Source organism: Megalops cyprinoides, chromosome 17, assembly GCF_013368585.1.
Source record: "Megalops cyprinoides isolate fMegCyp1 chromosome 17, fMegCyp1.pri, whole genome shotgun sequence".
In the NCBI taxonomy this organism is placed as follows: Eukaryota; Metazoa; Chordata; class Actinopteri; order Elopiformes; family Megalopidae; genus Megalops; species Megalops cyprinoides.
The window spans coordinates 26,283,312-26,427,490 of NC_050599.1; the positions used below are offsets into that span (position 1 = coordinate 26,283,312).

The window sequence follows — 144,179 nt, forward strand, 5'->3', positions numbered from 1 at the left end:
GGCAATAGATAATAGTGTGAGCAAATTAACCTCACACAATGTGGTGAGGTGGGTCAGTTCACCTCACTTTGGAAAACGTTAGGAAAAAGATTTGAATGTCAAAACATGTCTTGGCGTACAGTGGATATAAAAAGTCTACACACCCTTATGAAATGGCAGGTTTTTGAAATGTAAAGACAGAAAGAACAACAATGTAAATGTCAGACTTTTTCCATCTGTAATGTGATCTTCCAACAAACAAAAATCCAGAGAAAGAACTGATGGTTAATTATTACGAACATTTTAAATTAAAAAAAAAAAAACACACACTACAACACTCTGATTGCATAAGTCTGCACACCCTTTCATAATGGGACTTCTAGCTGTGTTCAAAGTTAACCAATCACATTCAAATCATGCCTGTAGGTAAATAGCATACACCTGCCATCAATGAAAGTGATTCTGATTAAACCTAGATTAAAGTCAGCTGTTGTTGTAGAATTTGCTTGAATGTTTGGGGCTGCATCCTACTGGGAGAGCCATGGTCCGCAAGGAGTTGCCAAAGAAACTGCTAGAGATAATTGTTGAAAAGTACCAATCAGGGGGGGGATGTAAAAGAATATCAAAGGCACTGGATGTACCATAGAGCACTATCAAAACAATCATGAATAAGTGGAGAAAATGTGCTAGAAAATTCAGTCACTCCAAACCATGTGGGAAAATGTGCTATGGTCTGATGAGACAAAGGTTGAACTTTTCGGCCTAAATTGTAAAAGATATGTTTGGCACAAAGCCAATAAAGCTCATCATCCAAGGAACACCATACTGACTTTGAAGCATGGTGGTGGTAGCATCATGCCTTGGGGCTGCTTCTCTTCAGGTGGGTCAGGGGTTCTTGTCAAGATAGATGGGATAATGAATAGCTCCAAATATCAAGATATTTTGGCAGTATTAGTTGGGTGGGGGTTTGCAGACTTATGCAATCCGGGTGTTATAGTTTTATTTATTGTTCCTAATTAACTCTTCTGTCTTTCTCTGGATTTTTGTTTGTTGGAAGGTCACATTAAAGATGGAAAGAGTCTGACATTTGTTTTTTTCTGTCTTTACATTTCAAAAATCTGCAATTTCATAAGGGTGTGTAGACTTTTTGTGTCCACTGGACAGGGTCATGAGTCTGTAAAATTGACTGACTGTAAAAATTCCAACTGAATGTGTCCGCCAAACAAAAAGCCCAAATTATGACATCAACTAACCAAAACAAAAGCAAAAATGAAGTTCACTATAGCAAAAGCCAAGAGAATCACACTGCCAATTGACTTCTTAAAAAAGAAGGGACAGCAAGGAAATGAATGTCCATTTCGAGCCCACTATACCAACGTAACACAAAATGCATGTTTGTTAACCTATTGTTTTCAACCAAATGCTAGCTTACAATTCTGAGAAAATAAATGCTTCAACTCAGTGAAAATTCAGTGAAAAATCAGCCAATTTGGCTGAAAAAACTACAATTGGCAACTCTGATTAAAAACAAAACTTGGTTTCACATAACTGATAATTAAATGCACTTCCAAAGGAACAAAAGCTAAGCCAAGCCTATGCCTCAAGCTGACACTGCTGTTTCATCACAGATCAGAATATCCCTTATATTGAAGTCAGGTGTGGAATATGTAACCAGTCACAGCTGCCTACTTTAAACCACAGTGACTCAATTAAACAGCCTGATGTGGATTTGATGTTTAGTAGTAATTATTGGGAGTTTTGGAGATAAACACAAGCACCCTGTAGGATAAACACTCATAAGAAATTAACATCAGAGGAATTCAAATTAAATCCATTTTGATTCATTTCATACTAAAGCTTTCATCTTCACAGATATAGCTGGATATTTCATAAGATCTATTAAGTGTGTTGCTTCTGACATATGACAGCAAAATAAACACGCCCATGTACTCAATGGTAAATTATATACACAGGTTTCATAACATGTTTACCTGTAGATCAGAGAAGTAAAAAAGCCCTACGTAATGTCCTTTTTTAAATTTAAAATGATCCCAGACAGCCAAGCTGTCCTTGCTCAAAAGTGCCGTTGCGAAAGCACTCGACGTACAAAAAAAGTTTTGCCCTCTCGCCGCGGACAGGATAATTGCAATCTGGTTTCAGCAGATGGGCTCAAATTTTCACCCGCCGTGGTCCAGCTAGCAGAGAGAAAGGGCACACTCACTGTGCCGGCGTTGGCCGGTGCGACCTTAGATAACCTCGGCAGAGTACAGCAAAAGGGGCCAGGCCAGGGAGACTGGCGCCACGGGAACAGATCGATGGGGAATTGGGTGGACTGCCCCGGCGGGGGCAACTGCGGGACAAAAACGGACTGCGGGAAAGGCATGCGGGGCGGTCACGGCAGGGATACGCAATTTGAATTGGACAAACCGCCGTTCACGACGCACGACCTCTTTGTCCACCTCCAGGGGTCCCACGACCGCTTGTCTGACTTCCCAGCAACTATTCATTTGCATTGGAGGGACTGCTGTGGTGGATAGACTGACGGCACTTTAATGGACTGACTCTCTTCTAGATCACTCCCCTGACACACACACACACGCACACACGAACGCACGCATGCATGCACGCACGCACATGCACACACACACACACACACACAGACTCACATTCTCACTCTCATATTTAGAAACAAATAGGCAAATTAGACTGAAATGTTGAGTGTCGTTTGGTGACGGGGACAAAAAAAAACCAAAACACCACCGGGAATATCGCGTCCCTGCTTTCATTGTCAGTGCCAGAGGGCTTAATGAGGGAGGCAAATTTGTCTTGATGCCGCAGTGGAGCTGAGGGATCCAATTTGAGATATGGCGTCTGAGAGGCGCGAATCACAAACAAGGCTGGATGTGAATGTGTCCCCCCGGAAGGTTACCCTCCGGCCTTGGCTTTTCTGGGGTCGGACATTGTTTCAATTACTCTCACTGCTTCTGTGAGATGCTCATCCCTTATAACGCTGATAGGGCCAGCATTGTGGTGTAAGGGCTCGTAACCCAGTGGTTGTTGGTTCAAACCCCCATTAGGGTACTTCTGTTGGTACCCTTGGTGTGTGTGTGTATACCCAGCTCAACTACTAGGGTAATGGTTTAAACTCCAGGTGGGGCAAGGTTGTATATGCTACATTTAAGTAAGCAGCAAAATTGATTGTATAACCAGACAATATAAGCAGCAAAATCCTAGTTTATTAGTATCTGGCAAGCAAAGAGGTTGTCTAAGATGTAATGCATTTCTGGCAGGTATCTCAGCGGCACAGAAAACAGTGGGTTATACGGACTGTTAACCTTGATGGTCGAGGATGGCCTGTGATGTTCCATTTGTTTTTATTAAACCCATATTATTCACATTAAACACAGTGCTCTCCACCTTTATCAATACACCTGATAACAGACGAACAAAAAACATGAAAATGTATGTTACTCTTTTTTCTTGTTAAAATTCATTTTAATTGCAATACAATACCACTGCACAGAGCTGTTTTTCTGTTATATCATAGGTATGAAAATAAATGTGTGTGTGTGTGTGTGTGTGTGTCTAAGTGTATATAGTATTCAATATACTGTGTGTATACACTACACATACATTTTCATCCCCACCACCTCCAACTACAGAGCTCCATGTAAATAAGCAGAGGGGCCATGTAAGAGGTGTTAGGCTGGCCTGAGGGCATGGCCTGGCGTGGGAGGGGGGTTGGAGAGGACCTCACCCCAGGACAGGGGGAACCGGGTGTCCTTGGCAAGGCCAGTGACATGGCCTGGAGGCCTGGCTTCCCTGGCAGCCTTCCAGTCTACACTAATGTGAGCCTCCCTCCCCCTCTCCCGCCACACTCACACACACAATGTCGCAATGTCGTAAGCCGGGAGGCCAGGCTGCTGGAGGTGCCCTCTATTATTAATGTGTACTTTCTGCTCCTGTTCGACACTCCACCATGGCAATTGCCCTATTCCTTGCTGAGCTCCTGTGGGGTTTTAATTATTGGTAACAAGCTAGCCCTGGTGATGGCCCTCCATCCAGTGTGTTAAGTAACACATACTGTAAAAGCATGCATTGAAAACGTTTTTACATTTAGCTGGTAATATATTACTATAAGGAATTCAGGGGTACATTCTGTCATTTTAGTTCATCCAAAGTCCAAGGGCATCAGTTAGGATGTTTATAAACTTTCAGGAGCTAAATGAATTACAAAAAAATTACATTCAAGGTATTATTTGTAGTATTAGAACTTATATGTACTGAGCCTTTAATGTATTAACAGAAACACGCATATAACTTGCATGCCGATGTATGAGAGCATAGAATAGAATAGAATAGAATATATCTTTATTGTCCACCAGGGTATAAATTTGTCTTTGGCTCACTGAACACAAGAATAACAACATAAGAAACAGGCAGTTAATAAAACAAACACGTAGACAAGGTCACATTACACATTAACAAAAAAAAAAAAACACAGTTCATGCCAATGCACAAATAGTCTTTTTATTACCGACTTTTCAGTGTTCCGGAATAGATTGCAGTGATGATTACAATCCATTTTTAGCCTTCATAAATCATTTGCGATTCATATTAAATCCTTTTAATTTAATTGCTTTCTTATTTTATTCCTAAGTATTTGCTACAAAAAATATTGGTTTGATCAAAAATAAATAAAACAAACCCTAGCCCTTGATGTCTGCTCTTTTTGAATTCTCTGTTGTGTATATCATAACTTCATAAGGGAATTACTTTTTTTCTTAAATCAAAGGATCTCCAAAGCTGGTCTAAAATCAGCTCTTTTATGTGAAAAATCGTTGAATCAGAGAAATGAAGAAAATATGGGTGGATTAGCTTTGTGAATCTTTTCTTGCGCTCTGGTGGTTTTTTGAACTTCATTATTCATAATTCATTCTTCTCACTTGAGGCTGATAACTTCTGGCATTTTGGTAAACAGCTTCCCAGCTAAAATGGAAGAGAGGGTTGGTGGGAGGAGAACACTTGCAGGTGTTTATAGGTAACAGCTAACGGAGGCCCTAAGTTCTTTGACCGGGGTGGTTTCATACTTTCCGTCTTGGCTTTGTAGGACACAAGTCGATTGATGAAAACGCTGCTTAAAAGCACACCATCACTTTTTCATCAGCACTGGTATGTTATTCTGTCACCTACCAGCTCACAGAACTCACGCCAAATCATTTAAAGGAGTGTATTCTTCCATTTGCGTTTTAACACATTTTCTGAGCCATCAGTGCTGGGTTCTTCAACCAGCCCAGTTCAGATCAATAGTGCGTGAAACAAAGGCTCTCTGGGAGGTTAGATGGAGGGTGGGGGAGGTTTGGGTTCAAAAGTGACCAGGGTTTTAGAAGAAGCTACTTGTTTTTCATGTCTAAAATAATCTGAATCCCCATGCCCATGTCCTTAGAGGCTTGTGCCTTCCTTGTTTGCTTTAGCAGAGGAGACCCGTATCCATGGTGATCAACGGGCCTTATAATTCTGGAACACTCACAAAACAAAAAACTGGAATGGTTCGCAACCAAGGTAAAGCTCAAGCCCATTCTGGCGCAGAAGACTTATGCTAAACTTCAGCTAGGATTTAAGCCACACATTCTGAGTCCAGTGCTCAAACTACCACACGTTGCCATATTTGTAATGATACTCTCCAAATTATACCATAGTATGATTGAAAAAAAAACATTTAAATCCACCTCTGTACAAGGCCAGCCCTGTCATCAGTCAGTAATGAGGGGGAGCCTACAGCAGTGGAACAAATCCACTAGGGTAGGGGTGGCAAAAGGGTGGCAACAGAAGTCCTTTGTTATTCTTCCATGGTATGCATTGCAGGAGCATATGCCTTCCTTTATGAAAGAAAGATTGCATATATGCACTATAGAACAAAGTAAAACTTAATTCAGGTTCAGAGATGGCCTCCAGTAAAATGCCTCTGGCTGCCATTAATGTATTAACATGACCCAGCCACTGCATTTTCTATTTGAGACCAGGGAATTTAACGTAATGACAAAATATTAGAGTTTGTTCTGTCTGACAAAAGGCCCACACTGCATCTTTAGGCATCACATTACTATACAGACAGGATGGTGCACCTGAAACAGAGGGGTCTCACAGGGGAGTAAAAAAGTTGCCCACAATCTGCACAGCTAAAACAAAGCATAAAGTATCCCAACCTTAAATATACTGTCAGACCTGAACAGGAGAGCAAAGCAGCTAAAACCTTAAAAGGATGATGTATGGCTAGAGAATAATCTGTCCAACCCCAGAGTGACTGTCGCCAACTTCTCAATGCTGCAGTGCGCCTCAGCAGCAGCTCTGTAACATGGCTTTCAGTCTGCACTTCGAAGCATTGGAAGGGTCGTTTTGCTCTCTCCTTTGAAGTCATCCTCTGATCCCGCAGTGCATTGTGGGTGGTTTCAAAATGTGCATGCCTCTTTTATTGATGAATGAGTGGGCGAGACTGCTGAGAGTGGATGAACTTCTGTGTTGTCAGGATGCATTCAGTGCAGTCAAACAGGAAGGAAAAAGTAGAAAGCACAAGAATGCATCTTGGTACTCTGAATGATGATATTGTTGTGAAATGAGTGGTATTCCTTCAGAATATGCTGATGAGCTCTCTGTAATAACTACAAATGCACGCACTCAGGTAATTGCCAGCAGTATTTCTGGCATACTTTGTCTCAGCAATGTGATGCTGTGAGGAGGAAGTGTAGGTATCAGCGAATGTGGGTTCATCAGAAAAGCAGAAAAGTCAGACAGCTGACTTGCTTGAAGTAACGTTCCCAAACAAGCTGAGGAGCTCATCATCGATGGAAATACACTTGAGCATGTAGCTGCTAAAGTGGATGTTAAAGACAAACCAAAAGAGTAAAAAAAAATGGTCAAAAGAGGAGAAAAGAAGTGCAAATTCTTCTGATTTTTTTCATTGCAGGTGACTTTGGGGGGAGGGGGTTTCATTTTTCATTTTTATGGGCCCAGTTCATTGACAGTGTCACTGAATCTCAGATGGCAGAACTGGTTTGGCCCCAAAATCTCAGACTGTGGGAATGGTTCAGTCCGTCCTGCCTCAAACTCCCCCACCAGGTCTTAGATGGTTTAGTCCGTACTTCAGAATCCTGAAGTTCCACTCTCAGGTCTGTGGTTTCTGAGAGTTTCCAAACTTTAAAGCCCTCTGAAGAGCTGCTGAGGCATCCCTTTGCCTAGCATTTTTTTTCTCTCTCTCTCGCTTCTCCCACAAATATTTATTGACTGAGGCGCAAACAAGCTTTGAGTCTTACTGTAGCCAGCCAGCTGTTTCTTTTCACTCCATCCCTGACACGACCATTAATCTTGTTAAATGAAATTGAAAACTGCTACAGTGGCCTAACACAGAAATAAAAGTCACACTCTCGAAATGTGCCCAGACTGTGTTTCCTTTGTCTGCTGCCTGCTACCTCCATCCCTCAAAAGCACTTAATCCAGCAAAGAAATAAATGCAATGCATTTCAATTTTGCTTAAATATGTATAATTCATGGTAAAAAAAAAACTTCTTTCAACTCATATTTAGTCAATCGGCATTTCGCTTCAAATCTGCATCCCTGATAGCTGCTCCACGATAGCACTGCGGGCAGAGTGGACTGTTGCATTATGCATTGTATTACATATGCTGAGCACTGACATGTTTTGAAACAAAGTATAAATGATAACTAGGCCATGTTTTTGTTTGCTGTAACGGATGCAATAGGAAAAAAAAGTGTTGCGTAAGATGAATTGAGTGCATAGATAAGGGCTTACAAACAGTCCTATCAGTCCTGCCTCATCACTCTGACATGAGTGTGGGCCCTGGTGGCGTGAGTCAGTCTACTTTGATTCAGAGACCTAACTGTTTGCTATATATCTGCTGCTGAAGCACACTAGAAAGAGCGGTCGTGAAAAGGGAAGACAAGAGGCCGACGCTGTGAAAGACACAAGGTTTAAAACACCAGTCTCTGAGCTGGACTATATCCAAATACAATTTATTTCACCGTTCAAATTCGAAAATGATCGCCGCCCGCCCTCACAGTGGCATCCATCTTTCTCTGTAAGCACACCACATTTGCATACAAAGGTGGCGGCAATTGCGTTCAGATAGCCCAATTACGTTGCCTTCACAATGGATCACCCAACGTATGAGCGCTCATCTGCTTAAGTGAGCCTGTAAGTGGAGAGAGATCCTGCCAACAATGCCCAATCAAAGCACTGAAAACAAAACCAACAAAGCAAGATTGATTCAGACATCCAGGCAACAACAATTTATACAAAACTGGTATGTCAAAAGTTTTCTTTTACATGAATGTTCACCTTCACAGAGGCAGTGCCTCAGGCATCATTGATACAGCAGCCAATAGGAGACAGACATCTGTTTTAATCCCACCCCCAAGAATCGGTTTGAAAATGTGTTGTAACATACCCCTCACACTAATGTATAACAGTCATCTATGAATTTGCCAGTGAAGCCCTGGTCTATGACTTCCACTCATATTTTCTACACTTTCCCAGTGCTCCATTTCGCCTCTGAACGAGGGCACTCTCTCCCTCCACCCCCATACTTTTTTCTCCACTTTGCTTTACAGGGCTATTTAAAAGTAATAAACTCTCCCAATGAACTTTTCTGACAGAAAAGTCATTTCCTGGCCTTTTCATTACTGGGGACAAATGGCAGTGAAGCAAAACCAATAATGCCCCCAACTTCTCTCACAACTTCAACACACTGCCCATTGAAGTTCCAAAACTTCAGTAATAGGAAGGAGCAGCCAATGAAAAAACCATGGCAACATTGGCTTAATAGGCCATCTATTTGACCAGTGGATCTTAGGAAGGAGAGGACAGCTTAGAGTTGTCCAAATCAGAGTCATGCAGGGGTGCTTACCAGGAAACACATAACCAAAAATGACCATACCATCATTCTCTCACCCTCTTAGGCTGGAAATAACCATAAAGAACATCACATGACCTCACTAATGCACTGAACTCGCCATGCTATATGTAAGGCATAAAAACAATAAAAGCTCTGTGAAAATGCCTGATGTCTGAGCCTCCTCCTAACTGATATAGAAATGAAATACAACCTTTGATTATGAATGCAGTTATTGCTCAAGCAGCAATAAATCTTCAGAACACAAATCATTTCTCTTAATATCAAATTACATTATCGAATTGATGTATGATTTTGACATGCCAGGCTCGTCTGCCTACTCATCCATTACATGGGTCTCTTTCATAAATCGTGTTGTTGCAACCCTCTGCCTGTGCCCGTTCCTTTAGCCCCTTGCTTTTGTCCACTCATGATGTGAGTTCTTCTAATTCATGTCCTGTTCTTCAGATGATGCTCTCTTTCTTCACACCTTATTCTCCACATGAACAGATGCCCGCTGATATCAGCATAGCCTTTTCGGGGTTTCTACTTGGGTGATCATGCTATTCCCTTTAGAGGCCCTCGCCGATATGCAACCCCACCCTCTGCCGGGTAACCACCATGCCAGCTCCTTACCTGTGTCACCGTGGGCTTTGGCATCTCCCCCTGGTGATGCTCCGATGTTCTCAGAGGATAACAAAGCCAGTGTTCCCACACTAGCTACACCTAGCTGTCTGACATCTTTGGAGCTCTCCAACCAAAAACCATCTTAAACTCAATCTGGAGAAGACTGAGCTTCTCCTTTTTCCAGTAAAGAGCTCACCAACGATGGTTTGTTCTGTGGTTACCCCCTCCAGGTCAGCCAAAAACCTGGGAGTGACCCTGGACGACCAGCTAAACTTCTCAAGCCACATCGCGGGGGTCACCCGGTCCTGCAGATTCTTCTTCTACAACATCAGGAGGATCTGCCCTTTCCTTACCCAACAAGCAACCCAGCTCCTAGTTGAAGCATTAGTATCTCCTGGCTTGACTACTGCAACGCCTTACTGGCTGGCTTACCAGCCTGCGCTATCAGGTCGCTTCAGCTGGTTCAGAATGCTGCTGCGTGCCTGGTATTCAACCTCCCAACACTCCCATGTCACTCCGCTACTCACTGCACTTCACTGGCTGTCGGTAGCAGCCCGCATCCAGTTTAAGACACTGGTTCTGGCTTACCAGGCCACAAGAGGCTCTGTCCCGTCCTACCTTCAGTCTTTGATCACTCCATACACTCCAACCAGATCTCTCCTCTCAACCTCCTCTGGGCAGCTGGCGGTCCCCTCACTTTGGGAACCTGGCAGCTGTTCCACTTAGCCACGTCCTTTTTCTGCCCTCGTTTGGTGGTGGCGGAATGACCTTCCTCACCCAATCAAATCACTCACCATCTTCGGCAGGAGCCTTAAAACCCACCTTTTCAGAATCCACCTGTCCCCTATTGTGTAACCTTTCTTTTATGTTATGTTTTTATATTTTATGGTATAAAAAAACCTTCTATACTAACCTTGTCTCTATGTTGCAGGTTTTGTTTGCAGATTTCTGTTTTATTGTTGCAGGATATACAGGAACATGGTACTGTAAATAATAAATTTGCATTCCTACTGCAATCTTTTGCTTATGAGGTAGTTAGCCAAACCTGATCGATGCACTAATTGTAAGTCGCTTTGGTTTAAAAGCATCTGCGAAATACCAGATTGTAAATTGTAAATTGTAAAAACCAGCCCTGGTGTTGTCCGGATTGGATAACTGCAGCGCCCTCTTCAGGCCACCCTGATAACGATATCTGCTGCCACCTCATTCTTTAGAACTTGACCCACCTTTCAGTTCTCCCAGGTAACATCTGATAATTTCAACTGCATCTATATCTGCAACAGTTACAGCATGTAATTGCTCTGGGAACACACTGCAGTATAAAATAGCTTAGACTATATTCCAAGGGCCACTTACACTGCTAGAAAAGAGTTGACAAATATATCACTATAAAGTAATTGTGCAGAATTTCTTTTTTTACAGCAGTTAGTAAACAGATAGTTTATCTGAGTAATATGCCTCAGGTTTTTATGCGATATTATTTAGAAATTGCTTAAGGTGTTACTCTCTTTTTTTTTTAGTGCCCATCACCACCCCCCTTCTTCAGAGGACAACTTTATTTTTATTCTGGTTTAATTATACAAACATTGACTGAAGTTGCTCCGTAACCCACTCACCCACCCACCCAAAGTGCAAAGGGAAAAAGTGATGTCAAAGACACGGTATATTAGAGTTTTGCAAACAGACAAACAGACAGACAGGTAAACAGACCGACAGACAGACAAAACAGACCAACGGACAATCAGACATACAAAGACAAGACGAATATACAGACAAACAGGCAGAGTAACAGACAGACAAACAGACAAATAGCAGACATAGACATGATCGTAAATTTATATCTAGGGGACAATGGCAGGGGATCTAGGGAGAGTGCAGAATTAATACATTTGTAAACAACAACGTAAAGAAATGAAAAAAAAGGGAGAGGGATGAACACATGTAGGGAGTTATGGCCATGTATGTGGCTTATGTCGTAGCCGAGTTTTGTAAGAAGAGTATAAATGGATTCCAGGATTTATTAAAAGCTGATAAATTGTTCTTTTTGTGTGTGGTTGTTTTTTCTGTACATATGTATTCTGAGATGAGGTTGATCCAATGTGTGATGTGGCAGGATTTTCTTGATTTCCAGTTCTGAAAGACTATTTTCTTAGTGATAGTTAGAGCGACGAGTAATGAGTTTTTGTAATTTGGCGTGTGGGTTACTTCTGAGGTGTCTCCTAGGAGACAGAGTGATGGGGATAGCGGGATTCCGCAGTCCAAGATGGAGGAAATGGTGTTAGTGACTGTGATCCAGAAGGAGTGAATTGGTTGACAGGTCCAGGTGGCGTGAAGATAATTGTCAGTGCTACCTTGAGTGCATTGTGAACAAGTGTCTGTTACCACGAATCCCATTTTGAACATTTTACTCTGGGCGATGTGGCTTCTATGAATGGTCTTATATTGAATCAGTTGTAAATTGGAGTTAGTGGTCATAGAAAAGTTCTTACAGATTTCAATCCAGAATTCTAGGAACTGTCAAATTGTCTGAGGTGGAGATTATTTTGTACATTTTGGAGATGATTTTCCGGTGATCTTTGATGTTTATCAGTTGTTTACTTACCTTAAGACGGCTGCAGTGTGCTGTTGGTTAAGTAAACTTTGGATTTGATTACTGATTTCAACTGCAGATATTGGAGGAATTGGTCCCTCTCAACCCCATATTTCTGAATAATTGAGGTAAATGACATAAATTGGAAGTTTTCGAATAAGTGGTGAAGATGAGTGATTCCCTTTTGTTATTCTCATATGTTCTGATTTGTTTTTGATTAGTACCAGATTCTAACACTGATATTTACAGTCAAGTGCAATTTAGTCACTTTCTGTCAAAAGTTGTTTGCCAGCAAGCAAAGTCTTATTATCCATGTTCTACCCACATACCATCTGTTTATTAACTGTAATTTTTCATATGACCTCCTACGAGAAGCAAACAGAGGGTTTTAGTCCCCTCCCCCTGTGACTTAAGTTCCAGGGGCCCCCTCTCTAAGAGATGTGAAATTCAGACCTGTATTTAACTCAATTATACCTGACTAATTAAAAGGTCGAATGGACCGGTAAAAAAGATCTTGTACATTGGACCCCGGGGACCAGAACCAGGAAAGCCCTCATTTTCGCAGGGTCGTGAAAATTAAGCATAAAATTAATTCATCGCCCCTCTGCATTTGAGCGACTTTTCAATTAAAATGATGCATTGCCAACACCTCTCTTTTTTTAAAAATCATACATTCTTGAAGTCTTTAATATTTCCTGCTGACAGTTGTTCTTGAATATTAAACGCTATAAATTTCAGAGCGAAGAAAGACCTCTATTCCATAGCCTCCCAGAGGAACAAAAAAGGCAAATATTTTACACATGAAATGTTTCACAGGGGCGTCGCCATAATAAGCAATGAATGAATCTGACCGAGACACTGGGCTGTCAAGTCACGCTTTTCACGGTCTGCGCACTCACGTCAGTTTGACACGATCAGTTACCATACACACGTTGCTTTTGTTTGCTCCGTCGTTCTCCCTCATTCCAGTGCGCTATTATGGGTGTGTTTAACTTGCATTTGAGAATATGTGAAAATATGCGGGGCTTGAATCAATGAGTGCACAGTGGTTTGTCGCGGAGGGATGAGAGGAGTTTTATTTAAACAGTCATCGTTTTCCGACGCGCAGCAGAGAGTAGAACGCCCCTAACAGGAGCTCCTTCAGTTTTGCAAGTGCAACTCTTTTGGGGAGAGACCGAGCACGGTCACTCTTTGAAAATGTTTGCCGAGGCATTTCAGCAGGGGGTGGTGCATCTCGGAACGGTGGGATGAGATGGGTAACAACCGCTGAAACAGCTTGAGCAAACAAAAGCCGTTTGAAACACAGCGCTAGTTCTAGCGCTCCGTCTTGTTTCCGTTCATTCCGCAGAGAGTGATACAGATGGCAGGGGCTCGCTAATAGTTCCTTCTCCTTCTAAAACAGCGTGGCTGCGAGGGAGGGATGAGAGGGGATTAAAACGGCTTTAAAAACAATTGCCGAACACAAGTCAACACTGTCCAATCTGTTGGTTCTGGCAGCGAACGCCTAACTGTGTTAAACCCTCCTTGTCTGCCTGTTTGATAATGTTACTCACTGTAGTGCATCTAGACACACACACACACACACACACATATACATATATACACACAGGGACTGAAATACTTCATGTACCAAGGGAATCATAGATTCCTAACGTTTTCATAAACGCACGTGCACATGTGGAGGATTATGATTCTACACCTGACTCATAAGCCATATACCTGTGCTGTGTGCCTTATAGCCACACATGTACCCTCTTTTTCTCATTGTATTTTTCAGGACTCTGTCAAGTTTTAATCTGTGTTTTTTTTTTTTTTTTTTTGTAAAACACCACATAAATGAATAAAAATGTGTTGTGCTAAAAATGTCTGTATTTTTTAATTATAGAATACATTTAAATATAATATAATGCAGTGTTAGATATGACCCAGGTGCAGATTCAGCTTCCCTGCAGAAGATGTTTTTGGTCCCTTTCCCAACATTACGAGTTTTATAGCCATTGCAATAAATAATGAGATATTTTTTTTCAGTTTCAGTCATGAATGTTTAACTGCAAAGAGCATCGTTTTTTTATTGAATCTGGATCCACATTTTTATATTGTCAAAAATGTCTTCTTTCAGTACTGTAAAGCGATAAAGATGTATTTGATAAACTTTGACTATAACTTCAAAGGAGGATCAGCCTGACCTGCCTGAGTCAGAAATATCGAATGCCTTGCACAAGACAACAAGCCACAATAACAGGAAACCTACCCCGCTCCCCAGAACAGCCATGACATTTCTCAGAGGTGGCAGGAAAAAAAGGGACGAGTCAGGGCCCAAAGCCAAGGCCAGTTGTGTTTGTCAGCTTGTTCATCAGAGTTCAATAGCCTAGTACACGTTTGTGGTCAATGCTCGCGTTCCCTTTGTGTAACCCACCTTTAAAGTTGATGTAGCCCCTCTGCTCATTGATTCTATATAAATGATTCAAACTGCATCAGAACTGTGTCTTGGAGTCACAGGCTCGCATTGGTGGCATTTCACACTAGGTGTGTAGAAAGTCACATTTGTGCGGTGAGGAGATTCACTGTATACTTCCTGAACTAAAGTGGGTCCTCTGTGTGTAAGCAAAGGGAATTAGAAGATCAGTACAGATTACGTCGATTCCCTGTGGCCACTCGCTTGGACTTCTTCCTTTACCATTTCTTTCGTTACTGGCTGTGCTGACACCCGTTTCCATGGTATCTTGCGTCATTATACATCTGTTGTGTAATCCATTTCCACAGCTTGGTACACATTAGGTACCTTAGTCAGAGCACCACAGAAATTCTCCGGATGGGGTTGAGTGTTAATCCTTCATACTTCTGGTAACCTCAAATCTATACCACTAACAATGTGTGTGTGTGTGTGTGTGTGTGTTTGTGCTGCACATTTGACATCTGGCCCTTGCAAAATGCAAACTGCTCTTGGTGTTTCATGACCAGCCAGGTTCTACTCTTGTATGATGTCACAAGATGCATAACTACAGTATGACTTTGTGAGAAGGGCAACAGCAAATCAGGACTGCATAGTGCATTTGAAGTAGAACAGCACCGCATGGGGTGTGTGTCCAGGAGCATAGCAACGCTCTGAAACACATCAACGAGCATGTCTGTTTCTCCAGGAGCATATCTGTTTCTCCAGGAGCATGGCAGAGCTCGGAGACACAGCAGTAAGCATGTCATGTCTGATAGTCTTCAAAACACCACAATCCACTGCAAGGCTCCTGCAGCCGCACTCCAACCAAACATAAAATATGGCCCTCAACAGCTGATATTTCAATCATTTAGTTCATTCATTAATTTCAATTAATTATCCTCCATACTGAATGCTAATTGCAAATTTATCTAATTTCCTATTTGCTGGAGTATTGTGTATCTCTCACTCACATTTTATTCCACATTAGCATGTGTTTTCTGTAGCTCTTGGCAAGGTCTATTATTCTGTGCCTTTTAAATGTTCCATGCCATCAGTCAAACTTCATTTGTCAATATAAGTTCACAGAGAAATTTCTAATACATTATATTCCTCAGGTAATAACATTCAGCTATGCCATAACATATAAATTGTAAAAATCAGTTAAACACAGTGGATTTGGCATGGGGCTGTGAGATGTTGGATTAATGATGCAATTTAAAAACATAAAATCAGTCTTCAGTGCAACCTTAATCTGGGCATATACATTTTATGTGTAAACTTAATAAGGACAAAAGATTATTAGAAATATAATGGAGCAACTGCAAAACAAATACATTTTTAAACACAAACTTTGGGATCTTAATTGGAAAGTGAATTAGTACAACTTTAAAAAAAAGGGGGGGGGGGATCTTGAATTTTTTCCTTTACATACTAGATGTCAATTTTTTGAAAAAAAAAACACTGATCCCACCTTGCATTAAGAGATCATAACACCTATGTATTCTACCTACTATTAAACCTGTTTGTGGCTTGTATAATTATGCTCGTTTAACGATCCCAATGCATATGTATACAGTGCATAATGAACCATGCCATGAACACACCTAGCATAATGCTAAGGTTTCCATGAGTGATCTGGACGACTGTGATGAGCTGACAGGCTAGACGTCTGAACTGGGCATTATCTTCGGTGAGCTGGAGAGAAAGGAGGTTTAAGTTGACATGCCACTTTGACCCCTGCGAGGCGGCAGTGTTTTGATGTTTGTGGCAAATAAGATTTTCATCACACAGGTGGGGGATACATGCAAGCGCTGGCGATGTCCCTATGATGACTAGCACGGCAGACTTTGTCAGCACACAAATGATAATAGATTGGGATAACGCTATACTAACGTGAAGCTCTGAGCCATACACCTCCGCTGTTTCAGTCTTTGCCTGTTAGCCGTTTTCCTAGACACATAGGGTGGTTTCACTCCGTATCATGTAACATTTATTTCTTGAGTTCTTTTTTGTGTTTGCAAAGCATAACTGACCTGCTCCTCTGTGAAATGCTGCTTATTAGGTGTTCAGATTTGCCAGAGCTGACTTTGTTCAAACTGAATGCTTTAAAAAGGCTTGAATCCAGAAACCAGAACTCAATAACTCCTTTTACCAAGATGACAATAAAACAAATTACTTAATATGGGTACACTTAAGAGGCAGCAATTATTTTCAAGGATTCCCTTATTCATGACTTTTCACCACCTAGTGTTAAAACAAAGGTACCACCATCACTTTCAGGGGGAGCCACTCTCTTGGTTTGGCAGTGGATAAGGGATGCAACCTTTTGTAGGGCTGCCAAGTTTAAAAGACTTCTGGCCTTAATTTTCTTCTTCTTCCTTGTCCTTCTCTAACTCCTGTATTACACACGTCCTCTTTGTTAGTTCTTTGTTTTCAGTTCTCAGTACCACCACTGCAAAGTATATACAAGTACCAGCACAGACAGGTGCCAGGCAACTATGCTGCTGTAGCAGCTAAGGTCATTAGCTAATCAGCTAATCCAAATCAAATCAAAAGTAGCTTAATTTGCAATATCACCAGTAGCTAACCAACTTGTGATCTGTGGTGTGTGAGACCACCCTAAACGTTGCCAAGTGTTGAGACGTGTAATGCTTTTTCCTCCTGGACACATTTCACCTGGCAGCTCAGCAGAGAAGGAAAATTACGTAGATGTAATTTGGATGCAAATGCACTTCTTACCAGATTGGAGGCTCTCTTTACAGTTAAAATTATCAATCACACTGATATAATCCAGAAACATGTCAATATTAAAGTCTCAGATGGCTAAAATGGCTCTGAACAATAGGAGTGGTGGAGTCTTTTAGGATCTTTATTAATCAAGTGCATTGATATGTAATGCATCCAGTCAGCCATGTATTTAGCACCCACCTACAGTATCGTTTCCACTACCATTAACATGTAGGATTTGATGTTCTTTTTTTTCATCTTCATCTTCATCAAGACAAGTAAATAAATGATCTTGAACTAACTGGTAGTTGTGTAGTTAGTGTTGGAGCTACTTGAGAAGATGATCTTGGAAAATACACAATCTGTGTTGATGTTATGCCATAGGTCAGTGTTTTCCAAACCTCTCCTGGAGGACCCCTTGTCCTGCATCATTTAGATCTCTCCCTGCTCCAACACAGCTGATTTAAACGATCAGTTTTTTATTAAGCAGCTTCAGGAGTTCATAACGAGTTGATCATATGAATCAGCTGTGTTGGAGCAGGGAGAGATCTAAAACATGCAGGACAAGGGGTCCTCTGGAAGAGGTTTGGGAAATGCTGCCATAGCTGAATAAAAGCCACTTTCAAGTTAGGCACGACTTGGCCTTGGCTGTCAAGCCAAACTTATTTAGCCTCCTTTGCAGTTATGGCAATCAAACTTAAGAGGGGTCCAAAACCACGTCACCTAGGTGAGCGCTGTTCAGCACAAAGTGAGAAAAAACTCATACACAACCATGTGGACACTGTACAGTTTTGCATGCTGGGATCTTTTTCTCCCGCTTCAAAAAATCAACATATCTACAACAGACAGGCTGCTACAAGTGAATTGAATGCTCCACGAATTTTACAACTGTCAAGATATTGCTACCTTACAGATAAGAACAGTGTCGCATCAAAGACAAACGACAGTCAGTTCCATAAAATGTCAGGATAAAGAGAACGTTCAGGAAAATTAATCATCTAGATATTTTTTTTTTCTTTTTTTCCTTACGCTTATATTCTTTCTGCAGTTATTGTGATGCTGTGTCATATCAAGGATTCCTCCAGCGTGCAGTACGGATCAAACAAATGGGTATCTCTGTCAAATTAATGGCCTGCTTTATTTCCGCAGTGGGAAGTAGGTACTCCCCCTGTTTACACCCACACTGAAACTCCCTCATTAACAAGCTACTTAAAGGGATGGAGGCCTTAATTAAGATCTGGCTTGTTAATATCCCATTGCCAACAACTTTATTTTTGGTTGCAGTCCATTTACACTTGAGTACTTGAAGTAAAACATTATTACCAGCACAATGAAGCTGCTGCTTAGCAGTACACGCCAATGTGTGCAGGTGATGTTGTTTTCCATGTTTACTTCCCCATTTGCCCTGCAACTGTGACAAATTTGGATATGTTCTGGCGTCACAGCCTTCCTGGAGGGGGGGGGGGGGGGGGGGGGGGGAGACCATTACACGCAAACGTTTTCCATCTCAGAGGGGACATATGGTGAAAAGAGAGTGATCCGCTCAAAGCTCCTTACAATCAAGTGTGTTTAGGCCCTAAGCGTGCCAAAGGAAGGTCACCTAAGCTGTTTACCGGGTCTGGAATTATTGCACTTGGCTGCCTGGAGTGCTCCCAATCAACGAAAAATGTACATTTAACAATCAGAGGTATTTTATATTTTAGCTTCTTGGTTTAATTGTGGATATCGAGTTCAAAGGCAGCTGCATCTGTGCTGCCTTTGAAAAACCTTTGGATTTACCATCAACTTAAGAGTTTTTTTTTCCAGTCTTACATGGGAAAACATTCCACGTAGATTAACCATTTAAATCTCTCACAAGCCCTTGTCCAAGACCCTCCCATCACTTTGTCACTTCATGTTTAGGCAAGCTGTCATTTGGAGAGCTGCAGAGCTGTATCAGAGAACAAGTGAGCTGGCGACGCCTCAGATTAAGAACATTAATGGGTAAGCACATTAATCAAGTAGAGAGGTTTCGGCTTACAGATATTAAATAGCGAGTCCGGTTTTTTTAAATAGTTATATGAGCAGCCAATCTCTGATTCAATCAACCCTCACAGCTCAATTGAATTAGCCTGCTTCGACTCGTGTGAGTGAGGTTTGAGGAGGCGATGTCCTTGTCCCCTTATTGCCCAAAACCACTGCAGCTCAAAAGCAACAGTATGGACAGGAGATCAAGCCATGATGGGTATTCTTAACGAGCACTCCACAGGTCGTTCAGCTTCTCCGCTGGTCTGGCTGTGGAACTGGAACATGCCCATTCATTCTGAAAGAGAACAAGTTAGCTTTTAATGTAAAATCATTTAGAAAGTCAAGGCATGTTATGGGTTACGAGCTATCTGATACCCCATACGTCAGACAATTTCAAAGTGAAAAAAAGGTTCTCATGCCCAAAATAGCACCAGATGATGTTGAAATGTAGAGCCACATGTCGCTTTGTGTATGAGTCAGTCATTTTTCATATAATGTCGGAATATTGACTCGTGTTTCTTGAAAATGAGTCACCCATTTTCACATTTTATTTTTATTCCCCCGTCAGACACACACCACATAAAACCAGGAATATATTTGGGAAATGTCTCTTGATTAATCTCATTTTAATGTAATCATTTAATCATTTTCTTTTGAGTAGTTTTCCAGCTGTGGAACATTTTTTTCTGTGTGAAGCTTTCCTTCCAAGTGTTTATTTCCAACTGATTGAATGAATTGAAAAAAAAAAGAAAGAAATCATTTCTGGACCTTTTTTCAGGCAAAGACATTCAAAACTGTAATCTTAGACGCCTGTCCTCCACATTAGTCTGACTGACTTCTGAGTCACAGTTTTGTGATTACATTTACCACCATGAGAACAATTGCGTATAGGTGTTTTCTACTTTATTTTACACAACATAACAACACAACAGATGTTGTATTACTGTACAGAGAGTTTTTTTGTGCCTTAAACAAAGGCAATATAAATGTCACCGAAAAGAAAACATGTATTTCTTTTTGAAAAATATCAAAATAACGACAGGTCCCTTAACAGCTGTTCTCAAGTCAATGTGTCTGTATAATATGTAGGAAAGGACGTCTCCTTGGTAAAAAGGCTTTTTGTGAAATCTTTGCTTCCAACCGTTTTCACATTTCCATAAAGCAGGGTCATTTGTTTCCTTGTGCTGCAGCGGTCACAATGCTGTGCACAGCACACACACATAAAGGGGTCCTTTGTCAGTGCGGGGCGGAATCCAAAATCCCAGCAAGGCAAGATCGCCGCTTCGCTTTCCAAGAACGAACAGAAATCACGAGGCTTCCGGGGAAATCGCTGTCGATAAAACAAAAACAAAACAGGGGGAGCAGAAAAAGCCTCAGTCATACGGTGCTTTCCAGTATCCACTCGGAACTGATGTCCCTCCCACCCTCCGAATCCGAGCCCTCCAGCTGCAGCAACATCCCGTTCATAGACATGCTCCTCTTAGACCACATGGTCCCGCGCTTCTGAGAGCCGATGTAGCAGTGGTGCTTGGACAGGTCCTCGTTGAGTGAGTACCTCCTCTTGGCGGACCGGGGGCCCTCTGCTGGCAGGGTCAGGTACCTGTGGGAGGACTTGGTGTGGGCCCGCCGGAGGATGGGCGTCTCCTTGATGCGGGCGGGGGGCAGGGGGCCGGGCAGCCGCAGGGCGGTGGAGTTGTTCCGGTTCGTGTTCTGCGTCTCGGCGCTGGGCGCCGCCTCAGCCTTTGGCTCAGGTGTCGGCTTGGGTGCCGCCCGCCGTTTCGGCTTCAGCGAGCCTGAGGAGCCGGCCGTCCAGCACTGGCTCACTGCGGAGGTGGTGGTGGAGCAGTCTGGCAGGGAGGTCTCGGAGGAGTGTGTCACTGTGTCGGGGCCGGAGGCGGCCGAGGAGGTGGCCGCCGTCACCGCTGCCTTGTGGTAGAGGTCGACCTCCTGGCCCAGGGCCTGCTTGGACACGGAGGGCGTGACCGAGCAGCCCTGCGACTGGGCCCCGTTGGTCTGCGAGTGCACGTCGCTGAACTTGGCGCCCTTCCCTGCCTCCCCGCTGTTGCACACCTTGTAGCGGATCATGAGGATGATGATGAAGACGAGGACGGACGCCACGATGATGCCGCCGATGATGATGATCATGGTGCCGCCCAGGAACTGCGACTGCATGAAATGGCAGCGCAGGTACTGTGACTCGGTGGTGAACTGGATGCAGCCCACCACCCGCGTGGCCGTCAGCGATGTGATGCCGTCATCATAGATGGCCAGCACGCAGAGGTCGTAGGGCGTCCCGGCCGCCAGGTTGTTCACCAGGAAGTTTTTGCTCGTGGGCGGGATCATTCTGCAAGGAAAGACAGCTCAGTGAATTCTCACGCACTTAAAATTGCCACCATTTGTCTGAAAGAGGAAAATGCTTTCTTACTCTGTTACAGAAAGCATAAGCATTGCAAAGCCATAAAATATTGAAAAGACCAAGAACATTTCCACAAATAATGACTGTAAGATGTATACTCATAGATCACAAGTCAGACACCCATTATCTGGAGTAAGTATCTGGCATTTGTTCTAAATGTGATATCTCTTCATCTGGATCAGAAGGATTCACTCTTGAAAATGACCTCAAACTACAAGATTAATTAGTGAAGACATTGTGTGGCTGTTCAGGAACCTGCCAGCGAGTAACATGATCAAGCACAGTAGACCACTCTGGCAAAGAGCAGGGAAATGTAATGGTCTCAAAGGGTCTTCTGTCAATAATGCAGTTCCTGTTATTTCAGTGACTAAATGGTGCATTATTTCTTCATGTTTCACCAAATGGTAAATCATGCTTTTGATTTATTAACCTGTACAGTAAAACCAATGAAATCACTAATGTCAGCACAGGCAACGCAGTACCTGTACTGCTAGCTATTACCCATTAATGTACTGCTACACTGCTCAAAGTAGGGCTTTGATATACAAATGAAACATTCCTATACACATTTGCTAGGTTTTGCTTTGCTCTTCAGTGAGATGAATTAGCTCGATCGCCCGATAAAAAGGAGCAACCTTCAACCAAAATCTCTATCAAATCCATAAAATCTCTTTCTGTTTGATCAGGAGAGACAAACTCTCCAACTCCCAATTCATTATTCAGTTACATTACCTCTCAACATAATAACTGAGCCATATTCTCAGGACACGCTTAACTGTAACATATTTAAAGCTGCAGTGTGGTGTAGTGATAAGGAGCAGATATTGAAACCCAGAGGTTGCTGGTTCGATTGCCAGGTGGGGCATGGCTGTGTAACCTTTGGCAAGGTAAAAACCTTAGTTGAAATAACCAGCTGCATGAATCAATGATATGCAGGTTATATAAGTTACTCTGAGGAAGGCTCTTACCCATGCAAATAAATGACGTAAAAGTAGTATAATTGCACAGGTGTTGATGTACAGTATATGGCTTACTAAGTAATTGAACCAGTTGAATCCAGTTCAGGGGAATTGATTGGAGCAAATATCAACATATGCAGGGCTCTGTTGGAACGGAGTTTCTCTCCATGTGCTAAGCATGCGGGGTGAGGGATTTCCTAGCATATTTGTCACACAGCTTGCAGAACAAGAGTGGCCAAGAGTGACAGTCACCATTCCTCCCAACTGTGTTTGGTCTCCTACTGACAAAGATTTATAGGAAACACATTTCACGGTCTCAAAGGACACCATGGAGCAATTCAGAAACCACAAACTCCAAAGCCTTGATAAGCAACAGAAAACAAACCATCAACACAATTCATGACGGCAAACTATCGGGGGGCCCAGGGACCAGATATCAATGAAAACTTTGCACATTACACAGATTCAATTTGCTGATAAATGGATTCTCTGTACTCTGAATGCAAAGAAGAAAATGGCAGACCAAAAACACATTCAAAATTCAAATACAGTTCATTCGATCACATCAGATGTCTCTGTACTGTCTTAATTTGAAGCATAAACGATGCAAAAACAGAATTTTTAATACGCATAAACTCAGACTAAATCCAGAGACTGTCAGATGTCTCATTTCTTGAATAAATCATAAAAAGCATGAAACTATTTCAATAAACCTAATAATGTTGTATGCAGAATATCCCCTTGTTCATCACAATGACTCAAGAAGAATCCATTGAGTGTTTCATGGAATACTGCTATGGCAGAAGGTTACTGAAAGTCAGGAACAGCACAATGTAATCTGAATGTATGTATAAATGAGCACAGTGCTGGAAAGGCCAAATTTCTATTCATTTGTAATTAGGTCATTGAAGTAAAAAATGACTTTTGGCAGTACCCATTAATTTAACCAAAAAAAGTTCCATAAAATCCTTGCCAATGGGGGAAAACGATTGTTTGAGAATTTTGGACCTGAGGACCAATTATTTAGGATTTACACCTTTTTTCCCTACCTCTCCTCCTCATGTTAAAATGCTTATAACTCCATTCCAGACTCAACACCCAGCATCATTTTGGAAGGAGTTTAGTATCAGGTCACAGATGATTATTTGCAAATGTCTGGCTGCACATTACATTATAGCTCTCTGTAGAGGGAAGATAACATGGCAAAAATGTGATCCCCATCTGAAGTGTGTGGAATCTTAAGACAGAGACAAAGGGTTAACTAACAATTCTGCTCTTCAGAGCTGTAAAACACTATAAAACTTTCAATAAAATGTTTGTCTTTTTTCCTCTTTGATGCATGATTCTGGGTGCTTTTCTTTTTCTTCTTCTACTTCGTTTGATATGCTGTTGATATGCTTCCACTGTCCTGTTGTGGTAAAGCACAGGGTATGTGATGTCAAGAGAATCTATCAAGCAGAGCATGTGTTTGATATTCTGCAGTGCCATCAAGGAAGTAAAAATCAAATCTCAAATGCCAGAAGCAGAACAAGGACATTCATATAAAAATTATCAAAAGAAAAATGCTGCAGCTTTGCTCATATCACTTTGAGGAGGAGCTTTTGAAGGGCCTTTAGAAATTCAGGAGTCATTTTTCATTCTCAAATTCGGAATAATTCCAGTGACACTTGGGTGTTTTGTGCAAGCAGGACCATGCAATGATTTAAATTAACAAGCGTGTATCAGCTATGCCTTCATCAGGAAGGTGCTAAAATGCCTCAGGCAAGAGTTTTATATTTTAGCGATTATCTCAGGTAGGAGAAAAGGTCTATATTTAATCAATCCCAATGCAAGCTATTCAAAATATCTAATCCGGGTAAAATGTAAAGCCTTAACTGACCATCAAGAACATCTATTGAGAGGGGTTATTCATCAGTGCACATTTGAAGGTCCTCTATCCATCTTTCCCCTCAACAAAACAGAACCCGCAAAGTCTAGTGAGGTACAGTTCTCTCAACCAATCAGCACACCGTCCTTGAGAACCTTTCTTGTGTTTAAGAGAAATGCTAATCATTTATTTCATTATTTTTTAATTATAATTAATTATTTATAGTCATTTTCGATCTCATCATATTCCAGTTACGATCACAAAAATAAATTAATGAATAAATAAATTCTCTGCATGTCCTGGAATGCATTGATTATAATTCTGATTACCACTCTGGCTCCCTGCTGCAAAAAATAACCACAATTAATGGTTATTAATTTTTTCTTACTTTATTATGCTTACTTTATTACTTACATAGGTATTTACTTTTCATCTGAATGTAATGGCGTTTCCCACGTATTAAGGACTGTTTACTGTCAACCTCCACTCTGAGTGTCAGAGGGGATGTATCTAATCCATTTAAATCGGATATAAGGGGGACGTCTAATGCTAGCTTTGCACTCATAATCACAACAAGCATTCATCGTTTCAAAACTGAGACAGTCAGACAAACATATATATATATATTTGAGAATGTCACTGTGGATTTTGTGACCCTTTCATTTGAAAGTGACTAATCAAAGTAACAGTGGTCGTTTACTGGGAGTTCATTTGTATTTAATGAATCAGTTTATTTTTTAATCATGCTCTGAACCAGCTTGGAATTTTAGGCTATTTAAAGAGAAACAAACAGTCTATCCTCTCCAAACTGGAAGCTTGCTGACATACAGAAAAGTCAAATGTGTCAGCACTGGTGGATTGGAAAACACTACAGGTGTGTTTGGGAGTTTGGGAGACTGGTAGTGCTCTTTGAGAGAACCCTAGAAGAGGGAATGGAACTACAAATCATGAAATGTGGCTTTCGACACATTTGAAATTCAGTGGAGGGAACAGATCTGCACAGCCCACTAAACTTCAGAGCATGAAAATCACATAAGACATTCAAAATGCTAAGGTGGAGTTACTGAACCAGAAACTATTTTACTTTTTTGGTGGGGGATGGGGGAATCTTCCTGCTTTATTCTGCATGCTATTTTAATATTTATAAAGGTTACCTGAGATTATATTAAGTAGTGCAGTATAGTGGTTATGGAGCATGATTCATAACTGAAAGGTTGCCGGTTCGATTCCCCACTGGGGCACTGCTGCTGTACCCGTGGACAAGGTACTTAACCCACAGCTGTCTCAGTAAATATCCAACTGTATAATTAGATAACATTGTACAAAAACTGCAACTGACATAGGTTGCTCAGGATAAGTGTGTCTGCAAATAATGCAGCCTCTTTTCCATTGGAGTGATCCACAAGAGTAAGGTGAGGGCAGATTCACAAATGCAGTTTATGATCAGTGTGATCAGACTTTAAGAGGTACTGCATTTATCGCAATTATTTACGGCTTTGTGGTAATAAAGAGTGGTACCCGCGCACTGGTATGAAGATCCCAGGAAGTGATTCATGATATTGATTAGACAATAACAGGTTGAATTACAATTATATAGCATCTGTCAGAGGAGCTTTACAGTGACTTCACTCAATCATGACCAATGAGTAGCACCCACATCCACAAATGAATGCATTCTTCCTACATTCATTAATCAATTACCTAATTGGCATAATTTGTTTATTGGAGTTATTTGGAGATTTTTTTGTACTCTGTTAACCTCTGCTGTATTTATACAAGCAGCAGTGGGTTTTCGTCTGCTTGCTAATAAATCACACTCAGGGAGCTTCATACCTGTGTGTAGGTATCCTCTATTATTGCATTATACTATTCTCTGCCAAGCACCTGGATTAACAATTGATGTGCAAGTGCTTTTCTTAGCTGCGCGCTCCAGGGAAGCCATGGTAATATTTTTCCCTTCCACAGGCAAATTAAGTTTTATTGGTTTCACGATATGAAAAAAGCACTTTCATAACATCAACTTACTAAGACTGCAAATAATATTAAAGGCACCCAGTCGCAGGTATCTCAAAAGACTTTGAAAACTTCCCGTGTGTTCTTCTCCGAAGGAATATACTTAACAACCGTACACAAAAAAGAACAAATAAATTACTATCACCTGTGTGATCAATAGCCATTTGATTCATATCTGGCTTGTTTCTGGAGAAACTGAGTGACATAACGTCCATTGGATAATATACACATGCCCTCATCTGTTATCGATAATCGATTAAATCGGGTGGAGGGTTACTCTTCAAAGGGAGGAGTGTACATGGAGACAAACCATGTCTTAGCTTTTTTATTTGCCTGCATCATGTGCAGTGTGGGTGGGGATGAAGCCACCCTGAGAGGTGGCTTGTGGGAGAAAGCTCTCTCCTGACTGCATGCTGTTTGGATCACAGCCTCTCCATCGCATAGCCACTTTATCTTGACGCAATTGTCAGCATTAAAGAGATCTTAAAGACTGTAATAAATTCCAATTCAGATAAGCAATCTTGTTTCATCCGATTCCATTTGCAGCCATTAAAGAATAAAACACCATTTCGGCGCAGCTCGCAGTCTGTCTCCTTCTAGACTTGGTGGGGCCATCCATAAAGGAGGCTCATTCCAACTGAATGATGAGAACCCTGGTGGAAAAGGGAGACTGTTTCAAGGCTCACCTGTGTACAAAAGGGAATCTGTTTCAATGTTGATCTATATATGAAAGGGAATCTGTTTCAGGGCTCACCTGTATACAAGAGAGTCGTCATAGGTGCCATTGTACTGGATCTGAAACATACGGATGCCAGGGATGTTCCTCTGGAAATTGAACTTGACCAGGGCCGTGGAGGACGTCACCTCAGCAACTGCCACCCTCTTGTCGGGGCTGGTCTTGGTGTCACCGGTGTGGTTGGTGCCATTGCCGCCAAACTTGGCAGAGGTGGAGATGTCGGAGGAGCCGGGGTCAGGCTCCTGCATGGTGTTGGTGCTGTTGGTGAAGTGCGGCAGCTTGATGATTAGGAGCTCCACGGTCTGGTGCGCCTCCCCCGCCGGGTTGGACGAAATGCAGGTGAAGGCGCCGCTGTCCTTCACCGTGCTGATCAGGATGTCCAGTGTGCCGTTGCTGTACACCAGTGTCCGGGACGAGTTGGACACCAGCTTACCCTCTGGGGAGATCCAGTGGATGGCAGGCTCCGGGTCGCCCCGCGCCTTGCACCTCAGCGTGACCCGCTGGCCCTCCAGCACCCGCATCTCCTGGGTGTAGCGGGTGATGAGGGGCGGCTCGCACAAGAACTCCTCCTCGGGCACGGACCAGAAGTAGCGGCCCGAGAGGTGCGCAGGCGTGGCGCAGGTCTCCAGGTCGTCCTCGCGGTTTAGCCGCCGCAGCCAGAGCAGTTCGCAGTTGCAGTGCAGCGGGTTCCCGCCGAAGCTGAGCGCGAAGGACGACGGGCTCAGGAGGCCCGACGTGGCCAGGACCTGAGCCCTCTGGAAGAGCGGGTCTGGCGGCAGCTTCTGGAGCTTGTTGGAGGTGACGTCCAGGCGGTTGAGCTTCTGAAGGAGCGAGAAGGTCCCCTCAGGGATGTAGTCAATCATGTTGTGGTCCAGGCTGAGGGTGTGCAGGCTGATCATCTTCTGAATGGCCTCCCAGGGGATGGTCTCCAGGTTGTTGTAAGACAGATCCAGCTCCTCCAGTGCCAACAGGTCATTGAAGGCCCCCAGGTAGATGGCCGTGAGCTGGTTGTTGTTGAGGATCAGGTGGTGCAGCTTGGACATACCGCTGAAGGTGTCATTGGATATCCGTGTCAGCCGGTTGCTGTTGAGGTGCAGGGCGCGGAGGTTCTCCAGGTCAGTGAAAGCATGCGGCGTGATGAAGCTTATTGTATTCCTGGACAGGGTGAGGTCCACCAGTCTGGTCATATTGGCAAAGTCTTTCCGCTTTATGCTTGTGACGAAGTTGTCGCCCAGTCGAAGCTCAACGGTGTGTCTGTCGATGTTCGGGGGAATGAAGAGCAGCCCCTTTTTGGCACAGAGAGTTGCAAGGTTGGGGGACAGTATCTGACAGATGCAGCGTTTGGGACAGATCTGGGCCTTAACTGCCATGCTAATAACCAGCAGATAGACCAGCAGGTTTTCCATTGTCACGCAGGTTCACACGCCTGTAAGAACAGGGAAAAAGAGAACATCAGACCAAACAGACAACATTTCTTATGAAAAGTAATTTGCACAATCACTTGTCAGTTGATATCTCCATTTTGAAAAAGCACATTTTCAAAAACAAAACTCAAACATGCCAAACATTATTAGAAACATAATCGTTGTGATTATGCTTCCAATGATGGTGTCCACTACCATTAGCAATAATTCATTGTAAGTGGTGTTGCTTGGCTTAACTCCACACTTTAACTGATGCAGAAGATGGAAGACACAAGATGGCAGGAAATTGGCTGCTCTATTCTCCTAATAGATGTCTTTCCTATTGACAATGGGTGAGATATTTTATTGTCTCACTATTCAGGTTACTTTATTTGTACCCAGAGGTAGATTTGGTTATTGTATTGACTATTGTAAAGCATCTTAAAATAAATGAACAGATGCATTGTATTTAATTGTATTGTAAATGTATTAATTTTCTTGTTCAAATTTTCTTTTTACATTGATCTATTACTTCATTTATAATGAGGATTATGTTTCTTACACTTTCAATACATGTGCAGTGTCCAAAACTACAGAGAACTGTTTGGTACGTCATGAATCAAATTACAACTTCTTATTCTTTGCCACCTCCCCCCCACCCCCCCGCCACACACACACACACACACGCACACACACACACACACACACACACATACAGAGTGTCACCCTAACTTTGGAGCTGCCAAATTATCATATCCAGCTCAGTTCCCTTCTACATCTCAGCAGGCTCTGAAGCAGCAGCCGGCTCTGATACAGTCACCCATAGTGCCAGTGCCTATGTTGCACACACTACAAGGCAGCCAGTGGGGACTGGAAGAGAAGGGCATCTCCGAATTACAACATCCTAGTAACTTAGAGGGGCTGTACGAGTCACCAGGGGGCACTAATACATGCCAGGAAATCGTGATCAATGTATTCCCACCCTAACATGTTGGGATGAAGCCAATTCCATTCCAGCGCTGCAGACTCCAGCATGTAGTCATCTACTGACAACTAGCAATGTGTCTGGAGGCTGACTAAGTGTGGAAAATACGTGCGAAAAGTAGCCGCTGGCTGTGTATGAGTGTACTGGGGGATTGCGCTTCACTCGCCTCAGCACTCCTCAGCCTCAGCAATCCCACATGAGTGAGGAGGGTGTCGTGGTGAGACGACCCTAGTATGCAATGGGAGATTCCTAAATAGGGTTGCATAAAGGGGGAAGCAATAAGAGGATGTATACAAAAGATCAACAATTAGTAACAGGTGATGGCAATTAACTAATTCCACAGTAGATAGCACTTTTTGTATTTGGTAAACTCCTGGTGACATAAAAGGTCATCTTTCTGGTAATTTGTATGGCTGCCTCCTCGCCTTTCCCCTACCCTTTTGATACATGGAGAGCAAGCTGTCATTTGTGGACTTTGTGGAGGCCCTGCATATTTTGTGTGTGCCACTAAAACTGGATTGGATTGGAGGGGCTGTGTGTATGTGTGTGTAGCAGGTAATTTCAGTGGTGCTGAAGCTGTCAATTATAAATAAATAGAAAAAAAATCAGTAGCAACAAGACAGAAACCCATAAGAGCTAATACACAAAGAGGTTACAATAAATAACAATGCAATTAAATGCATAATTATTACAGCGTGTTAATCAATGGAACATGTTAACAAGGTGCCCAGTCTCTATAACCCCTATATTACGGTGAGCAGCGAAACGGTCGATACAGGGCAAGGATATCAGGTAACCTACATAATTCAATTAAGGGTGTAATCGTTTCCGCTTGTTACTGCGCCAGTATGCCATTACGTTTGAAAAATGTTCTGTGCACGTTTCCAAGTCAAGTGAAGAGAAACTGAGTGTAATTCTGTGTGCAGTCCCTGAATTCTGTAGACATGGTTTAATGCATACCACACATTGCTTAGTTATGAAGAGTTTTAATCACCTGCATGGATTATACCAAATGTTATCTTAAAAGAGTTTACTACATCCTCTGTGGATGACCCAGTACAACTTGCAATTCAATCAATTTTATTTTTCACACTTACTTTTGTAAGTAATGCAATAACCACTAATAGCACAGTAAATAGCCTTGAGTTAAAAAATGCAGTACTTTGTACACTGTTGTAAAAAAGCAATGTGCTTGTTCTTATTGTTGTTACTTTTTTATCAGTTCATAACTACAAATATTGAAACATCTAGTTCCTTTTAGAAAAATACTGCCAAATAAATGTTAATCCTATGCACAATGCACTTTTAATGGGATTAATGGTGTTGTTTTAATGAGGTCTTCCAATCCAAAAATCCAAAAGATCTGGGTGTTAAAGGTGTGTCTGGGTGTTAGACATGTGATCTTTCACCAGGGCTTCCCCATTGTCTGCACCAGTCATGTGACAGGGACTCATCATGTCCATCACATCGGCACACAGGACACAATCAATCACAAGATGTGGTTTTTACATTATACGTCGCGCTCGCCTCACCAAAATGAGTATGTTTTTATCGAAAGTAAAGGCAAAGGCCTACAGAAGCATGACTGGAGGGAGAGTGTGAGTGAGTGTGAGCTGCTAGCTGATACTAGGAGGCAGTGCGTTTCTTTTCTTCCTTTAGAAATCCGGGAATCAAAGGCATGTGCGGTTTCATATCAAAGGCAAGTCGTTGCCGTCCCCTTAAGAACCTGTGAAGGTCATGCTAAAGGCTTGTGAAACCAATAACGCTTGCGCTCGATGGAAATAGTGTGTCGATTACTCGACATCAATCCCGCTATTGATTTTTCCCCCGCTCTACACCGCCGGTTATACTGAGCAGAACATATTCAGAAAGGGGGAAAAAGGGAGAGATGACAGAGGAGTGGAAACTGGGAGGCAGGCTTTATGTAAGATCTCGATGGAGGTATAAAGCATTATGTCATTAGGAGGGTTGGATTCATGACTGGTGGGATTAGTTTTGTATCATTAAAGTGCGTCTGGACAAACATCCCTGCTGGAATGTATGTGCAGTATTTACTATGAAGCTTAAGCTGCCGCTTTTTATGGTCGTAAGCTGCAGTCATGATTAAAATAAACATGGAAGCAGGAGAGGTACGTAGCTCAGCGCTGTTACAGAGCGGTGCAGTTCATATTCTCTGGGTGAGCTGACTACGGCTCAGATAATCCGAATCCGTTTGACCCCCGAGGCCCTTGATGACACCCCCTCCTCCCCCTCTCCTCCTCTCTGAATATCCCTCCTTATGCTCCTCAAGAGCCCGCATGGGCGGGTTTAACCGCTCAGCCAGGTCGATGGGCTTTGACTTTTATGCTCTGCTTTTGCAAATGAAAATGAACTCACAAGCTCCCGGGTGGCTCAGGTGGTAAAGGTGCTTGTTTTATACACAGGCCGGGCCTGGGTTCGAAACTGGCATTATCATTTTCTGAAAGAAACTGAGGGCTCAAAGCAGTGGAATAAAACTGCCTTCATTCCACCAGCATTAGGGGTGGGTAGGTTGGACTGGGTCCACAGGCCACTCTGCTTTCGGCATCCAGGATTGGCTTGGGCACCTATGAGTCACTCAGATAGCATTAAGGGGGCGTGCCCATCTCTCTGTTGTCCCACTGTGATACTTGCAGTGTGAAAAATCGTTGCTGTAGGCACGCATGTGTATTGAACGATTACATATGCCTCGTCCTCCACTACTGTGAGAGTTCAGTGGTTGCCATTGCTATGGTGACATGCTATGATGATAAAGCATAAATGTATAATTAGCAATTACTAAAAAGCTGAAAAGGGTTGCAAAAATATGAATAACACAGAAGTTAAACGTGTTATTACCTTGTACTGTATGTGGGCGTATGTTCTACCACCCATCTGAGAATGTCTGCATTGTTTTCAAAGACCTTGAAAGTTTTGATCACCTATAATAAATAATAAAACTTTTCGCAGTCCACATCATTACGTGCGTATTTTGACTGAAATTTAAGCAAGTGTTGTTTTTTCTACGGTTACAAACAGAGTTGTGTTGCTGCTAGAATGAATGAAAAAATGAATACAAATTGAAAACCAACAATGTGCTTTAGCACTTTGCTGATTGATAGAACATATGAACGGGTTAATTCAGTAAGTGTTGTGCATACCACTGATGAGACATAACTCTGAATTCCTCCACACTGGCTAGCTAAATACTCCCATGTTCCCTCCTCTTTTAATCCCACATGCTGTGTCTTTTACATATAGTCTTGGAATGTGTTTTCGCTTTTTGTCTGTTTAATAATAGTAATGTAATAGTAATACTCAGACATACAAAGTCAAGGGCAGCTGTTTGTTTTGCCCCATCGAACAATCATTGCTGTAGAAAAATCCCTTTAACACATTCACAGTGGAAAATTGAACGTACTCCACCTTGAACATGATTGCACTATTCCATGCCCAGATACAGTCTGATCTATGTACACGCTGTATCATGCATTGTATTGCATACAACATGACAAGTTGTATCACTTTACGATGTGTGCAACGCAACACTTCTTTTCGGTGTTCTTTATTCAAAATTAAGGACAAAGTGAGCAGCAGTTAGGATGAGTCTGAGCTTTAATGGTGGAAACATGCCCCTGCTCATTCGCCCTGCAGTTCATTAAGCTGTATCGTCTTCTCGTTAAGTGCTTGATGGGTTTTTCAAGGCATCTCCACGGGGAAAGAAGCGAACAGCGGCCCAGATCATGGGGAGATGGGGGAACAGAAAGAAATTAGTGAAATGAAAGCTTATGGTAGTACCCAGAGCAGGAGTCATGCTATTCATTTTTAAAGCATGGCTGGAGCAACTGTGAGTCATTACTCTCTCGGAAAAGCAATCATAAATGCATCATTGCCTTGGTAAGTTCAGACAGGTTAAGAATGCACCATTCATGGAAGAGTATGCATAGTGTATTTCATTTTTAATCATCTTAGATGCATAAACAATTACTTTCATAATTTGATTAAATGACTGTACATTCCAAAGCCATGGTATTATGATGGTACGTGTATTCTGGAGCCTGTTTATGGGAAATATATGAGATATGATGTATATCAGATTGTTGTTTATCAGATACTGTCATCCAGAGCAACATGTAACTCAAAATTTTTACATTACCCATTTACATTGCTGTGTTTTTTGACCCATTTACACTGCTGGATATTGACTGAGGCAGTTCTGGGTTAAGTACCTTGGCCAAGTGTACAATAGCAGTGGCAGACCTGAGAATCAAACCAGCAAACTTTGGGTTACAATTCCTGCTCCTCACTAATACACAAAGCTAATGGCCATGCCCGTATTGGATAAAACATCTCATGATCAACCCATAAAGGTGGATTTTTTAAGGGATGTTGTTTCTTATTGCACACAGCTAAATAACTAGCTAGATGAACAGAAATGCAACAAAGCAGGGCAAAGCTACCTTTTGTTCAGGTGCATACAAGCAAGTAGAATCGCTGGGTGAAATCAGGCTAACAAAGCTCAGATTCTGAAGCTCACAATGACCTAATGGCAGGCAAACATTTTAATACAGTTAGCCAGCAAATTGTCTAACAAGTGTAGAGATTGTCTACTGCCTGTCAATGCAATGCATTTGTGCATTGTTTGCTTTTATGATCTTGCTGTTGTGTAGTTAATGCATTTTAATACAAAAACAAAGAATTAAAATGTTAACATTGGGAACAAAAGAAAGATGTGCTAGTTAAATGCTAGTGGTTTCTTTTTTCTTAACCCCTTGATGATGATGCTTTGATCTCTTATTAGATTTGTTGCCTTAATCATAGACAGAGATTCCCGCGAAGACTTGGCTTTGAACTTGGCTTGGCTTTGAAATGTGTAAATCACATTTTACCATGATAGCTGAAGAGGATTATTCGAAACTTGTACGATGGTAACTCACTCCTGGGATCCCACCGGAATGGTTCAGAACATACTTGTCAAAGGTTGAATGCATACATGAATACAAATATACACGAATATTGATTTCAAACACACTTTTTTCTGCATATGTCCAACATGTCTTCTGAATGCTGATGAGATCCCACATCCACTTCAACACCCACTTCACTCCTGGTCCATACAGAGAAGCATGACCCCAGATCGGGACAAAGGCCCTGTTCTGCTGTGTGTGCCTGCTGTCCTCTCCTTCAGCTGCTAATATTTAATACCACTGCGGACTGTGCATATCTGTCAACTCTATCCACTAAATTCAATACAGTAGATTTCCTATTTAAGTTTTTGATTTGCTTCTCATGGGGCAACTGAGGGGAAATTTTTCAATTTTGTTAAATTTCAGTAATATTTTCTAAATGGTCTTTCATGCTCTCAGGAGTGAAGCCTCTATAATTTTGTATTTGTAACTTCAAGGCCTTCCAATAAGATGCATTCCTTTGGGGTGGATCCACTGTTGCCTGAGTCATTCATATGTAATGTGATCTGTGAGGCAATCTGTGACAGTTTATTTTTTGTTTAAAAGATCTGCATCAAATAAAATCTGATTGTTTGAAATATAATAGCGCCGAGTCTCACATACAGCAATTGTTACACAGCCATAAAATATTCTAGTCACATGGAATACAGCCTTAACAGAAACACAACATGGAACTCTTCCAATAAAGGACTCTCATGCAATGGGTAGGCTGTGTCCAAGCACCTGTGAGTCGACAGTTATCCGCAAGCACTAAAGCTAGCTGACATGTATATATGCCACAAACAAAACTAGCATCAACTGCAACTATCACTATGTCACTGATGGAGAAGCTCATGTGCTTACCTAGCCTGTTCATTGAACATGTGACAGTCAGAGACCGGCCACAGCAGTGTAACCAGCTGGTTGGAAAATTGAGTCAAGCAAGGGTCAGCACATTAGACTGATGAACTGTGGTTTTACTGGTATCACTTTAAATGTGGAAACACCCCCAGATTATGCCACTACTGTATTATAATGAAGGGATCCGCAGAGTCAATTAAAACTGCCAAATAAAGTCATTTGCTGTGATACAGAAGGTTTGTTTTTTGTTTGTTTGATTTAATAGCACTTTTCCTTAAGGTGCTTTAGCAGTTCCAACTGAATCTTTGGGTCAGTCCGACCCTCTAATGCAGTCTGGGGTCATGGAATGTGGTTTCAGCAGCACGCCATGTTGTGAGAGAGCCTGCTATTTTCACCAACGCAGAGGGCGAGGAGTCAATAACGAACGCACCATTGGGCAATTGTGTAATGGGCCGCTTAAGGTGCTCCTTCCTTGTGTTGACCGATTTTCGGCTCGTATCTTTGCATCATATCCCTATTCATCATATTTTTTGGAAGCGTCTGTTACTCGAGGGTGCTGGGCCGGACGCTTGGCTGTCCCAGCTGGTGTGCCGTCTGCCTGTTCACTGAAGCGAGACTCCCCCTACTCACGGACCGCCTCGCTCTGCCTGCTGAAAACACCAGAGTGGCAGCACTAATTCTGTGGGTATAAACTGCATGCTGTCCTTTGGACAATGCTGCTGCCTTCACCCCCCGTGTGGAAAAAAACACAAAATATTCTTCACTTCCTGATCCACTCAGAACGCAGGGAGGACTGTCCCATATAGTCTCGCCTTGCTTCCACAAACACCTTCTTGTGATTTATGAATCATGATATGATCAATTTCTGTCATTGGCTAAGCTAATCTGCCCTTGATGCATTGGCTATAGGAGGGGATAGTATTATGGGTAATATTAGGTACAGAACAGTTGGTAACAAATGGATCTTGCTCACTGCCAGTGGCTACAGAGGCTAGGACAAAATGGCAGTGCATCACACTTGTCAGCCTTCATGCAGACTTTTCGCAGCTCTTTTTTTTTAGTTTGAGACACAAGGACACTTGCAGGAGAATGTGACTGACATACCTGTGCTTGACTTAAACCTAACAGACTGTAATAAACTACAGACAGTACTAAGTGTATGCAAGTCCCTTCATCTTTTACCATTGTCCTGAAATTGGTATAATGAAAACATGATGCATGAGCTGAATTGGTAATCAACTTAAGAATCAGGAAGTACACTTCATTACGCCACAGAGCAAGCAAATGTGCGCAGTGCTAATTTAATCAGGCTGAGAGGAGCGTCCGCACATGCGCCACAGAGCCCTGTTGCTAGGTGCTACATAAGATGTTAATTTGAAAATAAAATGTCAGTTCTTGTTTTCATCTCAGAAACAGCATGCGTTTCTGAGAATGGACATTTTCAACAGATGGTTCTTCCAGGTTCACGCAAAAATCATGTGCGACTCTCCATCACTGATGCAAATGCAATTTAGATTTCATTGAGATTTAGAAATACATTGTATGTTCTGCTTATTTTTTAGGATCTTTCCACAGGTCTCTGTTCAGGATCAAGATAACATAGATTGTTTTGTACATGTTGGTTTCTAAGTCGAATGACCATAAGATTATAACTAAAGATTACAGTAAAATTATAAATGGATATATCAGCAAATATACCAGCAAAAAGGGTGGTTTGCCCAATATGATCCAATATAAACTCAACCCAGATTGAAAATAAACACAAATAAACACAAACCATGATGTGACAGACAGCAGTATCTTGTCTGGAGGCATAACGTACAAACTCAGTCTGGTCCAGTCAGACCTTAATTTGTATTTAGATGAATACTGCAAAAAAAAATCAATTGAGCCATTTTGCAAATAAATCCAAACACACTGAGCATTTTACACCTCTATTCAAGTTAACCAGAATGCGCTTTTAGCCTAAACTTTGAATAACACTTTCAAGTTTTATGTTGTTTTTTTTGTTTGTTTTTTAATGTATTTTTGTCAATATTAACAGCTATCAAATAGTGTTGAGCAGAGGACACAAAAACTGATTAAACTGAACAGATGCTATTGTGGGATAACATATCTCTCCACCTCATTAATAAAGAGCTTTTAATGTGACATAAGACAGCTGTCTAACAGTAAGGCCAGATATCTTACAGCATGTGGAGAGAGAGTTATTTTGTTCAACGTATCTTCAGAATATGCCCATTCTATGTAGCTATGTATTTAACCAGCTATAAACAAAAAGAACAAATAAACATACTGTATAGTAAATGAAATATCTCGTAAACTTTGCACCTCACAGTTGTAGAGAACCCTGATGTGGCACTTTTTGATCTTTTTTATCTTTTTATCTTTGCTTTTTTACTTGTAAATATTGCCCTAAATGTAGTGCGTCTAGCTGCTTTGTCTTATTTGTGTGTGTGTATATTGATGGGTTATAATTGGTGGCAGTGCAGACAGCCTCCACTGCGTCATTGGTCTATTTAAAGTTCAAGTTGTTTTTTTTTTTTTTTTAAGAGTGAACTGTAATGTAGATTTTCTAATAAGGTTTTGATACAGGTATGAAACAGGTACTGTGTATATTTTATTATGAGTGAGATTACATCACTGTAATCCTTAATCTTGATTTTTTTCTCTATTGAGTCTGCCTTTTGTGTTAACGCCAGCAACATGCCCCCCAATCCATCCCCTCTTTGTAATCCTCTGCTCTACATAAACAGTGAGCAGTAATGCTTTGCTGATTCCATTGTGTGGCAGCGCTCTTTTCTCTTTTACTTGCTCCAAAGAGTTACCCTATAATAGTGCCACTGCCCATAAATAGGTCACTGTTGCCAAAGGGGGACCGCAAGTCATCTTAGAAACCTGTGTATTCATGACTGTTGGCATTTGGTGGATTTGTAGAGAGGCACAGATGCGGATAGGCTGTCGGTATGTAGACTCTGAGCGGCCATCTTGAGTGTCATCCGAAGCCAGCCTTCACTTCACATGGTCAGAGACGGCATTAAAAGGATTAAAGCAGTAAGGAGCTTTGGGACTAAACTGCAGCCCAGCCCCATATTGACTCAACCTAGTCTCTCCGCACTGGTCTCCACTGGCCTCCAGATATAGGATGCAGAGCTGGAAAGCAGGGATCAATGCTTCCCGAATTTACATCACATGAGTAATTTCATTTGCATAAAAGGATCAGCCCACTGCCAAGTAGTAGCTCTCAGAGAAGCCAAGAAGTTAGCAGGCCAATTCAATCCGAAGTCAAAGTGAAGGCAATGCAAAAATGATGAACTGTAATTCTGCTTGGTACTCTCATTATTCTTTATTTTTCAATTTGGAAAAGAAAATGACAGGAACCCACATGGGGGAACAGGTGGTGTGGTTAGGGTGTGGGATTCTGAAGGGTTCAAGGGGTAGAATCCTGGGTGAGCTGCTGTTGTCATAGCCTTGAGCCATAGATCTTTCATGGATTATTTCTGACATTTCTGATAAAAAATCTCTGTTGTACAGTGGTTCTGCTGACACTGCTGACACATTCTGAATATACTGCAGCATCTATGTATTAATGAAAAGTCATGGGAAAGTGAGGCTACATGAACCAGTAGATGGGTGGAGCTATCATGCATCATCAGTGGCTAACTGATTTAAACTAATCACTCCATTTTGCTGTGGTGAGCAAAGAGTTGCAATTCAGAGAAATCGGTGTGTGTTTACTGTTTTTACATTGCATGCTAGCTTCTCCTAATATGGGGCTAACAAAGCCTCACTCTCCAAAACAAAACAGTTCTGTCAAAATCATGAAACGATGTCACCTGCTAAAAATCACACCCATAATTGGATATTGTGGCCTTAATACTGACAGAAGGCTGTAGAAATTACAGAAAATTATCCTGCTCTGGTACATAGAGCACAGCTAGTGTGGTAATTGCTGGCAGTGGCATTTTGTCGTGTCTGGGTGAGTAGTGAAGAGAAATCACCCATTCAGAGCTAACCCAAAAGTTTCCCTCTGCTGTATCTCATCAAAATCGCAAGTCTCTGCAGGCAGTGGACGCAGCCATAGAAGGCAATGTCTTGCCTCTAATCCAACATTTCCCTTCTAATTTCCTCTTAAAACACTGGAACAAACAGAGGCAAATTAACATTCCTAACTGGGGCTTTTTTTTTTGCTTGTGCTGGTTCTGTTCTTAATCTTTGTGCATTTCGACTTTCACCTCCTTTCGATCTACTGCAATGCGACTTATCCTTGACTTAGCAAGTAAGCGTTCCCCTTAATTGATTGTTAAAAGCAAAGTTTTCCGTTGATTTCAGCAGCTGCTGAGCTCATTATGCTGTTTAAGTAATGGAAAAAATAGGGCTTGCATAAATTTGTTACGCGGAATTAAGGACAAACCGCACAATGATTAGATTGAACAGGGCCCTTTGTATCATTATCATTAGATTAGCTGTGCTGCCCAAACTCTGCCAATCTCCATTTGAGAAAACAAATGTTGAAAGGAATTAAACCAATGCGATTAGTAAAATAGTCTTGGCCTATAATTAATCAAGTTATTTTATTGCACCTACCAAGCTTAATCACTGTTTACATGACTATGGAAATTAGCCATATGCTTAGATGACAATCTGCCTTGAGCAGATCTATTATAAATGAATGTGCAGACTAATTGGGCCTATTGTTTATCTTATCTGTTGTGTGTATGTGGGATTTGGAAAGATTGTTCCTTTTACAGTCTTTAATCACAAAGTTCTTGTGCCAGGCTGAGTTAGAAGACTGCCATTTTGGTTTTTCTCCAACAGTGAAAAAAAATGCAAGGTCAGTTAACACGGCCACAGTCACCCCAGCAAATTTTCACGCCACTAACACTCCCAATGATTAGGAATAGTGGGCTGGTGAATGTTCTCATCACTAGAGTCAGTGGGGAGAGGAGAATCTGCATTGCATTCAGATCAACTTGTCCTTTCAGTTAACTTATGGAAAGGGGCATCCAGTCTAAACACAATGTGGAGCAAGAGTGTAGCATAGTGGTAAAGAACAGGTCTTGTAACCGGAAGGTTGCTGGTTTAACTCCCCATTGGGGTACTGCTGCTTTACCCTTGGACAAAGTACTTAAATGGGTAACCTCTGTAAGTCACTCTGGAAAAGAGCATCTGCATTAACGCAATTTGCCCATTTTTTTCCAACATTTTTGCCTCATTAAAAGTTTGGCATTCACTGAAATAAGTAAAGAAATGAATAAAGCAAATCAGCATCCCCCTATCTTCTTTTATTTTATCTTAGCTGCAGGGTACCAAATAAGACTGAAACATATGTATTCCTTTATTGCATTTCAGTTATGCACTCTTTTTTTTAGATGCTCATATATTTCAGGATACAAATTTGATTGATCTCTGGCATCGACTTTGATGATTTTTTTCTTTAAACAAGTGAAAAAATGCAGCCAAGGCACAAAAGATACTGAACAGGTGCCTGTTGACCCCATAAATGTTGGAATCAGTAGTTTTTAAATGCACTCTGTGATTAACAAGTAGTCTTAGTCACCATTTATGTATCTGCTGCCAGTTGCTGACTACATATTGCAATATCACAAAAGCAATTTGAGTGATAAATTACAAATGTCAGCTGCCCTTGACCAGTGACTCCTGGTGCAAATGCATGGCACATTTTGTTAGTGCATCTGCACATCTTAATTCATGTGGAGGGCTTAGCATTTCGTGGGACTCTATCCAAGATTTCAATGAAAAAAAAATGCTCTTCTTAGCAAAAATTGGCTAGACAAGCTGGTTAAACACTGGAAAAGTACTTTTTAAAGGGGAAAAAAACTAAAATAAAGAAAAATAATAACAAAGTAAGCTATCACATAAAGGATTTGAATGTTTCAAAGGTTGTCACTTCAAACCTGCACTTTCCACGGATAGGACCTGCTTGATTCTCACCTGCCGACTCTCGAGGCAGTGTGAAGCCAGCAGGGCCAGTGATCAGAGGCTGGCGGCCACCCCCCACCTTGAACGCCCGACAGCTGCATTTATTGCTATGCGCGTCACATACGCCAGCACCCCACAGGAGAACAAAATGAGTACTCTTTACGGGGCAGCAGAAAGGGGAGAGAGAGATGCACCCCTGGTGCCACAGAGAGGGGACTCGATTGTACTCTAAATGCGGGGTACCGGCGTGCTCCATCCAACTCCTGCATTAAAGGGGAGAGCCCACAGATCGTCCAAAAGCGCCACGCCAACCAACGTGACCCGCATTCCCCGTCCAAGATTACAGCGTCCCACACCAGGCGTGGTTATGGGCCTCAGACAGCAGGGGGCAGGATTCAGCCCTCCCTCCTTAGCACCACTTCCTGACTTCCGGTATTCGAAACCGAATGTTGCCTCACCCGCCATCAGAAAGTGATGTGTTTTTGAAAAGGACAACTGGGAAACATCTGATTGTGACAAATGACAAGGACTGCAGAGGTATACACTCTGCCTAATGCCAGTTTAGTTTTTTGCTCTGGAGAACTGCTAAATGTAAATGTGAATCTCCAAAGAGCTTTATCCTTGTTGTTGCGGTGCGTGTGTGTGTGTGTGTGTGTGTGTGTGTGTGTGCGCGCAGTGGCCAGGGAAGACCAATCAGTTTGAAGTTAAGTGTGAATGAATTCAAGCCTGCACAGAATGTGTGCACACATAAAGCTGCTGCCCTGTTCTGTCATTGGGAGCGCTCAGAGCTGCATTATCTGTGGCTTCAACCACGCCGTGCTGGGGTGTCGCAAAGCCAAAATGGAGGCTGCAATTGGGCCAGTCGCTTGGAAGAGCGTGAGGGGGAGTGATGTGATTCCTGTGGGCGGGGGGGGGGGGGGGGTTGGGCCCAGCGGGGCCTCTAGTTGGTGGTGGAGCCTAACGGGCTCCTGCTACACATGATCGGTGCCATCAGCGGTGCGAGCCCATGGAGATTTCCCTGTAGTAAACACGGCGGAGCGCGGCATGTTGTGGGAGAGGGCCGGTGCAGCGAGGGGAGCACGCCGCCTGCGGTGATCCGTGTGCGCGACTGGCACAGTCACCGCCAGGGGAGTCCGGTGCTGTCACTTCCCGTCCACCCCCGACCCCCCGCACCCCCCCGCCCATGACACGGTGCAGGTCCTCCCTCTTTCATCTCTGCAGGACTGGGAATCCTGCTGTGATTCACATCCCGCTCATCACAGCCCTGTGATAGCGCGAAAGGAGTCAACAGCCCGCCGGCGAGGCAGGCACTGACATCTCGCAGGGGCAGTGAGGCCTATCAAAGGCATCCCAGAATATTCCAGCAGCCCTGTGTGGCTGCAGGTAGCTGGCTAGCATTAGTTAACTGCAAAGGGTTAGCAGTTCACCCACTTCATTGGCATTGTATCAGGTAATATAAAAGGGGTAAATATAAACACATGAAAATCCTGTGGCAGCAAGCTGCTTATTCAAAATGAATAATATTCATAATTTTTCCATATAATTGTAATAAATATAGCAGGAATATATGGTAGGAAAAGGCAGGGAATGAATGACAAAATTCATGTTATATCTTGTGTTACAACTGTGGCCTTCTACTTAAATATCTGTGATCATCTCAAACAGTAAGGTAATAAAAGGTAATAAAAGAGATTGCTTCTTACAGTAGACTACCTAGACTGAGACTCAACTCAGCAACCCCCTGAGTAAGCCCTGTGATAACTGAGCTCTTAAGTGAGATAATGTATGCGCAATCAGGCTGAGCAATCAAACACAGTGGGTTATCCCACCACTCAATCAGGAGTTTGTAATTAAAATGCAAGAGGGGTGCCTTTGAATGGATAGAGAGTGGTTGGGGAAAACAAGGGACAAGTAGGTAACAGCTGATTCTGTTCCCTGAAATTAGGGGCAGGTCATGCATACGTATCTCAGTGAAACACACGGTTGTCACCAGACATATATAAGACAATTGGGTGGTAAGAAAAGGGAATTGCAGAAGGTTAGCTTCGTTGCTACAAGCCCACAAAATGGAGCTAACAGTGGACAGCTGATTTCCCCCCACATACCCAAATACCCCGAGCCTGGCCGACTTAACTCATCACAAACACTGTCCGAACTCAAAATGAATACAATATAGGGATGCTTACTTCAGCTCCGCTGTAATCACAGCTTGCTGTAGTCTGGTGTCATTTCTTCTGTCTGCTTTGACATGACTAGTAACTCGACTGCAATGAAACATTCGATATGCACTATGGTACAGTTGTGTTAACTACATGTTTTTGGGGGATTAAACAGAATATAGAAAAGAAGTACTGGAGGACTTGGGAAAGTCTTTTTATGTTATATTATATTATATTCAGAAGAATTCCAGTCTAGAAGTAGCCCAACCTTCAAAGGAATTTAGCAACAGTAACAACTCTATTGTATAAAATAATTCTCAGTCTTCAGATGCAGCAGATTCTCATTATAATTTTTGTACATCTGTTTAGCTGCACACACAATATTTGGGTTGATAGTTGCTGTCTGCATAACACTGCTACCACTGAAAATGGAGGAAATGATGCTTTGTGTTTTGATTGATTGCCGACAGACGTTATCGCAGCATGAACCCATCACTGTAATTGACTTTCCCAACATCGCGGTAACTGGTGATGATCTCAAACATCCTGTCAAATCATCTATCTGAGCCTTTTTTTCTTCCACATTTTTCAAAGAAACTATACACATTCATGTTTAATTTAAATATGCTTGAATAGGACACAGTGCATATTTAAAAACTGTAAAGCTGGTCAGCTTTTTCAGCTTTCACATACAGTTATGTAAACCTCAACATAGGGGGTGGAAAACCTACTTCACAGACTTTACATGAGACACATGGATGACAGCCAGGTAATTAATTGCTAATAGCTAATTCAGTGCCAAACCTCTGGTAATCCTTTCAGAGTACCACTACACAGCAAGATGCAGATGATATCCACAGGAACTATTCAAGGAACAGGAAGTGATGCATAAAACAAATTACATATGTAAATGGAGGAGGTCAATCTGCTTCAAAATAACAGTTGAACTGATTAGTAAGATTGATGCCTGGCCACAGTGAGAAGAAAAGTCTAGAGAGGAGACACTGATAGTATCTCTAGGAGAGATAGTATCCCTACCTCCTAAAAGGTCTGTGCCCAGGAGAGGGTGAGAATGTGCATTTCTAAGAAGTCCATTAGTGGCTGCTCAGTATTATGAAGTAAATTGGAATTGGAATGAAAATGAGCTATCCAGTTAATTTTGTAATTATTATTACAGAGCATGTGCCCCTGGGGGATTTAAACCATTGTTTTGGTCTTGTATTAAAAACAACTATCATTTCACTACATGGGATATAATGATTTTAAAAAACCAGTGGAGAAAATATTTAATGTATATATGATTGTGGCATCTTCTTTATAGAAGAGGCTGGAAAATGCAGAATATCTACCTGAGACATGATTGAAATTCATAAACACTTGGGATTTCCATTTATCTTATTCACAAGTTATTTATTCAGCTGCAATAATGTTTGATTGCTTCAGACAACATGAATAATTAAGGTTTACAACTTGCACAATTTACTAAATCTCCTAGGATTCTGCACCTAATGTAATCATTTCGATGCACATTCCTTATAGGCACTATTTAATGTATGCATTTGCAAAGGCGGTGAAAAACCAACTCCTGCATTCAATCAGAGCAACATCTTTAGGGAAAATTTTACTCAATAAAATAATGTATAAAATACATTCAGTTAAATACAAAAAGAAACTCCCAGGTTACTTGTGCACTGTCTTACCATAAACTATTCCCCCCTTTCAGTAAAAACCACCAAGCCATCTTATGAGTGGAATAGAATATGCTACAATAGCAAAGAACAGAATATGGGTTACTTAACTGATCCTCAAAGGGAGAATTCATCTTGCCACCGGTAGCATTAAATTAAATAATAAACATGGCTCACATCAAAACAGAATAGAACACAAAAAATGCAACAGATAAATGGGCCACCTAACAATGGCCCCTTAGATCTTAGAGAAACCTGGCTCTTCCTAGTACTAAAAGAATTTCTATAGTTTGCATTAAACCATTTACCTAGATGACTTCTTACAGAGTCATTTTCATGTAGGCATGAAGTGGTCTTTTGAGAAAAGAGTCATCTTATTGTAATATGACACCAGATTGATCTGAGAAGGTAATTTTTATTATGAGCAATATCAGTTTTATTAAAGAGCACTTTCCCTTTAGTCTTTGCACTTTGCACTTTCCCCATGGTCTTTCCCATTACATTTTTGTGCTTTTGACTGGATGTGGCAGTAAAAGACACCTGGAGAAATCACACACAGCACTCCTGTTGCATCATCCAAGTGAGAAATGTATCAAAACCCACCAGGTGAGCTAGCCGTGCATACGTGGCAAGGCGTGACGGCCACAATTCAGGAACGAATCTCGCCCATCCTGCTCAGAGTTCCCAGCAAAGGCCCTCAGCTCCTAACGATGCAGCTAATAGCAATGTTAGCCTGGGTGACCCCTCAGATTAACATGGTAGGGAAAGACACCAGATCACTGCTGGAAATGGAGTGAGATCAGACCGGACCGTTTTTAGGCTGTAAGATGCAGAGATGCCTCAGTAAAGCGGGGATAAAGGGACCGCACGCTGGGCGCGTTTCCTTTGATGAAACTTGAGAAAGCGCTACCCATTGAGAAGCCTAACGCAGGTATGTTTGCTAATGTATGTAAACCTCACTGGTTCTGAGATGTTTTTCCTGTATGCTTTCGCTCTAGATTGGAATCCCCTCTCTTATTAAATCCCACGCCTTGGGAAATAGAACCAGGAGTTTTTTTCCCCTTCATTTTGATCTTATATACTTAACGCAATACTGCCAATGATGTACATGTGAAAATTCTCAGATCTATTTACTTTCCTTGAAGGGTTATGTGCTGTCTAAATTAAGGGCTACATGTTGACTAAATTACAGCTAAAACCCAAACAGGGGTGTTTTTCCCCCTTTACTTTGATCTTATGTACTTATCGCAATTTTGCTGATGTTGTACACAAGAAAATTCCCAGCTCTATTTGCTTTCCTCAAAGGGTTTTGTCCTGCCTAAATTAGGGGTTATGTCTTACCCAAATTATAGCTAGAACCCAAATGGGGGTGTCTCCTTGTTTGCATGCAACTCTAGCACACAAGATTGTCAGAAAACACGATTGCCTTTTGACCTTGTGCAACAGTTTCATGTTCCTAATATTTAGGCCCAGGGTCATCAGGTAATGATTTGACACTGAGGTATGATCTTATTACATCTTATCATTTATCATTTAAAATGTCTCCCAGTGAATGTAAAAACTGCACATCTTAACAGAAACCTCATGTGAAAAACACAAAACCTAATTATTCATACTTCTGACTAAGAAACAAAGGCAACTAATCAGTTTGACTGTAAACAACATATATCAAAAAAAGTGTTACAAAAATTTTCCTGGGTGGGGCCCTTCCTGAGCTATGAGAACTCCATTTTGTGTTGCTGAAGCACTGGGGAAGTGCGCGGGGTAACTGAAAGACTTGGATACGCATAAATGTTGTGCTAATCTGTGCTAATTGTCACAGAAAGCACAGATATCATTATTAAACGATGCCTGAAAGCTTTTGGCACTTGCCCCCAGCCTTAATTTGCATGCAGATAAAACAGCGAATAAAAGCACATCACTACATTTTACTGGTGTAATCTAACACCTAACAATACCAGGTCAGGTGGAGGGTGTAGTGAGAGAAGAGGGAGATATCGTCCGATATATATAATATGTAGAGGTCTGATAGCTTTACAACATGATTACAGGTAGCATGACACGACACTAAAAGAAAACTGTAAGTAAAATCGAACGATCACATTGCATTTCATTTTCAGGGTAACAGATAGCATTCCTGCTATAATGGAGCACAGAGAGCCCACAGTCCTTTGCGCAAGAACCTGGTGCCCCAGCACTCTACATGGACACCGCTGGCCAACATACTGGAGCCAACCACCTCACGCGTCATTTACATACCCGCTCTAATTGGATTTGTTACCGAGATCAGCGCTGCTCTCCATCCTGTAGGCCCCCCGTGCATCTGCAGCACCACCCCGGGATGTATTTTAATAAATGCGGGGCTAATAAGTTAACAACAAATAGCGATTCAGAAGGCTGGACACCAGACTGTTTTACATACATACCCCATGGTTCCTCCTCCAACCCCCACTTGTTTCGTCATCAGAAAATTTTAATCTCCATGAACTTTGCACTATGCCTTTGCCCGGGTGAGTGCGTGGTTTTACTTCACCCCATCTGCTGTGGGTGATTGGCGGCATGCATAATGAGGACAGAGGACAGGGTGCAGCAGATGGATGCGTGGCAGCTTGTAATTAATATGGGATCCGTAAACAGTGTGTGACGCGCTTCGGTGGGAGTGCGTGGCCCGGATTCGCAGAGGTTCCCAAAAGGCGGGAGCTTTACCTGCCTGTAGCTCGTGCCCTGACAGAAAGGACACAGTAATGATGTAAGTGCATACAGCAAGCCTAGATTCGACACAACACAATGCTTTTCTCCTAAGAAAGTGGGATGGTCTCATTTTGTTTCTTTGGGATGCTTACATCCCAACATTACAAGCTTACCAATCACTAAAGGCGACAAAACTAAATATGCTTGAATTAAAAACACTTTCAATCTAGGCCATTGTAGCAAAGGAATAAGAGTGATTTTGTTTTGGTAAATATGGAAAGGCACATTTTAAGTAGGTAGCAGGGAATCACTTAGCTGTTTTTGTTGCCCTTTAAAGGCTGTCTGCTTTTGTCTTACAATGTTTATATTTGTCAAACTGCACTTACTGGTTGTACAGGGTGCATGAAACCCCTTTCTCTCTTTCCAGGGTTTTTTGTATTATTTTTGTGAAAATAGCCTAATTTCTCCACCTGTTTTTTACTAACCCAAGTAGTCAGCTGCATTATGCAAATGCCATGTTGCACAAGCAGTCAAAAAATGATTTCTTCTCTTAATGACAGGCGCACAATCACAGAAAACGTATGCAGGCCACACTCTATGAATATGATGCAATAGATAATGCTACACAAACAAGGCATCAAAACTTTGGTATCTTGTGTCTTATTTTGGCATCCTCCTGCTGCTGTAATGACAATCTTCATTCCCTTGCTGTCAGGCAAGGTGTGGAGGCATTCCCATGAAAGCACGCCGTGGGCAGCGGGTGGCAGTCCCAGAGCTCCTGCCAGTCCCCCGCGTGCCGCCCCGACACCTTGGTGACGATTTGCTCCCAAGGATTCTCAATGGGATTTGAGTCAGGTGACAATGGCAGCAAATCCGTCTTACCCAGCTAACACTTTGAGACAGCCGACACAGTGACAAATGGCGTTATACTGTTATCCCGTGCCTCCAAAACAATCGGCCTAAAGTAATCTCAGGAAAGGCTTCAAATAAATTCTGCATTTGAGGCCAAGAATTCTTCTGTGTGGGAGTGCATTTCTATAACTTGCGTCTGCCATATATTCTAGTGTGTACAGATCTTACATGTAGTGTGTAAGTGTGTAAGTGTGTAACACATCTTGAGTGTATTGTAGAATTAGTGTGCTGTATAAGCTGTACAAATAATGCACCGTGTGCTTGGAATTTTGTTCGGAATGGTTGTTGATATATTAAGACGCACCAGCATATATACACCTCAAACACCTTTACCGTGACTTTCCATGATCATGAACTGCTTGCATAAACATCAAGCGAGCGCATTTTGAGTTATTGTGCATTATACCGCAGATTTTCCCCTCACCGTACATCAACCGTATCACATCTCCAAGGTGATAAGAACCGTGTCACATCTCCCCGGCAATAAAAGCCCCCGCCGGGCCCCGAAGTCGGTTGAGCCATTCTGCATTATTATTTCGGCATGTGTTTTGACATTAGAGGCGGGCTCCAGGACCTCGTGGACAGGCCCTGGGAAGTCTTTGACAGTACTGAGCTCAGTGCTGTCTGCGCTGTCACTCAGACAGCAGATCAGAGCGGGCTACAGTACCACCATGATACGTGCCCCCTCCCAACATTCCCCAAAATGGCCTTCATTTTGTTGTACCTGCCTTGCTTCTGGCTAAGTAACTGTAGCCACACTCCCTAATGTACTTATGTAATCACATAATTGGCACATATATGCCTACCAGTGTTCTAGTCTAATACGTTATTGCTGATTCTTATTATACATTTAACCTTATTCAGGTGAATCTGTAAAATTAAAATGGTTTAATTAGATTATTATAGTACATAAGGGACGTTTTTTTTTTTTTTTTTTCTTGCTTCTTCATAGAGTGTAGAAGGAGAGAAATGGGGTACAAGCAAGGGCTGAGAGGATGAATCAGATAGAAAGTGCAGTGCATGCTGGGAAGTTAGTCACATGATTGAGTGCTCCTCATTCGTCTCAACCCTGCTGTTTTTCTTCTCCTGCATTTCCTGCCCTGAAGCACCACAATGCCAAAAAATCAGGATGCCCAAAAATGTACTTTATTTTAGATTTTAATGAGCATTATTTACTGGTTATAGTGATACTGATGGAAAACTCACCAGTGGGTTCAATACAAAAAAACAGCCATTCAAAAGTCATTCAAGGGAAGGTTCTCTTCAGTCAAACAAAAACACGCTATCCTGGATTAATGCAGCACTGCATTACCGTGATTCTTTAAGATGGCTCAGTGGTTTTGATTGAAACCAAGTGTCACTTTATTGAGATACAGTGATTAATCAGTGAGGGTTTTTTTTAGCTGTAACTGAGAAGCACTTTCCCTGAAGACAACTTGGCAGTTTTGATTGGATTCTTGGATTTCAGGGTAAGTCACTGAAAAATGTATGTCTGATACAAAAATAAAAAGATTACCTAGTCAATTGTCAGTAATTCTCAAATTTACCTCTTACACACCACTACACAGCTAATGTGATACACTCCTCTGAGCCTTTGCCAATGCAATATCCAAAAAAAAAGGCAACAAAAACAGATGTCTTAGAAATGTGTGTTATTATGTGCAATCCTGTGTATGCTCCAGACACTAACCTTTGCCAATCAAGCTAGCTAGCTGGCTACATGCTGGGTGTCTATTATGCTCTGTGCTAAATGCATTTAGCTAATTTAATATTGGAAACCTATCGCCTCCAGCGTTCCCTGAGTTATGGTTAATGCCCTTGTACTGTGTCTCATTAGCTATTGATAGATGTCAGCAAGCGACGTAGACTACTGGGTTGACAGCCAACCTTTTAACTACATTAGATCGTGTGGGACAAGATTTGTGTGACAATTTGTTCTGATTCGCCTGGATAATTAATTTGTAATGTCAGCCATGGGAATTCCAGATCTGTGCTAGAATCAGTTTGTTATGTGCAGAATACTGTGAAGTTAACATTATAAATAGACTGAAATTGTTTGTCAAAAGTAAAATGTACAATATGAAAAAACATATATAAAATGAACCTTTTAAAAGAAAATAAAAAGAATTACATGATACTTTTTTTACCTCCTAAATTAGAGTGGACAATCCAGACCCACCCTTTGAAAATCCTGGAGCATGTGCATATTTGCTGTCATTCTCATTTCCAGCCTACCCAGGAAACTGCCAATTAAACACTAATAGTATTCTAGATTTCAGCACAGGCGTAGCATGTGCCCCTCCTCTGCTCTTTTGATTCTGCGGGTTGCTGACTTGAATTTCAATGAAGCAGCCAGCGGCCACGTCTGACAGCCCCTCACAAATCTGTGTTTTTTTTTCCTCCCCCACTCCAGTTTCCCATCAGCACAATTTTGCTGAGGTACCTGTGTCAGGTCCTAATGAACTGTTCTCTGATCAGTTGGCTCCATGATGGCTTTCATGTGCTTGCGCCGATTTGCATCGCCAGTCTGCTCACGCCCCCATTTCTGCGAGTAACGCCCTGCAGCGTTACGAGTCCTCGGATTTTCACCTTTTTTAAATCACGCTCCTGCTCAAAAATTGCAAAAAGTGCTCCATTGTACAAAACTGAGATCATCCTCAAACTGTGACCTATGCAAAAATGGAGCCCAGGGATTCCGGGCAGGTGAAATTTCGCCTTTGCAGAAGATGAGACCGGTAAATAAAGAAAACGAATCTTTTGCAGAGATCAAATGGTCTATATTTACCCCACTGCAGTCTTCGTGTCGACGCTGAGGTGGAGCACTTGCAGCTTGTGCTCGACCCAAACTCCCCACCCATAAACAGCACACCAGCTCAGCGGAGCGCGGCCCATTACTGCCTTCGCCGGCTCACCGTTATGACCACCTTTGACTCAAGCCCAGCGATGTAGGTCAATTAGAGCTCTTCACAATGGCTCCATTACTGAACTGCGCTGCAGGCAAATGCAGCTGTCGATTGTCTGTGATATATGTGCGGGCCTGAAAGCCAGAGCCGGGCACTGCATTCAAAGTGTGATGGCACAAACACATGTGACGCGGCCTTTTGCTGGAGGCTTGGAGTCAGCGGGCATTTAACCGTTGGTAATGTTTGGGACAAGCAGCTATTCGCATAAACCACTCGCGTGAACCTGTCTTCTCCTGCTTGATTGACATTAATTTCCTTCTGATGTGCCGCTTAGATCGTGACCATGCAGTTGAAAATCGAAACCAGAGGTGGGTGAACATGATCCTTCCATCCTGACACAGCGACCAACCCGATGTGACCCGGTGCGCCCTCTCCATTTTTGGTGCTTGTCCCTGGGGGAAGGTGTGACAAAGAGGACACGTGTAGAGAGGCAAGAAAGGCCTCTCTCAGCACCATCTGCAGCGCCGCACTGAAACATCCCTTTGCATCATGCATTTGAATTATGAATTATCGTTATTATCATCATCACAAAGTTCCTTTCCTTGACAGCTTAGGAAATCTGATTAATTTTTAGTCTTGGTTTAGTGCACCGCAATTAATAATATTCTTATTAAATCAGAATCTGTCCAGGGGCTTACATGTATGACAATGTGAGAATTTACAGTAGTTTGGTATAGTTTAGAAACAGTGTAATCTTATGTCTCTTCCTCTGCACTGGTGGTTCCAAATACACTTGAGTTAACGCCTTCAGGGGAACTCCATCTAGCCTCCTCCGCTGACGTGATGTGCCAAAACACCTCCATCAGGAAAGGGTCGCTCTTTTAAAGTGCGGCCTCTGGCTGAGGCTGAGGGAGGGCAGAAACGACAAAGAAATTCAGCCGTTGTGATTGGAATGAACTGAAGAAAGGTCATTCTGTCACAGGTAAACAGTGTCTCGAAGGCTCAACCATGAATATCTAAAATAATTGGTGTAGGAGGCCAAAACGAGATAGGCCGAGCCTTTCTAGACAAAGAATTAAGCACCCTATTAAGCACCCTATACTATGGATCTGGATGCTGGATAAGCTATATTAAATTTTCAATTGTGTTGTCCTAAACGTCATTTCATTTGAGTGTTACACGTTTTGGTAAATTATATAACCATTTTGCTTCTGGTACAACTGCATTCACATTAAAGTGCAAGTAATGGAGGAAGAAATGCTTATTGAATTCCCTTATTCAAAATTAAGCACAAATCACATTGAGGTTAAATCGAATCTGGGACTTGGCAAAGCCAGAACAGACTCCAACTGCTTATTATTCTAAGAAGTAACTATTGTTACTATCTGCTTTGTACTCAAGATGAGAGAATTCCGCTTGCAGCTGATCTTGCAGCTGCAGAAGATAAATATCAATAATGCTAATATGGCTCATTTCTATTAACTCGCATATTTGTTTGGCCATGTTGCAAATAGGAATGAATAAAACAATCACAGACTACTCATAACTTTCTAAGAGGGTTTTTGAATTGAAGTCAGTAGCTGGAAAAAACATTTCGTTTTCAAGGTACCACCTAAAAGATTTAAGGTATACATCAGCCTTATTACATCAGCAGTGTCATATCTGCAATAGCTGTAAAGGAGGTATTATATTGGGGAAAGAGGTTTTGATTAGTTTGGTAACTATTCTAAATAGCCCCTGGCCAGCAACAGTATTTGATGTTCATTCTTGTCAGTGTATATTCAGAATATTTATGTTCAGCTGTAATATTTTCTGCAATGACAGTTTACCGATTCTCTGTGTACAATGGCACCATAATGTTTCACACATTCATGGTTATAAACCACACAGGAAGAAATAATGGAAACCCATAAAAGATGAGAGACATTGAATGCTGGAAATACTAGGATGTTGTAAAACACATCCACTATCATTTTCTCCTTGCTACACCCTGCATGTATAAACCCCAAATAATGAAATTATGAAAAAGATGCATACCTATGTCAATATTACAAAAGAAAATTCTGCCAGTCTTTTCAGCAGTAACTGGTGACTACTGTATTTTCTCTTTGCTGTTGCTGTGAGAATTTGTTAAGCTCCCTGACAGCCATTCTGTCACTTCTGCTGGGAAAGGGGACTCTTCAGGCAAGCTGGTCCCACAGCCAGCAATCAATATGTGCTGCATGACCAGGCAGAACACAGCGCCAGTGTGACCTACACTGAGGATGTTTCACATGACAATTTTAGACATTTCAAGAAAAAAAAACCAGGAGTTTCAAACACACCATATCAGATGTTGAACACAGCACCACACAATGCACCACTGTAGCACTACACTCATGTAAGATGATCTTTTTGACATTTATGTATTTTTTCTGTCATGGTAAGATAGAAATTAAACATAATTGTGACAATATTCAGTTATTGGCATGGTGGAGCAGTGCAAGGCATTCTTTGTCAGAACACTGACGCAGCATTGACATCACATTCCTGTTTTGTTTTTTTTTTTTAACTCTTGTGAACTTCTACTGTTGTTACTATGACACACCTGAATATCCCATTTCCACTCTCTCACAGTGGTCAAGAGCACAATATGGACTTTGGGGCTTTCAGGCCAGTTTGCCTCAGCATGCAGAGGAAAGTGTCAGACCAATTTGAGTGCAATGCGTCATTTGCCGAAAATAGCATTGTGTATAAAAAGAGAGTGTGGAGAAATGTCCCTCATTAACCATGTGGCACGGGCGATGCAAGCATGTGGAACAGAGGTGGGTTTGCTGCAGACTCAGCTGCTCACATGGACCAGTATGTGACCCATTTGAAAAAAAAACTCGCATACCTATCCAAGAGAACCAGTCACAGCCTTGTTCTAGCACTGGCATGATGACATCACCCACTGTGGAGGACTCTTTTGGGCTCCCACTGCACTCTCCCTCTCTAAAGTCCTGCCGCAGCTAAGGGTTACCTTAAAGCTAACCTGAGTGCATCAGCCTACAGTCTCTGAGTCACAGAGCGTAGCACAGAATGTAACTGAGTTACATCTGCTTTCCAGCCATGGGTCCTGCTACTTGCACCACTGCACAGCACAGTGGGAAACATGATGAATTTCCTCAGCTAAAGAGCCAGGTCCCGGGCTAAGGGGCCCAGTCTCTTGTCCTGAAACTAAGACGTGACTTTGCCTTCTGCTGAAGATTCGCACACACTCCTCTACACTCTGCAAATACATCCAGCGCAGCCTGTTCCCGTCCCGCGTCACAACAGATCACAATCTTTCCCACCCGCAGCTCGGATATGCAGTTCAAAGCCGGAGCCTGAGGATACCGAAAACAGGCGGGACTATCTGATCAATAAAACCACCGCAGCATTATGACTACTATCCACAGAGAGGCAGCAGACGGGTCGGCTGTGAGTGAGTGGAAGAGGAAGTGACAGAACTTCATGACAAACGCAGAGGAAATCGCCACATGTGAATCATGCCTAATGCACTGAGCGGTAGAGGTAAGGGGTCAAACTGGCTTCACAGAGCAGACAGACACCTAATGGAGAGATGGCATTTTATTTGGGGGAGGCGGGGGGGAATCAATGCTTTTGTACAGTTGAATATTTTACTGGAGCAATTCAAGTGATTACATAGATCTACATAGATCATATATCTTTAGTCTTCATTTGCTGAGTTCATTTGCTGAGTTCAAAGGCCACCAAACTAGTGATGAAAAAATAAATAAATTTCAGCCCCCTTCAGTTCATTACTCAAAGGGCAAAGCATCATAGTAGCCAGACTGAATGTCCTCCCTTGTGGAATTCAGAATTCAGTGTGAAACTTCCTCTGATCCTCGGCTTTGGTTTCACGCCGATTCCAATTTTGCCCACTGTGAGGAAGTTAAGGAACGGGAGAATACCGTCACTTTCCCTGATAGAACAGGGACACTGCTGAGACAACCAATCTTGGGCCACCAACAATGTTTTAATCAAAAACCACATCAAAGCCATTCCAGTTTTGCACCCAGTGCAACTTCATGCTGTTTCAAACAGTGGAAAAATTGCATGTCCTACTTAATGAGACTCTTCTTTGTGAAAAAAAACTACAATGAAGTTGTACTGCTGCTGCTGGTGTTAGTGATTTTTTTACATTGTGTAGAAAACTTCAAACTACTGACAAACCTGAGGCACAACTGAGACATTGCTTTTTCATGTCTACATCCTCCAAAGGTAAATGTTCTTTAGCCTCACAACTTTTAGCACAGAAAGCTTATTATATTATTCATTTTCTAAGAAGACCCCTTATCCTGGACAACTGACATAGCCTACTTTTTACACGCTATCCGTTTGTACAGTTGAATATTTTACTAGAGCAATTCAAGTGAAGTTCCCTGCTCAAAGGCGTAAGAGCAGCACCACACTCAACATTTAAACTTGTAGCACCAGTGATTACAAGAAGAGTTCCCAACCCTCTGCTGCGTACCTCCACCCAATCACCTTCAGCTGAAATCCAACTCAGATTTCATACTGGCTATTCATTATGGTCTAAGGGTCCAATTAGGACTCAAGCTTTCAGCCTTTGGATAGCAAAGCCAATATTAGTATTGGCATTAGTATCATTAACGCCTCCATATCACCACTGCTGCCCTGTGCAGGGGTGAGTTAAACCCGAGGAGGAGCGTCTTGAGAAGATCAGGGCTCTGTCTGACGTCGGTCTATCCGCCCGGGTGGGCGCACAACCAGTCATGTCCCTTTTCTCACTGCTTGCAAACAATGCTCCCGGGAATACATATTACCCAGCCACCAATCTGAGGGTTGGTGGGGGGTAGGGGGTTGGACGCAACCTCCCTCACCTGCTTCTGCCCAGTGTAGGGCTGTGTGATCTTTACGGAGAGAGAAGAGCCATGGGGGGAGGGTTACTGCGGACCTGTGCTCCCCAGCTCAAGAAGTAGCCTCCAGGGAGCGCCCCCCCAGACCCTCCCCTTTGGCCGTGGGGGGCTTTGTGTCAGGTCTGGTAATGAGGAAACCGATCCCAACCAGAGGAGCCACTATGCCGCCGTAGCTTGCCGGGAAACGTGATCTAATTGCGGCCGCGTCTAGAATTACAACAAGAGGCTTTTACAGAGTCCAATGCCTGTTTGCTAACGCTGAGTGGATTATGAATGTATTCACGGGGAAATTAACGATTTTCCATTTTCATCTCTGCTGGCAGGATCACTCAGCTTTAGTGGTATGTGCTATTTCAAATGGTGCATTAGACTTTGCACTGAATGTGAGTGCAGGAGTGTGTGTGCGTGTGTGTGTGGGTTTTGTGCCCTTTTTGCCATTTTATTTTAAATGTCGTACATATTTCATTATTTTGGGTTAATACATTTTTACGCAGAATCTATCTGCACACTTCTGTGTAGGTGTCTTTATGTGTTTGTGTGTGCGTGTGCGTGTGTGGTGTATCTGTGTGCATATAAGAGTGTGTACACGTTTCTGTGTGTATGTGTAGGTGTGTGTGGATGTATGAGTGCGTGTGTGTGCATGTGTCTGTGTCTGTGTGCATGTATAGGTGTGGGTGTGTGTTTATGTGTGTGTGTTTGTGGATGTGTGTTTGTGTGTGTGTGTGCATGCATGTGTGAGCATGTGCATATGCTGTTCTGTCCTTCCTCCTTATATCACTAAGGCAGCAGTTATGTCCCTTTATAGCCTTTGACAATCTAATTTATTTGCGCGGGTTCTTACCATTGCGCTTTGTATTTTTGAGAAATGCATTCTGTGCACAGCTGTTTCAGCTTTGGGAGGGATGTACAGTCAGGGGATTATTTTGTACATTACAGCCTGTAGGATCATGTAAAGATTTACGACTTTCTGTATGTCAGTGCCTGGCCATTTCAGATGCTTTTATTGATATGAAAAGGTACACATCCCAAAATAATTTGTTAATGATAATGAAAAACAATAACAAAGACATAAGTCCCATGTCCTAATAGCTTATATATGGAGTGAGCATTTCTTTCCTGAAGAGAAATGCTATTATATCTACCAAAAAAAAAAAATCAATACAGCTGTGTTCAATGGTATCTCAAATGATGTGTGGCAAACTGAATGCTGAAAATGTGGAGCAGTTTGGCTTTCTTAGAAAAGGACGTTCAGAATGCCTAAAGAAAGAAAAAGACCATTGTTGCTTCACGGCCAGTAGCTTTTCAGCATTGCTGGCACAGAGGAGGTACTAGCCCAGATTACAACACAAGCATGTGTGGTGGAGCTGAAAGGAGCCAGTGAGTCCCCCACAGAAGGGCAGCGATGTCCTCTGAAGCCAACACAAGGCAACGATTGGCTCCCTGAGGCTAGAGACCCGGGCCATTAGCTTAGCCAGCCAATCATGTCTCTGGTCAGGGCTCAGATCAACTACGCTAGTAACACATGAATGCTCACGCTATCAGATCAAGTAACAGTATAGACCGAGGCAGAATTTGCACTTTATGACTGGCCTCAAACCTGCAACCACTGGCTTCTCACATCAATATTATATAAATTAATTATATAATATTTGCATATTAGGAATAGCATTTTACAATACTGCTATACACAATAGTGGTCCCTGAGAATGAGAGCAATCAAAGATCAAAGAAGGTAAACCAAAGGATATAGCAAGAATTGCGGCTTTTGTTAGAAGATGATGTGAATGTCCTGCAGGACTTCAGTAGAGTTATAGGCCTGAACTGGGACTGAGTCTGTCCCCCCCCCGGCCAGTTGGGCTGATGGCACACAAAGCCGGGTGACCCTTGGTGGCACGGGGGGAGGCTTTGGTTGAGTGATGAGAAGTGCTGGCCCGGGGTGAGCTGGAATCGGGCCACCTGTTGCGCAAGGACACCTGCCACAGCTGACACCACCCGGCCACTGACTAACAGGATCAGCCTGGGCTGTCCTTAATCGGGACGCCGCCTGACCCACTTCCACAGCGCCGATCTGGTGTGTCCGCGGCGAGCGCCCCGCCGAAGACAGCCGCAGTCTTCCCCGGCACTGAGAGCGCTTCATCCCCGATCCCGAGATGCCAACGCCATCTGTGCGTAAACAACGGCTGCCTTGTGCTGCCGGTTGCCAGGGCAGTGACTCGCGTTGAGAAAAAAAAAAAAAATCTCACGCTCTTTGCTGAACAAATTGTGTTGATTTATTAAGAAGGAATGATGTGAGCAGCATTTATCAGGAATAAAAACTGTTGCCCCAAGTCAGGCTCTCAAACCATTAACACTGAGAAGTCTGCCTTTTAGGCCATGTTCTCATAACCCTAAAACAGGCCTGGATAGAAGATCATATTATCAAATGACTGATAACATTTCAGAGATCAACCATGAGAGCCCTTAACTTTAGCACTTCCAAGTTTTACTTTGTGCTCTTGATATTTGAAATCATCACATTTCCCCAACCTCGAATTAATCATTTCTAACAACACTATAAATGTGAAACAGATACATGAGATGGAAACAGAGTTTGCGCCATTAGCATAAATACCTTTGTTAGCATCATTATATTAATAATGAAAAATGGCTGCCACACATTGCCCAGGTGGGTATTTCCTATTAGAAATGGTAAGATCAGTTCATACAGTAAATGTGTTGTATTTTGTTACAAACGCCTATTATGGGTGACATCTGGACATCCGCTTTTCTGACTGAATGCTCCAAAACACCAAAAATGATCAGAGAGGATAGAGAATATGTTTTGATGACTACTGAAGCTCTCTGATTCTGCATGTATTCTGCAATCCCCAATAGAAAAAGGAAAAACATTACAACAGGGGCAAAAATGAGTAGTCCTAAAATTTGGTAATGACAAGAAATTTCCCTTCCATTTCTTACAAGGAAATGTAGGGCAAATATGGCCAGATTGGGTTCTTGTGTTTTGAGGCCTTTGGCTCACCATCTGCTGCTACCTTAAAGAGAAAATAAACAAGGCTAGGGTTTTGGTATATTAGAAAATGTGTGCTGAGAGTGGGGTGGGGGTACACACTTGAATTCCCTGACTCCAGCGAGAATCTTTATTAATGCCCTTAACCGAGCAAAGTTGTTTTGTTACTTTATCATTCACAGCTACTTATATCCTAATTAAAACAGTAGGACAGCCATATAACAAGGACCGACCACTGTTTTGATCAACTAATTATATTGAATGAATCTCGCCGGTTTCTCGTTTGGTTGTCACATAGGTACAAGCACACAAAGGTAAAAACACACTGAACGTAACCGGAAGTGAACATTTGCGCGGACTGACAGGTCATTATTTTTAAATGACGTCATCTCAACTAGCACACGCGGACGCTGTCTGAATACGCCGCGGTCGCTTCTTTGGGGATTAAAATATTTACAAATACAACACAACTATCTAATCCATACACACATTTTCATTTAATTACGTACTCTACGCAGAATAGTTATGCCGGTTAAGTTTTAGTGTGTCGAAATGTACAGGGTAACACACCAAGGCTGATTTATTTCTAACGGACTTACATTTCACCTGAGGCCTCACTAGAGTCGTGTAAATGCCTTTTCACACTTTCTCACTGGGAAACAGGTCTGATATAAACGCGTGGAGAACCAAAAGCGTGCAAAATCAACGCTTGCGTGAACCTGTTTCACGAAAAGGTCAGGATGGCAAACCACAGCAATCTTTGCTGTGACAGTGAACGGCGGCCCCTAAATTCATGCTGCTCGAGCTACATCACCGCTGTCCGTGGTGCTGAACAGAAAAAGTCCCAACACAAACGCGTACCCAGCGCTCAACCCTTGCCTTCTTTCATGTACTCAACGTTTGTGCGTATAACCAGTCCATTAAGACCTGAAAACGGTACACACCCTTGCTGGCACTTCTGTAGTTACCCTGTACCTTAACACAGGTCCTGAAAATGTACAATCTCTCCCAAGGATCTCCCAAGGGTAGAAACCTCTGACGACATATCATTCGAAGACGTGGGTACCATGTACAGCCAAAATGATTACATTATGAGTGAAAAAGACGTTTTACTATAATATGTTAAGCAAGTTAGTTGCCGTGATCAGCGATGTCCTTTTTCTCTTTCAATGCCTCCCTTCCTCAATTTTAGCTCCGTGAATTGTAAATGCATTTAGCCTTTCGCTTCGATTTCTTTTTCGTCTGTGGTGCACCTCTACCCCAGCCCTCCCCTTTTCTCTTTATATTTGAACGAGTGTGATTTTTCTCTTATTTTATCACTGCTGATTTATAATTTCGCCCGTTTCCTACAATAATGTCTTGCACTACGAAGCCCAGCTGTAATCACACCTGCAGAGGGGAAACTCGATCCGTTGCCCGTGATTGTTTGGCGGAGGCAAGCTTTTCAAGTGTAATTAAATGCGCGTGCCAGCTGCGAGGACCTTGCCGTCGCCGCCCGCCAACTGATGATATTCCACAATGGTCCAGCGCGCCGTTGAAGCATTCATAAAAAGGAGGTGTTGAGTCCAGGTCGATGTTGATGCATGTCGCAACCGTAAACTACGGAGGCGACTCTTCCGACGAAATTAACCAAACCGAAACACAGGCAATGGTACTTTCTTCGGCAGGTGCGCTGACCACTAGCAATAAAACACTCACCCTTTGACTTCACTGCCAAAGAAGTGTTGTCTGCAGTGTAGAAAAAAATCTGCAAAGACAGAGCCCTACCCAGCGACGCAAGCCGCAGGATGGAGAATACGTTGATACATAAAACCGCTTGCTAGCCGCTCTGCAGTTCATTTGCCTGAAGATAGCCCGTGGGTCGTAGTGTGGAACGCTGTCATTTTAAAGCGTAATAAGGGAAGAACGAGCTCATCATCCTTTTTTGAAACTCAAGATTTGTGTTTCAGTTGGATTCCTGAAAGGCCGTGCCCGAAAGAATGCAAATATACACGGACAAGAATTATTCCTGATCTATTTTATTCCAATATAAAAAAAAAACCAAAGCATCGCAGTATTTAATAATTAATAGATTACAGCGCACCAATGAATGATTGATAAGTCTGGTTGAGGGGAACTTGATCCTAACCTTGTGCTCTTTTGCGGACACTGAGCCTTTTCTGTAATCGCAAGGACATATCAGTGAACGAACCCCACATTTAATGAGAAAAGAAATCATGTGGAAAAAACAGTCATATGTTCATGTAGTGTAGCGCTCTTCAGTCTAGCATATTGGAAGTTCAAACAAGACATCCATTTCCATGCGATTTTATCCCGATCCTCTAAAATCATCTAGTTTCCAGCACTGGTTTATGCATACTTAAATTATTATCAGACAAGGATTGAATCACAAGTGGACAGACAAACTGTTTTCAGAAAACGGACATTCTTTAAAAGCAAAATTAAGTAGATCACAGATTAGCCTTCTGTATATCGTACGACCACAGGCATGCTATGTCCCAACAATAAGTCTTGTGACATCAAAGCGATATTGGTGAATTTTGCTGACAGTGTTATGTTCTCTGTACAAATCTTCAGCCTGTATTTTCAGTACGTATTTTATGATATGCATCACGGGCAACTCAGATACCAATTCGGGCTACCTTGTACCATGGCCGTATATAATTCGATCCTGTTTCGAACTGTTCCCTCGCAGCAAGAGGCAACACCGCAGGTGACGAGATCCCCTCGAATCAGACACAAACATGCCCACTAAATGTAGCAATCGCCTCATCTTTAACGTTTTAAAACCAATCTGCCCATTATATACTGACTTACATCCAGCCCACCCCAATTCGAAAAACGGCTTCACATAGAAAGCATTGTAGAAAAGTAAGAAGAAAATATGTAACACCCCGAAAATTGAAAAACCAAATTGCAGCAAGATGCCTTCTCCTTATCAAGCATGTCTAGGAAGCATAATTTGACCTTGCGGTGTACCTGACTGCCAGATTGTATCTCCGAATCACTACCTTTGCGCAAAAAAACCTTTCCTTATTCTTGCCGAAACCTTCATTACAGGCAACGGCACCAGTGCTACGCCATAAACGTCAAACCATCTCGCTACTTTGAGAATAATGCACTTGCAGAACACATCGCTTTGGCTATATGTATATATATATATATATATATATATATATATATATATATGTGTGTGTGTGTGTGTGTGTGTGTGTGTGTGTGTGTAGAGTTAAAGTTTACCTTGCAGAAGGAACATCAGCCCTGTCCAGTGTAATGAGGCTCAGGAGAATTGTGTCTTCTCATTCCTCATATTTTCCCATATTTGCTGCTTTTCTCTCCATCGGATTTCGTCTAAATTATGTCAATACAAGGTGTGCTGCTTTTCTTTCCCGCACAACCCCACGCTGCCGATCTCCTGCGCCGCGTCCGGGTGATGTGCCATAGGTTTATATTCGGCGGTGCATTTTCAATCCACACATGCCCGTTATAAAATCCAGTACGACCAGTTCGGAAAGAAAATCAAAATTCCTGTAGCGGATCTCCAAAAACTCTTCACAGAAAACGCATAGTTGCCGCTCCCGTGGAAGCGTTGCAGACAGCCATCCTACCGCCGCCTGACAATCTCTGTAACTATAACGAGAGCTTTCCTCCGCATTAAACCCGCCGGCAGTGTTTAGCTAGAGAAAACGTATCTGTGCTGACAGCGATCAAGTGGCTGAGATGGGAACGCAGATCAAATTTCAGCAGGTAGGTCTCTGCGTAGCTGCACCTATGGTACGTCTCCTCCTTCACGCCGAATTAATCCACGGAGTGACAAAGTGCCACAAACGCTTGCCCTCCGGCCAAGTCACTTGAAAGGTCTGGTCCCTCGTCCTGTCCCTGTGCGTATCCACTTCTGCGAGACGCGGTAACTGGGCGTGAAAAACTGCGCGATATCCACTGACGACGTCAACACATTCCAGAATCCCCCCTTATTAAAACTGTCCATCGCAATTAATTCTCCAACATTCTCTTCGTCTGGTCGATCCTTCCCAGCGTTGTTAAAGGACTTAAGCGAGGAGACGTTACAGCAGGAGTGGGATCTGTGACGGAAGCCGATTTTCTCCTCTCAGCTGGAAAAAGCGAAAGTCATGGATTGGATCAAACAGGACGGCGTTTTTGGTCCCCGTTGGACTCGCAAACAGGCAGCGGGTTCCACACGGAATGTTTCCCCCCTTTCTCAAATGGTTTTGCATTTAGCCAACAGAGAAACAACAGTACAAAGCGAATACAATTCATGAATTATTGTATTTAGAAAAACGCAGGGGAAAAAAAAAACATAAAAATGAGTGCTGTCATATCATTACGGTCGTGCGAATAACATGGAGACAGAAGTGCCTGACTTCAATGAGCGTCTTAAACGCTCTGCTTTAGTCAACTGCAATTAAGAAGGCTAAACGTGGCATCATTTTAAACAAGCTTAATTTTCTTGAGCGATTTAGGCTTATATTATTTACCTGAATTTATCGTGGTGGTGGTGCGCTCCGTACTTCTTGTCAACACAAATAAGGACATTATCGCTTGCGGGTGTCTAATAAATAAATAAAACTAACATTATTCTTTGACGGATTCCATTGTGTAGGGCCTATTCGATTACTTTGCGTGGTTTTATTTATTTAGTTAGTTTAGTCAGGCACTTTAATAATCGACAGCTATCGTGTGTGTTCCCGTTCTACGTCCTTCAGCTTAGAAAGGCTAAGCCTCTTTCCCCGCCGGACCCCAACTGGCCAAATAGGCTACTGGTTTTAAGCTAATACAGGCTACACGCTAAAACACGCTAGCTGTAGCTTAGTGTTAACATATGTGTGATTTACCAGGCGGTGCGCAAATTCCCCGTCCTCAACACAGAGAGGCTTGATGGGGTGTGTACTCTGTGCTTCGTGCTCACGAGCTTGTTAGCACGTGCGAAAACCGATTGAAGTCAATAAGATATTTTGCATCATTTAACTCATTTCAAAAAGATACCACTGTCACTGGGTTCATTTCTTCTGGTAGTTTAAAGTGCCCCGTCCTTTATGTAAAAGAAATAGTCCGTTTAGACTTTTCATATTTTAGGTTTGCAGAATTCACGTGACAGTGCAGGCAAAGTACTTCAATATTTCTTCCGAATGTTGAAATCTCTGTTCTCATGACAGCATCACACTGTATAGATGAGTGTACTGGAGGGGCAGCTAAGCCTGTGTATTCGTTTAAGATGCTTGTATCTTCATTTTCCCATTCTTGAGAGTAAAACTATCAAATACTATCAAAATTCATGAAGCTATTTTGATCCAGTCTGCTTTCTTGCAAATCATGGATACCGTTCAGAACATCACTGCAGCTGTACCTGAAATATGTCTGCTCACGTGACAGCGCTGTTCACGTCCATCTACTGTCTAAGAAGTAAAATGTACATGAGCAAATCAAAGCATAACGTTAATAATGATGATGACTCCTTCTTGAACGTGTCCGCGTTTATGCCGTTTAACCGACAACTTATTTTACGTATGTATTCGTCTTCCGCTGCGCTACGATGAGATATTGGTCCGGCAGCCAACGTAAAGAAGGTTTATCGACCTGCTTTCAGAGTTGGAGGGATTTAATGTCCGTGTAAAAACAAGATCTGTAATAATGGAGAAACTAGCTTCAGAAACTCCCAACAGCAAAGCACTGTTACTGTCACTTTCTTCTGTCTGGAAGTTCTTTTCTGCAGAAGCGAATTCCTTTTTAAAATAACAGAAACTTAAAAAAAATCACCATCACCTTTGTTTTGAAAGCATGCACCACATCACCACAGAAAACAATGAAAGAGTATGAGCAGGGAATTTTTGTATATTTCCCCTGAATTATAAAATGGCTTTCAACTCAGTCACGATAACTGAGATTACTTTAACTGTGATTACATTCGTTATTGTGTTTGTTTCCCATGGCCATTTTCCTGGAAATCTGACAGGTAATTGGCATTCAGTCTAATCAGAAGGGGGCTCCCTTCTGAACAATGAGAAATAACAATTAAGCAAGGGCCATAAACCATTTCAGGTCCTACATTATGGTTGCAAACCCAACAGCTACTCAAAGTGATGAAAACATTGTGTGAGTATCAGATATCTGTAAATTTTTTGCACAGCACCTAAATTGACTGCCCCTCTCCTCTACAGCCTCCCTCTAGAGGCTGGGAGAAAACAGCACAGCAGTATTGGCAGTAAGTGTCCTCTGAAGTCTAAATTGACTATTTCCTAAATCTTAGCAATGAACCTTATTTTCGTTGTTCATTACAACTTTTCTTTTAGCTGTAGACAGACAGGTATTTCAGCTCATTTCCCACAAGGTCTCACTTCTCCTCTTGATTTGATAAACATGCTGTTTTTTCTTTTTAGCCCCACACACATGAGGGTAATTGATTTAATGGGGATAAAGCAGCCATGATTGTAGGCAGCCTGAATGGAATAAATTAACGGTGGGTAACAATGCAGTTCTCTCTTAACGCATATCTGGGGGTAATAAATGAGAATGGCGTTTGATTAACTTTATAATATCGAGCCTGCCCTTAAGCTCATGGTTAGATGTTGCGGAACAATGTTTCGCAGCACCGGCTGTGGCAGAGTCTTTAAATGTGATTTTTTTTTCTTTAAAGTGCACAATACGATCAGATTTGTTTTAGAAAATGAGGTATGCAGCATGTGTGTAGGGGAGCTCAATGCAGATATGAGCTCTCGGTAGCAGACTGATGTTGGTGTTGCATGATAGGAACTCCTGAGGCTCACAGCAACAAGGCCTCAGTGTCTCTCCATAGCTGTTTTCTTCCTGGCACACAAGCTTCATAACCTGCCAATATAATATAATTATTATTATTATTATTATTATTATTATTAATAGCAGACATCTTTATAATGATATTTAGGCCAATATATATAGGTGGATATCACAAAACAAAACCATTTCACATTGATTAATTCAAAGATGCTCTGGGATTGAACCCCACCTTCCCCTCAGATTCAAACCTGCGGTGCTCAAGCTACAAATGGTGATTCGTTCAGCACATGGAGCAGTGAACCTGCCGCGAATGCCTTACCTGTTGTGACAGGGGTCACGGCATTTACAGAAGTGACAGAGCAGGAATCCCACGCCAGGTTCCTCTGAAATGTGCAGTGCTTAAGCAGATGCTCGTCCATGTGTCCACAGGGCTGCATGTATTTAGTGATGGATAGCTGGTCTCAAGTCAGATGCACTGTGACACGGGCGTGACCGATCTAAGATTCTGACAGATGTCACTGGCTGACGCATCACTGGCCCCTGCACCGAGTACAATGTAGCCACTGCTGCTCTTATTCAGTTTATTATTACCATTACTATATTAATATTAGGCCATTCAGCAGATACTTTTATGCAGGCTAAACTACAATCAGCAATGGTTACTGTGGGGGGAAAAGCAATATGAAGGTCAATTTGGTATAAAAATTACATTTGAATTAAATTTAAAAGGGAATTTCCACTAATGAGCTAACAATTTAGAATGGTTAAGAATTTATGCTAAAAAAAAGCTTGAGAATGCTCCAGAATACAGTTGTAGTGTATGACAAGGGGAAAAAGTCACAATTCTAGCAGAATACCACACAAATACATTGAAGGTACTCAATGAGGTGTGAACAAAGGAGGTGTTTGGCAGCAGGGGAAAGGAGAAGCACTGCTTAAAGAGGAATGTTTTTAAGAGACAATGAAGGATAATAAGTGCTCTTCTGCTGGTGGGCTGATCATTTCACCAGTGGGAAAACAGATAAGAGAAAGGTTTACAAATGGCAGAGCAATGATGTAGAAGAGGTCGTACCTCCAAGCGAGTATCTACATTTCTCTCTCACTCTCTTTCCCTTTCCCTATCTCTCTTTGCCTCACTCTTTATATATCTCATATATCTTATATATAGTTCTATACTCTACATATTCTCTGTATGTCTCTCACTATGTTTACATGTAATTGCCAAAATAAAAGAAACACCAATGTAAAGTGTCCTAATAGGGCATTAGGCCACTACAAGCTGCAACAACAGATTAAATGTGCCTTGGTATAGATTCTTACAAATTAGAACCGAATCCAAAATGCCAAGTACTGGGTACCCATTAAAAAAAAATGAATTTCGGTTCTGCTTATCGTTTCCTAAACGTGATCACCCTTTATTATTATTGCAAACAAAGGCTACATATCTGCAAGGACGTACGTAGCTATCTGCCAGGACCTGTCTACGTGACTACGTCATGCATCAATGCCATTTGTTTAGCCCTTTCATGTGTAAGGTGTGACGGAGTGTCGTCACTACGGTTGAGTATGCGCTCTGACTGCCATACCAACGAGCCTGGCTCTTTGGCGTCGCGGTCAAAGTCGCATGGTTGGTACCCTGTAGACCCGGGTTCAAGGCTGGGTGGGGTGACTGCTCTCACCCTTTGCTACAAATGGTGTCAGAAGTGGGATGGCTTACCGTGAGGTCATCGGAGGCGTGCCCGGTGTGTGAGCCATATGAGGGACCCCCAGGTTCAGTTGATCCCAGTGTGTGATGGACCCCAAAGATGGGTGAAGCACTGGTGAGTGGGGCACCCTGAGATGGGAGAAGTATGGCAAGAGAATGCGTGAGGGACGCCATGGTGCGTGAAGTGCGTGGGTGCGCTTCCCGAAGGGGAGGGCAGTGTGACAGAGTGCCGTCACTACGGTTGAGTATGCGCTCTGACTGCCATACCAACGAGCCTGGCTCTTTGGCGTCGCGGTCAAAGTCGCATGGTTGGTACCCTGTAGACCCGGGTTCAAGGCCGGGTGGGGTGACTGCTCTCGCCCTTTGCTACATACGGTCACACTGATGTGATTAGCTGTTTAGCGCATATGCTAAAACTGGTGTGATTAGAACACTAGATTGGAAAAATTCTAGCTAAATTTAGCTTTGAGGAAACAGCGATTTAACATTAAAAATATAACAAATGCTAAATGAAAACTATGAGAAGGTTAATAACACTGATGAAAACATAACAAACTATGTAACATAACATGCGGTACATAGCATAAAAATAAGTTACGTGTGAAAGGGTTAAATACAAGCTAGCATGCATGGCTAACATCACAACAGTATTAAAGATGGACCGTGGTAAACGGTCAAAAGTGTGGCTTCACTTTAGAAAAGAAAACGATGACAAGGTAAAGTGCAATGCATTTGGGAAGCTAATTAGCTGCAAGTGAGGTTGCACATCAAATCTGACCAAACATTTAAGGCAGCACGGTGTCAATCTGAAAGACTGTACAGTGTTTGATGTCTTGCGATAAGCACAATTGGAATCGAAATCGATAAGCAATATCGGAATCGGAATTTGAATCAATAAAATTCAAATGATACCCAACCCTAGTAATCGGTCAGAATGGCTTTGCATTTACCTTGCCCTCAAAGGGGTTGAGTGGACTGAAACCACGCCAGCAGAATGCACCCCAAACCATAATAGAGCCACCAGTACCCTTCACCTTGGGAAACAAGCACTCGAGCTGTAATGAAGGGTTTATGCGCCTTTCTCTCACCTGACCAGAGTATCCCTCTCTGTGAAGATCCCGACAGGCTGTTCTTGATGAAACTGCCTGCTCATGCCCAAGATTGATATCTGCAGTCAACTGTTTCAGAGTTGCTCATCTGTTTTGCCTTGCATCTTGAACCCAATGCTGGGACATCATGGTTGAGGAGTATACACTTTTGACCCTATTTGATGATGTCAAATGTCACTGTTCCTCATGAAACGTGAGCAAGTTCAACTGTCTTTGTTACTGAAGCTCCTGCCAAACATGCCCCAACAATCACCCCTACATATTATACAGACACACACGCACACACACACACACACACAAACATTTGTTAATTCTGTATTTCTTTCAGTTTTGTAACCCAAAAAGACTAAAATAGTTTGTTGTTAGTTCATTCTGGGCATATGAAATGAATATTCTTTGGTGCCATACCATATATATATATATATATATATATATACACACATCACAGTTTATATATATATATATATATATATATATATATATATATATATATATATATATATATATATATATACACACATTCCACAGCACAGTGCCTAATGTTAATTCTCTTTTGAAGACACTTTATTTTAGACTGGCTTTTAATTTAATTTTTCATTACTCTTTAATTATGTGTGTCTACTAATTTTACAGTATCACGTACTTGCACTTATTTTTTCATTGTCTTGCTGCTTATTCTGTTTTTATTTTTTCCTCTATACCATCTGTTTTATCATACATATTGTATTATCACTGGAAGCTTTGACTGTAATGGAAGGTGCTAAATGCTTCATAAACACAGGGTAATTATTAAAGTGTTCATTACATATAATTATATAAAGATAAACACACATATGGACAAGGAACTGAGAAATGGCAGTTGGAAGGTACAAGGTGTCCTATTATCATGAAAGAAAAGATAGTGGAGGTCAGGCTTGGAGGCGTTGGGCTAAAGATGGAGGGAATGCTTTCAGCTGGTAATGTCCAACAGACACACTGAAATAGGGAATGAGAAGAAGAAACAGAGCCATGCCGTCTGTGTGCTCCCTCTCAGAGGAAGCCAAGACTCGAAATGAGAAGACCCACAGAGAACTAGAGAGCAAACAGGCCCAGATTCAAAATACATAAATGCACACACAGTATGTCATTTTGCATTGTATAAATTTGACATGATACATTTTTTAAATATCTATATAACTGTTTATTTACCTAATACATTTCAAAAGCAACTGGATTAATGAACTTTATTTCTAAATAGTTGCTATTATTATCATTATCATTCAAATGAATTGCGATCTAATACTGCTTGAGAGTGCAGCCACCAGCAGGTTTGCTTTATAGATGTTGCACTTTGTGTGGTCTCGAGCGAAAAGCTCCTTCCTTTCCGGTGTATTTTGCAAAGGGCCTGTTTCAGGTGTTCAATTGCTCCCTGCCAGGTGAGGGCTGTGGTCCCGCCAGGGTTGGGGTGGAGGTTTGACTTGGTTTTGGGGAGTGAGCCAGTCCCCGGGCTTCAGTCGAGCCAACGCGTTAACGGTAATCAATCCTTAAATGTAGGTCACGGTGCGAGTCAATCCTTTGAGCCTCATGCTTGTTAAGGCCCTGGTGCTTCAGTTTAAGACCTGCAATACCTAAGACCGGGACCAGGATTGGTTGGGAATAGCCCTAAAAGGGCTGGTAAAAAAACTTCAATACAGTAATCAATACCGTATCTGCTGTAAGTAATGACACCCAAACATATTTAACACTCAAGCTTCCAGGTTATATGCATATATTTAATAGCCAGCTCATTCAGTATCATAAAAATGTAGATTTCTACTGTTCTGAGGCAATCAACAGTATGACAGACAGCATAAGTCTGTCATCTGTCATCAAGCATGTCTAATCTCCAGAAGGACAAAATAAAAAAAAAAAAAAAACAGGCACTAATAAACACCACAGAGCCATTGTAGTCAGATTCGAATGATGCGAGCTGAATATTTTGCTGGTTAATAACACAGGCTGCGAGGGTTCTTGGAAAACAAGCATTTTCATAAAGCACCAGATCATATGGCTTTCAATTTCGATAAAGTGCTTCAATCTTCAAAACTCGTTTATGCAAATTACCTTCAGTGTTTTTTACAATCAATTTGATTGGATCAAAAAGAAATTCTCTGTTTTTGATTGTTTTATAGGTTACTGATACAGTTCCTCCTGTGACACATTAAAGAGTAGTGTAGATGATGGGAAATATGGACTTTTGCTGGTGAGATAACCATGATGCCACCATTTCAGAAAGGACTGTTTTATTCTTTAGTAATGTTCTTGCTGTTGTCATTGTGTTTTAAATGCATTAAAACAAGTAAACAAACTCTGACGTTCATTGGTAGGTGTCATTTATATTCAAATACTGAGCTTTTATTCAGCATTAATTTGAGAGAAGTGTCATCTACTAAGACTCACAGACAAAAAAAAATATTCACATGCCTGTAAAGCACACAGGAGAGATGAAAGAAGATTTATAAATACACACCAACATATGTACACATACACATACACACACACACGTGCACACACACACACACACACACACACACACACAGACTTCTCCATGCCTGCACGGAGAAAGGCTTCTCATTGCTGATCTTTTCAGCAGCCTTCTCTCCACTGCCTTCCTGATGGCAGAGGCAGCTACGCGTCATTTCGGGAGGCACAGCTCGCTCCCCGGGACCTGCTTAAAGGGGCCGGAGGCCAGCCCACATGCAGCTGAGGAAAACCAGTGCCATTAATGCATATTTGTGTGGGAGGAGAGTGGCGAATTCTGCACTGTTATCAGCACAATCTGTCACCTGCTCAACGCACAACCGGCAGACGCGCACAGAACACGGGGAGCTATTCCTGCCATTAATTCAGCTCTGATTGGCTGGAATGATTTGAGCCATCTTATGTGTCAAAAATTATTACAGACCTTCTCTTAAACCATCTGAGCAGCTCTTAAGACAACATTCACAAATTTGAACTACACACAAACAGCTAGGGGGCCATTAATAACAAAAAAAATGAGTGTGTTATTAAAGGTCAAGGATGGAAGAGGAGCCAATTAGCCTGAACGAGCCGCGTAGACACTGTGTGTTTATGCATTTTGGCTCATTAATGTGCACAGGAAACACAGCAAGATTATTTTTATCAGGCAGAAACTTTATGCTTTACAAGGTGTGGTTTCCTACAAAAACTGAAACAGCTTTTAATCCACTTTCAACAAACTTCAGAAATTTGATTTCATCCACTCTGCACATGCTTTACCTACATTCAGGGATGACAGCATATAGATATATTCTTACAGAAGATGGCTATGGAACTGTATTACTGCATGAGGGGAAAAACACTGAGCAAAATATCTCACATCACTCAATTTTTAAGATGGGGTAGGACATGTGAAGCAAAATCAATAAAAGTACAGAAAAACATTCTCTTTAGCTGAGAGACCCAGAAGTGGAAGACCCAAAAGTCTTTCTAGGCCATGTTTGAAAATGCTATCCTTAAGGGACAGACAGATGAAGAAGGCTTTTGGGATTGCATCTGGTTAAAGATATTGGTCTGACCCCATACTCAACACATTTACAATATATCAGTGATGACAGATTTATTTTTATTCTCAGTAAATCAGTAATGAAGTTTCCTCAGGTAACTTCACGTTAAAAGCTCAGTTCTCTTGTTTTGCCAGTTCACTTGGTGTAGTTCCTAATGTACGTTCAGGATATCCTGTTCTGCTCTGACCTGCTCTGGCCCCACCCCTCCCCTGCCCCATGAACCTACTTAACTCCACCGCTTGCCACCCTTGGCCCCGCCCTCTTTGTAATGTCATGTGTGGCCCCTGCTGGGACTACACTGTGAGAGTGCATATGGGATTAATTTAGTTTGAGGGGAATTTTGTCCCAGGCGTGTATCCTATTAATCAAATATTGAGAGTATCGTTTATCTTTATTAATGATGCAATGAACGGTGGTCCATGTTTGGTGGCAAAAAATAGGCCACTACTGCTGTAAATGGAAAGGCAGAGTAATTTACAATACTCTGTGTTGAACAAGAGTGTTGTGATTCATCATTCATCGAAGAGCGGGACCTCTGATTTATTCTGAAGCGATACCAAGCAGTCAAACATTCTGCCTGCATAAATCCCTCGGAAAGCATGAAAAAGCCTCAGGTCTAAATATTCATGGTCATGTCTTTCATGGAGGAATCAGTTAAAAAAGAGGATTTTGTGCTTTACACTCCTTTGAACAGAAATCACCCAATATACCTGGTCATTAGACAAATACTTACAGATCTCACTTTCACTTGAGATGCAGGTTGCTAAAGTTGATCAATTTGTGAAATTGCATCTGAAAATGACAGGAATTGTGCTCAGTAGTTATGCTATTTGGGTACTGTTAAGAAGAAGCAAAGGGATAAAAGAAGCAATTTTCACACACTTGAGCTCTAATTTGACCAAACAAAATTAATAAATGACATTTTGGCCATTGAATTATGACATTTGAAACCATTGAATTATAGGGTGGTTCCCACTTCCAATTTTGAGATTTATTCAAGCCACACAAAACAGGACTGAGTTCCCCAGAACTCATAACCTGCCCTGAAAAACACGGAGGGATTATGTTGTAGCGTTTCAGATCGACGGTGCGCTGCCATCCTTGCGTCGCATTCCAGGAGGAGAGCAGTTCATTATGCTAATGGCGGCACGGTCGGATCGCTCTCCGAGGCTCAGAGCACCATCCTCGCATTTAAATGGCCTTGCCTATTTGTGAGCAACCGCAAAGATGCCCCCTCTGATTGGATCAGTCGGGGGAGAGGCCCAGACCTGGAGACCTCCGCTGAGCCATGGGGGGAGAGAACCGACACTGCGATGCTGCATTAGCGATGGATAATATTCACGGTCCCGGTAATGGAAATTCCATTTGAAAATCCAAAGCGATGCAGGGAGATTTCTGACGACCCTCATCTCAATAATGAAGATAATGGAACCAGCATGCGTGGATTCATCTGTTTACCTTAGAGAGGGAAAAAAAAGCTGATGATTGGTGTCGGGCTGCTCTGTGGAGCGAGGCTAAATAAGCCACCCGCTAACACCTTTCCCCTGGCGGTGAGACAAGGCCGACGCCTCAAGCATATGAAAAGAAAGTGCTACGTACTGGAGTGCAGGGGCATCCACCTGAGTGACAGCCGGGTCATGACACCCCAGGGTGGCAGGAAGGCCGAAGGTGTTTGCATGTAGTTAGCAACAGAGGGGGTCGCCTGCCGGCCCCTCAACCAATCGGCCTGATAGATGGTGACACGCGCCTGTCCTCATCTGTCAGGCGGGCGTGGGGGGCAAGAGACACAGGTCCTCTGTATGTCTTTGGGCGACACGTCTGTGTTCTCCTCGGGGAAAGCACGTGGGGGATGCACAGTGAGCAGGCCAGGCGGCCGGCCTAGACCCATCCGGGGGGAATAGCCTGTTTTCACTGGGGTGACGGATAGCATTGGAACACTGTCTCTCCCTGGAAGACATCAATCCCCATCTGTTCTGTGCTTTCTCTCCCTGATGAGAAGATTCCTCTGGGTAAAAATAGCAAAGGCGCAGAAATAGAAGCAGAGGCGAAAATAGAACGGAATAAAATCATATAGAAGTGAGCAAAGCTTCATTGGCCCTTGTTGGGAAGGAATCCATGTAGATCTGCAAGCCCCACCCTTTGCACACACATATGACACCTCTTCATGCTTCACAAACTAGAATCAAGATGCATATCAAAGACATGAACTATACATCAAAACCTTATAAACAAACAGCAAATTTGCATCACATTTGCATTCATCAGATTTACATAGCATCTACATCAATTATGTACACAAGGGGTCAGAGAGAGGCTTCTTCCATTTTCACTCGCATGGAGACACTGGGTGCCAGGGCCCCGAGGCGACTGAATGCACAGGCCACAGGATGGATGGGTTCAATGTGTAACTCCAGGCAAGACGCAGAGAATGCAGCTGATTCTGGCCAGGACCTATGATCAAGTTTGTCCCCATGTTTAAAAATGATCAAATCTTACTGTAACCTACCCATAGTATGGAATTAGCATGATCTTCAGTGTGCATGCTGACTTTTTCAAACAACCAGTTCGTGACCCTGGGTTTTTTTTTTTTATCTTTGAGAAATTACTTACAAAAAGACTTTAGAAATAAACAGTTGAAATGTTTTTTTCTGCCATTTTTAGAACTGAGTATCTGGACTTGTAACACATCTTCCACTCCAAAGTTTGCCTGCTACAACTTGCTCACAATGGCTGCTGGTGTAGCAATGGACTTCCCTTCCAGAGTCATGCATTTTAGTGGATTTTGGAGTGCGTCTGGAAGTCAGTCTGTGAGGCAATGGAACAGACTCCTACCTGAGAATGACCCCCAAGCCAATCTCAGTTGAGACCCCCAGAAGGGACATACATCATACAGTCGAATAGTCATATACTCATACAAAAACAGCGGATATTAAATATTTGCTGCTTGAACAAAAAAAATAAATAAATAAAAATAATGATGTGCCAAGTTGGTGGCGTGATGTAGCAAAACCAAAGAGCACCACACTGTGAGCTTCACTAACCTTTTCAATTATAATTATACATACTTAACAATTTAAATAATAGATATTTTCAGCCATGTTTCGCATATTTGCTATGTGTTCCATTGTGCTGATATCCAACAGATAATAATTATGATAATTACTTATGCTGGAGTTGTGTCATTTTGTACTTCAGTCATATAACACTGCTCTATGTTGCCTTTAAGATCACTGCATGCTGTTGTGTTTCTCTTGCTTATTCACTTTTTGTATTGTCTGCTGCATTTTAAAATGTTCTGTCACTCACCCCGGATAAAGGAGTCTGCCAAATAATTACACAGTATAAATGGGGTTACTGCAGGAGCGGAACTTTGCTGAGGCGGGTCCCTCTTCAAAATCAGCCCACTCATCCTCCGCCGAAGTCACGCCGGGGTCGCCCACTGTGCCCTGCAAACGCGTGAGCCGGCATGGGAGTGGGGGTGGGGGGTGAGGGGGGGAGTCCTGAGACGGCGGCGTCACCTCCGGCGGACCAAAATAGAGGCAGCTAATGAGAAGCTTGGCTGACAGGCCGCGCGCGCCAATCGCGGCCACCTGTCAGTCTCCCAGACGGAGCCCCCGTGGAGCGCTGCTCGCCTGGCGGGCGCCCCGCGCTGGCAAATTGTGAGGTTGAGCCGCCCTGACAATGGGGCTGCTCTGCGCCGTGCCATGCCAACACGCTGCCATCCCCCACCCCACCCCCCGACAGGCTGCACCGACACTGTCCAAAACCACAGATAAAATACACACAGTACTAACAGAGGTGGTCGCTAAAGTGACAGGGACTTTTATTCACTGCAGTGTTGAGGACAATCCCTCTGATATGACCCTTTTTCAGAAGGTATATGGAAGGACAAGGAAACATGGAATGAGCAGATCTGTGTGCTGCACACACATTACTGCCCATACAGCTGACAACATGAAAGATTTTGCTGTGACCTGAGAGAGACATTTTCCAGGTTATGGCTACTAGGGTGCTAATAACATAGTAATTGTAATAGATAGAACCATATTTAGACCATATACTCCATGGCAATAAATGGGGTATGGGCCCATGGAATGGCCCTGGAGGGCCAATACATACTAGCTCTTTGGCTCCACCCCCAGCCCATATAAGGAGTTCCAGTCCCTAAACAGATGTGGCTGCCTCCCATTTCCAGCAATCAGCCTGAGGATAGGAAGGCTGGTTTGGCAGGCGATGGGGGTGAAGTCCCTTAGAGGGAAACGCAGAGGAGGAGGAGGGCAAGCGTGAGCATGGAGGGAGAATTGTTTGCGCAGATTAACAGCTTTGGGTGGAACAGAAGTGAGGACGACAGCGGGCAACACAATGTCTCTCTTGATTTACGGCTGGGATTTGGATGCATGGCTGGTTGATATACAGGGACCACAACAAATGAGTTAGTACCAGTGTTTCTGTTTCCCCCATCCAGGGAGTATTTTGAAAAAATAATTGTTCATTGATAATTCCTGTTCTGGTGGCTTTGACTCACTTTATTTCCCTCGCCCAAGTGGGTTCAGCTCTCACCCTCAGACTGGTTATAATATATAAATGATTAAAGTCTCTCTCCATTTCTATGTACTAAAGCACTTCTGTTGATGTATCATCCTCAAGGGTACACTAGTGGTACCCTAAGTGGGAGTCAACCCTATAACGTTCAGGTCTCAAGCCCAGCCCATCAGCACTGATTTATTCCCGTGGCTGACCAGAGGCTGATCATCGTCAGAGTTTTAAACATGAGGAGTCATTGGCATCAAAGTATGTTTATCTTCCCCAGAAGTGCGAGGGATTTCTTCAGGCAGACATTTTGAACTAAAAAAACATTCCCACTGAACAGGGTGCTGTGGGTGTGCAAGGTCCTCAGCATAGCCCACGCACTGTAACACCCCACGTCAGAGAGCAGCGGCAGGATGACGCGACACATTTCTGCACTTGGTTCGTGACGCTGTCACCGCCTCTGTCGACGGGGTTGATGCACGCAGCCTAGCGTAGCGTAATCTTTAAAAATAATCCTCATGCCTGGTCTGCTCTTTGCACTCTCTGTCTGTGACTCATCGTTCGGACTCTGGGGAGGTTGGGGTGGGTGTTTGGTGAGAGGAAGAAGCCGTTTCCGCGTGGAGGGGGCCCGAGGCTTGATCCCCGGGGCGCCACGTGACCCGAAACGGCAGCCGTACCAGAGGACGCGGAAAGCTGGCGCGAACGCACTGTCACTCGCTCGCCGCCAAAAAAAAAAAAAAAAAAAAAACATGGGAGACGGGAAGCTGTCGCGCCTCAACCCGCTGAGCATGTCCCAAGTTTGCCGGGAGCAATGCATTTTGTTGCCGTGAGCGACGCATACAAATGTATTCATTTAATGAATTTCTGCCCCTTATTTTACCTTTGTATTACCAGGAGATGCTCGCGCGATATAAATAGCCACTTTATCAGCGCTCCCCGCACGAGTGATAAGCAAGCTCCGTGGATTATACGCAGACCTAAGAAGTGCCGTGTGGCTCGGCGGAGATAAAACAGCGGGAATCAGCGCTGTTATGCCCAGGATTAAATCTGTCCTAAACTACCACACCAAATGACCGCGTTGCGGTGGCAGCCCTAAATTTGAATTAGTTGGCTGGTCTATGGTCCGTGCAAGGCAAAATTAAGTGCCCTTTTAGGTGCGGACAATGATGAATGCTGTAGCATTTGCCGTGAACCTCGACGTTTGATTCCACGGAAGTCGAGAGTACCTTGAGAAAGTTTAAATGAGGGAGAGTTTCGCGTAGGTCGAGGGGATAAAGATTAACTGAAACGTAATCCTCACAGTTTCATTTTCAGTACATTTCCTAAAGGTAAGATAACCTCTATTATTTCTAAAATTTCAAAAAGGGGAATATACAGTACACGATTAAGTGCATAGTTATTAATGAACAAAGGGAAAAAACTATTTAAAATCCACTGTATGGAAATAACCAGAACTCTTCAACAGAGCAAACTGTGTAAAAGACCTCTGGGTTGTTAAGGTTATAAATTCTACAGGCTAACTGCCCCAGAATCCAGGCTCTGTTACTGGCTCTCTCATTTGCTCTCCAGAAGTGAAATATTGGAGCAAACAGCGCCTGCCTCAAAACTAGGATTAAATGGAAAGGCTTCACAAAGATGGAAGCTAGCATGGCGGCCTTCCCTGGGACTTGTCAGGGGGCTTTCGGCTCTGTTGAAGAATGATGTTTTCTCATCTCCAAGTCTGTCATTTGGAATGATGGTTTTGTTTTACTGCAGATCCCCAACTCACAGACATTTGAATCAGACACACAGATGCAGACACAACATTTGTCAAACGAGTTATTTGGGGCTGTCATTACTCACACGCACACACACACACACACACATACATATATACTATATGGACAAAAGTATTCGGACTGTAATGACATTGTATTGAAATCCATATACTTTAATATGGAGTTGGTCCCACTTTTGCAGCTATAACAGCTTCCACTCTTCTTGGAAGGCTTTCCACAAGATTTTGGAGTGTTTCTGTGGGAATTTGTGCTCATTCATTCTGTAGAGCATTTATGAGGTCAGGCACTGATGTTGGACGAGAAGGCCTGGCTCGCAATCTCCGTTCCACTTCATCCCAAAGGTGCTTGATGGGATTGAGGTCAGGGCTCTGTGCGGGCCAGTCAAATTCTTCCACACCGAACTCATCAAACCATGTCTTTATAGTCCTTGCTTTGTGCACTGGGGCACAGTCATGTTGGAATAGAAAAGGGCCTTCCCCAAACTGTTGCCACAAAGTTGGAAGCATAACATTGTCCAAGATGTCTTGGTATGCTGAAGCATTAAGATTGCCCTTCACTGGAGATAAGGGGCCTAGCCCAAACCCTGAAAAACAGGTGTGGCCAAATACTTTTGGCCATATAGTGTATATATGTATACATACATACACAGTTGTGTGTGTATGTGTGTGTGCATATTAATGTGTTATTTTTTGGATATAGAGGACAGCATCCTTTGGATACTAAAAGTGAAAGAAACTTATTAAAAACGAGGGGGAGATGAGCTCACCCCGGGAGACAAGCATCCGGAGACGGGATGTCCTACCTTGTTAGGGTGATCAGGGTGGGGGGTGGGGGGGGGGAGATTCTGAGTCCGCCCCGCTTCTTCCGCTCACACCTATCACTCTGTCTGCGAGAGAATCCCTGCAGGCTGTTTACCTCCCCCTCACACAAATGCTGCTAATGATCTCGTACTGTTGAGGAAAAGCAGCAGAGGATGCTTGCCCGGCTGTGGGCGTTCTGTACGAGTCAACTTTTCAGCCACGGAAACGCAGCACGTCTGCGGTCTTGAGCCGGCTCCCCCGTCATCCAAATGTGCCCACGACATTGCGGCTCTGCGTTGCTTCTCAGAGTCTATTTTAGCCTCTACTTGGACACGCCAGTCAGCCCCTGTCTATTTATGAGACGATCTCTTCCGTGTTCCTCCAGCCTTACCCCCTGTGGCCTCCAGGCAAGAGAATGTCTTTTTCCAAGTTGGTGCATTGGGAGAATGTATTACTGCAGATCATGTTGCAAAGAAACACAAAACAGGGTAATTATGCCTCACAAAAATGTCACCAGGAACACTTCCAGAACACCCACAAACTTACCTCACAGAGGGTACTCCAGGACTCTCATCACTACCCAGTAATGAGACATTTTCTTGATTTAAGTGAATCTACATGTTACTTGTAAACGCAATATGCTCTCAAATATAGCCTAGACTTGTCATACACTTGTCATATACACATGGAAATACATCACATCAACATCTCAATGTAAAGCCTGTAAAGCAAAATTTCAAACAAAATCTGCAGTAGCTTATTTTGCCAGTGACACACAAACTAATATCAAAGGTCACTGTAAGATAAAGATCCGAATGTGATTTCTGCTGAATTTCTCGGCAACACGCACTCACTGAATGGACTGATAAATTAGCCCAGCAGCAGCTAATTGGGGCGCAACAGCATGTTAAAACTAAGTTGTTTCAATGTGTTGAGAGGTTACATTGCAGACCGCTCATTTGCTTGCATTCAAATTTAGTGACAAGATGAGATGAAAATGCCCTCAAATTAAATGGCCAACTCCACAGCCACAATTTAATAAAATGAAAACAAAACAAACAATAGGTTCACCAAAAAAACACTTTCTAGTTTTTACCAACTAAATCTTAAGTGGGTTTGCTTCAGTTCATATTATCCCATTTGAAGCCTTAGTGATGAAGTTCCTTTTGTACTCAACTCTCGCTTTTATGAAATGTGAGGTTGTATCCCTGGCAAAGAAGAGAAATTGAATCTCAGGTGTGTGGGCAGTAATTGCATTGCAGCTTAATATTTTTTGCTCCCTTCCTGAACTAATTTGGAACTTGTGTGTTTACTTCCAAATAGATAGCCAGGCCTTAATATTGCGTTCATTGTTTTTAATGTTCAGTCCCTTTTTCCTTATGTGCTGTAACCCAGTTTTCTCCGACACAAGTCTGTACCTACACATCGTATGCACAAGTATATGTCCAATCCCTGCATAACACTTTAAGTCTGGATTACATTATATTACAATTGTGTAGTATATGCTCTTAGCCAGAGCAATTTGCATAATTTATATTTTTAACACATTTTCCATTTATACATTTGGATATTTACTGGGGTGATTCAGATTTAGCTACTTGCCCAAGGGTACTACAGCAATGTCCCACTTGGAAATCAAACCAACAAGCTTTTGGTTGTTGGTTAAGCCCTGTTCTTTAACACTAAACCACACAGCTACATCCTTTACTACTATATCAAACCCATCAGGAGGTGAGTCACTCATCACACTTCATTACAGTTGCCATGGCACCACATATTCACCACAGTGTGGAATGTCTCATGTAAGGCCAACACATTTATTACTCAATAAATAAAATATAAATAAAAATAAAATATACTTTATAACATAGGGTATTATACTATGGAGATGCTGGCAAATGTAATGACATTACACTGTCTAAGGAATTACTGGAGTAGTGTGGTACCCCGCCTACAGCTAGCACAGGGCTTTTCTTCCTTAAGCTAGTAGTTGAAGTACTGTATCTGCTCTGTGGGCATTGTTTTTGGCAAGGTGCAATGCATTTTCAACACTTTGCTGCATCTGCAGAACGGCAGTCATAGGAGCATTGGGAATGCTAGGCCAGGGACACCAGGGCCTCTGCATTGCCAAATACCGCTCCCCCTAAACAGGATTTCAAAACATGCTGACTTAGGCCTCAGTCCGAACTGTAATGGGTTTTCTGCTTAATTTTGGATAGCAATTGTAAGCTGCTTTAAAAAATAAATAAATAAATGGACATGACTTACACAACACTGTAAGTTCAGTTGCCAGTGAAGTGGGCAATGTAAATGGTCAAAAACGGAAGATTTGTTTCAACATGTCACTCAGATATGGGGGCAAAGCGCATAGCAGCTAGTTTGAATAGAGGCCTTCCTCCTCTCTATCAGGTGAGGTTTAGAGCTGCAATGAGGCTTCAGCACACCTATTAAAGTGTCCTTTTATCTTCTGGGGATGCTTCAGACATCAATTGCAGTTATGACGGTTCCTGTTAAAAAACGCTACAGCTTGGTTTAAAATCATCTCATGAAAAAAAAAAAACAGCTAAGCCTTTTCTTTAAAGTCTTTTTCTTTCGGTTGTTTGTTTTATTTTTTCCCTTCGTACCTTCTGTTGCTTTTCTTCAGCAGTCAAAGATAATTAGCTGTGTTTATGTGAGAATTCATTTTTGATAAACGTTTAACAAACCGAAAATAGCTGCTGCAAATGATCTGCTCTTTGGAAAGATGATTACAGCACCTCCAAGACCATTAAGGAGTACTTTTGAACACACTGTGTTAGCGCATCGTTTCCAATCTCTGTCCATTATTGGTGAACAAAAGCAAACTGATGGTGAAGCATTGCAGTTTCAGTTACTGTAGAAACATCGTTGTTACATCTCCCATGATCTTGAAACTGTTTCACAGAACAGATTTCATAACAGAGGCTGGATATTGATTACTATGTCACTTATCGAGACAAAAATACACTCATGGTCTCAATACAAACCACAGATTCTTAATTTGAGCAGGAAAAAATGGTGGCTCAGGCCCTCAGGTTCATCCACATTTACACCCGCAGGGCAAAACCAAGAGGCAAAACTAACTCTCCATGCTGAAGACCCAGGTCCCCAGGCACAGGGAACCAGCCAAGTTCTGGCTCCACCCCCAGGGGGGCGTGACACGCACGCTGAGCCCCGCCTGTGAAGCGGCGTTTGGAGGGGCTGCTAGTGATGGAGGATTTACACGTTTGGAGAGCCGCCAGGTGCGCTCACTCCAGAGGCCTCTCTATCTCAGCAGCTTCACTTCCTGCGGCGCAGGCACTCCCTAACAAGGGGGCCTTCTCCCTTCCATTCTTCTGTTAATGAGGCATCAAGCAGCTGTCTACAGATGCCAACTGCCCATGCAAATCTGTCACCGGAACTGAGCAGTACACAGAAACACACGATGCCGTGCTGAAAATAACCAGGAAAAACACCAGCACTTATCAGCACTGTAATTTCATACAGTAATAGGAAAATGAGGCACAGTATCCGCAGGATGGAAGGATGAAAGGATGATTATCAAAATCATCCTTTTTTAGCAACAAAGGTCATTGTACAATGCATTGTCCACTCTCGCGTTCACATTTAAATACATTTATTTTTTGCATGAGGTAAGTATTTGTGAGGCAATAGTATAGAAACATATTTTTGCCTCCCATATCTCTATGTCCACAGATCTTCAGAACTAATAATGTGGAAAAGCTGGATCCATCCAACCTAATAGGATTGTGCCCGACTGTTCTTGTGTTAAAAGTTAGAATCAGCGACGCACACGTGAATATGTAAAAATGAGCAAGCAAAGACTACTAGCATTTCCTGCCATGGCACCCACATTCCCTCATAAGCTGACCCTAAACCCCTCCCCCCTGCAGAGGGACACTGCTAAACCCACCTTTCACCGTTTAGCCTCCGCCCCTCTTTTTGCCATTGGTTAAAACATGTGGAACTTGTTGCAATTTCCCCGCAGTAGCCGAATGTGGCAGCAGCATGTGGCTCTACAGTGTGTCCTCTCGGACAGGGAGCATGCAGATGTGAGATGTGAGCCAAAAAAAAATTCATAACACGCCCCCCCCTTGCTGTGTGACAGATGTTGCAGCTGAGCGGACAGCGACCGGCATCTGTGTATTTGTGCATGTGTAAAACGCTTACGCTTAACAAGGAGCTGTGGGCCTTGCACATATGTTCTCCTTCCAGGTCTCAGAAGGCATTCACTCTGCGTGTATTAACCGGCTGAGAAGTTGGCACTAAATGTAGAAATGTCGTAAATGTAGAAAAAGCCTGTTGTTGTCAGTGATGCCATCTGCAGTTGGCTCTTTCTGTTAAAGTTCGTCCAGGCCCTCACAGCTTCACATGATCAAGATGTTTTGGAAAAGTGGAATTAGGAGTGAAGCAGGGAACATCTAATTGAAAGCAAACAACAAAAAAACTGACAGTCAGTTAAATCACACGACGGGCCCAGGACTTGATACATGGGTTTAACGCGAGGGTTTAATGAAGGTTTAATGAGACATGAAATTCAGCGTCGCTTGAGGAGAGGTGGAACAGAGCAGCTCGTTCCATCTCATGTTTTTTAAACAAATGATGGTGGAAGGTGTGGGGATTAACACCGGGCACTCCAGCCATTAACCGGATCCACACTGTCATTTACAGGTTTATGGTGATGTGGAGCTGACACCCACAGACAGGGGACGCACGACCAGTCCGCACTCTGAAGGGAATGCCGTTAGCGGACACACTACATACACAGCACACTGTCACACATGGTACACACAACGTTTACACAACATTTAATCATCTCGGCCCCTCTAGGTAGCTTGTCTCCTGACTGCGGGAGGCAGACAGAGAGCCCACAGGGATCACCCCAGGGGCACACCTCCTTATGAATACAGCTAGGTTCTCACCGAGGATGCAATGGCATGGCCCTCTGAGTCATTGCATCACCAAACCATTGAACTTTGTGGTGACCTCTGCCTACTTTACGGACTTTCAGAAGCAGGTCATTGATTGGACAGTCCCTGGAGAGAAGGTGGTATATCTGAGGGTGGGGGTGGGGCTTTAACAGGATGGCCAAACAGGTACATGTGCAGTATAGTGGTTGGAAGGATCATTGCTGGGAGATAAGATGTTATAGGATGAGAAGCCCACAACTATGGGAAACACAGCCGAAGGCCAGACAGCATGCTTTTACAGTCGTGAATACCCCTTTTTAAAATTCAGAGAGTGCTTCTAAGAACTATGCCAAAGTGTTCTGGACAGATTGGGGTCGCGGAGGAGTCGGGCAGGCTGGGCTTCATTTCATGAGGCATAGATGTGCATGTATTACCTGCGGTGGAGGCGCTGAGGACAGACCAAAAACAAGTCAGCAATGAGGCATCTCCCAGATGCTTTCAGCTTTGTCCAGCGGAGCCTAAGGAGCCATCAAGAAGGAAAGAGGAGGGAAACTGATGACCTGTCAGCATGTCTTACAGGCTTTGTGTAAGCCATTAAAGGGTTTATAGAAGCCCCTGACCTGTGCACTAAGCACTGCTGTCTGCTTCTACAAATCCCTGCTTTTTAACAGTATATTTCCTAATTGCATACCGGGGAATGGTAATGTTGAATAAATAATAACACATCGACAGAACTGGCTTGTAGGTCTACTACCTAGGTGAATGAATTATGTTTCGCTGGGAGCAAAGGTTTGTGGGGGATTAGAATGGGTCCACCATGCTGGTGAAGAATGAGAGGCTCAGAAAGCATGTGGCACGTCCTCAACCTGTAAATATTCACAGCGTTAACGCCAGGAGGAGGCACCTCTCAGACTGATTAGTCTATCTCTGCTTGCTTACAGTGTGTTCATGTGAGAATCAAGGTCCAGGCACCGCCATTGCAGAATTAGCTGGACCCCAGAGACCCGCTCCACTGCCAGTCAGGTCAACATTAAAGCAAACGTTGCTCTCCGCCACAGTGATCATGAGAAATTGGAGATCTGTGAGGCTTCCACTCTGGCCTTCCTGGCTCTGCACTGCGGTAGCCTGCTCTTCAGTAGATGCATATGCACAAACATCTTGAATGAAGCCCACTCTGAAATCCCACACCAAACATGTTGAAACCTTCACCTTCTTTTGCAAGGGTTTCCTGTCACCCAAGCTGTTACACAGTATTTATAAACATTTATATTTATAATATTTGTAGCAATGTATGTGTGTACACACATGCACATGGATACATTTACATTTTTTTGTTGCTCAGCAGACACTGTTATCCAGAATGACTTACATATTCTTGCATGTAATTCATGTACTCAGCTGGATATTTGTTGAGGCCATTGTGGGTTAAGTACCTTGCCTAGGGGTTCAACAGCAGTACCCCAACAGGGGAACTGACCCAGCAACCTTTAGAGCCCTGCTCTTCAAAACTACACCACACTGCAGCCCTGCAGTACAGTACATACCGGGTAGTATGTCCTGACATTGACTTTATCACAGGCCCCCTGGCTCTAAAAATAGAAAAAGGGTACCTCACCACATTGCTGCCGTTTCAAATCGATTGGTCAGTAGCCGCGGTCTTTGTCAAAAATAAAGATCAATGTCATCCTTCAATTTTTCTCATGCGTTTGGGGGAGTTCGCCGGTGGTGGCGGAGGTCCAGCAGTAAAGAAGGCGGTGCATTGCAGGCAGGGGCGCCGTGGGGGGTTAGGACGATTCCAAGGGCCCAGCACTGACAGGGGGCCCTCATAGAACACTATTATTATTATTATCATAAGTGAGTTAATGTCATTAAATTATAATTTTATCTATTAAAAAGTTAAAGTTACAAATGAAACAAACTTGTGGTAACAAACTTTTGCCAAACTTATCAGGATAGCCTTCATATTTCATCCCTCTCTCTATTCATTGCATGATTCAGTCTTGCGTAGGTACACTTTCCAGCAACGATAATGAATCGTTGCTTTCCAGTAGGTGCGCTTACAAGCAGAACAGATGGTGAACTGTCAGTAGATTTGACATGTCGTCATCGAAGAAGTTGGGATATCAAAAACAAAAAGCGAGGCAACAGAAAGCTGAGAGAGAGGAAAAGGGCTGACAGTCAGTCACCCAGTTTTTTCCAAAGAAAGGTATATTTATTTACCAACCTTCCTTTGGTGCCCATTAACACGTAGCTACCTAGCCAACATTACTATTGTATCTTAACCACTGCCTGGATGATCTAGCTAACTAACAAGTTAAGTTAAATTACAGTGCAGTGTCAGTGTCATTTCACTTAATTATTCAGTAGGTTAACTTTATCACCACCAAAAATGAGATGAGTGCAATTTTGGTCCAAATATAATTAATAGCTCAGTAAATTTGTAGCCAGCTAGTGCGCACTCTTGCTGTAGCTAGCTAACTAACTTGTCATTAATAAGGTCTGCCCTCGTCATGCACAGATGCAGCTTCAGGATTAGGAACCCTTCCCTCAACCCACCTTATGGTATATAGTAGGTCTGTGTCTTTTCTGTGATCACATTTTAAAGAGGTGTTTAGAGCCAGCGGGGCATTACTGGCATTTGACAAACTTTACAGGAAACACATTGACCAAAATTTCAACTACTGAATTTTAATGAATTTCTCAAAAGTGATTTTGAATTCACGTCTTTTTGCTAGAAAATAACACTATTGAGAGCTGCCACTCATGTACCTCTGACCGTCCATACATCAATAGTTATTGACAGTAGGCTAAGTATTAGGTAATTACAGTTTTTCTCCTTTGCTTAAACACATTTGTCCACTCTGACGTCACATTTTCAAAACAAATAACTCACAGGCTGAAACAGAAGCTGACTGGCCAAAATGACTAATTTTGTTTGTAAACTGCTCTAACACTCACAAAACATTAAAAACATGCAACAAAAGCAAATATTTCCCTCAAACACCGCAACTTGTGGTCAAATTAATATATTCTTTCAATCAATCATTACACAATGGAGAACAAAATACAGCTATCAATATGAACCGGTTCAACCTTAATTTGTGTTATATGCCTGTGCCAATTGTTGATACTATAACTATGTAAAGTATGTGCCAAAAAAAGCAAACAAACATATCACAGCATGACTTGTATTCTTTTCTCCCAAAATGATTTTACTGCAAACAATCCCTGCTGCACTCTGCACCTGCACTTTTTACAGATGCCCTGTTGAAATACTGTAAAATATATACATAGATGCCACAGTGCTCCGACTCAGAATGGGCTGGACCCTTTGTCCAGCCTCTCTAAAGGACAAGCTATGATTGATGACATGGTCAATGTGCATTAGAGAATCATAATTAGGCAAGTACTTTCTATCAGCATGTTTTCCTTTTGTTTAACACAGTTAATCCAATAGAGTTTTGGGTCTTTCTATGAGACCTGTGTTAACTGTTTTGAACAAGGGTGTAAGAAAAGTGTGAAACCAATGGAAAAGTGTTAACACATTTGCAAGAGGAGACTTCTGCTGTGCCAAGAAGGTGATGATGAAGATCAAGTGGATCCCAGTTTCATTACTGTAAGCGCTTCTTAGCAATCGAGAAAAACTGTTACACTAGACTACACTAGAGCTACCAGTCTATAAATTATTAAACTTTGGGTTGTCAAATGGGTTTTCTAGGTTGGTGGGTGGTCTAGGTTTGGGGGGCCCAATATTAGATTCTTTCATAGGGCCCAAAATGTCTAGCGGCGCCCCTGATCACAGGGTCCTTATCGCCACGCTTCCCAGCCTTCGCTTTCACAACAGATTAATCTGGGCGTCTGCCTTTAGTGGGTGCTGGCTACATGATGGGAGACACAATGTCTCACTCTGAGAGGAGAGCACACCCCTAGAGCTGTGTTTGTGTGTGTGTGCATATTACTGAGTGTGTGTGTGTGTGTGTGAGCGTGCATGTTTGTGTACATGTGTGTGTGTGTGAGACAGAGAGTCTATGTGTGTGTGTATATTACTGAATGTGTGTGAGAGTGAGCGTGCATCTTTGTCTGCATGTGTGTGTGTGTGAGACAGAGTCTGTGTGTGTGTGTGTGTGTGTTACTGAGTGTATATGTGTGAGTGTGTGTGTGTGTGTGTGTGTGTGTGTGTGTGTGTGTGTGTGAGCGTGCATATTTGTGTACATGTGTGTGTGTGTGTGTGTGTGTGTGTGTGAGACAGAGAGAGTCTGTGTGTGTGTGTGTGTGTGTGTGTGTTACTGAGTGTATATGTGTGAGTGTGCGAGTGTGTGTGTGTATGTGTGTGTGTGTGTGTTGGGGAGGGGGGTGTGTTAATCTGCAGATGGGCTCTAAACAGTCCTCCCATTCCAAGCCCATCTGTCTCTTCCTCTCCTCGAGGTATCATTTCCTTATCTCTTAAGAATGCCTTGTAGTCAGATAAAGCAGAAGAGATTAATATAATTCCCTGCCTTAGAAGCTGCCTGTAAGGTTGAAATAAAGAACCCTGATACTTGCATATACTTTTTTATAAGGGGCACTGTGATGCACAATTACATAGCATTTGCCAGTAGTTTTTACCAAACTTGTACAAGAAAATGCCACACAAAATGCTGAATTTGAAATAGCCTCTCACTTGCGCATAAAATATTAAGAAGAGCACAGAAAAAATGCTATTAAAAGCAGTTCTATGAACAGGGCACTTTCATTGCAACAATTTAATGCTGATGGCAAACAAACTCGTAAACTGGGTTTACGTTCGATGTCGATCCTAATGGCATAAGAGCAATGCAGTGAACTAATTCACAGATACGGCAGAAATGAAGTTCCCAAACATGTTTAGTCATTCAATAAAATGTGACTGAGGTTACTGTACAGGAAGTCAGGAAATGGGCACTTATTTGACCATTTCACACAATTGGATTAAGATAGGACAAATCTCTTTCCCCTGATCAAGAAGCTTTTATGGTAGATCAGGCTAATTATGCATGCATGCTTTTATTTGTAATTCTTTTTATATATTTCTTAAAAACACTGGTGAGGTTGGAGGACTTGTATGCTCCAGTCCTAAAAAAATTAACAACTTTACTTTCATCAACAGCATGCCACATCATTAAATTGATATGAAAAAAATATACAATTTGTAGACAGGCAATTGATAGTTATATTGACATCATTTGTTATTTAATTACAAAGCCCAAGCTGATTATTCATGAGAAACATCATGGCCTTGGATTATCCATAAGATTTATTTAATTCACTCATTTGGTTTCACAGAGTCTGCCAGCCAAGCGGGACACAGCATATGATAATGCTGCTGGCTGGGGCTATTTAATAGCCCTGCTAATAGAGTTGAAGCTTTGAGGTGCAAGCCCATCTCCCATTCTACTTGGTTACCATGATGTAATATCACAAAGATGCTGATGTAAGTCTGGAAACTGTTCAAGCCAACAGTACCTAAACAATTACACTTACATGCTGTCATTCAGCAGACGTTCTTATCCAGAGCAACTTCCAGCTAGGCTACTACAAAGTGCATCTAATCAAACAGCATGAAACGGTGTTGTTTTCCAAAAGGAAGAAAATAACATTTTCCTGAAATGAAGTTATTTTCACTCAAAAGTCATGGTGTGGTTCAGCAGAGTTATCTTTTCCTATGGTGTCTTCTACTCAGAAAATGCTGAAAAAATGTTGTTCACGCAGAACTTTTCAGGAACCATTTCAGTTATTTCCAGTTGTGATGTAGCCCTTGCCCTCAGTTGTGCAGAAAACTGTGACCAAATAAAATGTATTTCCTATTTACTCTTAAAATACCTTAAAATACAATGCTCATTGTGTCTGTAATCTTGGAACACCAACATGGATGATTACATCAGCTGCCCTTGTTTTATTAATGCAACAAGATACTGTAGAAGATCTTCATATGAAATAAATCATTGTTTTAGGTTGTTTTTTGTTTCTCCTCCACCAATTCACCACACCAATTTAGACTCTTTGTACAATCATGAGCACAAAAACAAAAATGAAACAACAGCGACAAAAAAAGCCTGTAATTTTAAGGACAGTTTATGTAAACGATCAAAGCAGTTCTGTCTTTTGAAACGTGCCCCTTTCCTCCCCTCTCTGATCTATCCTGTTTGGAGAAGTCCGTGACCAACAGCCGTGACGGAACAGCAGATATTTTGAAAGAATGTGGCGCCGCATTTAATGTCGTGAATTGCTGCTGATCCCCTTTAAGCGTGGTGACACAAGCTCTGTGGAGCTCACCCTGCTTTTCTGTATTTATTTATCTTTTTCCCCTTGGCTTGCAGGCCTGTGAAATCACCCCTGCTGGTCAGGGTGTGCAATAACCCAGATGGGGGCGGGGGGGGTGGGGGGGGGCTGCTGGCAGGAAGGGTGCTGCTGGAGTGCGTGCGGCCTGTTTTTTGGGATCAATCCTTCCCCTCGGTGGGCTGCCCTCGGGAGCTGAAGCGGGAACAGGGCAATCAGACATGCCTCTCTAGAACCTAAAACACTGTTCGCTGGTGCGGGAAAATGTCCGACAGAGCAGGGCGAAAGAACAAGCCCAGGCCACAGCCATGTGGCAGGGGCTCTGATGGAACCTGGTTGTGCAGCGGCACGAGTCAAATCAAAGCCTCCATCCGATAGTCTGGTCCTTGGTCGAGGGATTCAGTCTAACCAATCTAACCGAAAAGTTGCTGGTTAGTCGCTCTGGATAAGAGCATCTGCTATATGACAATAATGTAATGTAATGTAACCACGATGGCACCACATAATTCTGGGTAATGAATTAAGTATTCTAAAAAAATCAAATGAATGAAAAATACTCACTTAAATTTTTAACTCCAATTTAAGGGCAAAGTGCTGTCTCACTTCCACTGAATGCCCCCCACAGAAAACATGCAAATGGCTGGACCACCACCAACAACATTGCAGCAGTGTAAGCTGATTACTGAATGGGTATTATACATGACGTTGCCTGAATACATATCATTACACACTAATTATGTCAGCCATGTGATGCCTCTCCCTGCTGGGCCTTGGCAAAGTGTCTAAATGTACCCCATAATTTTGTCAGGCACGTCACCCCAGGTAACACGGGTCGGCATCGGGCCGACCCATTTATCCCTGCTGAGCCCGTTTGGCGTCGGGTCTCATCTCACAGCCGCGTGTTTCTTTTGAGAAGAGAGGAACTGAAAAGTAGGCAGAGCACGTCACTTTAGGAGCTGGAAGTGTCCTTGTCACGGGGCACTGAGCCAACAGCTGCTGTTGCCAGCGGTAACAGATGAGGCCCCCCATCTCTGTCCATTGCATCCTAATTTATAAAAAAAAGGGGGAGCCGATATACACAGGAAAGACAGAGCCTTTTCTTCAAGTGTGTGCAGCAACAAATTACACATGGACTTCAGTAGCCACACCCAAGAAACCATCAGTAGGTGGAGCAATGCACCTGAAACCATAGTGTTGCCACTGCAAATGCAATTCACAGTGATACCAGTGCTGGCTCAACATGTTTCCTCATATGAGCACTAACCAATGGCCAACACAACCTAGCATGAACTGAGATAATGAATGCACAAAAACCAGCCAATGATAAGCAGCATCTGCCACACAATAGGTGGTTGCCATTACATACTGTGAGGGTACAGGCAAGTAGAGGGCATCCACCATGCATTGTCCTCAGAAGTACAGTGAGGAAGCCTGCCTTAATGAGGTATGCAGCATCAGTATCATACATGCAAATTGCTCACTGATCCCTGCAGTGACCTTCTTACTTATGCAAATCAAGGAACATTGTCTGTAAAACACTTTCATTGGCGCAATCATCTGCAGTCATTATAGAACCCATCTCCTCCCTAATTAGATTTTTTATGGTTGGGTCTCTCCTTTGTATCTCCGAAACTGACCACACATGCCCAAATCGTCTCCCGTCAAAGGAATGGGGAATCTAGCAGCTATGCAAGGCCTAATTAGCCCTAAAATGGGTGGAGCGATTATTGAACCATTAATGACTCACTGACACACACCAATCAGACCACCAACAGCTGCACATATAAGTCCTTTGGTTGGTTCACAAGTCAGTTAACAGCGTATAGTATCTCCACCAATCATGGGGTTCACACAGCCCCATTCTCCAATCACTGTCCACATTCCTCAGCACATATGTGGCAACCAGTTTCTGTGAATCATGACAGTCAAACCCAAACTACCAGACCTCCCCAGACTGAAGCCTGTCCCATGAACTGCTTGACTGAATGAAGCGCAGAAAGGTAACTTGAAAGTCAGTCCCAATAATTATTAAAGACAAGTGATAATGAAGACATGAGGCAGGTCTGGTCTGCATCACACAGCAGTTCCGCAGTTCCGCGCCGATTCCAGCCCGCGTCCTGCCCCGGGGTGCAGTCATAGCCTTCAAAGGCTGCCGTGCTCTTTTGATCAGCAGAGAGGTGCGCTTATTCTGCGTGACACACTGTTTCCAGGCACCAGGGGAATCGGAGCTGAGCAGCCTTCTGCGGTGCTTTCAAAGAACCTGCGCAGCCGGATCGGGGAGTGAGCAGAAGCCTGAAATCATTCTGGATTAGCTGCGTTCTCCGGGCAACTCACTTCCAATCTGCGCATCCTTACAACTTCATCATTTCAACAAGCAGGGCTGGAATCTACAACCATCTGAAACAGTGATTTCTCTACTTTATTCCTGGCCTGTGAAATTAACCCTGCTGGTCAGAGAGCGTAATAATCCAGACAGGGGTTGGAAGACCTTCAGACTCCACACCACAGTGCAATTCTGTCCTGTGCTGTTGAATATGATGACTCTTTACTTCCATTATCAAGTTGCTTGGTGATGTGAATATCAGGTTTAAAGCTGGTGTCTAAAGTGTATTTAAACTTGGAGCAGGGCTTCAAGTATCTGTGCTATGACTGCAATTTGGCAAGCCTTGGATCCCCTGGTACAAGAAACTGTAATTCTGTCATGTTCAATCCATTAATTGACGTTCCAAACAAAGATTTGGTTAATCAATTAATCAAACCTAGACAAGCTGGTTCCATCCATTAATATAAAAGTGTGGCTTCTTTTCCATATCAGTTATTCACAGCATTGCTTCTCCACCCCTTCCCCCTCCCTTCTTCTCCCTGTTTATGATGTTCAAATGCAGTGTCAAAAACCTCGACCAGGTGCGATCCCTTCATTGAACTCCCAGACAATTACAAAGCTACTGCTATAACCATGTCAGATGCAACCATCAAATTTTGACTGAATGGAAATTCACATCTACTGAATTGAGCTACATCATATAAACTTAATAAGGACTTTGAATCACCTGAATCTTAACTCTATATCAAACACTGAATACAAATATTTCTATCTTGGCTTTATGCTTGCATTCCAGCACAAAGGAGTTGAAATCACTTATGACTAAAGTGGTGCACTGTGGGCCATGTCCCATTCCATCAGGGATAATATTCTGAATGGGTAATACAGTTTACATGCTACAAATTCATTACATTACATTACATCACATTACACAAAGCAACTTACATCAATTATAGGCTTTTACAATGTTATCTATTTATACAGGGGGACATTTACTAAGGCAATTATGGGTTAAGTACCTTGTCCAAGGGTACAGCAGCAGTGCCCCCGGGGGGAATCAAACCGGCATTCTTTCGGTTACAATACCTGCTCCTTAACCACTATGCTACCCTGCTGCTGCAAATTCAATGTTTTACGCATTGTCCAGTAATTCAGTGTGTTCATATTTCCTGCTTATGTGTTTCATATGTTTTTATGTCTATGTAATTTTAGCCCATAGGCAAAAAAGAAATATGTTCAGATAGGCAACTGCACAAGACAGCTGAGTACAGCTACCCAGCTATACAATATACCTTAAGCTGGCCATAGAACAGTGTCTTGAACAGCATCTGCTTTCTATTAATAGTGAGACTCATTGTCCAATATTATACATTACACATTGCCAGCTTTATTGTATGCCTGACCAACAAAGTAAGTAAATATAGTCTCTACAGTATGACAGGATTAATTCCTTTATTTATTTGTTTGTTATTCTCTTTTTAATGGAGATGAGATTTTAATTCATGTTGGATATTTGTGTCCCTCCACATGATAATGTAATGTTGACAAAGCTATTTCTTTTCCCTTGTTCAATGACCCATAAGCTGCAAGCAATACAGAACAATCCTTATAAAGAGCTGCATGAACAGGAATCTAGAGTCTATGTTTATTCAACTTTTTTTCTGTGGGTTTCACGAGAGAGTAGAATATTTGAAGGTATAAACTGTCATTAGCCAGAGATGAGAGAGAAAGCCATCACAGCACCTCCGCAATGTATGAATCTGTGAGGAAATAAGGCTCCTGCATCCTGTCAAACCTGAGCCTCGAACCTTCCTGCGTCTCCAAGATTGAATGCAATCTTGCTAGGTTCCATGCGCCAAAGCTTCTTCTGAGCAAAGTTATGTTCAACTGACCCAGATGGCAGTGAAGAACCCGAGTCCCACCTTCCAGAATTCTGAATCGCCCTGAGCTGATGGAACATGTGCCCTTTTTGACGGTCCCTTGGACTCTTCCCCAGATGGTTCTTGGGCATGTGACCAATGCAGCATTGTCCCCCATGCAGCCATTTAGACCATACCCCACACATGACACAAAAGTCATCTGTGAGTGTACATCCACGTGTTTATTTTTTCTCAGTTACTGAATAACCATGAAGCCCCACAGCACGTCAAGCACATCCTCAGGTGACTCCTCATCAGGTAAGCTAGGTTTTCAGTGTCAATACCATATGCTATGGTGAGATCCCGTCTTTTCCGCTAACATAATTCATCGATAATAACAAGTGCAATGTGTTTCCACTCCAGCAATGCATATTTACAAAGTTTGCCTGATGACTCCTTCTTTCCACACTTTACCTTTTGGAAGGGCAGTTGAGGTACTATATGTGATGCTGTCACATCAATGGTTAAATACCACAATATGGCAAAGTTTTGTTTCTTGAGGAAACTTTTACGCCAAGTGCCTGTCTTGTGCACCTGATTGATTATGTATTTCTCTCTTGCCATTGTGTAAAGGCTGTTGAGTTGAGATTTGCGAATGGCAGGTGCCCCATCTGATTTAACCCACATCCAATGAAATGTGACCAATGCTTCAGTGCCTGACTGAGAATTTTAGACTTTCGCAGACATTCCCAAAATAGCATGTCACAGTCACATGTAGGGTCAGAGCTGTAAGATTGATTTTTAAGACCAAAGCCAATGTGACACTATTGGCCAGCCTAAGAAGACAGAATGTTACTCTCGCATGCAAATGCAAAAAGCTGGAGTGACCTCAATAACGCTTGTTTATAAAAAGACCAAACTCCCAGCTGGCATCTAACAACAAACTAGTCACTAAGAAACATAAATATGATTATTTCTCCACAGGAACAGATTCATCAAGTTGACACGGTTTTTGGAAGAAAAGCCAAGCTAAGACGCCAGCAGGGTATTCAATCAAAGAAGTGAAGTGAAGAAGAATCTAAGAAAATTCAGCTAATTTAGCCCCAAAAGCTGCACTTCACATCCAAGGGTCTGATTGCCACCCTTAATGTGGCCATGGGCTTCAGAGACTCAACAGCACCATCAGTTCAGCACCATCACATTCAGTAGAGACAGTTGGGATTTGGGCCATAGCATCACTATCCCATTCAGTGTATGTTATACACTGATGGTTGCATATGCATATCTGTCTTAGAGTTCTTGGGGCTTATATGTAAAATCATATATTCTTCTAATCAGAGGTTATTTCTACACTCTGAGTATTGCTGTGTGGATGTGGATACAGACAATTGTACCACCACACGGAAAGCAAGCTTGTAGACTGTCACTTTTTTGAGAGTTGCTGAGGAGAAATAAGATTGGCCATTTACAATGAATAGAGGAAGCACACTCACTATAGCATCAGTAACTATTTAGCATTGGGCAACTCCATATGGAAGCCAGACCTCTTACTTCTAGCTTACTTCTCAGTTTGCTGAACTATTTTTTGAGTAGTGAAAATTTAGAGACAGATCAGTGAAAGGTATCAGAGGACAACAAGGTTTACCTGGACAACAGAAGCACAATAATAATAATGAAAAAGTCTCTCAGATACCAGCTGACCACTGAGAATAGACACAAGCAAAGACAAAAGACACAAATAACAGTTCCTATCATAGATTCAGTAGCTCCCACTTTACTACAGACAGACCTCACAAGCAAGTCCAGGGTGCTTGGTCCATGAAAGCCTCTAATGAGTAACCACCCGCAGACACTTCTGATTGCCCATTATGTGAGGTGAGTTGGACATTTGTGTTGTGGAAAGGCTGGCTGTGCTACAGAAATCTGGGCAGGCAACGGCTCTGGTCAGCACATGGTCAGCACGCCACCTTACACCCAACATTTGACCCAGATTAAAAGCAGGAGAAAGCCATCTTGGAAAAACCGGTGGCGATGGTCATCATTCAGGGGCTGATACTGATGAGCAATGCACCCATTCCAGAATCCAGGGCACCCATTGACTGACAAAAAGTGGCATGCTCTCTTGTACAGAATCTCAACCCAGATCCCAAAGTAGTCTGCTGTGGGACAGAGTGATCAAGGGACTGGATTTGCAGTTAGAATTTCACAGGTCCTGTTGTCAAATGGGACCCTTGCATTGCAAATGTTGCATCAGCAAATGTCTCACTGTATAAAGGGACAATAAGTGGCCCAGATACATGCATTCACCAAACATATAAATAAGGGGAAAACACAAAACCACCTGCAGTTCTAAGCTAATCAAAAACATAAGCCTCAGCCTAGGTGTTAAGGAGTCTCCCCCCAGCTCCCTTCAGCTGCAAACACTGCAGGTCTGCAGTACTGAAGATAGATACCATTTTTGTGTCTCCCATATATTTCCATTCTCACCACAACCCTCCACCCCCGACCCTCCCAGGGGATTACTGCATTTCTGTTTTAGGCCGTTTTTCACCGCAAACAAATTTTACCTTTGTGATCGGGGCTGTGTGCGTTCAAACAAAGCCGCGAGGAAGAGCTTAGGGGGGCTCCCTAAGCCTTCTGGGTAAAAAACTTGCTTCAAATAAACAGGATTAATCTGGAGATCAGCGCTTTCCGCATCTTAATCCAGAGGAGTAAATAAGAGCAAGTCCCTGCAACGGGAGCCAGGAAGCCAGCCAGATGTCAGCTGCATTGGCCTGTAATGTGTCCTCTCTCACATCAAACACGTCAACCTATACTTCAGTATAACAGAGCAGGGTGCATCCACATGGAGACAGGGTGAAGCAGCACAGCATTCATATGAGCTGATGATCATTGATATATTAGATGGCCTTGTCAATGCCAGCATCCTGTTAAATAAAAGGAGAGGAATGGAAACACAAGTAGGCGAGTGTAGTACAACCTCAACAAGTTTCCCTTGGTTGTCTGGCCATTTAAGCAAATGGGTACATGTGACCCACTTATATGACGATGGAGAGCTGTCTCAAAAAATTAAAATGCACCATCTGGAGCAATGACTCAATTCTGATGTATGATTGCTGGCTGTCAGCCATTGTTGCAGCCCTTAATACATCTGACAGGTAAAACTTGGGTCTGTAGTAAGTTATGGTGGGTCTAAATCAGACAAAAACTGCTGAGGTCCAAAAAGAAAAGTCTACCAAAGTCAGCCTTGGAAGAAGCCTCTGTGTCTCTGTCTGGATTTCACCAGTTTACATACACAGTAAACCACAAAATACTATCTTTATTAAACAGTGCCCACAGACGGCATATGGTACAAACCCTGGGAATGCTATAGCATAATCCCATATCTGACCAACATTCAGAAATGGCCCCACTGCATTGAATTTCCTTCTATTTTTTTCAGTGGAGTAAGAGATTCTCTGTAAGGAAAAAAAGCAGAAAAATGAACAGAAAATATTTGCGTCTATACACCCATGTTCTGAAATAGTATTGTTATTTGTTGTGTGTCTTTATGATCTAGTTTGTTGACATTTTCTTGAAGATCAATTCCCAAGGCCTTCATGGCAAGATACATACAATGTATTTCAATGCAGTGAGGGCAAGGGAAAAGAACAGAACAGAAAAAAATTGAATGCTTTCCCCTTTCATAGTACTACTAATAATAACAATAAACTAATAGCTACTACTAACAATATAATTGATATTAATTTTCACAATGTGGAATATACTGCTACTCCTAGTAACAGAAAGAACATTCAATAATTTGGACAAATGCCACACTGAGAAGGGTTCAATATGAAACATTGTACAGCCTTCAGGATCGTTAAGAGTTCAGATCCTATGTAGGGCACCAATGTGGAAAAAAACACTGGCTTGCTATTTGAGCTGAAGAAATAAGACATCCCTGCAGACAGAATCGTCAGCCAAAGCAAAAGTGAGGAGTGTAAAGTGTGCCTACAGCTGCCAAATTTCTGCAAGGCACCGCTGCGTCATTGATAATCCAATACGTGACCATGAACTGAATGCGGAGGAGAAAACCACAGCAAGGTTTGATCAAGAGCCCTGTAAAAGTGGAAGTGCTCTTGTAGGTCTAGGACACCCTACTCTCTGCACAGCTGTGTGGTTATTAACCCTGCCCTTTGAGGGGCACAGCCAGTCAGAGCACATTTCTGAAAAGTGTACCTGCCCAGCAGCGTTGTAGGGTGGGGTGATCTAAGGCCACGACCCCAGTAGATGTACCAATATGCTGGTAGAAACGGCAGAGATGAGGGGGAGGAATGTAAATACTAAAATGAGATAGAAGTGATGGAATCCCTTTCTTCGATGGTTAGAAGTCAGTGTATCAAAATGTGGATCAGGACAAGGTTGTTTTTGAGTCAAAGCACTCGCCTTCCATGCAGCACATGAAGACATAAGGTTAAGCCTCTGAGCTAAAAGCCAAAGTCCCCAGCCAAGGGAACCAATCATGCTCTCACTCTGGGTGGTGCTGTCACTTCCTGTAGTCAGAACCTTAGTTTTGCTCTTGTTTGGTTGGCCGCTCCATGCCCTATCAGAATGTTACCATTATGTGTGAGTTCAGGGAAGTTAGTCGTAAGCTTATCACTGATCAGGCCATCTCAAGACATTTTAAGAGAAGTAAGCATGATGAGGACAAAGTATAGGTCTGAGTTAATCAAAGCAACAATGAAAAATGCCTTTGAACAGAAATTGTTTCAGGACGTCTCACTTTATTTTTAAAATAGCATATGTAAAAAGTGTATATATTTTGTACCCTTGTTTTCATTTATTTTGTATACATTGTTTTCTTCTGAAATGCATCAATTGAGCCATTTGATGAAGATAAGTCAAAGCCACACAATTTGGACAGAACTGAGGGGCAAACCCAGGGCACATCAGTGTTTTCCCAGCCTCATGCTGATAAATTTTACCAAGTCTAATCAGCCAAGAAGAACAAAGAGAGATCAGATCTACGGAGAATCAGTAGCGCAGACAAAATGCTTACAGTGCTGTTCCTGGAGCCTGTTTCGGTGGTTCTGTAAAAGAGCATCCGTCCCCCATTAAGGTCTAACGGTTGAGTGCGTGAGCAGCCAATGGTGTTGCATGCAGCTGCCCGGGAACTCAACAGGCCTAAGCTGTCTGTGTTGGCGTAGTAGAGAAGAAACTCACTCACCCCAAACCACTCCTTTTTCAGCTCTGTCTGCATGGATTTGTATGGCGCTCACTCAAAGCATCAATATCAGGAGAGCACTTCTTTTCCACCAGAAAATTTGCAGTTATTATGGTTTTGGCTGCTACCAGTCCTGCAAGATTCACAAGGGTGGTGTAGTGGTAAGGAGCATGGCTTGTAACCGAAAGGATGCCAGTTCAATTCCTAGCTGGGGTACTGCTGTTGTACTCTTGGGTAAGGTGCTTAACCCCAAAACAATTGTTTCAGTAAACATATAGTTGTATAAATGGATAACATGTAAAATGGTAATCTGTGTAAGTTGCCCTGGGTAGAGTGTCTGCTAAATGATTAGAATGTATTGTAAATACATGGAACACCCTCTTTCATTGGTTAGCTGGTATCTCACAGGCTGGAAGCTATGGGGAAATGGCCTCAAATCTTGGTTGGCACACTAATTAAATATCCACATCTAAAATTGGATTGTGAAATGTAAAGATAAAAGTAAAGGCCTGTAAGATGTATAAGTTTGCAAAGTAAATGAATCTAAAACTGTCCTGTCCAAACAGCGTGTAAAATGGCCATCTATGAGGGAATCAAAACAACTATTTTGAGAGTTTTTTTAAATTGCCTTAATTAACTGAATGAAACATATTCTTGTTATCCAAGCAATACTTTGAAGAAAGTATCCAAGATAATTGTTCAACATCGTCTGGTGCGATTTTATTCCTAGGCCAATTTAAGTGGCTCAAGAATCAGTTCAAGCTGCTTCATTAGTTTGCATTTGACACTAATCTCATTCACTGTGATTTCAATTGGCAATTGATTTTGCAGGTCTTTTTCTGGTGTTAACCTACTGGGCAGCAAGGGAAACAGCTCCCTCTTATCTTCAGTCCATCATCAGACCCCACACACCTGCCAGGTCACTCCGTTCTGCAATTTCAGAACACCTGTCTGTCCCTCCCCTCGCTAGCCGTGTGCCCCATTCCTGTCAGACCCTTTTGCGGTGGAACAAGGTGCTCCTAGCCAGAGCCGGCCCGTGGCATAGGTGGAATAGGTGAATGCTAGGGGCGCCGTCCATTCACCATTTGGCGCCCCAAATGAGGGAAGAAAAAAAAAATCTTTTATTATTTTTTATTAATACTATTATTTTGAAATATTACAAAAAAGCCCACAACAACATAACTACATAGCCTATTTTCTGAGTTGCCCGCAGCATTACCCCAGCGCACCACACCCCTCCCCCCTGCTCTTGGTTAGACTTACCTGATTGTGGGGGATGAGCGAGTTATCTGAACTAGTGAGTGACACTGACCGTGAAACGTGATACGATTAACATCAGTAGCCTAATTCAATATATCATGTCAAAAAGACCAAAGCCCTCTGGTGCCCAGGGAAGAAAAAGAAGAAAAGAGGAGGAAAAACGGGAAGCAGACAGACGTAATGTGATGAATGAATAGTTTATCTCTTGCATAGTAGTTATCATTGGAGCGTTACTAGCTTACTTTGGATGTAAGTAACGTTCACTAATTCAATAAATAGCTTGATTAACGTCAGTTACTCCCACCTTAAATTCATTAGGGAAAGTTGGAAAGACTATTCAGGTGTTTGGGGAATAACCTACAACATAATTTTGATAAATACACTTTTTCTTTTAAGTGTGCTGCACGAAACATCCACTGTCTGCCTCAAGAAACCAGGCATATATTTTTATTGACATCTTAGTCTAGTTAGCCAACCTTAGCCCTGCTTGTAATGGTCAATTAAAATGCTTTTCCTTTTCCATCCCTTTTTGTAATTAATAGTTGTAAGTAGGGCTGGTAAAACGATAACAATAATTATCACAATATAATTTTCCTTGATAGAAATATAACAAATGTTCGATATAATTAATTTTCATGCTTAGATAGCAGGCACAGAAATGAATCAGGAACTGCCAATCATGTCGCAGGAATAGAGGTATGCATTGCACAAGTTAGGTTGCACGTGAGAGGTATAAATTCAGGCAGCACATGGTATTGTTTACAGACACAGTGGCTGACAGGCTTGTAGTTGGAGCGGAATAAGCAAAGTAAGCGAAATGACTGACACCGAAGAAAAAGCCAGCTCGAAGGACGAAGACAGCGTCAACCAGAAAGGTCACTCAACTTCAGTAGTTTGGAGATATTTTGGCTATTTACAATCCAACAAAAAAACAGAGCAACACCACAAACCTGTTCCATCATTTGAAACAACCGTTAGAACACGCAGAAAGTAAGAAATTACAATCCCAAACGAGTGTTGTTAGTGGACCCTCGACAAGCACCAGGCCAGTACCCACTACCCAGCAGCAAACGATCGTATCAGCATTTTCCAGCACCGTGCCTTACAACAAAAAAAAACAAAAAACAAAAAGACAAATGCAATTGCATATTGCATTGCAAAAGACATGCTTCCTATTAGCACTGTCGAAAATGGGGGATTCAAGAAGCTTATCAGCTGTCACTGGACAGGTTTAAATCTGAGACTGTAGACATTCTTGTCTTTCTTGCCCGTAACTTGTAGTGTTATGGTTTTGCTTGTTGGAACTTATACAGAAGAGAAGAGACACCACAGCTGAGATTTTTCTTTTGTCTATTTATTTTGTTTACATTGTCAGCTAAAACACTTACAAAATGTCTCAAACAGTCTGTACAAAGGGTTTGGCATGCTGACCAGAATTAAGATTTCTTTGTTTGTTTATTGTTTTATTTATTGACATTATCCTTTAAAATACTTTTAAGCTTTTGCAGGCTGAGCCATCTTACTTGTGTGGTGTATCACAGTGCAGCACTTTTTCTATTAAGATATTTATTTTGTTGAGGAAAAAGGACTGAAAAAGGATTTTACTTAATTTTACTCATTTATATTTTGATGTTGAAAAAAGGTTTCATCATTATAATTGTTTGTATTGTTTGAATGTTCTACCTCAGATTTGTGAAATGTTCCGCTGTTTGGCAAGTGTTTGTCATGTTCTGACCATAAAGAATAACTTAAAACCACAATTAACCGTGGTGGTGGAATTGGCTGAGATTCAAGAGGCACCAGCTAAAATCTTGCCTCAGGCACCAAATTGGTCAGGGCCGGCTGTGCTCCTAGCAGTCCGGACCAGTCAAGCTGCAGACCATCCTCCATCAGAGACTGAAGACCCATCTCTTCAGACCGCACCTCAGCTATGACAAAACCCAAACACACAGCCGATGAACGACTGAGGTATTTCGAACTAAAAAAAACACACCTTACCCAATTAAAAGGCAGCTTGTAAGCCATTCAAGCATTGAAGGGAGGCACGGCTTTCAGGATTCCTAGACAGAGAGCCAGAGCGAGTAAATAAATAAGCAATTCTGCAAAGCAGCAGCACGTTTCGAGCAAGCGTGTGGACCGTAACCGCGAGAGCGGGGCGCTTTCAGAAAACATGACTCATGCTTGTTAAACCCAAACTGTCTCATTTTCACCCCTCTGCTTTTTGCCGCTCGCCGCTGTGAATGAAAATGACTGGGTCCTCTCAGAAACAGCACCATTGTTTTCTAAAAGTAGAATACCAGACTGCAGACCCTCACCTCACACCCGGTGAATTATTTAATACAAACACAGTCATCCACTAAATGGCAACATCCCATTACTGCTTCCTTGAATTATTCATTTGCTTAGCAAGCAACCATTATCCAGGGCGACTCACACGGTTTGCATATGATTCATTTGTGCCACTGGACATTTGTGGAAGCAATTAAGGGCAATCGCCTTGCTCAGGGAAACAACTTCACAGGGGTTTAAACCTATGACCTCCTGCTTCATGTCCAGTTCACTGCTGCACCACGCTGCTGGCCAACAGATAGAAAACTCTCATATAAATACATCTATGTTTTAAGCATTAAATAGTTACATGTTAGATGGCAGACTGTGGGTTTCTTTCCTGCATACTATATTTGTGTTCAGAACAAAAGGCAAGAGGTATTCACACACACACACACACAAAAACACACACACAAACACACTCATCAGCTCAGTATAACACTTCCCAGTAGACCATTGAAAAATAAGGCTTAGCATACAAACTTATCCCATACACATATTAAGCACAGGCTATTATATTGTAGTCATTTCAATGCCCACAAATTAGGACCATGTGTTTTTGGACTGTGCCACATGCATTGAGATCATGCCTCACATTTAAATGTGACTGTGCCTCACACACTAGTGGGACTGTGCCTCATGCATTATCAGGACTGTGACTTTCAAATCAGAGTCCTGCACCGGGTCAAACAGAAATGACGAAGATGTGCAGCATTTCAACGTCTAAAGCACAATTATCAAGCCGCAATGTGTTTGATGGCGAAAGTCAACGATGCAACCTTTGACCCTTACGTCACCGATGCGACAGTGATTTCTTTGACACTATCTCGTACTTGGAGACATGAATGTGGATGCAGTTAAAGATAAGTTTGTGTAGACCTTACCGATACCGATACCTTACCGATAGCACAAAAGAAAGCGCACAAGACTATTGTTCATTAGCCTACATTTAATGCAAAATGTTCTGGTCAAAATAAAATGTGTAAGTTGAGAAGTTAAATAAAAGCTAAGGTAAAATAAAAACCTTTAATTGGAATAACTTTAGACTATGTGTGATTCATCGCGGGTACGGGTCGGGCCGCGGGTCTAATATTAACGGGTCCAGGCGGATGGGGGTTTGACTTTGATATAATGACGGGTGATGGGTCAGGTCTGGTACTGATCTTTGCGGGCGCGGGTGGGCGCGGGTTTTCAAAATTTGACCCGTGTAGGACTCAAAGGCTTCAAATTAGGACAATGCCTCATACATTAAGTCCACGCCTCATGTATAAGGACCATGCACGTTAGAACAGTGCCTCACACATTCACATTACAACAGTCCCTCACACATTCACATTAGAACAGTGCCTCACACATTCACATTTGAACAGTGCCTCACACATTAACATTAGGACAGTGCCTCACACATTAGGATCAGGCATCAGGCATTATATCCTTGCCTCATGCATTGGACCTGTGCCTTCTGCGTTGGGACAGCACCATGCCTCAGCCTCTCACACCTGGTAACCCCATGCATCTCAACTATGGCTGTTTTTCTTCCCTGCCTCTACAGGAACTTATCATCCAGGCAATATAGATCTGGCACTGGGACTAAGAGTGTGACATAGGTTCCAAAATCTCGACAGCAGTTCAATGGATTGGAAAAGAGAGACATCAGCTCAATATGCAATCTGTGCAGGGTTACAGCTGCCCTCCCACAAGCCAGTTCTGCACGCCAAACCGGGTGTAAGCTCAATGCATTACACTGCATTTCCCTAGCAGATGCTCTTAGCCACAGCGACTTATGTAGCTTACAATATTTACCTGGTATCCATTTATGCAGCTGGATATTTTCTGCAATTCAGGTTAGGTACTTTGCCCATGGGGTTAACAGCAGTTCTCCACCTGGGCATCTAACCAGTGCAACCTCTGGGTTATGAGCCCTGATCATTATCTTTACAACACGATGCTGAAAAACAGACAGCAAGGTCTGCAATCAGACCTCAACCACATTTCCCCCTTCTCAGGACAGGCAGGAATCTTCTGTGGCCGTGCCTTACCGATGAGCCTGCAATTCCAGGCTTCCAGCAGGTGAAACACGCTAAAGGCAGATATGTCTCTGGAACACACATGCCAATAACTGTAAATCTAATATCTACTACTCAATTTGATTTTATTTATTATTTATTTATTATTATTTCATTTTATTTTATTTCCCCCCTGCCTTTATCCATTTCTCCCTGTCCAAAGCTTAACTGCCCAGTTCCTGAATGAAGGGGTACAATGGAACAGCATGGCTGGGCTGCTGGTTGCTGACACCGCAGCGAGCATGCAGAATAGCCCAGTGCCGGAAAGGGGGAAGCCGCCCACCGCCACTGACCTTTAAATCAGTTAAATTCTCAGTCCTGCTGAGTTTGGCACAGGGGTCAGTCTTCCAGTTTGGGCCTAAATTGCTTCTCAATTAATCTGAGAGTGCTCAAGGGTACCGGATGTGTGGAATAAGGGTAGCCCGAAATAAAGGTTGTTTTAGAAAGCTGTGACACACACACATACACACACACGCACACACACTCACACACACACGCACACACACACTCACACACACACACACACACACACACACACACACACAAAGGCTTGACATTTCTGTGGCAGGACATCTGACGTCTGTCACATTGTCAGCATGACGGGAGCAGTTGTCTAACCTCACATGACATGGGGGGAAAATCGCTTGTAAAGAAATTGCATACAGGTTCCACCTGACCATTTAAAATTACTGACCTTTTCGAAATGCTTACTTACTGTTTGAACTTGGGATTCACATGGTAGAATGTGAAAGGACAGGCATTGTAATAACCCAACTGGCTGTTTGCCAAAGGCAGTCTCTTTGTGTTAACTTACGGTTATAAAAACATTATTCCCCAGTTATTTTTCATGCTTTCCAATAGAAACACAGATGTAGATCTGAATCCTATACTAATTACAGATTACCTAAGTGCTTCACAAGACTCCCATGGGGATTCATGAGTCATGAAACATGAAATACCTCCCAAATGTGATGACTTTTGAATCAACAAGTCATGACATAACATGGGGTGCTACATCCCTCTAGTCATAAGATAATGACTGTAGCCAGTTTCATGCAGGCTCCACTACAAATCAAATGAGCTCCATGACTCATGACAACAAAATTCTTGTTGTACACGAGAAGCACACGAGAGTAAGAAAGTACACGAGAAGCACAAAGGACCTCACAAATAATTTCAGTTACAGTCAATAGTTAAGTGTAACCACTTTTATTATTATTTTTTGCTATTTTTTTCTTGTATTTTCTGTTTGAACATGTATGTGTAAAAAACATGAAAGTGTATACTGTACACATCTTTTTGTATTATTGTTAAAAAACATTAATTCCATCTGTTTGTAGAGAAAAGATTTCAGAAAAGGCACACATACACAGCACACAAATATCAAACAGTGTTTGTCATAACCCTCTATTTTGTTTTGTAAGTGAAAACATCTGGCATAAAGGTGGAGGTTTTCTCAAAAAACACAAAGGTATATGCGTGCACACGCATTCATAAAAAGAATGTGTTATGACATTTTTTGTGGCTCTGCTTTGAGCAGCTGAGGATTTCCTGAAGCGCCTCTAACCAGACCTGACAGTATAATGGCCATACGTCCCCACGTTTCAGCATCTGTAAGCGACTCTTTCAGGATGTGACAGAAGCGAATATTGGTCAACGCCCTGCTGTGTCGAGTGACATGAACACGTATGACACTGGCATCGCGGGCTGTTGCTTATTAAAGAACTGCCATATGGTGCTGTAACGTGTCATTTTTTCACGACATGACGCGACATGACATTGACAGCCCGTATGGCCAGAGCACTCCTTTTCACTCACGCCAGAGAGCTCTAACTTGCTATAAGTGCTTATGCTAGGCTAGTCTGCTGCTCCTGGAGATGCTATGAGTGCCATACAATGTGTCTTTTATTTCAAAACAAGGGACAATTTATACAAAGGGACAGTACAGTTTTTGGGCCCTGCAAATTAAATCAAATGATGTTTGCATTGTTCTAGACTACAGCAAATAAGCACCCAGTTAGCGTGATGATTAACAAACAGTGACATGCAGCTTTTTACACAAATAGGCAGAAGCTGAGCTCTCTGTGATTGAGGGTAGCACTAGACCTTGTGAACACCACGGACAGCTTATGGCTGAGAGAAATATAAAATGAGGAAGTCCAAGTGGACCCAGTGTAAACATGTTAACACTTACAGCTTAATCCTGTTTTAGTAGATATGAATTTCCATACAAGCCATTTTGATGTGGGTATAGCGGTACTTTGGCTTGAAGTCAGGTGATGTAATCAAACCCGGCCATTGACCAAGGTTGTTGACCACCAGCCCCTCATGTGGAGTTCATAAACAGGGAAAAGAAAGGGGAGAGATGGGGTGGAAGAGGGAGCAGCTGATGTGTAAAGGAAGTGGTAAGTGAGATTTTTGCAGCTATGGATGGGACTTTGAACGTCAATCAATGACCTATTACACCAGTGATGATGTTTGAAAATCATCTATAGAATGATCGATGAAATACATTCAGCATTGTTGCATATAAATGTTTGTAAACATTTGGGTCTTCGGTGATGATTTACAAGTGTTCTGCACTGCATTAATGAAAGATTGTAGATTGTAGGGATTTTATTTAGGAATTGATGAGTGTATAGGTGGTGACATTGCCTTTATAACAACATTTCAAACACTCTGGCAAAGCTCCTGTGAGACAGAAAGCTCAGTGGAATAAAAATAAAAAAGTGTGACCGCTTTGCAAGTATCAGAGTGGGAGAGTATTCTTTCAGAGGACCATGGACAGCAACAGATAGCTCAGCACCATGGACAGCGGCAGTGAAAGACAATAACAGCATAGCAATGGATTGCACTCTTCCCATATAAAACAAGAGTGGCAGTTGCAAGGCAGAGAGGGTGTGGATACCCAATGCTGTGCATAATCACTGATCTGCATGTCACCTGATTAGCCAATCCCATTCACCAAGACCACTGTGTCTCGGTGAATGTGCACATCCAAAAAATGTGAAGGATTAGTGCATCTGACCCACTGACCCAAAAACATATTGTTTGTGTTTCTGTCTCTCTCATGATGTTTTGTGCTGACTCCTCTTCCTACACTACAAGCCAAGCCAAACACTGCTACCTGTTTTCACAGCACCTGTGGACTGGCAGTCATCCACTTTGCAAGCACACTTCAGCACCAGCTGTGTACTTTTCTTGCTATTTTTCAAAATTTCCTACAAATATGCTATTTCCTGTTCTCTCTGTTTCCTCTGTTTACTCAGTGTGCACCTCAATATGGGGAACCAAAGACACCCCCCCCCCCCTACACCTGGGGGCCCATCTCAGCACCCTTAGCCCCGTCAACAACGCACCTCCCATTTCAGCACCCTGTTGCTCTGCATGAGGAAGAGAACGAATGACAACAGCTCCAGAAGCTCTCCGGGTTATCTGCCGCTCAAAGCAAAAACACACAGATGATGTTCTTCACACTTACCCAGAGTGCAAAGCAGGACTCGTCTCATCACAAAGGCTGGCCTCTCAGATTCTGTTCCCTCAGGCCGGGGGGGGGGTAGGACACGATTACTAACGAGCAATCTGCCTCTACCTCCATTCCTGGGCCGAGGGAGGGCTGGCAGCTTACAAGCAGGCATGGGGGGGTATGAGGGGCACAGGAACAGGGGCGGGAATGAGTCATCTCTCCTCATCCTTTGATAGGACCAGCATCATCCTGTTTGGATCATTTTGATGTGTTTGAGGATACTTTTCAGACCTTTAAGAACAGACTGACTCCCAGCCTCGGTGGCAAGGTGTGTGCCCCTCCTCCTCTGTCCATTTACTTGCATGTGCCAGTGTTCAATTAAACCACATTTATTTGCTGCACCCCTTTGGAACAAGTGCTGTTTAATGTTGCATTGGATATGCAAAGCTTGCCTGCATTTGAATGCAGAAAAAAAACTGGAGAGAAAAGGCTGGATTCATGTACAGAATTAAAAAAAAATAATAAAATGGTGTGTTCACACCCAGTGATTTTGTTAAAGTGATAATACCTGAGCTTTATTTGTTCAAACACCTTGCTTCTGTATAATAAACAATGTTATTTTATATCACATCAAGTCTTGTGTGCTGCAAAAGCAGCTGTCTTAACACTGAATCTCATCCATTTTAATGGCTGTTTGCCTGCCATGGATAAGGACTATCATATTATCACAGAACAGACAAGGCTCAAAGGGTACAATGTACAGCATCCTTGTTACCGCTGCTTTCTAAATATATAACTGTTAACAGAATATGCTGCAATCTTACTGGCAAGCATTGTGTTTCTGCAATAATTACTCCAGTCTAAAATAGCTCCCCAATGTGCATGAAGACGTTGGACCCTGTTCTGAACGTAATTTAAGCTCAAAAGCCCAGAATGCGGCAGAGAGCTTGCCATCAGTTTTACAAGAAAGTCTCTAAACTTTAACTTTTCCCTTGGCCTCTTAACACAAGCACTAATGAGCTTTCCCCTTAAAAGTGGTCCCTTTGCTGTTGGCTCATTGTAATTCCTGCTTTCCAGTCCAAAGTTGCCCAACAGCTTAATGGCCTCAAGTTTGAAAGATTTTTCCTTGTTTTTGATTTCATCTGCATAGATCTTTAATATTTGTAGACTTACTTGCACATAAAATCTTTTATGCATACATATGCTCTTGGTCCATGTGCCACCAAAACAGCACTGACCCGCCGAGGCATGGACTCTACAAGACCCCTGAAGGTGTCCTGTGGTATCTGGCACCAAAACATTAGCAGCAGATCCTTCAAGTCCTCTAAGTTGCAAAGTGGAGCCGCCGTGCAGTGGACTTGTCGGTCCAGCACATCCCACAGATGCTCAATCGGACTGAGATCTGGAGAATTTGGAGGCCAGGGCAATACCTTGAACATTTCATCATGTTCCTCAAACCATTTCCGAACAATGTGTGCAGTGTGGCAGGGTGCATTATCCTGCTGAAAGAGGCAACTGCCATCAGGGAATACCATTGCCATGAAGGGGTGTACCTGGTCTACAACGATGTTTAAGTAGGTGGCACGTGTCAACTTGACGTCCACATGAATGGCCGGACCCAGGGTTTCCCAGCAGAACATTGCCCAGAGCATCACACTCCCTCCACCGGCTTGTTGTCTTCCCACAGTGCATCCTGGTGCCATCAGTTCCCCAGGTAAATCGCACACATGTACACGGGCATCCACGTGATCTAAAAGAAAACGGGACTCATCGGACCAGACGACCTTCTTCCACTGCTCCAAGGTCCAGTTCCGACACTCGCGTGCTCATTATGGGCACTTCCGACGGTGGACAGGGGTCATCATGGTCACTCTGACCGTTCTGCAGCTACGCAGCCCCATATGCAGCAGGGTGCGATGCACCGTGCGTTGTGACACATTCCTCCCGTAACCATCATTAAAATTTTCTGTGACTTGTGCCACAGTAGACCCTCTGTCAGTTCAGATCAGACAGGATAGTCTTCATTGCCCTCGTGCATCAATGAGCCTTGGGCGCCCAACACCCTGTTGCCAGTTTGTGGTTTGTCCCTCCTGGGACCACTGTTGGTCGGTACTCACCACTGCTGACCGGAAGCACCCCACAAGCCTTGTCGTTTCAGAGATGCTCTGACCCAATTGTCTGGCCATAACAATATGGCCCTTGTCAAAGTCGCTCAGCTCTTTACTCCTGCCCATTTCTCCTGCATCCAACACGTTGACTACGAGAACTGATTGTTCGCTTACCATCTAATCTACCTTGACATGTGCCCTTGTTTGGAGATGATCAACATTATTCGGTTTACCTGTGAGTGGTCATAATGTTTTAGCTTATCGGTGTATATAGGGTTCAATCAACATTTGTCTTTGTCTTGGACTACAAAATAATTACTTTTTTCTATTAAACCCAACTGATTTTTTTTAAGTTTGGTGGTCACTGAGCTCATCAAACTATATTTGTGAAGCCCATTATTAAAGGTTGTGTTAAGGGCAAACATTGATTGAATCCAGCCAATGAAACTTTCAGACAGCCTGATCCTTTCTGCCTTTAATTTGAATCTGGTGGTGTCCTGACCCTGATGTTAGGCCAAGCTGTCATTTGCCTGTAATGCATATGTACATATATATTTATTTAAGATATGCAAGGTAAAAACTATTGTCCTGAATTAATTGGATGAAAAGAAATTAAATTTTCCATAGTGTCTGCCAATGACAACTCTTCAAAGCCCCTGTTATGACTAGAGCTTCACAAAGAAAAAGCACTTCTGCTCTTGTAATGAATGCCTCCAAAACGTGTGTTTTGGAATCTAGCTATCATGAGATTAGTGTTGATAAGTGTGAGAGTTATTTTTTGGTGTTTTGTAATAGAAAGCATCACTTGGGTATTAAACATGGTAGCATGGAGATGAGGCTAACTTGAATGCAATCGTGAGAGAAATGCACCAAAACACTACTTTTCTCACATCTATGCATGATACATTGAATATTTTTAGATGTGATAGGAAGTGCATAGGAATGCATTCATGGTATTCACACAGGCTGACAGTTAATTGAATTACTGTTTCTCCCAAAGGATAAAAAGGGACACCTACCTTCAGCTGGGAATAAGTGTCATGTATAGCTGCATTGTTGAATACCAGAGAGATAAAGCAATCAAATGCATGTGTATGGACTGTCAATCATTGTGGCAGCTCTGCTCCCAACACAAACGCGCCTTGTGTGATTTGATGGTCGCCTAAAAGACTCTCCTTTGGGGAACGTGGGAACTAAGTGGGTACCCAAATCAATCATTATCCCCGCGTCGTGGGCGCATTGATTAAGCCAGCGTGTCGGCTCACTTGAGCATCGTTGGGCATCTGTTGTAAAGGGGAACACGACGCTGTTGGTCAATGCATTGAGGCTTGGGAGAAATCAGAAAGCAAACATGGCTGTGCTCAGGGGATAGGAGGGAGCCAAACGAATAACCTTCACTCAGCTCGACGTGTGCTTACCATTAAAAATAATTCCATGGGTTAAAAAAGGTGAGTTAACACAAACCTGACAGGCAAATTAAGCAGGGGTAACTGGACTTTTTTTGTTTTGAAGGAAATGCAATCACATTTTTTGTATGGCAGTGGAATCACCTAGTAAGACATTTCAGACTCAATATTACAGCTACATTACATTGCTAGAGAATGATTTCTAATTCAACTTACCCAGTAAAGGGGCATGAATTTGTAGTTAATGGGTGTGTGTGTGTTGACACAATAATATTCAGTGGACGTAAATGGAACATGAGCATTCAAGCCCAAAGAATGTGCAAAGTGCTCCAACTTTGTGAATGCTGTTCCAAGCAGCTGCATTTCACTGCCTTCACTTGTCTCAGGCCAACGTATCCTAGGTTTTCTGAAAAAAAAAAAAAAAAAAAACCGTGGAGAAAATCTTAATATTCATCTTTGTTTACCTTAGCAGAAGTTGACAAATTATTAATATTGAAATTGTTTATCAACAGTCTACTGATGATGTTTGTCAACACTACGTGCCCTTCGTGTTTTATAAAGAAAAAAAAGCTTGCCATTTCTTTTATTTAATTAACACTTTCCATTATGTTAATTACATGAAAATTGTCTGATTACAGAACCATCTCCTTTGTTAGCACAGACGAATCAATTAGTTATGTGTATGTTGTATAAATAAAAAAGTGTCTTTTCATATGTTTGGGGGGAGGGGGCTTTGTATGGTTAAGAAATGTAACTTAAATGAATATCAAACTGGGTCCATCCGAACCAGTGCTGCTCATCTGAGAGCCACTGGGGTTCTCCTCTATTTTCCAACTCGAGTCTTAATTGGAGCTATGTGTTGGATTTGAATATTACCAAACTGTTGGTCCATGTGTCAATCAGCCACTGCTCGAGGGTTGTCTCTAAAACCCTCAGGAGTTTGCGGATCTGTGAGTGGACAGTGGATGCTGCTAATCCCAGCAGCTCTGTTTGTGACCATATGGTGGCCATATTTAAGGCCAATGCATAATTCCTGAAAACAGAATCACTGAAAATCCTCTGCTCTAAAACAAAACGATTGGGCTGCTACCACGCATTGCACCCATCCCCAGTCACCTCTTACCTTTTGAGCTTGGATTTGCCTTTTCTCAACAGCACAACCAAAACAATTCTGTACCAAAATGCAAGTCTCCCGGCTCCATCAGTATTATGTGTCTGTTCCTGTATTAAAAGCAGCTTATTTGCCCTGTGCTGAAGGCAATACACTTGAGCATTACATGCTGCTGTGGTTTACTGAAGGATTTGTCCTTTGCTATAGAATTAAACTGCCATTTCTCTAAAACAGTCATACCTGTCAAAGGAGCAGAATAAAAACCCAGGTTATGCACAGTTCAGCTTGTTATAATATCCTCCATGCCTTTTGTTTCCTCAAGCACAAACAAAACGATGGCCAGTCAGTGGCTGAGACCAAAGCATGTTCATACACTGCATTGTATCTACAAAAGCATTTCATATCATTCACTTCATTTGGCATAATTCATGACTGCAGCAATCCTAGAAGAGGTTTTACAGTCTCAATTGGGATATATAGCTCATAACTTTGAATTCATACATTACATGCAGGCCAGTGGACATCAAGAGCAATGTAAAAGCTGACATTAACGGTGTGGGATTTAAAGTTTGTAGGCATCCAACAGATTTATCTCACCCGTGCTTAAAAACTTTTTACAACTGCTTGAAACCTGCAGTGTATAATTGACCATCTATTTGCCACATCATCTTGAACTTTTTTCATGTCAAAAAGGGGAAGTATAATGACTGAGATGTGACACAGCATGGCAGTTCACTGACACCGCAGGACGGAAAGTATTCACAGGTTTTCTGCTCCATTTCCTTCTCCCCCCCCCTCATTTGCATACCCTTCCTCCCCTATCTATCCATCCCCCACTTCTCTCTCCCATACCCTCACACCTTTCCACCCTCTAAACTCTGCTTATTCCCCTCACACTCTATCCCTTCCCCCAACCTCCTCATTGCACCTTTCCTCCATTGTCCCCTCCCATACCCTCCAGCTGTTCCCACTCTCCCTCCCATACCCTCCAACTCCACCCACTCTCCCTCTGAGAATACTATACATGTCTTTTGTACTTTCTTTTGGGAAGAGTACAAAAAAATCAAACTGTTCGTGGTGGATTGGAGATAAGAAAACCTGGCAAAAAGAAACAAGAATGGCATTAGGAACCAGCTGCCTTGCATTGTTTAATTTCTTTTTTCCCCATGTTAGCTGGTAGTTGAGAAACCTAGAGATCCCTAATGCTCTGTTAAAACACATTTGCTCCTTAAATACTTGCCTTTTGTTCTGTACTTCTTCAAGGACTTTATTCATCAATGATTTAAAGTCATATACACACTCCAGACCTCTGATGCAAGCAGTGACAACATGCATTGAGTTGCTCAGGTGTGAACATTACTTGGCATTACAAGAAGTTGCTTAACTGCTTGCAGATTGCAGAGCCAAGCTCTACCATTGAATCAAATCCTGGCGAGGATCTGCTGAACCACTGTTCTGTGTGCACTGCTGGGATAATTTAGTTTCAGGAGTGAAGAGTGTGCAGATTTCTGGTTCTTTAAATGTTAAATATGTATCATAAATAAAATATAACCATAACTACAATTTATTTCAAGTGCTTAAATAGCACTCTTAAATAAGAAAAACTAGAGCACATTAATATTAAATCCTGTTCATATAAGGTAATAAGCATGATCACCAGAGTACACATAAGATCCAAAACCAAATTTGACATCAGACTCAAACTGTTGCAAGACATTTTGAAGCCTTCATTTCTGTCTCTTTAGCCTCAAACCAGGGGAGCTGCACTATAGTCAGAAGGCCTAAATGTGAAAAGCTTCACTGCAGTAAGCTGTTTTTGGAGCCCGACTCAGTAACGCGGCCACACTTCATAAGCCTGTGCGCAGCAGAATGCTCATTAACACTCTGCTAATTAACACTTTCGCCTTACCTATCGAAGTCCTCTCAGCTCTGCCAAACATCTCCCTTGAAGACACACAAGAGGTGTGAATTCTCTTGTACAGTGTTTCTGCCAAGCATATGTTCCACAGTCAAGTCATATTAATGTTCTGATCTTGCACCATTGTTCAGAAATATGCCATGCTGCTTGGAGAAGAATGCTGGAATGTACACATATTGTTGCAATCAATTTAAACTTGTGATAATTGTTTTTCTTCCTCACCTTTGCAAGTTTCATTGGTGGCCTGCTCACATATTAAGGCACTCAGCAGATCTCATCCAGAGTAACTAGCAAAGCCAAGGCACATATGTGCATATAAAGGCCAGGAATGACAGGTTGCATCTGGAACATGTGCTAATCTGTAACACAGTGTTATAAATCATAAGTGCTGTGCTTAACATGCAGGTGCTAAAACAAAACCATTTTTACACTTTCATACGCGTATGTGTCTGTGCATGCGTGTGCACGTATGTGTGTGTATGTGTGTGTGTGTGTGTGTGCGCACAACATGTATTACGAACAATTACTATGAAAAAATAGTTTATTTTTCACAGGAAGGTAGCACTAAATTTCTCTGTGGTAGCACTAATTGCTCAAGATTCTGAACACAGAGCCCAGCTGTTTGGGTCTATAATTAGGAGAGATGGTATCAGAGGTTCTACAGTATAAATATTGTACCAAAAAGAATGAGAGTCCATACCAGTCACATTGAACACCATTTGAGAGATGGGTACTTTCAGGAAAAATGAGGATAATGATGAAGTTGCAACTTTGCACAGTTGTGTTCCTTAAAATGAACTCAGAGTACACATTGGGCTGTTCTCTGAAAAAAGTCCAGTAGTTCATCTTTCAATCATTTAGGTTGTAGCTTGAATTTGTCTTAAAAATGAGCATAGTGCACACTGTAAAAACAATAAATGAACTCACACTCTCATAGTAGATGGCTGACATAAATTTAGGTGTCCGACCGAATGCTTTCTCTGGATTTTATATCTCTTAGCACCACACTAGGTGTCTTGCAGTTTTGACTAGGTTTGTCAATGGGGTGTGTAATGGTTTTACAACTTGCTTTACGATAAACTACAAAGGTGTCTCACATACGCATCATTGTCACATCTCTAGATCCTCTGTTCCTGGCATGTGAAATGAGTGTCAGAAGTTGGACACCTTATACGAACAGTGGCGAGATGCATCACAAAGACGAGCAGCCAACATTGGCAGACCTGTGTGCTGCTCTCACCAGCTGGTTCTCATGAAACAAACACAAATACGCCAGGAAAAAAACAAAGGTTACCTAGAACACGTTTGGTTCATTTGATGTAAATAAAACAATGTCAAAACTGAGGCTGACTTGCATTTATTCCATAGAACATCGACTGGCGCGATGCTCAATGTTCTGGTCAAGTATGTTGCTAAGGAGTGCCACAGCAGGAAGCCTGCCTTGGAGTTGAACCCACAACCCCTACATCACAGACCCAGCTCTTCTGCGGTGCTACTCACAAGAGGCCACTCCAGCAGCGGAAAAAAACCATTGCTTTTGAATCAGCCCGCACAGAGCCGCTGTCAGAAGTGGAGGAAGACTAATTCAATCTAATGAAAGACACAATTAGCGGGAGCTGAAGTGGATGAGTTAATCTGTGAGGGTCTGGGGGGAACAGGGATGGCGGGCTGGGGGGGGGGGGGGGGGACCTGGGAGTTTCCCACCCGTCAAACACGCTCCTTCTCTCTGTGACGGAGCAGGCTGGGGGCCCCCGCTCAGTGGTGATGATGTTCCATTAACGGCCTCTTGTTTAAAACGGATTACATCCTCCTGGTTGATTCACTTCAGGGTTGCATTTCAAGATAATCCCCCTCCTCCACCCCCTCCCTCGTGAACGGTGAGCAGTAATCGAGCCGCCCCGTCTCGCATTGCCGAATGTGGTCACATGACAGCATGGCTGAGGTGAGCCAGGAGAGAAGAAGTGGCTCAGAACAAAACCCAGGTCATTTACAGTGCTGCTGGGAGGGAGTTATACAGTCCCCCAGCACTGCTGTAAAACAGAGCCTGTAGGTCATAGTTTACGAGCCCTGCATCATTCACAGAGGCAAAATAAACTTGGAGAGCTTATATTTCAGGAACAATATGTGGCACAAACTCAGTGACAGCCAGACCTCAACTTCCTCCACCGTTCATCTGACCCTACCTCCTTCCACTGCCTGATGCACCCTAAACCCCTTCCCCTCGCGCTGACTGATTCCCCCAGTCAAACAACCCCCTCCCCCCCCCCCAACAATACACAACACCCTTTCCTTTCAGTTACTTTTTTGCAAACATTTTTGTAAACATATATTTACATTTAGATTTCTAACCGTGTTATGTTCTGCAGCACTATTGTAATGTCTTTTAAGTATCCATAAAGTCTGATATTGTAATGATTGTAATATCTTTCATTGTTCATGCACAGAGCCTAGGCATTGATAGACCCAAGTCTGTTGGGTTCTGTTGATTCAGACTGCAGGGAAAGAGACTTTTGGAAGTCAGTCAAAGGGAAGCAAATCAAAAGATAGTGTTACCATTACTTACCATACCATTACCATAGATACTTAATTACCATTAAGTAAAGGATTAAGCTCTGCACAAAAGAGGCACACAACAGCAAGGGACAAGGGATGCCTGGAGCTGCTTTGGAAGAGGCATGAGACACGTGGTTAAAGGAATGACGGATATGTTATAGATATGCTATTATGAAAATGTGTTCCACACCTACCCCCAAATGCAGGTTATATCTGACGGGTGACACAAAAAAGGCCAGCTCCTGATGGGGAACTCAACTGATGCCATGGATGCAGATGCAACCGTGCTTCATGCGGCAGAGCACTTCAGCTCCCGATCCCTCCTGCTCTATGGCGACTCCGTGTTGCTGGCCTCCATTTGGCAACTGTTGTCATGGTGATAATTTGACTGTTGACTGCATGTTCTTTATGTTGATAAACACAGAGTGTACATTTGAATTGGTTGCCCCGGGCATTTCTATGAACATGTTCATCATGTCGGGGAGGTTCTCAAACTTCAGGAATTTCACATTTCCTACTGAATATACTGTGTGGGTCAGCAAAAATTTGCAAAAAAAAAATGCATACCGACATACCCTATTCACTTAAAAGTGTTTTTCAATGACCACAAACTGCAATCCATTTTCACTGGATGTGCAGATAATGTGTAATCACTGCCTTGCAAACCTGCTGAATTTACCCTTACCATGAAAACACAGCTGCTGATTACCATTGGCATAGTACAGCCAAATTAATCAGTGACTTCAGTCCTGTGGTAAATTGAGACTGCCTCTGTTGTGTTACACTGTGTCCATTTCATCACTTTTGGTCCAGTATTCTCTAAATACCACCAGGACAACATTCAGCAGACAAGCATAAAGAATTATGCTTGGCAATTGATTAAAGTGCTGCAATTTAGCTTCATGTGATGGCAAAACACAGTTCTTCTTATAATGGGCGCACCAACATTTTGGTTCCAAAGTATTCAGTCTAATTTTGGGATGTGTGAGCTTTTATTTAAGTCACTACATAAGCAGGAACCGAAGTGTAGGTTTGTCCTATCCTTCACCACTTGCACACTTACGCGTAATTACCCGTGCCTTTTCAGAATAATTCCTCAAATTTGAATCACATTCTGCCCGCATTCGCAGATAAAAAGGGACATTTTGTTTTGATGTGTCGCATCATGAATGAATGCCTCTGCATTGATGACTGAAATGAAGCCGAAACTGAAAGCAGGTGTTGTGGTTTGAGGCGAAAGTGACGTATTGTAGTCAACGGTTTCACCTGCCTTCTACTGTGACACCAAGAGGATAATCATTCGGCAGCTGGTGCTTTATACTCCAGTTTGCATAAGCATACAAATCACCCAATTCGCCCTTATTTCAGTGAAAAATATTCTTTCAAAGAGGCATTACTGCTCCCAGTAGAAAGAACAAGAGATGTGCCTCCACTTCTGTGTCGACATCTTCAGAAGGAGGCCTCTTCAAAAATAGTTCAAGTGGACACATTCCAAAAATAATAATCATTTTACTTTCTACTTTCCTGACATATTTTTTTCATATTCAGATATCTTGAAATGCCAGTGAACAGTTGTCCAAGATTTTGTTACAGGCCTTTGTCAGGATCTAAATGGAAAGAAGTAACACACCAACATATAATCACAATACAGGCAAGAGAGAGTTTTATAACGTCCTGTTTTCCGAGACTGCAAAATCGAAATGATTCTTGTGGAGAGAAAGGAAGTAGTGCAGTCAAAGAGTGCGATTATGAGGAGAAGCTCTGCCTCCAGCTTGACAGTAAATTAACAGTTTGATTTCCTGGGACAGTTGTCGCCATGCTGTGTTTTAACTTGTTCACTTAGCAGGAATACATGACTGACATTAGCCACTTTATCCCCTGCCAGCAGTGCTGATCACAAAGCAAAGGACCGTGGTGTGCATGGAACTGAAGAAGCATTCTTCTCTTGTTTGCCGGCTCTGTGAACACCAGTGATGCTGTTAGGCAAACAGATCGTGTATAGTGTTAGCAGGAACCTTGTTTTCTCTGGTGATTCTGTTCAACTGAATGTCAAGCTGATGTTGCTGAATTTTAGATTTTTGAAAATCCTTTTGGCTTGAGGCATGCAGTTAAGTACCTCGAAAGCAGAGAGGACCAGACAGACAGACAGACAATCCTGATGCATTCCAAAAGATATGCTGTATTCTGTGGTGATGTAAGGATGAGGCTTTGTGAAGCCCATAATGAGCAGCGCTATCAGATGCTGTCGATCATGTAAACCAATTACAATGCACTGTTCTACATAGCACAATCAGTTCAAATCAGTCTCATTGACAGGGCATGATGGCTCCACCCATTTGGGGGTTCATAAACAATCATTCTCTTATCACTTCTATCACAATCGAGACAGACAGTGTCAGGCATCCGTATTTAATGCTTTCTGTACCCCCACTAGTTTATTTGATCACCTGGCTACTATAAGTCTCATTCACTAACCATAAGCACGAATGGAGTATCATAAGCCTGCTTTTAAGCTTTGCTGTTTCCTGTGTCCCTGGAAACAGCTCCCCCAGCAGAGTACTCTGTATGCATTTTGTATAGTCCACTGGGAACTGCATCAGACTCCGAGAGTGATAGAGTGGCATACCCACCCACGGGTGACCAGGTGTCTTGCCAGCTCACCATCAGAGCTGTGGGTGTGGATGGCGTAGAGTAACTGTAGCGGTAGTAGCACTAGCACAGACATATTAGCATACTCTGCTTAAAGGACCAGGACTGTATTTTCTAAGCATAACGCATTATCTCATGTCTGTCTCATGTCCTCATTTTGAACAGGCTCATTAATATGAATGTGAAGTGAAAAGGCTTAAAATTATAGGAGTAAAAAGTGGCACACATCATACACAAGAACTGAAAACTCTAGTGAGGGTAGTGTGTGGCTTCACGAACCACCTGAATAGGTGAAAACAGTATGTTTTCTCAGCTACTCAGTGATCTGAACAAATCTTTGCAAAATGTCTTTACCTGCCAACTATGACTCTCCCATCACTTAAGTATGTGTGTATGCCTGTGTATGTGTGAGTATGTTTGTGTGTGTGTGTGTGTGTGTGTGTGTATGTGGTCCCATACTGCAACCCATGAACACTGAATTCAGCTCTAGCTCAGTGTGAGGGATAATGCCAGTTACATGAACTGGAAAAATGCTGGGTGAAATTACAGCTACTGTAATTACAGCAATTTTTGTTCTCGGGGAAAACAGCTGTAGACTCATGATTAAACAGCTCAGCCAGCTAAAAACTCTAGCTGTGTTAGGTAGGTTCCCCCGGGATCTGTATCACACTCCCCGAGTGGTAGAGTGAAACACCTGACATTACATATTTAATGAGTTTGAGATACTCAGAGTCAACATGGAGGAAGAAAGTAAACTCACACAGTCATCAATATTGGAATGATTTATTGTACATTTCAAAACTGCAAGCTAGGCTAAAGGAGACCACGCAGGTTCCCTCTCTCCCTATGCACAGCCCTGCTATGATTCTGGCCTTTACCCTCAACGTGTAGCAGCCAGTACAATCTATGATGAGTCAGATGTAAGCTTAACAGCCTTCACAGAAGCACAGATATATGGTATGTTTATGTGTGATGTAGAGCCGTATTGGGTCTGGTCAGCCCTCCATCATTTGCATGCTAACACATTTTTGCTCTGAATGTGATTTGGTTTCGCACCATGAGCAGCTGAAATATGCAGTTTGCTTGAATAATCCTCACTGGTAGCCAGCCATTTTTACTCAGGGCTGTTTATATAGTTGTACAGGGTATTCTTCAAAAATATGGCCGTTATCCACTGATGGCATTTAAATGCAACTGAAACATCACCTACTGTCCAGGTGGTCCTTCCTACATTTAAATATGCTGAATGCATGTTTAGTACATTCAAATACACTTTATATATAATGTATACTTACATACTTTATATAAGCATGTATTATACTAAAGAAGTTATATTTTATTAAGAAATGAGCCAAATTATATTTTATTAAGTAATGAGCTGAAACATTATGACCACTCACAGGTGAACCGAATAATGTTGATCATCTCCAAACGAGGGCACATGTCAGGGTCTGGGTAGATTAGATGGTAAGCGAACAATCAGTTCTCGTAGTCAATGTGTTGGATGCAGGAGAAATGGGCAGGAGTAAAGACCTGAGCGACTTTGACAAGGGCCAAATTGTTATGGCCAGACAATTGGGTCAGAGCATCTCTGAAACGGCAAGGCTTGTGGGGTGCTTCTGGTCAGCAGTGGTGAGTACCGACCAACAGTGGTCCCAGGAGGGACAAACCACAAACTGGCAACAGGGTGTTGGGCGCCCAAGGCTCATTGATGCACGAGGGCAATGAAGACTATCCTGTCTGGTCCAAATCGACAGAAAGTCTACTGTGGCACAAGTCACAGAAAATTTTAATGATGATTACAGGAGGAATGTGTCACAACACACAGTGCATCGCACCCTGCTGCGTATGGGGCTGCATAGCCGCAGAACGGTCAGGGTGCCCATGATGACCCCTGTCCACTGTCGAAAGTGCCTACAATGGGCACGTGAGCATTGGAGCTGGACCTTGGAGCAGTGGAAGAAGGTCGTCTGGTCCGATGAGTCCTGTTTTCTTTTAGATCACGTGGATGCCCCATTTACCTGGGGAACTGATGGCACCAGGATGCACTGTGGGAAGATGACAAGCCAGTGGAGGGAGTGTAATGCTCTGGGCAATGTTCTGCTGGGAAACCCTGGGTCCGACTATTCATGTGGACGTCAATTTGACACGTGCCACCTACCTAAACATCATTGTAGACCAGGTACACCCCTTCATGGCAATGGTATTCCCTGATGGCAGTTGCCTCTTTCAGCAGTATAATGCACCCTGCCACACTGCACACATTGTTTGGGAATGGCACATGGAGGACCAACAGCATATTAGGCTGGTGGTCATACTGTTTTTGGCTCATCGGTGTATGCTTCAGTATTTAATTTTAAATAATAAAATAGTACTTTATTATTTAGTTCATTTTAAAGATATCATGCTTTTGTTGTAGAATGGCAGAATGTAGCGCAATTCCTAACTGGGGAACAGCACAGTGGCAAATCAGGTATGAGACAATGACACAACAGTAGGGTCCACCTGGGAATGAAACCAAAAATCTTTTAGCGACAAGGCCTGCTCCTTACCTGCCATGGTGTAGGGGATTTTGATACCACTTGTTAAGGACCATATTCATTGAAAACTCTGTGGAAATGGGCTTAGGCCTTGAAATTCATTCTCGTTGACAACTTGCACCTCAGAATACCTTCATGAAGGCATGGCATGTTACTCACAGCAAAGAATCCAGAAAAGTGCTCACAAAGAACATGTAAGTGTAAAACCACAATAACCTCTTTACATCCATCAGACAATCCCTACACAGGTAACCACACCTGAACAAACCATCCACGACAATAAAACCCAAATTCGCAGCTCCGTGGAAGTATTCTCAAGTCATTAGGGAGTCCTCATTGCTGTGCCCAACTTTTTGCCATTTTATGAGCAACCTTATGATCTATAACAAATGACTTTATGACCGATTCTAACAGTCAACCCACAGTTTACTGTTATTCTTAGAGTTGTCCCACACAACTCTTTTTATACATCTCTTCATCATCTGTCAAGTGTTGCACAATCTTGAGTTTATGTTCTGTAAAGTTAACTATTACTATGGTGGGGGTTGATGTGAGGGATACTGATAACCAGGAACATGTATTGAAACTACTTATTGACTTTTGTTTGGACAACTCTTATTTTGATCTTTAAATACTAATGAATTCTGAGTACTCAGTCACTGGGGGCGAAATATCCCCCCCTGGCATTGCAGGTATTTTAAATATGGTCCAGATAGTCAGCTCTGAGCACTTTTCATTGAAGGTTCTGTCTCTTGCATTGTTTAAGCAGTATAAGTGTTATTATTTTCTGGCTCCTTTTGAATGTTTATGAAAGGGAGTAGTAGATGGCGTAGTTTAGCTACATTCATTTAAGGATGTTGTCACCCGCGATATCAGGGATAAGGGAACTGGAGGACCATGTAACCCCTTATCCATCCTGGACCAGACCAACTCCCTTTCATTTGCTGTGCAATGCCATGTACTGAGGACTGACTCTGGAAGGGAACCAACCTGCAGTGTGCTTGCAACTGATTGGAGTGAATTGTATACAAGCTTGTTCCGATGTGATTATCTGGTGCAAAACCTCCTGATGGAGCACAAGAAGTACAGGTGAAATTAAACTCTGGCTGTAAACATTATCCACACACAACAAACCAGGTGAGTCAGACTGGTGAGGCAGATGAGTCAGACAGGTGAGGCAGGCCTTTCAGGGGTCACCAAACCTTTATTCTGGTCCATGTCACTTGAGATGAAGGGTCACGGTCCCTGGTCTTTTCCATACATTATTTGTAAAGTATACATTCACAATCAGTTACCAAAACCCAAACCACTTGAAATGATAAAATTCTGTAGACAATGGTGCTGTGGTTATGCACATACACGCACGTATGCACGCACACACACACACAAACGTACACACGTGCACACACGCACACACGCAGATACAGTGTTCCTGCTTTCATGAACTAGATTATTGGGTATTGATTCATATCTTTCCTAGCTCAATGGCATAACTGGGAGAGGTTCTCCATCAAAGGCTGGAAGTCAGTTTTTAACAAAAAGTGCTATATAAATATATGATGAAGTAAAAAATTATCATGGTGTTATTACCATATGCATTTTTTGTGTATTAGAATATGCTCGCACATGAAATACAGTACACGTGTTCAGCAGTCACAACAGCACATTGTGTGAAATGGTTTTGGAATGACAGGACATAGAGAACAGCAAGATGCAAATTGTTTATTTACAGGGCCCGACAAGCTAGACAGTTAAAACACTTGAAGGACAAAGTAGATACACCTTTTTCAGCTCATAGGTTCACTCAAAGAGATCACAAAATACCCTTACTGTTTTCTAAAAAAAGTGACAAATGTGTCCAAATAGGACATTCCATCCCATACCTCAATAGTACCTTTGACCTGTACCTCAATCTTCCCTCAGCTGAAACCACCACAACCACTTGTCAAAGAGGTCACATTAAATCACCGATCCCCCATTTAGGCCCGGCCCCATGAAACAAACAGTTTGAACCACAAAAAACTACAAATATGTGTCCTCTTGCTCCAATAACAAATGACAAACTCTACAATCTTGAGTTTTGACATCTAACATCTATTGAATAGTGTAATTTGTGGGAGGGTTTAAGTTTCAGTTAAAGAAGACCGCACACACTCACCTACAAGTTTCTTGGGTTTACTGTCTCACCGTCAGTGAGCTAACATGTAAAAACGTCAGGCAGTTATCACAAACATACTACCAATTTGGTTTTAAAATTGTGCATTCCTGCTGCTTTCAAGCTTCAGCTTGTTAACGTTTTTGTTATTATATTAATAACCACAATGATGAGCTGTTAAGAACTGCTAGAGATATCTGAATTGATAGCCTGTGGATTTTCTTCATTTATATAATTACTTTAAGTAACTAACCCACTAAATTGAGAACATGAGAGTGCACAATTTTTTACAAAGCAAAAAAGCAGTAATTTGCAACTTTTAAATGCCTCTCTTAGTAACCCCCCATTAGCATTAGCTGCAAGGCTGTATATAACTGAACAAGTCAGCGTTTATTCCCTGGTGAGAGCCAGGCAATAAATGCAGACGGATGTTTCTGAAGACCTTGCAGGTGAAAAGGTTCATGACTTTCACTGCACTTACAAATTCCTGGCATTGAAATTCCTCTGACAATAATTGGCATAATTTTTTCGGTTAACTACTGTACAAGGTGGATGTCCATCAAACAATCACCAAGCCAGGGTGTGCCTGGCAACACCAAGTTAACTCTTTCATCACCTTTTTTGAGGGCTGTCTGAACACTCTGAGTGAGCCTAACTGTGTCCTTTATGATTTTGAGATCACATAATTTAGACTTTACCTCAACATACAACATTTGGTTGACTACCACAGTTTGCAATGTGTTCCACTGAAGAAATATAGAACTGGTGAAGTTAAATGTAAAAATCTACCTGACCACACTCATTTCATATAGTAATCCAAATGTGTTAAAACACATTTGTCTCCCCGTATGTGTATATTTATAGACACACACACACATACACACACACAAACACACACACACACACACACACCATTTTCCTTGCTGACAAAGTGTACAGTGCTGCACAGCTTTCTTATCTGTATTCCCATTTCCCCAGCATTGCCATGCCTTTAAAGAGGTGCACCACACACAGCTTCTCTGCTCTGGCCTTTCAATGTGGGGAAAAAAACACCTCCTTGACATCGCCGTCCTTCAGCCCCACTCAGTACAAGATGTCTTGGAGAGAAAACAAAGCCAGTGCAATGGGCGTCCGTTTATTCCCAACCAGGAGCTCTAGTCACAAAATAATGGGGTCGTGTTTATCAGAACGCTACAGATCGTGGGCGGAAAACATGACTGCGACACCAGTGCAGGCCACAGCTCTCAGCCGTGATATTATTAATCATTTCAAATACATTCCCACTGCCCGTTCGTTAGATGTCATCAGCTTTCCACTCGCCAAGACTCGCAGGGAGTCATTTATAGCGGGGTCGGAGGCGGCCTAAATAAAACCACTGCAATCTAGTTACAAAGAATTATTCACCACATGTGAGCGCCCAAACTATTATTAAATCAAAACGACCGCACGAGAGAGAAAGGGGCGAGGGGATGTGTTATTCATGAGCTTGTTGCGTGAAGGATATTGGCCATTTGCTCGGCATCTCGCGGGGGCCGCGCTCGGACGGCGGTAATGACAACTGTTAACCGCGGCTCGCCCCTCCGCTAATGTTTGCAAATGGATTGATATGCATGAGTTAACAGCTTCTAAGGAAGGTCAATAAATTAAGGGAAGATGAACCTGAGAGAGCTAATTAGTTTTTGTTCCAACAAATTAATTAACCGGATTCACTCACAGCATGGCTGTCCTGTTCTGTGCAGTCATTGTTTGGCATTTACAGTGCTGAGTCAGTCTGCACTAAACTTGTGAGATACCACTCTTGATATGGACATTATTTGAAGTGTGGCGTATACTTGGGAAGGGGGCAAGAAGAAATTGCAGGGAGGGATGGGGGTGCCTGTGAGTTACTGAGATGATGATGTCAGGGAGATGTGTCTATCCTCTGGCATCTGCATCCTGGTGCACTCTGGGAATTGTAGTGCAGAAAATATACACAGTTAGCATGCGTGCATATCAGAGGATTGCATTAGCTGCATCCTGCATTCTTGTGTGAGTGCAGCTGCTGCAGTGACTCAAACTACTTGGGGGAGGGTGGAACTTTAAAGGTTTGACTGCCATTGAGTGCAAATGGACCCAAAGCAATACCATAGCCAACCCAAAAGGCAGAATGCTAAGGGGACCTAGCTTCACTTTGAGCTCAGGCTGAGCCTTACAGCCTGGGGTCAAGACTGGCTGTGTCACTTTCTGCTGATGCCTAGGATCCCACTATGGCAGAACAAACTGGCTTCTATCAGTTAGATGGAGGTGGGTTGGCTAGGGTTTCTACACCTCATTACAGCATCAAGCACCCTGTGCTTTGTCAGGCACCTTGGTAGACATCAGTGGAGAAGCACCTATCCTCCAGTGAGCACCCACTCCACTACAGCACGCTGTATGACTTCTAGTGCAAAAAATAAGTGTTGGCTGCATGCAAGAGCATCAGAGGCTTGTGTTTGCCTTTTCAATACTCCTGTGTGACTGCAGAGGTTACCACGGTGAGACAAGCCTAGCACACAGTTGCTGATTCCAAACATGTCCAATACATAAGGGGAAATGGGCAAAAAAAAAGTTTCAGTGCCATAGTTAAAACAGACCCAAAGCAGTACCACAGCCAGCCCATTAACCCATATCTGGTGACCCAGGAGGCACAGAGGGGTGGGAAAATGAGCCTTGAGGCTGATTATGGAGGTAACCTAAACCTGGAATGTGTGATTCAGAGCACCAAGGAGGGGACACTTCCCCCTCGTGGCACTCCCCTTTTTTCCTTGTTCAGAGTGTGGAATTGGAGTGTGGAACAGGCGGCGTTAATGAAGATCAAGCTGCCGCTGGCGCCGTGCCAGCCTGGCATGTTGACTGAGAAATGGTCATGTTAAACTTACAGGAGACAATTTAATGCACTGGCGCTCTCAGTCTCTAATAGTCAAACACAACGTGTTAGCTACACCCTGAAAAAGGATTTTTTTCTTCTTCAGCACATCTTCCCAGTCAGGGAAGCATGACAGTGACTTTGAGGAAAGGACATCTATTATGGTGTGTTAATAAAAGGAAATTAACTGAACATACTGTTTGAAGCCTCTTAAAACATATAGGAGACTATGCAATATTCAGTAGAGAAGGGTAGCATCTGTAGATGTAGTTCTGTACAACTGGTGAGACAGGAGGACACACTTAGCTGACAAAGGCCTGCTGGATCCAAATGCCAAGGCAGCACACTGCCATTTTTAAATATAATTCTAATTTGATTGATTTTAGTTTCAAGTGTATGAATCCTGGAAGGAGAGATAATTTCTCATTTGCATAGCTGGCCCATGGATACTGGGAGGAAAGAGGAGCAAGGATCTCTGTAGCCAAAGGATACAGAGCATGTCTTACTGGCCAGATTCATGCAAGAGCCAGAGAATCTGTAATACCCCTTGACTGTCACCTGAAAGACAGCACCATCTACAGCAGTGCTCCAGTCACTACAATGGTTCCTACTTGGTCCAATGAAAAGTGCCCCCCCACCTCAACACACACAACAACCTGGTGTTCAAGGGTTTTCTCCCACCTGAGTTCACTCCAATCCCAGATGTAGACAGCTTCACTGGTTACATAAAGAACCAGTCATAGGGTGGTGTTGCTGTCATCCATGAATGCGTCAGGCTGATTCTTTTAAGAGTATGTTAATCATTACTCTTATCCCATCCGCAGTCTGGTTTAGATGCCACCCCCTCCGCTTCCCTCCCCACATTGCCGACCCCCCACAGAGCGCCGTCGCTGAAATGCCATGCTGTGAGTTGTCAGCTGTGCACTTAAATAACTGCTATTTCATGCCTTAAATGCACGTCTCACTTCTACGCCAACTGGAGCATTGACGCCAGCCAGCAGGGAACTGTCCTCCCCGATTTGTTTGAATCACACGCTCTGTGGAGTGCCTCTGTCCTCTGCAAAGCCTTGTACACCCACCAAGCCCCCTCCACCCCACTCACACACAGACACACACACATATACAAGCACACACACACATACGCACACTTGTATTTACTCGCCACACGCACACACACCCATACGGTGCCTACAGAAACAAGGCTTCGTAAAAAATGAGTACGCCTGAGCTCACCTCCATAGGTGCTCTTTTGTTCAAACATGCTGACTCACTTCCTCCAAGAAAACAATGGCGTGGTTTCTGCCTGCCTTAAGGTGGTGGTGGTGGTGGTGGGGGGGTGGGGGGGGTGTTGGCGGCTCTCACAGTGAGGAGCGATGAAGCAGACTGGCCTTGTTTGAGATGGCTGTTGTCATCAATGTGGACATCTGCAAAGGGGCCGAGAACAAACAAGTCATCAGGGCCACAGCAGGAATGCCTTGATAACAGCCGGGCTGAGAGCACAACATGACCCAAATGACACAACAGGTGTCGCATCACCATCTCAGTCACCTGGTATCTTGTATTTTATGAAAAGAGTGAATGCAGACACAGAAAGTGAAGATGTGAGCCATAACGAGCCACTTCCCTTTCTGAGTTAGCCAATCTTTTTCATCTGATTACCAAATATAGGACATCACTAATGTGTAGGAGTGGTAAGGGAGCAGGAATTTTAGTCAGATGGTTGCAGGTTCAAACCTCAAGTTAGACATTGCAGTTGTACCCCTCAAACAAGCTACTTACCTGACCTTTAACAGTAAACATCTGGATTGTGTGCAAAATGCAGGCAAATAAATAATGTGCAGGTCAGTAGTGGTGGGCTAACATCTCCACGTGAAAGGGTGACAATGTAAGAGTATCTTTCTCTGTTGTCAGACTTCACATTCCACTCTTTAAATGCTGCCTGTTGATTCCTTTGTCATATTTGTTTTGGTTCTTCGTTCTCGTGAAGTCTTCAAATGCTGTTAATATGAAGCTGGGAATTTGTGCCCTATTGTTGCTTCATAGCTTCACTTATTATTATAGCCCTGGTAAATTCTTTGGCTAGATTGAGAGCACGTTTGTTACGTAGAACTTTAAATCTATAGAACATATGGAAGAGAACAACAGTCGGAAAGAGCCGAGTTTCGGTTTGTGTGCGCAAAGAAGCAAAACGTTGTTTAATAATCACGTAACGACTTTTAGGAGGTAAATGTCTTAGGGGAAGACAGCTTTGCGGTAAGTCTCGCGTCACTGCGAGAACAGCAGACTTTGCTGTTTGATTTAGATCCCCAAAAGCAGCCAAGCTGCGTGCTGTGAATGCGAAAACATTCCCGGCAGCACCTTTCAAACCCTCCGCATCTACCGAGGTCGCATACCTAATGACTAATTCCCAGCTGAAAAATCCTCTGGGGCTCATTCACTGTACCGTAAATCTGTGCGCTCCGCCTTCGCCGTCCCCCCGTCTTGACATTACCGTCATTGTCATCGCTCAGAGGAGCTGCGGGTGAAAACCACCCTGCGTGACTGAATCGCATGAGCGTCTTTAATTAATGTGGCACCCTTTAGTCGACGTAACGCGAGCATACATGGCACCAGATGGAGTCCTAGTTTTACCTGTATCTTTATGGGATTTTTTCCACCGTAAGACTTTGAACGCAAGCTATACTGCCCACACATTCTCACCGAGACCCGGCCCACACACTTGATGATTCTGCCTCGACTGAGTTTGAAAAGAGGCAGAAACGTTTTGTGTTTTGATGGTTTGTTAACCAGCTACGATACAGAAAGCTAGACGAGCGTTTGTAGAATCAAAAATCACAGGGGTACGTTCCAACAGAATAAAATAGGGATTACCATGGGGTATTACTATGTACAGTTGGATAAGTATATGTAGGTCAGAAATGGAGAGGCACAACAGTTGTCCATTTTCAGGTTCATTCCCCAGGTGGGGCATTGTTATTGTTCTTAATACGCTTTGCTTAATTTGCTTCAAAAAAACAATAAACTGTGTAAACGATTAATATGTAAAATTACATGCTCAGCTTGCTAAGCAAATAAATTGTCTATCATGAATGGGTGGAAGGATGGATTGTTGGGTTGGTGGATCAATAAAGAAACAGATTTACGGTGAAATGGCCTGTTCAGTTAGGGCTATTTCAACTACAGACAAGACACTGTTCAAAAGGGACCGTGCGTTCACCGAAAGTCAGGTGCTGAAATGATTCAGTGTTTCTGGGAATCTTCTCGTCTCTCGGCGACATTCTGTCAAGGACAAGGCCTGGCTTTGTTGTGAATTTTCATGCGCGACAACGTGTCTGTTGTTACGCCTTCCATCAGCAGAACATTCAGGTACAAACAAAGCGTCTGCTTTAATATGATAATCCGCGGAATACCTGCTGTAGTACAAAGAGGCGCAATTCTGTTACGGTCACAAATGTTTCGCGAGACGGCACATCACTTCTCAAAGGTCCCGGTGCAAACTGTAAACGCAAAGGTGACAGTAAATAATCAATGGTGTGAGAGATTTTATGTGTGCACAGAGGACAAAAAAGGCAAGGAGATCCGTTTTAGAACTGTTATTGATGTTACTTGTTTCTTGCAATTTGTTCAGTGACACGCATTATTTTTTAACCGTGTCCGGCCAATACTGCTGCTACAAGTTATACATGTTGACAGCCATTTCGGACTGATCTGTGTGAAGACCCTCATGTTTGGAGGCGATTTGTGGCATTTTATTTTGACTTGTGAATGCAGTTCCTAAGGACGTTATTTTCAAAGGGCATCCTGAAAATGTACACAACAGAGCGCTAAGGGGGACAGTGCGTGCGCGTTCTTGCACGTGCGTTGTAAATCTACAGAATAAGGAGGAATCAATCATTCTGGTTGTCACTTATCCTCAGCTAAAAAAAAGAGGCAAATTATTATTATATAGGCGACACTACGTGTAGCACACACAGCGCGTTAAGATATCCTTTCGCATATTAAGAGGGAGACTTCAGATGTGCAAGTGTGTGGTCATGAGGAGCGTACATGTGTCACCTCTCAGTTGTGATATCATGTTGAGAGGATGCTGGGACAATTTTACCAATCAGCCTTGATAGACAGCCATTCACCCTTTATTATCATGTCATTTAGCAGATGATTGAACCCAGATTGGCTTACTGTACTTCATATAGATTCTATACACACATCGCTGCGCACAGGAGAACTCGAACGACAGCAGGCGGCTACGGCAGATTATTCAAAAGCAATGCATGCGCGACTATTCAATGCGCCGTGCGGTAATAAAAGCAAAGATCAAGTCCTAAAAGTAAGAATGTGTTGCATCATTCACTCCCCCTGCACATCAAGTGCTGCATGACAAAATGGCCTTCTGAGCTGAATGCAAGCCAACCCCGCAAAAGATCGATTTTTAATTATTATTATTTTTTTTTTAATTTTTATTACTCTTGTCATTCCCGATAGTGGATGTGGACATATGATTATAAGGTGCTCCTTTGCAATCAACCGAGGACATGAATATTTGATGTCGAGGTAAAAGCAGCTCTGGTTTCTGGTAAGCTTGTCAGTTTTGCTGAAGAAATACACAGGGGACCATACCTGCCATAATAAATTAAAATAAATAAATAAATTGATAGATGAATCAATGTAGAAATAAATTTGATATTGGACGGACAAAAGATAGAAACGTAGAAACAAATAAAAAGATACTTTCATAAATATTTCAGTCATGTATTTTTCCCACTTATCTGTGCGACATTAATTAATGTGTATTTATTTGTTGTGCCTTTCCATTAGTGTGTCATGCAAATGAGATGCAAATAAGCTGTCAATCAAACACTGAAGGATGGGCGCCAAAAGATAACTCACAGCATGAGTTTACTTTAAGCACACCTGGAAATGGAATGCCACATATGGGATACATTTTTTTAATATAATATATTTACCTTTTCACCTTCATTTTTATGCTGCCTTGCATGTTCTTACTGACTGAAGAGCAGAACCTGCCCCAAAATAAAAGTACAATTTAATTGGAATTAGGATGAAAGGATGTCTGTTTTTGATACAGCCAATCAGAGGACTCTGAAATTCATTCTCTCTCCAAAGTATAATATGTGTTTGTGTACACTTCTCCCCATGGTACATTTAGCTCTGTCAGTTCTTGGCAGTGGAAACAGATACGGATCCAGACAGGTGGGTGCATTTTTATTTCCTGGTTAGGTCATAAGCACGTGATGTAGGAGCCGTCACATCTTTGGCAGCACGGGCCAGGTCGCTCGCCGACAGCCAGGCTTCATTAACGTCAACCACACGTGGTAGAGGAAGTGATCATTTTTGCACCTGCACCTACTGGCCCAAGGCTATGTAGACTCATTCAGCTCCAACTCATTCCCTGGACTGTGTCCAAAGGCAAAAAAACCAAAATGCTTCCTTTACATTACATTTGCTGAGGAGAATGTTGTGTCCAGACGTGCTTATTTAACTAACAGTTGTACACGCTGTCCATTTATCTCAGCATATGTCTCCTGAGACAATCTGGGTTAAGAATGTAGGGGTACAACAGCAGTGCCCCACCAGGGAATCGCACCAGCAATTTTTGGGTTAGGAGCCTTGCTCCTTACCAGTGCCATCATGCTGCTGCTTGTGTTTCTAAGGAATAGATTTATTCACAATATTGAAAAGAAACAAAGGCTATGATTCACGTTTCTAGCAGCACCCCGTCCACACATTACTCAGCGTGTCACACCGCTTAGCTTCACCCATTTCTTTTAACAGCCAATGATATGTTAACAAAATGAACAAAGCACTTGGCTCTTTTTTATTTTTAGTTCACCTCCTGACGATGTCCCCGCCGCTTTCCCCCGGCTCTCTGACATATGTGTGACATGTGTGCTCAACTGAGTAAATGCTGCTGCCAGCCAGTCACGCTGCCGCCGCCGACTGTGTCCCCACACTTCCACGCAGTGTCCGTTTGAACAGGGAAGGAAGTGTACTGTAAAGCTTGGAGAACACACACAATGTGATCTTTTTATATGTCATTAAAATGGTCGTTTTGATTGTGATGTTTACTTGCGATTGCTGCAGTACAGTCTGAAAGAAGCAGTCTAACTCCTGGGGGGTGTTAATGGCCCTTGGCTTCACCCTCAGGCCTACATCACCACCCCAAGGCATATGTGCGCATATGTAGTGGAGTACGCAGGTGATTTACTCCCTGCTTGTACCATGGCGTGGATTAATGCTCGATTCTGATTGACTGATGATCATTTGCATATATTACAAGAGTTGCAAAATGATCCCCTGTACCTCACTGGCTACTTCACTGTGAAGCAGTATGTTTAATGATGCAGTGGCGTGTTCTCTGTGCCTGCCTGGTTCCTATTTTAACAGAGATGACAAGCATCAGGACCAAATGGACTCCTGTCTCTAAGGTACATGCAAGCTCTGACAAAAAAAGAGATTGAAATAGGCAACGTTCTTGATCGATACCCTGGAGATTTCATTGCATACATCCCCTGTCAATCTGCGCTACTATGTGGGATCAAATTTACCTTTCTTTTTATTATTTACCTCTCATGTCAGCTATGACTGAAAGTGATATTGTATAGGCATATTCAAGGATTATGCCACGTACACCTTTGAAATTATTCCTCATTCACCTGTGCCACCTGCACACGCATTCTGAATGTTTTCCATCTCTTATACAGGCTATATTAAGTCGGATTGTAATGGCCTTGCGTTATGTGACAGCCTGGACAATGAGGTGCTGGACAATTGATAATTCTGGGAGGGCAGTGATTCGCAGACTGACTGCATAATAAAATGAAGCATTTTAAACTTCATACTCCAGCTGTGACACCTTTATCCCTTGTCACTGTTCTGCTGTTGAGGGCTTACCGTGCCACACACCATTTCATCAAGCGTTAGCGCTTCGCCAAGCGTCTTTACGTTTTTGCTCCTGCCTTCAACGTGCCTCGTATCGATTTTGCGTTTTAAGGACAGGCAAGGTGATGGATGGGAAAGAGAGGGGTTCTGTCTGTGCCACCATTGACGAATAGCAGAGGGCGCAAGGGGGAGGCATAACTCTTGACAGCTTGTTTCCCGCTAACAGAGCCGTCATGTCAGAGATTTCCCCGCGAAGCAATGTGTCTCCTGAGGCTCCAGGGTTCATATATCAAGGCCAGGTCAACAAACAACGTGTAATTTGATTAGGGAGAGAACTATGGGGAGGGCAGTGCCTTAGAAATGCAGAAAGGAGTCAATATTCTATAAATATTAGATGGTGGGTAATATGCAGCGTGGCATTTGGGGGGGGGCGAGCTCGGAAACTGAATATAGTTAGTGAAGCGGGTGAGTGGGGAATGGACGTTTAGTGTAACCGATGCTGGATGTTGAGGCTGAAGCATCAAGGTCAGGCAAGGTCAGCAAGCAGTATGGGATCTCCAACGGCAACGTTTAGCTATTTTAACTGTAAATGAAACATGACATTATTAGAAGTCCAGCATAACATCATTATTACATTAGGTTAACTTAGCAGACACCCTTATCCGGAACAACTTTCAGTACTGGCAGTTCTAACGTGATATCCATTTCTGCAGTTTAATACTGAGGGAGGCAATTCAGGTTAGATACCTCACCTATTTCCACCTTGAGTGGAAATGCCTAGATTATTTCTGTAACTCCTTCAGCACAAATTTGAAATCAAGAAGCTTTGCTCCGAAGTGGACCAAGCTGCCATAGTTTCCACATTGCCCAGTGCGGCTGGGACTGTTGCTGGGACTTCCAGCCCCTCCAGTTGGCAAGCAGGCAACCAGCGGCATGCTCCGGTGTGCACACGGTGTCTTCACGGGCCAGAATTCATGTCAGTCGGATTACAGGGAAACCGTTAATTAAAATTTCTCTTCTTTTTGCTACTGCTCGTTAAAAAGATGCCTTTGATCTCCCGGGCAGGCGGAATAAATCTGATTGGATGTGAGACACCGTGAATATTTCAATTACCAAAAAAGAGAAGCGCGCAGCATGCACAGCAACGCAAGCCGTTACTGTGCCAGGAGCCGACTTGAAAAGAATATCTGCTAAAGGAAGGGCCTGCAGGGAACCCACTGACGAAATGATCTAATTCAGATGGTGTTTATGCAGCCCGCTCTCCAAAGTCTGTAATGTGCGTTTAGCAGGATCCGACTCGCTCCCCCCCACCACAGCTCCGGGAACTACAGCGAGGTCGAGCTCGAATGATTTCAAAAACCTCCAGGTTTATGTAATGCAGATCCCTGATTGAGTCTAACAAGCTCCCAGTGGCTGGTTGAATAAATGAACACCACTCTGGAAGGTCGCATGCAAGATACGGGTTTAAGTATTTGCTTAAATATTTCAAAGCCGCTTAAATTATTCGCAAGCAAGCCCGAGCTTCAAATTGAAGCAGCTGCAACTTCTATGGCACACCAGCATAAGATCTCACTCTCCCACAGAGTTTCTGCCTACCACATTGCCAATACTGTACAGTCCAATATTAGAATTCACTTAATTAAACCAAAGCAAAAAAAAAAAAAAACACACAACCAAATTGAAGCGAGAACCCAAAGTTGCCATAAGCGGAGTAGTTTTTGCCATTGCTCTTCGTTGGTATTGCCAGCTCAAATATCAGCAGAATGATTTTGGAGCTTTTAAATTAAAAGGTCTTTATGAAATGGTAAATTTCTGTCTGAGAAACATGCAAGGATCATTTCAGGGGCAGGCATGCGTTCCTTGAAAAGATACCATCTGGGATGCTCTATGGGGAACCTTGAAAAAAATTGAACATTTTTTTTCAATGGAAACACGAGAATGTTCAGCTCAATTTTCGCACAGATGTCAAGGAGAAGACGGTTGCATATTTGAAAGAGCCTCTCACGGCATCAGATCCATAACTATTGACGTTTGAGTCGGTCGACCTTCATCAGAGTAAATGATCTTCCAGACTACCCAGCATTTAAATAACATAGATACTTGTGAAATCAATCAGTGGACAGGTAGCGTAATTGTCAATACATAGTCACTGTCGCATCAGTTATAACAGCAGAATGCCACATTCTCATAAGCTGACTTGTTTATGTGAAGGGATTGGCAAAACTAGCTGAGTAGTGTTTTTTTCTTCCATTTTAACCTACTGTACTTGGGTCACATCAGTACAAACACATTTCCAGCCACAAATACCCCTTCTCAAGGATTTCAACCTAAGAACCATCAATGAGATGTTGAATCCAGATCACAGTCATATAGGCATTCAATGGAAAGCTCAGTTGGACCTCATTATGGGCTCAGTGATGTACACATAGATACTCCTGCACCCAGAGTGTGAATCGCTGTAATACAGAGTCATGGGTATGAAAGGCTTGTCCTCATTGGCTGGCCTGGACATCCTATGGTAGGAGACTGCACTGCCATTGGTCCTGAGTTTAGTAGCCATGTTCTACTCATAGCCAGGTGCCAGAGTTGCATTAATACTTTTCCTGCCGTAAAGGTTTAACTAAACTGTGCTGTGTTGCATTCATGAGACACAGGCACAACATTAAAACTTAAGCTTAGAGGTGTAAGCTTTTAGACACAGCTGGCTTGGATAGCCAACTGGCTGGCTTGGAAGGAAAGAAGTTAACTCACTGGCTGGCTATACAGCCAACCAGCTAAGAGCTGGGGAATTAGTGTTCGATTACAATCAGGAGGTACTTCTAGTTGTATACAATCAGGTATTTTTCATTAAGACTTGTTTTAGGAGTACAGGGGTACTTCTAAAAAAAACAAAAAAATATTCTAACATCCTATTTCATTGCAGGCCTTGACTCCCATTGCTTAGTCAGTTTGTGTACACAGAAAGTTTTGCCATTTCAGACAACTCTTAGTAACAAGCACAGACATATTCTTCTTGTGTGATAAGCCCTGTCTCTCCTGGCTGTTCTTCTCAGGATTATTTGTTTATTTTTATGTCTTACTACATTGTTTTTTTTATTATTATTATTATTATTATTATTTTTATTATTATTATTATTATTGTTGTTGTTACGTTATCAGGTGGTACAGTTTACTGCCACAGGACATGTATTTCCTTAGATGCAATTGTGAAAACAAAAGGCTTCATTAAAGAGAAATGGAGTGAGATTAAATATCCAGGGACAGGCAACCAGCACGTTTCCCGTATTGCTGAGTGAAATAATGAACAAATATAATGGCCAGCACAAGCCGACAAATTTATATGCCGAGAAGCGTCAGGAGCTGACCTCCTGCACTCATGAAATGAACCTTATTTTCGACACAATGGGCCTGTCAAATTTTAATTGATACTCGGGAGGTTGGACAAAATGAATTTGGACAGGTACATGAAAATGGAAAAAAAGAGGCTTTCGTTGCGCTGACAGAATGATGATAACTGTACACAGTCAGACATTAGCAGATGGAAGCAAAGAGGCGCACTTCGCCAGGACGCCGCCGGTGACGTCACTCCTCCCATTATCCTCGAGATGGGAACGCGTACGTTTCACACGCGCCAGCCCGTCTCACTCCTGCCGGTTTGGCTGCCCGTTTTTGTCGACGCCGCCAGTTCTCCGTGTTTTGGCCGAGGTGCCTGGCGAGCTCCCTCTCTCGTGGCAGAGCTGCCATGGGATCCTGTTTCATCAAGGCATATCTCCATGAGAAACGATAGTTGTTTAATATCGCAAAGACCGCATATTTCAGTCATTCTAATTTCATGGACGTACGTTGGTCTGAACTGCAGATAATGAGACTAGATGTCAATCGAAGAACTCAGTTCACTGTCTGCAGACAGGCTGCGAATGTCATGATTACAGGTTAAGATGGACATGCGTATAACAGTGTTCATAAACACTTGTTTGTTGAAACGTAAAATGGAGGTGGTCTTTCAACACCACCACAACTTGGCCGTGAGGCCTAAATTAGCGAGTGAAATGACATTGATGTCAAACCAAGCTCAAATAACAAAAATTAAAAGACCCATTCATTGTTATCTGTTGATGCAGACTGACATAACTGAAATGAATGGAATGGAAGGAAGAATGCAGCGGATAGGTTAAAAACATCCATTACTGATTCATCCTGCTGTACTCTGTCAAAGTCAGAGTCAACACTTTAAAGGAATGACTCATGAATGTCAGCTGAGATGTTTGATTGGAAATGGAAATGTAACTTTATATTAAAGAATGGTCTTTATCTCCATACATAGAGAAGGGAGGAAATGTGGTGGCATTTATGCTCATCTCTCGGCAGACTGAGAATTCCAAGGTTGTAGGTTTGATGAACAAAACGAAATATTCTGCCCAGTCTAACGGTATGCATTCATGCAGATCTAGTAATGGGGATTGAGAATGCAAAGGCCGTAGGCTTGCTGGAGAAAGCACAGATGGTGACCAGTTTGATAGATGATGTACATTTCAGAATGAAAATATAGTGTAGGACACTTCCTGTCCCCAGAATAAGAGGCAAATTCTCCAGAAATCTGTGTACCCCAAAACAAGAAAAATACAACTAAAAAGTCAAATAGTGAATTTATTCGAATCGAGAATGTATTCCTCTACATCTATTATCTATTTTAAACAACGACTGACATGATTCCTGCACTTTAAGCCGCAAAGCATGATTTATTCATTTTACAATGCATTCTTTACTTTTGATTACTTTCATTGTATTGTTCTAATTGTGTGTTTTATTTGTCAGATATCACAGGCTAAATTTGCAGAATAGAAGAATAAGTTGTTCATTCATAAATGCTTGTTTATTGAGATAATAGAAAAAGATGACGGAGAGAGAATGGTTTATTCAAGCATTCAATAGCTAGGATTTTCTTTATCAAGTCTACAAATGTTGCCATGACATTACATCCATTTCTTCCAATTGTGAGACAACATCATTCTTTTTTATATCTCTTATCATTTTGTAGCACAATGTCCCCCATGGTGTATGCACTAGTAAACAGTAGATAATGTAAAGAACTGTAAATAACTCTAATTAGTAGATTTTGTTTCATTAAAATGTCAGGAATTTATATTCTGCTATGTCTGACGGCTAATCAAGATGCCTTCATGACATTACATATGACGTGCCTAATGACTCATCATTACTGGTCATTACTGCTCTCCCAACACATGCACATGCATACACACACGTGCGTGCACACACACAGACACACACACATCAGATTAAATTAAAACACGCATTAGGGAAGTCTGCCTCAATTTTTGTTGAATTAAGTGGAAGAAGAAAATAATGGAGGAAAATAAATTTGTTCAAGCAAGCTGTGTAGGGGAAGTGATGAGCAATAAGTGTTTACATATGTAAATATATAAAAATAAAACAACATTTTTTGAATATTCATATTTGAATATTGAAGATGGATGTGAAAACAAAGAAAAAATTATCCAACAGCAAATAAATTAGAGCTAGTGTCATGTCTAATGCAGTCTTTTAGTAATAGTGCATGAAAAGTTATTCTGTGTGTAATCTGGACTGAAATAAACCATCCATCATGAAACTAACAGGAACTCACAGATCACCAAAACCTGCATGAAGCTAAGCGGAACTCACAGATCATCAAAACTTGAATGTTATGAATGAACAGAATGAGCTGCACTAACAGATCACATGTAATGTTTAGCCTTTATGGTTTGCCTAATCCTTTTTGCATACCCAGCAATTGGATTTCCAGAAAGAGAATGACAGCAATAATAAGCAGTGGGGCGAAGCGCATTCTGCTATGCCAGAACATTCCGGAATTACACAGCTCTTACGCTGAGCTTTCAGTAAATGAGAAACATGGTCCCTTCTTTCCGAATGTTACTGCTCATTCACGCACTGTGAAAAGTGGGGACAACCATGCTGCCATGACACTTCTGAGATGGTCCCTTGGTGGAGGTCACAAGAGGTTGTAAAAGGAAGAGTTGGGGGGAATATGCAGATCTGAAACATGTCTTGAATCACATTTCATTATTATTATTATCATTATTAGCATTATTTTGTTTTATGTTATTTATTTTTTTATGAATGAATGCAACAGAATAGTGCATGCTATTGAGGTATCAAGTTGCTAGTCCAACTAGAAAATCATGATAGCATGCCCCAGTAATGCAGTCTGTTGTCACACAGAGAATGTCTGGGTAAATGCAGCAGTGGCTCGGCTTTGCCCAAAGACCACAGGAGCCCATCAAGGGGACCATAATGGCAAGGTCAAATCAGGAGCCAAAAAACATGCCCAAAATAACACACCCTCTTTCGTGCTTTGTTTATGACACAAAAGCAGCTGTGGTGAACACAAATTTCATATTGCATTGTAGACAAATAGTTTGTCATGGGATCAACAACAGCCAGGGTTGAATAAATTACATCAGTGTGGAGCAACTCTTGCTGAGTTGAAGTCTTTAAACCGTAGAATTTTGATGGTCATTGTTTAACTCTGTTTAAATTCTGCAATGTGTACGTATCCTGCCTGCTGCCTAATAAAACCATACAGTTTTGTATTATCAGAACACAGTAACAGGAAGAGACAGACAGCTGTGGGGCTCTGAATACACACACCACTGCCAAATGGCGAAGTTCAGAAGCTGCCAGAGTAATGTAAAAAATGAAACACGAACGCTTACTCTGAGCTTCCTTGGTTGAACAAGTTCAACCTCCCCTCCCAGAAGCACACAAAAAAGGACAAAATATTGCTTTGCACTGAAAATAAATTAGCTCAAGCACAATCAATCATTTGAAGGCTGTATTTGGGAGTGGCTGATGGAGATGGTGAGTAAATTAGCCTGTCTACCTCGGCAGGGATGGTGTGTGACAGCGGAGGACGTGGCAAAGCGTGAGTGCCGCCAGCCTCATCAGAATTCACTCCGGGTCGCTCATTGCCATTCACAACCCGATCAGAGCATGCGTGCCATCGCAGCGTCTGTGCCCTTCAATCTGAGATCTGCCCAACCCCAGCAATTTATAAGCAATAGGGTTGCAAGTTCAAATCCGAAGCGGGGTGTCTTTGCCGCTCCCTTGATCAACCTAAATGGCTTCGGTAATTATACCCAGCTGTATAAATGGGTAATTGTCAGGCTCCTTAGCTGGGTTTGTTTTTGTTTTTGTTTTCCCTGTCCATGTGCTTTTGTTTTTCCCTGTGTACCAGCCCTGCCCTGCTCTCCGCCCTGTCTCCGCCCACCTGGTCACCTGACTGGCTCCACCCACCTACCTGCACACCTGAACCCCATCTTGCCATCTGCCTTGCCCTATATATTCCCTGTTTGTTTCATGTCTTGTCACTAGTTTGTCTCAGTTCTTCAGTTGCGCTACAAGCTCTGCCTGCCTGCCTGCCTGCCTGCCTGCCTGCCTGCCTGCCTGCCTGCCTGCCTGCCTGCCTGCCTGCCTGCCTGCCTGCGCTTACTGATTTTGACTGTTTCTCTGACCTTGTTTTTTTTTTATCTGTTTTTTTGGTATTGTTCACTGTGTTTCTCTGGTTTGGACTTTGCCTGTTTTTGCTCTTGCTCTTGGATTTCGTTTCAGATTTATTAAACAACCTTGTGCATCCTGCCTCCCTGTCTGCGCCTGAGTCCCTGCCTGAGCCCTAACAGTAATGTGGGTTTAAAATCTTTGCTTAGGGCTCCCGGGTGGCTTGGTGGTTGTGGTGCTCACTTTGAGCGTGTACTGAGCTCTACAGCCTGGGCTCACTCCCAGCCATGTCATCAGCCGACAACGACCGGGACCCCACAGCAGCAGAACATATCGCCATGGTGCTGCAGGCATAAGGGGTGGGTGTATCGGCAGGGACTGCTCGCCTCCCTGTTCTGAGTTACCCTGTGACTCATCAGGTTCCTGCAGTTTGCTTGCAGTGTGCGTGAACCAGCACTCAACTTCTAGTGGGCATTTAGCTCACTCTCGTGCACTGGGTGACTTGCAGTGTGAAAAATAGCCCCAGTTGACGCGTCAGTGTACGGGAGGATTGCATTCGCTATGCCTCAGAACTCCTGCATCAGCACAGCGGTTGTCGTAGTGAGGCAAGTACAACACATCCAAATGGTGATTCCAAAATAGGTCTGCATAAAGGGATGGGGGGGGGGGGGGGGCGCATAACATTATCAAGATATGCATGCTATATAAATCACTATGCATAAATCTGCCTGCTATGGACATGAGTACAGTAAAATGTCTATCTTTAATGATATATGAGCAACTGCACAGAATATGATGTGTTTTTTTTGTCA

General features: G+C 42.7%; 1 protein-coding gene across 1 annotated transcript; it reads right to left on the bottom strand.

Annotated features, from left to right (window-relative positions):
- Positions 1-20,350: 20,350 nt before the first annotated feature.
- On the bottom strand, positions 20,351-63,528 carry LOC118792021 (leucine-rich repeat and fibronectin type-III domain-containing protein 5-like). The gene is made up of 3 exons (XM_036549707.1): positions 62,901-63,528; positions 27,280-28,687; positions 20,351-21,614 (listed from the first exon to the last, which is right to left on the bottom strand). The coding sequence occupies exons 2-3, from the start codon at positions 28,665-28,667 to the stop codon at positions 20,648-20,650; spliced, it is 2,355 nt and encodes a 784-aa protein (XP_036405600.1). The 5' UTR covers positions 28,668-28,687; positions 62,901-63,528; the 3' UTR covers positions 20,351-20,647.
- Positions 63,529-144,179: the final 80,651 nt, after the last annotated feature.

Coding starts and splice junctions, on each gene's coding strand:
- LOC118792021 (XM_036549707.1), bottom strand. CDS start 28,667: ATGGAAAACCTGCTGGTCTATCTGCTGGTTATTAGCATGGCAGTTAAG. Junction 21,615..27,279: donor GACGACTCTCTTGTATACAG/GTGAGCCCTGAA, acceptor CTTTCCTTGCAG/AATGATCCCGCCCACGAGCA.